Source organism: Camellia sinensis, chromosome 10 (genome assembly GCF_055761805.1).
Source record: "Camellia sinensis isolate YWXY chromosome 10, ASM5576180v1, whole genome shotgun sequence".
NCBI lineage: Eukaryota > Viridiplantae > Streptophyta > Magnoliopsida > Ericales > Theaceae > Camellia > Camellia sinensis.
In genome coordinates this window covers 173165920-173310098 of record NC_138970.1, presented here as the reverse complement: position 1 = coordinate 173310098, position 144179 = coordinate 173165920, and the positions used below count along the sequence as shown (strand labels likewise).

The 144179-nt window shown below is 34.3% G+C and overlaps 6 protein-coding genes and 3 long non-coding RNA genes across 17 annotated transcripts; 2 read left to right on the top strand and 7 right to left on the bottom strand.

Moving 5' to 3' along the window:
- The first annotated feature begins 7872 nt into the window (after positions 1-7872).
- Positions 7873-11741, top strand: LOC114275198 (Phototropic-responsive NPH3 family protein). 3 transcript variants are annotated; one of them, XM_028217193.2, is made up of 5 exons: positions 7873-8224; positions 8705-8840; positions 8979-9048; positions 9175-10443; positions 11089-11741. In XM_028217193.2, the coding sequence occupies exons 2-5, from the start codon at positions 8782-8784 to the stop codon at positions 11575-11577; spliced, it is 1887 nt and encodes a 628-aa protein (XP_028072994.2). In that variant the 5' UTR covers positions 7873-8224; positions 8705-8781; the 3' UTR covers positions 11578-11741. The 3 variants fall into 3 exon arrangements, with proteins under 3 accessions (XP_028072994.2, XP_028072996.2, XP_028072995.2); XM_028217195.2 differs by having other exon boundaries at positions 7936-8577; XM_028217194.2 differs by lacking the exon at positions 7873-8224 and having other exon boundaries at positions 8635-8840.
- A 13105-nt stretch (positions 11742-24846) lies between these two features.
- Positions 24847-27316, bottom strand: LOC114275200 (uncharacterized). The gene is made up of 3 exons (XR_014342942.1): positions 26938-27316; positions 25089-26777; positions 24847-24956 (listed from the first exon to the last, which is right to left on the bottom strand). It is a non-coding gene; the product is annotated as an uncharacterized LOC114275200 (long non-coding RNA).
- A 4306-nt stretch (positions 27317-31622) lies between these two features.
- LOC145800874 (uncharacterized) lies at positions 31623-35931 on the bottom strand. Its single transcript, XM_082890626.1, has 7 exons — positions 35864-35931; positions 34900-35780; positions 34345-34782; positions 33463-33741; positions 32330-32913; positions 31877-32209; positions 31623-31712 (listed from the first exon to the last, which is right to left on the bottom strand). The coding sequence occupies exons 1-7, from the start codon at positions 35929-35931 to the stop codon at positions 31623-31625; spliced, it is 2673 nt and encodes an 890-aa protein (XP_082746752.1).
- A 17929-nt stretch (positions 35932-53860) lies between these two features.
- LOC114275201 (putative glucose-6-phosphate 1-epimerase) lies at positions 53861-57972 on the bottom strand. Of its 6 annotated transcripts, none has more exons than XM_028217200.2 (9): positions 57456-57972; positions 57110-57253; positions 56047-56121; positions 55416-55475; positions 55149-55303; positions 54908-55039; positions 54590-54692; positions 54346-54445; positions 53861-54271 (listed from the first exon to the last, which is right to left on the bottom strand). In XM_028217200.2, exons 2-9 carry the CDS (start codon positions 57185-57187, stop codon positions 54042-54044), a joined length of 933 nt encoding a protein of 310 aa, XP_028073001.2. In that variant the 5' UTR covers positions 57188-57253; positions 57456-57972; the 3' UTR covers positions 53861-54041. The 6 variants fall into 6 exon arrangements, with proteins under 6 accessions (XP_028073001.2, XP_028073004.2, XP_082748969.1 ...); XM_028217203.2 differs by having other exon boundaries at positions 55416-55472; XM_082892843.1 differs by having other exon boundaries at positions 55416-55472; positions 57392-57486.
- Positions 57973-59997: 2025 nt separating this feature from the next.
- LOC145801788 (uncharacterized) lies at positions 59998-62278 on the top strand. The gene is made up of 3 exons (XR_014343440.1): positions 59998-60219; positions 61667-61817; positions 61905-62278. It is a non-coding gene; the product is annotated as an uncharacterized LOC145801788 (long non-coding RNA).
- Positions 62279-64453: 2175 nt separating this feature from the next.
- Positions 64454-70127, bottom strand: LOC145801439 (uncharacterized). Its single transcript, XR_014342941.1, has 4 exons — positions 70019-70127; positions 68076-68256; positions 67160-67224; positions 64454-64718 (listed from the first exon to the last, which is right to left on the bottom strand). It is a non-coding gene; the product is annotated as an uncharacterized LOC145801439 (long non-coding RNA).
- Positions 70128-82695: 12568 nt separating this feature from the next.
- Positions 82696-83133, bottom strand: LOC145800873 (uncharacterized). Its single transcript, XM_082890625.1, has one exon. It carries the CDS (start codon positions 83131-83133, stop codon positions 82696-82698), a length of 438 nt encoding a protein of 145 aa, XP_082746751.1.
- Positions 83134-92187: 9054 nt separating this feature from the next.
- Positions 92188-101908, bottom strand: LOC114275203 (protein DOWNY MILDEW RESISTANCE 6). Of its 2 annotated transcripts, XM_028217204.2 has the most exons (4): positions 101407-101908; positions 98509-99028; positions 96238-96565; positions 92188-92638 (listed from the first exon to the last, which is right to left on the bottom strand). In XM_028217204.2, exons 2-4 carry the CDS (start codon positions 98964-98966, stop codon positions 92387-92389), a joined length of 1038 nt encoding a protein of 345 aa, XP_028073005.2. In that variant the 5' UTR covers positions 98967-99028; positions 101407-101908; the 3' UTR covers positions 92188-92386. The 2 variants fall into 2 exon arrangements, with proteins under 2 accessions (XP_028073005.2, XP_082748967.1); XM_082892841.1 differs by lacking the exon at positions 101407-101908 and having other exon boundaries at positions 98509-100836.
- Positions 101909-102515: 607 nt separating this feature from the next.
- On the bottom strand, positions 102516-106147 carry LOC114275204 (uncharacterized). The gene is made up of 3 exons (XM_028217206.2): positions 105510-106147; positions 103463-103629; positions 102516-103360 (listed from the first exon to the last, which is right to left on the bottom strand). The coding sequence occupies exons 1-3, from the start codon at positions 105753-105755 to the stop codon at positions 102775-102777; spliced, it is 999 nt and encodes a 332-aa protein (XP_028073007.2). The 5' UTR covers positions 105756-106147; the 3' UTR covers positions 102516-102774.
- Positions 106148-144179: the final 38032 nt, after the last annotated feature.

The following is a 144179-nucleotide window of genomic DNA, read 5'->3' as shown; positions in this document are numbered from 1 at the left end:
TTAAATCTTAATTAACATTAAATTTAATTAAATAAATAAAGAAGTACACTATAGGTTTTTTCATTTCTATTAATAGACTAGACTAATTGACTTAATTATTAAAGTTAGATGGCTTTGATAGAAAAAATGTTAAGGGTCACCATTGAATCCAGACAAAAGTTAAAATGCTTAAACACAAGAATTAAAAGTCTGATAGTCACATTAAAAATTAAATCAAAATTGGTGAGACCAATTGATAGTTTGATGGTGACTATTGTGTGTGTGTTTTTTTAGGACAAATTACGAGAGTAATTTTCATATTTTTATTTTTATTTTTATATTATTTTTAATTGACTTAATTTTAATATTAAAATTATGACTTTGTCTCAATTTGATTCAATTGATTACAATATTTAATATTTTTTTATTATAAAAAATACACACATAAGTGGCATGTGTCATATTTTTTAAGAGCAAAATTAGAAATCTACTCAACTCAATGAGTTAATCTCAACTAATTCAGTAATCATTTTCTATCAAAAACACTAAAGACATTATCAATTGATAAATCTAAGATTAATAGTCAAAATTTGAGTCAATTGAAATTGTATAGACCAAAATGATATAAAGAAGAAAATCTAAAGACCACCAACGTAATTTGCCATTCTTTGTTTCCCCTTTGAAATGAGCATAACTAGTACTGCTACGGAGTTGGAAGAGAGGAGCTTTGATGGACTCGTAAATCTAGGGTTTGCTCATATTTGCACGGAAGTCACAAATAATTTTTTAAAACAGTTTGAGTCATAATTTGATCTTAATTTCACTAAAGACACAAATGATAAGAAGTCAGTAATCGAGATTAATTTATACGAGTCTCGAACTCATGATGTCCTCTATAAAACCAACACTCTCCGGTTTTCATTTCTCATTCCAACTTCGAAAACTCATACTAGGGTTAAATTGGCCCAGTTTAGACTTGAGGGTTCATGTCAAGTTTGGCTGGCGACTGCACCATAATTGTGAAAGTGGTTCTCATTTTGGAAAAAATAAAATAAATAAATTATATAGTTATACCATTCATGAATCACTAAAATTATACTCTATTATTTTTTTATATTTCAATATAAAACCATAAATTTCACTTTTTTTTTTTTTTTTTTAATCTCACAGTAGTGATATATTTATATAATATTTTTTCTCTTAATGAGATGACAAAACAAAATGTATATACAGAGAGTTTCGAAAAAAATTGAATATGAAAGAATTTTTTAAATTTTACTTATCACGTCATTAGTAAGACTATTGTAAAGGAAAACAAAATTATATAAATGTATTATTTTTATATTTTATTAATCGCAACACTCTTAAGACAATTCCATCATGTCCCAGAATCACTCAATAACTTCTCGCCCATTCCATTCCATTCTTCTGCGGGCGTTGAATAGTGTGTGCAATGAGAGAGATGGAGTGGGTCCCAGCTAAAAAAAAAATGGGAAGAGAAGCAGAGGAGAATAAGTAGCGGGTCCCAGGTGTCGGGTGGCCGGCCCGTTGGGTAACAAGGAGAGGGACCCGTATGTAGAGAGGACCATCACCCGCAATCCCATTGCCCACCGTAGAAAGCGGACCATTTGACCCACTCTATTCACCTCCTCCACCACCACCATCCATTTTCTTCATTTACCACTTTGCCCTTTGTTTTCTCCCAAAATATCAGAGAATTTTCCTCCCCATATTTGGTTTGGGTTGGGTTGGGTTAGGACAATGGTCCATGTCCAACCAAAAACAAAGCTCACGTCTGCCTCTCAGAGACCCCCCTTTTGTTTTGTTAGTCCTTTGTGGACATTGATTGAGCCAATACCAGAGGTCATTTCCCAATTCCCTGCAACATTCAGGTCCACACCCCCTCTCTATCCACCACCACCACCAGACTCATAACATAAGTCTAGAATTCCCCATCTGGAAGAAGATGTTTGTACTTATATGGTTTATATTGCAGCTTTTCTAGATGTTGGGAACACCCATTGCATTTGTAAAAGTAATTCATGCTATAGCCAACTTTAGAATAACCTAGATATTCTGAATTTAATTTTTGTTAATGTCTCTTAAGCTTAACCGCTTGTAATTGATAAATGATTACAGATATTTAAAACTTACTTTGTTGTTGTGAGTTGAATGTGGCCTTGCCATGAAATTATTTGTCGTAATAATAATAATAATAATAATAATAATAATAATTCATCCTAAGTTTATAAATTAAAAAAATGTGTAATTTAAATTCATTTTATAAAAGTTGTTATCAAACCCATAACAAATCTTGATTGCACATTATTTTTCTATGTAAATCTTTTTAATTTTTAGGGAAAATTATATATGTGGTTCCTGCAATTTATCTTGAGTTAATTTGATGCATCAATTTAATCTTTTAATTTTTTTACATTATATTAATTTAATCTAATTAATAACATCTATTAGGATCAATGGCAAAATGGTCTATTCTAAAGGGAATGAACCATTTTCAATTTAGATTCCAACTTCTCAATTACTTCGAAGTGAATGCACTAATTTAATCCTGATTTTATTCCAATTTTTAATTAGGTATTATCAATTGAATTAAATTGATGTAATGTGATGATTTCAAAAATAAATTTAATATAACTAAACTTACAAAAACTAAATTGACATAAAATATAAATTATAAAAATAACAGATATACTTAGTCTTAATTTTTATCTGTGCACGTAGCATAACTGTTTGTTGCACATTTCAATCAATTGTGTCTAACTATAGTAACAGTAGGTTTTCCATGTGGGGCACTCCTTATGACTGTCTAGCAAATAATGCAAGACTAACCCCTCTTCTAACATAAATCAATTCACTATTTTTTCCCAACTGCCCTTGCCTTTTAGGGGCTATTAACTAGTTTGTGAACATTAATAGGGTTCTTGCAAATTGACAACATTATCCCCAAAAGTCTATTCTTTCTTTTCTTTCTTTCTTTCTTTCTTTTTTTTTTTTTTTTGATTTTTTTAAGGAGTTTGCAATGTGATGATTAGAGATCATCCCAATCTAATTATTGCAGCCATTCAAATTTAACAGTGGTATAGAATGTATGTGAAGAGGACATTAATGATTGAAGCTACCACTTTTGCTTGTAAGAAAAGATTAAATTTTCTTCTTCTCCAAAAGCACGCTTCATTATCATATGATATGAATACCAAATTTGAGATAATTAACCAAGTTTGACTTCACTCACTAGTGAAAAAATAAAAATAAAAAATAATATGTTGTAATGTTTAAATTCGAGTCTTATTATTATGTAATACAAATTTTCTTTCTTAAATTCTTCATTTACTTTCCTATAATATTCGCAATTTTAAATTTTCACCAATCAATATTGAATTCTGACTCAATCAACTTTTCAGTCAATGCAGGCTACAAGCATTCAAAAAACTCAATGGAGGCAGTAACTACAGAGAGCTAGTTGTAAGCCACTTGTAGGCCTATTTTGGTGATGAGAATCATTCAATTTATAAAATTTATCTTAAAAATTATTCATCTAATAAAATTAGATTAATCAGACATTCGTAAATTGATAATTAAACTAAATGTCTTTAAAAAATATACAGTAACTATTTTGGTGATAATTATCCGAAATACTAAAGATATGTGCATATATAAGAAGATAAATGTAAAAAAGCCTCAAACTTTAACATCAATGTGTTCATCACTCCTAGCTTTGTTGATCAAATATCAACCCATGGACCTGGCCCGCTCTAAATAACCATCCTTTCATTTGTACCATTGCCATCATCATAATAATACACTTAATAATCAAAAGATTATTAATAAGAGAATCCAAAGCAAGAAAAACCAATTGAAAAAGACCTTCAACTGCTAAATTAATAATTTAATTTTTTTATTTAGAAAACAAATCTATTAAACAAAGCTTTTCGGCCGATACGTCAGACTAACATCATTCTATGCTTTAAAAAAATAATTTTTGGATCTGAACTAAAAAAATAAAGATCAAAAGTATGGTTTTTTCTTTCTCTCACACAAGCAATGGACCCTCTTCACTAGCCATGGTCCTCATGCCATAAATAATGCAACATCAAAGTAATCTTGTAATTATGGTGAAAAACAAGGGCAAATTCATTTGGGCCATTTATATATTATGTGGACTGTGTATAGTTTTCCGTATAGGCCGTGGGCGATCAAAAGCCCATCGTTGATAGTGATATATACATACTGCTCCTCTTTTTAAGCATCTCTTTTATCCCCAACTATACAACTTTTTTATATTCTTTTAATAAATATATTTATACTATTTTATAAAGTGAAGTCAATTTCTATTGATTCTTTTTTGGCATTGATACTTTTTCTGAAAAAAATAAAATAAAATAAATAGAAACTCAAAACATATGTCAAGAAATTTATCCTCACTAGAATGTGTACTTCATATTCAAATTTATTTTTATTTTTTAAATATTATGATCCACATATGAAATGTATCTCCACCATACAATGTTTTTTCTATATACGCATTGTTGTTTTTATAATTATGTAACAATTTTTTTTTTTTAATTTCTAAAATTTATCCAACAAAAATTATATTTTGTTGGAACTTTTTTTATTTGTTTTAGTAGCAATGTGATTGAGCTTTTCTCAAATTGAAAATCGATAATTAGAAGGTAGAAAATAAAAGCATTTCTCTCCAATTCCTACATAATTATTTTTTTTTCAATTTATTCAATTCATTTCTGTATTATAAATTATCAACAAAAGTAGCACAAAATATTTTGACACAAATTTTTTTTTATAAAAAAGAAAAAAACTATAGACAACTATAAACAATACTAAACAAGGCCAACATTTTTTTTTTTTTTTTGATAAACGAACGTGTGAATCAATTTACACGTACCTCGATTAAAATTGTAAAAACTATTCATTCAAAATCAACACTTCATATGTAAGTATTCCCATTTCTAATGTATATATATATATATATAATCTTGTTAACGAATACTCAACACAAGAAAAAATAAAAATAAATAAAAATGATATAATTTTTTATTGAAATCAAATAAAATTTTCATTGAATACAAAGGGTCTGTTTGGTAACGTTTACTTTTTCAGTATATATTTACAAAAATTTTATAAACTGGTTTTTGTTTACTTTTCGTTTATTTTTAAAAAAACATAAACTACAAATGCGTTTGGTAATTGACAAAATATTTAAAAAAATTTAAAAATATAAAAAAGAGTGAGAAATAGCAAGTGGTGGCAAGTGGCGGTGGAAGACGGTGGTAGAAAGTGGTGACGGTGGGTGGGTGGGTGGGTGGGTGGGTGACGGTGGCGGATGGTGGGTGGTAGGGAGTGGGTGGTGGTGGTGGTGGGTGGTGGTGACAGGTGGGTGGCCGATGGGGGGTAGGTGGCGGGTAGGTGGTGGGTGGTGGCGAGTGAGTGGTGGTGGTGGCGGGTGGTGGGTGGTGGCGGATGGGTGGCGGATGGCGGGTGGTGGTGGGTAGTGGCGGGTGGTGGTGGTGGTGGTGGTGGTGGTGGTGGGTGGGTGGGGTGACGGTGGCGAGTGGTGGGTGGTAGCGAGTGGGTGGTGGTGGTGGTGTTGGCGGGTGGTGGTGGCAGGTGGGTGGCGGATGGCGGATGGTGGTAGGTGGGTGGTGGTGGCGGGTAGGTGGCGAGTGGTGATGGTGGATGGATGGGTGACGGTGGCGGGTGGTGGTGGTGGTGGTGGCGGGTGGTGGGTGGTGGTGGTAGGCGGGTAGCAGATGGTGGGGTGGTGGCGGTTGGTGGTGGTGGTAGTGGTAGTGGTGGGTGGTAGCGAGTGGGTGGTGATGGTGGGTGGTGGGTGATGGTGGCAGGTGGGTGACGGGTGGTGGTGGGTGGCTAGTGGTGATGGGTGGCTGGTGGTGGCGGGTGGTGGATGGTGGTGGCAGGTTGGTGGTGAGTGGTGGTGGCGGGCAGTAGATGGTATTGGCGGGTGGTGGTGGTGGTTATGAGGGGTGGGTAGTGGTGGCGAGTGGGTGGCAGGTGGGTGGTGAGTGGTAGTGGCAGGTGGTGGTGGGGGTTGGGTGGTGGTGGCGAAAGACAGTGGCGGTGGTGGCTAGTGTTGGGTGGTAAAAAAAAAAATAAAAACTGAAAATTCAAAATAGAAACACATTTTTTGAGTTTATATTTTTTTGGCTAAATTTATAAACTGAGATCACTGATTTATAAATCAAAAATTTACCAAACAAGTTTTTATTTGAATTTTTATAAGTATAAACAGAAAGTAGATAACGTAAGTGTTATCAAACGGCACCAAAATATTTTTTACTTTTTCACTTATTTAAAAAATATTTTTTTTACTCAAATCCCGATCCTATGTATATACAACTTGAAGTATGTAGGTTTAAACGGGATTCGGGAGGCACATCACGGTGCTGTGCGATCTATTGGACCCTTGTTCCAAGCTCATCTCATTGATTGGAATTATTTATATTATAAAGTTTGTTAAGAAAATCATTTATAAAACAAAAATTAAATTAATTGAAAGTCAGCCTATTACCTAAATAATAACTTAGTAAGTCCAATTAAAATTTTGAAATTTTAATTTTTATTATATCATAATATAAATTTACTAATAAGGATAATACACATTAAATCCTAACATAAAATATATTTTTTTTCTCACTGTACATCCTAATCACTTATATATATTGTTCATATTCAAGTATTTTCATATTCTTTTCCAATCTTCAATTATTTTTTCTTCATCTTCTTTCTCATTTCAAAACCCCAATCCATCACACCCAAACTCACTATTATCATCAATATTATTGTTTTTTTTTTTTATTGTATTGTTACTTTCAAATAGAATAAAATTTAAACAAAATCAAACAATAAATAAAAATAATAATAGAAAAGATTTTTTTTTAATATTTTTATTTCATGAGAAGTATGAGCCAAACAGTTTACACAACTACTATTCTATCAGTCAAAACATAAGAAAGAAGAGAGGCTGGGACCTCTTCCATCCAAACACTTCGTCGCTCCGCTTGGATAGCCATGGGAGCAAACAAGTAAGCTGCCTTATTTCCGTGCCGTTTGTTTAGTATGTGAACAAGAAGATCGAAAATCATGAAGAGTACTCTTGACCCCTTCAAAGGGTTTTTTAAAGTATTGTAATTTATGATTTTTAATTTGTCTATTATTTAAGTGTACCTTAAAAGATAATTTGTAAAAAAAATATAAATAACGGTGTGTTGAGAGTAAATTATAACTCTAAACAATTAATAGGGAGTACTAAAAAATTAAGCGTGCTAAATGATTTTTTGGTACAAATAGTTATAGTGTTTTGAGAAGTTGGTCAAAAATTAATTTTTTGAATTTTTGATTTTTTTGATGACTTTTTTAGCAAAAAAGATGACTTCTTTGGCCAAAAACATTGACCTTTTTTATTAGAAAAGCTAAAAAGTCAAAAAAAATTAACTTTTTTAATTTCTTTCCAAAATGCCCCATCTATGACCGTAAAATAATACCACATTTATCTTTTTAATAATAATATATTAATATAATTTTTAAAACAGTTAGGATTTGATTATAGAATTACATATATTTGATTAATTTAATTTTTTATATAAATAATGAGTTTGACGAATCTTATAATAAATAATTTAAATTATTAAAATATTCTCAGAACAAGAGCCCAATGAGTTGCACGGTATATATTAAACTTATATAATTTATTTTTAACTAAATTTCCTTCTATATATTACCCTATATCCATAATGGGTTATATTAAAGGAAAGTTGCATTTCAGTGTAAAATTTTAAAAATAATTATAAATTAATGATAAATTTTATTAATATTAATAACTTTAATTATAAAATATTTGTAATAATTTTTTCAAGATAATTTCCACTTATATTAATAAGCATCAGGAGCAGAGCGGCGTACGATGTTAGGTACAAAATAGGGTTTGACTAAAATAATCCGGGGTGAACATTACAGAAAATTTGAGAGAGAGAATAAAAATTTCCAAAGGGAATAAGAATGGAGAAATGGCAATGATCATGTGTGGGAGGAAGACAGAAGTGGGCGCAGGATAAGCACGTGGGCGTCGCCTTTCTCTCATTGCCTTCACGCTGGCACACCGAACTGAACACAAACCTCATAACCTCACAAAACGTCACAGTTTGGGTTCTTCATCTCTGTTTTTCCGGCGAATGAGTTTGAGTTTTTTAAGGTTGCTTTTTAGTCTTTAAAATGTTTCCTTATATATTATACTCTCTCTCTCTCTCTCTCTATCTCTTTCTAATTTGAGTAATTTTTAATTTCATCACACACCCATATGGTTGTTTTAGTGTGGTCTAGTGTTTTCTTTTTTTTTGGGGGGGGGAGGGGGGGGAATGTTTTGTTTGATTGACTTGTTTTTGGGTATAATATTGATGATTTTGATGGGATTGGTGTGGCTTTGATTCTTCATTTTCAAGTCTTGATCAAAATGGGGTCTAGAATTTGACTGAGATGACATTGAATTTTGGAGTTTTTGATCTTCTGGGTATCTATCATTCTATATAAATTTTATATATCACACAAGTAAGTAATTGGAAGTGTTTCTTGGGTTTTCTCTCTCCTCCATGAAAATTCTCTCTCCCCCCTCTTTCTAGTTTGTTGGGTTGATTTATTTTCTCTTGGGTTTCTGAGTCAAGAAAATTAAATACAGGAACTCAAGTGTTCTTAATAGGATGAAAATCTGGTAATCAGAGAAAGTTCAGAAGAAGAAAAAGAAAAGACACAAACATGAAGTTTATGAAACTCGGTTCTCGGCCTGATACTTTCTACACTACTGACGCTGTAAGGTAAGAAATTCACTGGAAACATGATGTTTTTCTTTTTGTTTTTTGTTTTTTGTGTTTTTGCTTTTGTTTTTGTTTTTGGACATAATTTAAGCATCATATGATGTAAAGGGTAACATGGTTTTACTTGTGCTAATGTAGGTCAGTGTCCTCAGAAGTCTCTAGTGATCTCATAGTCCAAGTCAAGGGAAGCAGATATTTGCTTCACAAGGTTAAATCTTGATATATCTTGCAATTCATTTGAATGATGTCTTTGGTGTTGCTTAATTTTTGACAAGTTTTGTCTTTGTGTTTTTGTGTTTTTGTGTTTTTTTTTTCTCGTGTTTTTGTTATGCAGTTTCCCCTGCTTTCCAAGTGCTTGCGGCTCCAGAGGCTGTGCTCCGAAAGTCCAGACTCCCAACACCACCAAATAGTCCAACTCCCTGATTTCCCTGGCGGCATCGAGGCATTCGAACTGTGTGCTAAGTTTTGCTATGGCATCACAATCACACTCAGTGCCTACAACATTGTATCTGCCAGGTGTGCTGCTGAGTACCTCCAAATGACCGAGGATGTCGAAAAGGGGAACCTAGTTTACAAGCTTGAAGTCTTCTTCAATTCTTGCATACTTCACGGTTGGAAGGACTCAATCGCAACGCTACAAAGCACAAAAGCGTTCCCTTCGTGGTCCGAGGAGCTTGGAATCACGAGCCGGTGCATTGAAGCGATTGCTTCGAAAGTTTTAGCCCATCCCTCGAAAGTGAACTTGTCGCATAGTCATTCGCGTAGGGGTAGGGACGATGCATCATGCAACGGGGGAGAGAGCCAGAGGCATAGCAAACTTATGACAAAAGGGTGGTGGGCTGAAGATGTGGCAGAATTGGGGATAGACCTATATTGGAGGACTATTATAGCAATCAAATCCGGTGGGAAAATACCCTCGAACCTCGTGGGAGACGCATTGCGAATTTATGCGTCACGATGGCTACCTAACATTTCAAAAGACTACAAGCAAGTAGTAGACTCAGACCCAGACTCGGACACAGTTGGGTTTGGGGATATGACTTCAAAGCATAGGCTGCTTTTGGAATCCATTATAAGCCTACTCCCACCGGAGAGAGGCGCTGTTTCGTGCAGTTTCTTGCTTAAACTCTTGAAAGCAGCCAATATACTTAACGCCTCGTCTTCTTCGAAAATGGAATTGGCTCGGAGAGTTGGAATTCAATTAGAGGAAGCGAAAGTCGGGGACTTGTTGATTCCCTCTTTGTCGCGCACAATTGACACAGTTTATGATGTGGACATAGTCATGACTATTTTGGAACAATTCATGTTACAGGGGCAGAGCCCTCCAACTAGTCCCCCGCGAACCAAGGACGGTTTTGAGAGGAGGCGGCGGTCTCGCTCAGCTGAGCACGTCGATTATGAGTTTCAAGAGAGTAGAAGGTCCTCTTCCGCGTCCCATAGCTCGAAACTCAAGGTGGCGAAGCTCGTGGACGGGTATCTTCAAGACATAGCTCGAGATGCGAATTTGCCGCTGTCAAAATTCATTGGACTAGCCGAGGCCTTACCGGACTTTGCAAGGCTTGATCATGATGATCTATACAGAGCAATTGATATTTATCTCAAGGTAATAATATAATACTGATATTTGGAGTATAATACCATATGATCTTTTCTGATCTTTTTTTTTTTTTTTTTAATTTTTTTATTTTATAATTTTTTAAAATGTCATTGTTTTTGTTTTTCTGGTTTGATTTTGATATCCTTCCTTTCATAATCCCCGTAACTCTAAAATTAAAAGCAAAAAATATCCTCAAGACACATTTCAATGGTTTGAAATTAGAATGTGGGTCACCATCATTTTAGTAGATAACCAACTCCCTTGACCTTTGGATCCTATTAGTCATACTCAATGTTTGGTAGTTATTAGGGTTTGGTAATTTAATTGGCAACTAACTAGATTCAAGATTTTTTATTACTTGACTTTCACTTAGTTCTACACTTCCAATAATCAGAAATTTGGCAATATGAATATTCACATTTTTAAAAAAAGTCGAAGAATAAAGTCAATATATACTAGCAGTTTAACATTTATGTATGAACGAACATGCAATTATGTTCCTTTTTTTTCTATTTTGGAATGTCACACATTGAATGGTCTCCAAATCTTGTGCTTGTGTCACATTTTCTTGGAATATATTCGCCTCTAGAAGAACTTATTTAGAGATGTAAAATTTACCCGTATAAAATGACACTACTACCCTTATTCCAGGCACACCCGGACCTCAACAAAAGTGAAAGAAAGCGTTTGTGTCGCATTTTAGACTGCAAGAAGCTGTCAATGGAAGCGTGCATGCACGCAGCTCAAAATGAGATGCTGCCACTGAGGGTAGTGGTGCAAGTCCTCTTCTTCGAGCAAGCTAGGGTTGCCATGGCTGGTGGCCAGATGACCGAGCTTCCTAGCAACATTAAAGCACTTCTCGCTGCAAATGATGACTCGAGGAGGCCTACAGCATCGCTAAGCACCAATGCGACAGCTCAAGCAGAGGATCAGTGGAGCATCTCTGGTCTCAAATCACCAAAATCGAAGCTTTCAACTTTGAGGATGAAGCTGGCTGAGGATGATGATTTGGAGGAGAATTACTCTGATGGAATTGGGAAACAATCGAAAGTTAAAGCGCTTTGTTCGATTCCTGGTCGGCCTAAAAGAATGTTCAGTAAGTTGTGGTCCATCAATAGAAGCGCGAGCGAAAGGAATTGACAGAAATTTATTTATTTTCCAGTTGGGATGCTAATTAGTATGAAGTGTAATTCCAATCTTACTTTCTCTTTTTGTATTTGTTGTTGCAAAATGCCTTGTATTTTTAGGGGAAAAGTCACTGTGAATTGTTGTAGTCTATGTTAATAAGAAACATGTTTTTTTTTTTTTTGGAGAAATGAGAGGAAAATCTCTCGAGAAACTTTACTTTTGTGGAAATTGATTAGGATCTTTTGATGGAATTGTCTTAACGCGGGGCCAAAAATTCTAGCGATTTGTCTTTAGATTTGTCAGCATGAGTCTTAATTGCTTGGTGACAGTTCGTTGAATTGTCACATGACAGTTCAAATTCATTTTCAAATTTTGTTGTGTTCTGCTGTTTAATCTTCTGTTGATTCCTCTATCATACTGTTATATTTTAAGTACACCAATGAGTTGTATACAAAATGTTATATGTATACTACAGATCATTTTGAACTGGTGAGCACTGAATCAAGATCCTTTGTTTTTACATTCTATTGTCGAGACAATGTTTTTTTTTGGGGGGGGGGGGGGGGGGGGGGGGAGATAGTAATCGAAATTCTCATGGTTTGGCAGTATTTAAGGATGAAAGTAACAGCTTTCTTTTCTTAATTTCTGAGAACAAAGATGAGTTATAGATCATGAAGTTGCCAGACATTGGGAGGGGTGTAAATTTGGTCTGACACGGCCCATGTCGGTCTCGCGGGCTCCTGTCAAAATTTAAGTTGGGCCACGAGTCAAAAAATTAGGCCTAAGGGTTATTCGGGCCTTGGGCGATCCGGTTGGCCTCGGGCTCAGGCTTAGAGCAGGCTTGAACAAATTTTTTTATTTTTTATTTTTTTATCAAAATTTTATTATTTTTTATTAAAAAAAACACTGGACCTCGGTCGGGCCAGGCCTTGAGTGAGTCGGGCCCATCCCAAGCCGAGGACAGGCTTCGGACCGCTTACGGGCCGCGGGCCATTTTTACACTTCTGGTGTTGTAGTTTATTTTAATAGAAACATTTTGTGTTTGGTAGAGTCTTTTAAAATTAATTCTACCCTTACATTCGGATGTTATGTTTGATTTGAGTTTTCAAATCATGATTCCAAATCAATTTCAAAATACATTTTAAAAACATGTTTGGTAAAGCAAATAATTTTTGAATTTTTGGTCTACCCGATCATCCGACAGGTTAACTGGAACAATACTCTCTCTCTCTCTCTCTCTCTTTTTTTTGGTTTTTTTTTTTTTTGCCAATCGCCACCTGTTATTTGGGGAAAAAAAAATTTATATTTGTTTTTGATATTTTTTTAGACCAAAATAACAAATTATTTTTTTGAATTGAATTTTGAAAAGAATTTGGTTTTGAGTTTTGAATAAAATTTTCAATAGAGTTTTAAGATGTGTGTTTGGTTATGAGTTTTAAGTTTTTCAATTAAATTTTGAAAATTGTTTTCAAAACTCATAACCAAACAATTTTTCTTATTTTATATGTCACATCAAAAATTTAAAACTTTTTTCAAAACTCATAACTAAACAAATTTTCTCTTTTCAAATTATAATTCTAAAATTCACAAACTCAAAACACAACTTTATTCTCAAATGATGATTCTAAAACCCTACCAAATACTATCCAAAATTTCATTATTCTGCTAATAAATTGTATCAATTTTTTGGCCTTCCTATATCGATACATCTCGGCTTGACAATGAAAATAGAAAAAACATATACCTATCGTCATATTTGTAACATATATAGATTCATAATTGATTTACAACCTCATTCATAACTGATTCAACTCTTACAAAACATAGGGTAATGATACATCCCACTAAAAGTGGTGCTCTAAAGCACCACTAATGAGTTGGCAAGTACTTTAATCAAAAAAAAAAAAAAACACAAGACACAAGTAGTGAGTCCCGTCCATTGCCACATCACTAGTGGTGCTTTTAGAGCACCACTTTTAGTGGTCTCAAGCATTATTGTAAAACATATTTCGCGACTAATGATTTTACAAAAATTCATGATCACATCACTCGAATTTGAACACTTATCATTCTGACACTCCCATTATTATTTACCATAATCGATAGCAATTCATCTCTTCTTGAAATAATGAAAACCGCATCAAGTATTTTGGACAAGCTAATTGTGATATACTCAATGTTTTAAGACATTGGCAAAACTTGATTGTTGGTAATACAATAATACTACCACCCAAAAAAAAAAAAAAAAAAAAAAATTATCCCAAAATTCTTCTAAAAAATTAAATAAATAATTTAAATATATTCCGAATCAAAGATAGTGTTTTGTAGAATTTTAGAATTATAATATGAAAAGAAAAAAATTTGTTTAGTTATGAATTTTGAATTGAATTTTGAATTTTTTACGTGACATATGAAATGAGAAAAGTTGTTTGGTTATAAGTTTTCAAAAAAGTTTTCAAAACTTAATTCAAAAATTTATAACTCACAACCAAATACACAACTCAAAACTTTATTAAGAATTTTATTCAAAACTCATAACCAAACTCTTTTTAAAATTCAACTCAAAAAAATAATTTGTCATTTTGGTCTAAAAAAATAATTTCTATATTTAAAAAATATCAAAAACAAATATAATTTTTTTTTTCAAAATAAAAGGAGGCGATTGGTGATTGGCAATTGCCCAAAAAAAAAAAAAAGAAGTATTTTTCCGGTCAACCGGCTAGACATGTAGGCGGACAACTGGGTAGGCCAAAAATTCAAAAAAATGTCTGGTTTACCAAACGTGTTTTCAAAATGTGTTTTGAAATTGATTTGGAATCATGATTTGAAAACTTCAACCACACATAACATTAGAATGTAAGGGTATAATTAGTTTCAGAAAGCTGCTCCAAACACAACCAAAGTTTTTCACCTGATGGTTGTTAGGGATATAATAATGGTCTAGCCCGGCCCATCCAGACCTGGGCTCGGGCTAGCCTATCCAGGCCTCATGGGCTCCTGTTTTTTTAGCGGGTCAGACCATGGGCCAAAAAGTGGGGTTCAGGCCCAAGCCCACTCATAATAGGACTGAGGCCGCGGGCTGTGGGTTGGGCCTAGGCGGGTCTTTTTTTTTATTATTATAAATAAACGATAAATACATTATCTATGTAGATTATTTATTAGAAATAAAAAAAAAATTGTACTAGAATATTTTAGTTAAGATTAATGAGATTTTTTTTTTTTGTTATGTTTCATTGTGGTATTTAAATTTAATTATGTATGACTTATTTTTTTTTAATTATGAATTTATAATTAAAAAAGTATGCAATTATGTATTTTTTTTATATATATATGAAAATAAAACTTTCAATATTACAATATTAAATTAATTATATAATATTTATTGAATGAATAATTTTTATTTCAAAATGAAATAAAATATTACAAAATTTATATTATTAAATAAAATAGGTGTAAATTATTGATGATGGTAGAGCAATTGCATCACTATAGGTTAAGTACATCCCAACTAAGTTGGCACCTACTAGCATACCAATCATTTGCATTATATTCTATCTCAATAATCTAATACAAAAAAAAAAAAAAAAAAAAAAAAAAAAAAAACAAAATGAAATAAACTAGTAAAAAATAAATTATTGATCAATCAACAAACATTTCAGTCGCTTTACTCGAGGATATGTCATCCAAATCATTTTAAATTCACTTCTTTTCACTATAATTTTGTCTTCTTGTACGCGCGCATGCATATGATTTCTGGATATCATCAGTGCCTTATCATTTGGGGTGAAAGCTTGTTCCGATAATCGCTCAACACCCGTCTACCTATACTAAAAACTATTTCCGAAGCAACTGTAGAAATATGAGCGGTTAGTATATCATAGACTATCTGTGAAATCACAGGCTACATAGTTTCATTTTGTTTCCACCATTCCAAAATGTCAAAATCATCGGAATCATCTATTAACGGACTTTCCAAATAACATTGTAATTCAGAACTACTTACGCTTATATGTTGAAATATTCTTCTACTTTTTATTGCCGAAAAAACACTTTCTCCTCGAGATAAGACTGCTAGTGTAGTGTGTGTAGGTATATTTACAGATACAGCTACCTTGTATTCTTCAAATAATTTGTTGTATGTTTGTAAAATAGGGGCAAATTGTGTTTGATCAACGAAAATACATTTTAAAAATTATTGTAAACTAGTTTCCTTGCACCTAGGATCAATTATTATGGGTAAACCTAAAAGACGAGACAAAAGATCAAAATATTTATCAAATTTTGCTTTCATTGAAGTAATAATTGTTACATAATATTCATTACCCATATATTTTATGAAAATTTTAATTATTTTTGCTAGCATATATAAAACAAATGGTGAAATAGGAATATATATATATATATATAAGTAAATAATTTTGTTAAAGTCCAAAAACTTTTAAAAAAAATTATACAAGGCTATTTGGCACCAATTAAATTATGTAGGAGTCAGTACTCCTCCTATTGATGTTGTTGCAAAAAATAAATTTATTGCTCTTCTTTGTTTACAAGCTATTTTTAACATATTATACGTTGAATTCTACTTACTATTTACATCTAAAATTAATTTTTTAAATGGCATATTTTCTTGTTGACAAATTTTTCTGTATTCCGAAATTTGATTAGTAGAAGTTATAATAGTAATAACTGCATTTTTTATTACAAGTACAAAAATCTTGTATACATGCATAGTTTCTTTAACAATCAAATTTAAAATATGGACATAACAACGAATATAAAATAAATCACCATCAATAAGTAATTGTAAAGTTGACTTTAAATGGGCTACAGTTTGATTATAATATGTTGCATTATCTAAACTATTTGTAAATATTTTATTTTGTAAAGCCCACTCATATAATACATTTCTTATTTCTACACCAAGCGAATAACCAATGTATGGAAGTTCAACCAATTTAAATGAAATAATTCTTTTATTTAATTTCTAATCATTATCAATAAAATATGCAGTGATACATTGTTATTCAAAACCATTATTTGACCACAAATCTGATGTTAAACAAACTCTTCTACTCAAATTTTTAAATATGTCAAAGGTTATTTTTTATTTTAATAATATAATCAATTACATAATTTTGTGCATGTATAAGATCATATGAAAATGTTTGCAAATTACTAGTTGATGAAACATCTAATTGCATTTGACTTTGAATATCAAGTTGTTGACTTTGTAAATTTTTTTTAACATACCTTTTTAAATGACTAGTACCCCTACAGATGCAGCACTTGTGCACAATATTTACATTTTGCTTTAAATGTAATTGTACCATCAGAATTGTTTATAGATATTTTTTTTAAATGTTCCCAAACACTACTAGTTCTGCTCTTAGATGATGATTCAACTGTTGGAAGAAGGATATTAGAAGGAGAATCAACAAATTCATGTTGTGTAGTATATATATCAACATTGATATAAACATTAGGAATATTATGATCCATAGTAATGTGAGTAAAACAATATATAAGAATTAACAATTAATTTAAATAATATGTAAATACAATAAGTAAATAATAATAATTAATATATGTGCACAAATAATTAATGAAAAAAATGAGTAGCTAATAAATTTAATTAAACTAATTAATGTTACCGACTGACGAATGTGATATAGAAATTAGCTTCTTCTGATAAAAAATTTTTGTTGCACAATTGCAATTGTCACTTAGAGATAACACTTCAAAATTAATTGAGAGTTAAGAGAGATTGAGAGTTGAAGAGAGATTGAAAGAGTTTAAGAGAGAGAGAGAGAAAATTATTTGTGAGATTTATTTTGAAAAATGAAAAATATTTATAGTAGTTTGAAAGAGTGAAATAAATTTATAAATATATATATATATATATATATATTACCGTTTGAATTATGACCGTTTGAATTTTTTTATGACTGTCTCTACTAATTTATGATTGTTTGAATTATTATTATTATTATTATTTTTTCATTCAATGAATGAAGAGTGAGTTGAGTGATTGAAATGTAACAAAGTAGGCTAGTAGGGGGTGGGGCAGGCTATTATTATTATTTTTTTTTCATCAATTGTAATTTCAAATTTGAAAACAAAGTGAAAGGGGGGTGTTAGGTGATTATGTGATAATGCAGGGGTAGGTTAGACGGGACATGGAGAGGGTCTAGAATTATTATATATATATATATATATTCATTCATTCATTGTAAGGAAATGATGTTAATTGTTATGTTTTTTTTTTTTTTTCCTTCATTTTTGCAAGATCAATCTTTTATTTATTTTGTTTGTTTATATTTTTTTTAAATATTTTTTTAATTATTTAACCGTTGCAAGTTATGTTTTTTTTTTATTTTTTGAAATTTGACCATTGATAGAGAAGGCCGAGTGGGGTGGGTCGGGCCGGGCTTCCAATGGAAGGCCTAGGCCCAAGGTACTGGGCTGGGTTTGGGTCGCCTAATCGGATCAAAACGGACTGGGTCTACCTCGGGTGAGTTTCGGGCCATCCACGAGTCTCGAGCCATTTTTATACCCCTAATGGTTGTGTAACATGAGGTCCTTTCTCTACCTAACAACTAATCCTACCGATATATATTATGTTAAAGTAAAAAAAAAAAAAAACTAAATTTATTCAAGCATACATCACATCTACACTAGCATAATATTGATGCTACTTCATTATACCCCAATGAACTTTACACCATAGACTATCAACCGTGCTAAAGGCCTCGAAAGAGAGGCGCGAATTTGCCTCGAAAAGATGTTTTGTTTGTTTGTTTGTTTGTTTTTTTTTTTTTTTGGTTTTGTTTTATGTTGGTTTGGTTTGGTTTTGTTTTGTTTTGTTTTTTTTTTTTTTTTAAAGGGTTTTTATGTGTATCCTAAAACCTAATAAAAAAAAATTAAACCAACACAGCTCAACAAATAAAATAAAATTTAAAAAAAAACCAACATAGCTCAACAAATAGAAAAAGAAGAAGAAAAAAAAAATAGTTGGGCTAGACTGATTGGGTGATAAAATTGACTGATCAGTTAGACTGCTGGTTAAAGTTTGTTAATTCCATATAATTTTGTACCAATCCTTACTATATTTTTATTTCAAATCAGAAAGACTCGGAAGAAATAAAAACCTAAACCTTAAATCCTAAACTCTAAACCCACCCCTACACATAATCATCCTAAAAAAAAAAAAAATTACAACAGCCCAACAAATAAATAAATAAATAAATAAAAACAACCAAACTAGCACAGCCCAACTCATATAGTTTTGTATGAGTCTTTACTTTATTTTTATTTCAAATTAGAAAGACTCAGATAAAATAAAAACCTAAGCCTTAAATCCTAAGCTTTAAACCTATCCCTACACATAACCATCCTTTAAATAAATAAATAAATAAATAAAATTACAACAGCTTAACAAATAAATAAATGAATAAAAACAATCAAACTAACACAACCCAACAAATAAATAAAAATAAAAATAAAAACAACCAAACCAACGCAGTTCAAAAAAAAAAAAAAAAAAAAAAAAAAAACTTTTTCGAGCCACATTCGAGGCCTCAATCTTTTTCCATTATCATATTGATGTTACTTCAATGTACCCCTATGAACTTTACACTATACACTATTATAATATTGATGCTACTTCATAATTATACCCCCATCAACTTTATAGGCAGACTTTATACCATTGATCTTACACGATGAAATAACATATCCCTATCTTTGCAGTGGGGTTGGATTAAATTAAAGGTGTATCTTTCAACAAAAGTTATGCAATGTATAAATTATATTCACTCATATCATCACCCTTATCATAATCATTGTCATCATTTTTCCATATTTTTATTAATGGATTGCATAAATCTTTTTTGATAAATGTTTATTTGTAGTTCAAAATTTATATTAAAAGTAAAATGTATAGTGTAAATTTAAAATAGATAGGCCACTAAATTTATTTATCAAGAAATTCTATTCAATTTTCAGTGTTAAATTTATCACTATAAAAATGTTTTTTTTAAAAACATAATTCAATTATTTATACTTCAAACATCATATTTCAATATTTTTTTTATTTATTTAGAAAGTATCATATTTCAATATAAATTAACACAAATAAACTACAAATAAATCATAACTCACAAACAAAAACTAAAATATTTTAATCATTTATTATTTTAATAAATTTATTAGTATCATTACCAATACCAAACTATCATTCTACAAACACATTTAAAGTCTCAAAAACAAATTTATTACCAAAACGAGGGACAAATACATAGAAAACAAATAAATTTATTCAATCAATAGGATCAACTAATAATTATTCTAAATAAATAAAATTCATTAAAAAATTTTTTTTAATAAAATGTTTCTTAGTTGTTCCATGTGTGCTATCAAAGCTTTCCCAGTCGTATAAAACATAAATTCTTAGTGATGCTCTCATAATATTGTCTGGTGAGCACATGAACAGTCCAAGCTACTCTTATAATTTATCACTCCTATTTATACTCTCATTATTTGTCTTTTATTTAAGTTTAAAATTTTGCCATTTTGGTATTAAAAAAACCCTACAATTGAATGAGTCAGCATATATACCATGACCATGCCCCATGTTTTTTAAAAAATTAATCAATGATGGAAAACTAAGATTAACAATTTCGAATTATGGAGTCCCAAGAAGCAAGAAAATCACGTGTCATTGAGCATACAAGTTGTTATACTTGCCTAAAAAACAAAAAAATAGAAAAAAAAAAAAAAGAAGGAAAAAAAAGATAGGTTATACCTGTAATTTAAGAGAAATTTCACTTTATATCATTAATCTCTTCAATCACAATGGGATAATTAGCCCAAGGGTAATGCTAGGGACACCAAATTGTTTACCAAACAAATGACCAAATATCTCACATGGGTGTGGAGTCCGCAATTTTGTGGGCCCCACACCCATGTGAGACATTTGGTCATTTATTTGGTAGAAAATTTGGGACCTCTAGCATTTTCCATTAGGCCAAAGTGCCTTATTTATTTTATATTGGATTAAGTTCATGCAGTAATTGCAGTCAAATCTCCATAATCAAATTATTTAATTAGTCCAAAGTTCATGCAGTAATTGATATTGGATTAAGTGCATGCATATAGTGTACGCATGAAATTCAATCATGGGAATTTTTTTATTTTTTATTTTTTGGGCCTGAATCATGAGATCCAATTAGGTATCACATTAGCAAATAATTAGGACTGATTGATTGCTGGATCAAGGAAAGAGATTGCATTGGGACTTAAAAAACATGTGGTGAAGACATGTCTCCCTATATCCCTAATCCATTGTTTGATTGGAAGAAACTAATTCAGTCTTATTCATAGGATTATCAATGTTAACACAAATAATTTTATAACCAATTAAATTCAAAGACAAGAAAAAAAGAAAAGAAAAGAGAGAGAGAGAGAGTGAGTGTGAGAGAGAGAGAGACAGATGATTTGAATTCAATACTAGCTAGCACTACCCTGAATTATCGAATTTTAATTTTTTTTCCTCCTCATCCAACTGGTAAAAGTAAATTTCCTTTTATTGTTGAGGCTTCTGTTTTGTAATTGCTTTACCCATCTAAAAGAAAATTAAAAAATAAAAAATAAAAAAAATAAACAAGTATTTGAACTAATTTGGGTTCGCTAGGTTAGGTGTCATACACAACTCAATTATCATTTTTTAATATTATTTATTTTATTTTGATGTTTTTGGATAAAACAACCTCATCAAAATAGAGCCAAATTGATAAATCCCAGCGTCCTGCCCACAACCCATTGCCTCAAGCAATTTAGGCTAGTTCACTGTTGGTGTAACAAAATCGACTCATACACAACATTTACCAAAATCTTATTGTGACATTTGCGATTGATATGAACCTCTCTCGATGACACAAATAGTACAAAGGAGAGAATTTGTACCAACCTTGTACTGCATCGCAAGTTTACATAAATGATTTTGGAGATATAAGCCAGTACTAATTTAATATTAAAAAATTTGACTTACACAGTATTTGGTTGATAATTTTGGGAGGGATTTGGAAAAAAAAAAAAAAAAAAAGTGAAAAAGTTTGTGAAATTAGATAAAATGTAGATATATTTTATTCACATTTCACATATATTTTCATTTCTCTTTCCAAATCTCTTAACCAAATACAATATTAAGCAATTCAAAATATTTTTTACCGACTCAACCCATTTTATATTAGGAATGGGGATGCAAAATTATAGATACAACTCAAAAAGAAAAAAAGAGTGATCAATGTTGTTCAAATATGTTAGAAAAATAGTACCAAACTATATGGAAAATATAAATTAAAAATATGTAAACGGTTTTTGGGCTAAACCAAAATTGAAATAAATTGACAAAATAACGTAACAAAACTTACAGTACATAAATAGATAAAACCTAATCGAGTCTTTGACACTCTTTCGCCCTTCCACCGGTGCTTAGGATTCAATGGACGTCTATCTCCCAAGATATAACGATCAATGTCTTGTACTAACAGCACTACTATTGCAAGCCTAGCGAACTTCGCTGTGCAAGTACTCTCTTTATAGGAAAATTAGACTCAAAAAAATATGAAGAATGAATGCAAAGTGAAGAAGAAAAGGCAATTCTCTATCCAAATTGAAGTGAGGGGGATAGAATTTATAGATTCTTCCATGACTCTTTAGAAAGGCTGTGACCCTTCAAAAGGACGCACCATTCCATCTCAAGAGACACAATTATTGGAGTAAATTTAAATTCAAATTCAAATTTTCTAACAATCCTCCACATGAATGAAATTTACAGAAAGGACATGCAACAACATGCAAACAAAGAGAGGGTACATTAATGAAATACCCTGCATCAGGATAGGTAGCTTTTGGCTTTAAACCTTCCCTAGTAAAAGCCTATCGGACTTACTAGCTAATCAGTGGATGTGATGCCTTAAACTGTTTAGCTATTTGTGTAAGCCAAGACAATAGAATTCACATAGAATATCTCCAGACACAGTTTAGTTCTCAAGTTTATACCCGTTTTGGCCTTGGGCATCTCCTAGTATTTCATAAGTGTTTTAGAGAATTTTGCCTTATTAATCTCATAGAAGCGGCCCCTTCACACTCATATAGGTGATCCTTATTTTGAGTCTCTTAAATACTCCTCTTGAAAGATATTCGTCTAGGGTTTTCAAGATATAAGTGATCATTAAAAGTATAGCTTATCCTAAGTTCCCTACATACAACACATGTTGCAGATATCACTTTCATCATAGGAATGGATAAAAGTTAGACTCCTTTAGCGATTTCTGGCGAGCCACACATAACTTAGTTGTCCCTTTGAACATAGTTCTTGGGATCTCCAGTCATCTAAATAGGGTTACCATTATGATGACTCTGATGTGATAGGCTTTAATCACATTCTCCTCGATAAACTTTCCCTCATTTGCTCTCTGGTCAAACTTTTTGTTTAACGGCCGCTATTTTTCCGTTTGACCATCTCAGTTATATATTATTGAGTAGTTCATGGATCCACTATATTTTCCTTAGACAATATGCACAGTTGAAAGCAAACGTCTTATGGTATTAAGTCTTTTATTACTTCGAGACTTACCGTTACTCTATGTCACTCCTATTTTCAAATTTAAATAATAAACATAGAGGTGTTCTTTAGAAGTTAATGAAACCATATTTGCTTCTACTCCAACTTTGTCTTATAAAAAGAATTGAGATTCTTTGTGGACCTCCAATTGGAACTATTACTTTGGTAAAATCTTCCAAGCACCCCCACATTTTAAGTATTTCAAGGAAACTTAATTTCTCTTGCTAGTGTATAATAAATACACGCCCACAATTTTGAGATAAATTAGAATATAACATTAATTGGTGTGCTTGAACTCAATAATAAGATGTAAATTGATTTATGAATATAATCACTATACTAATTTATCTAAAATACAATTAGACTTCATAACTTGCTTTTGCAGTACAAAGAAGAAATGACTAATACCGATTGTGGCCATAACACTTTGTCAAATAACATTTCTTTCGCCATGATTAATTTATTTTTGTTTACTGCAACCCTTAATTCCAATCTTAACATGGAATATAAATATCACTATATAATACATGTACATCTTATTTGTCTTATCTAGTATTGGTGACTACGTCGATAATTACCAAAGTGACTTTTACCCATGAAATATTTTAATTCATATAATATTTTATTACGGATCAATCACCACACCAATTTTAGTCATTATTCCAAAGAATAGTTAGAATTCCTCTTATGTGAAAACACATAAGTTCACATTTTTATCAACACTTTGATAAATAATTGACATCCATTTATAATACACCACATACCAAATTGATATTAATGATATCATATAAAATATAAAATAAAAAAAAAATGCTTTTAATTGTCAACTCTACAACATATGTAGACATGGACAAGATTAACAAGTCAATCATAATCATAATTTTCCCATTAATCTCTTCCCCCACATTTGTGATAATACATAAATTAACACAAACAACATGATTTATTTCCAGACAAGTGACATTGTCACAAAAAATAACTCATTCAAAAATATTTGAGACAAAAATGGAATTATCTCTTTTAATTCAAAAGATAAACTTCCACATTAAAAACATGATTCATGGTTAAACCAAGTTTACCACACAAGTAAAATAAAGATTGAAAACATGTTATCTCACAAAATTCAAAGTTACTTTAAAAATAACTTTCAATTGATTATTAAAAAATAATAATCAACACAAGAGATTTCTCAATCAATTTTCAATTAATTTGTAATTGTGATGATGACATCAGCAATGAAATCCTTTTGGAGTAATATGAGGGGGAAAAAATGTAAATAACTTTTGTTTGATTGTGGTAGTAGTATTCGTGCAATATCAACGCAATCTGGATTACCGAAAATATTTAAAATGATAATTTAAATAAATTTTCAATTAAATTTTAAACATAAAAATTCAGACAGCGAACATCTTGTAAGTCAACTCATTGAACAATTTCTCTACATTATCCAAGTGGCCACTTCTTGAATACATAGAAACTAAAGAAGTTCCAACAAAAACATTATCACAAAACCCGCTTTTTATGGCAAAACCATGAATCTGTTCACCACAAATCCTTTTGTCCGGTGACTCACACGCCCGCAAAATTACCGAACAAGTGTGCTCGTTAAATTCTTCATGAGATTTATGCAAATGACGAGTTATTCTAGTAACCGATTTAACACCATGAACCCGGGAATACCCATGAATAAGAGAGGTCCATGTGATTGTATTCCGACCAAGCATTTCATCAAACACCCTTTGTGCATCATCCAGTTGCTTGGTAACTATATATATTATATATGTTAGTTCCCTTCAATATCATGATCCCAAACACAGTACACTAGAAATTAATATGGATCCACTAACTAATTTGACAGATCACGTCAAAAAATCGAAAATGGAAGACGAGGACATACAGTTTCTCCAAGAACTTGAAATGGTACGAATCCGAAATGCGAAACAACGAAACATACAGTTTCGACGAGTTATACGAAATGGAGTAACTCCACGCAGCGATTTCGGAGGCAATGAGACTATACCCTCCAGTTCCTGTAGACACGAAGTTGTGCCAAGACGACAACATTTCACCGGACGGTACGGTTGTGAAGAAGCATTGGTTTGAGACCTTCAATACGTATGCAATGGGGAGGACGGCGACCCTTACCTCCAGGAGGTTTATGTATGTTTTACCAAAATTATACAAAATCAATAGGTTTTTGAACAGGGGAACCGTTGCAAAAAATTATCATGATCACATATTACAGGGAATCTGGGATGGAACCAATAATAATAATTAGATCAAAAGAAAACCAATGACCAAACAAATGAAACGCCAAGTTGGTTAAATAACTGACAGAACTATATATACAGACATATATGTAAATATCTATATATCTACAAGTCATATCAAACTAATCATGGAAAAACTAACCAATGCATCATTTGACTAGGAATGTCATAAATTGACATTCGTTCTTCAAAAGGCCATACAGCAAAATCAATAAATTAATTGTATTTTCCCAAAAACCATAAATAGGCACAAAGTCTGTCTTAACATTGTTAGAAAAATAGTACCAAATTATATAGAAAATATAAATTAAAAATATATAAACAGTTTTTGGGCAAAACCAAAACTGAAATAAATTGACAAAATAACGTAACAAAACTTACAATACATAAATAGATAAAACCTGATCGAGTCGAGTGTTTGATACTCTTTTTTTAAGACAGATCCATCCTCCCACTGATGCTTAAGATTCAATAGACATCTATCTCCCAGGATACAACGGTCAATGTCTTGCACCAACAGTACTACTATTGCAAGCTTAGCGAATTTCACTGTGCAAGTACTCTCTTTATAGGAAAATTAGACTCAAAAAAATATGAAGAATAAATGCAAAGTAAAGAAGAAAAAGCAATTCTCTATCCAAATTGAAGTGGGGGGATGGAATTATAGATTCCTCCATGACTCTTTAAAAAGGTTGTGACTCTTCAAAAGGACACACTATTCCATCTCAAGAGACACAACTATTTGAGAAAATTTAAATTCAAATTCAAATTTTCCAACAAAATATTGAACAAGCAAAGCAATTACAAAATAAGTACATATAATTAAGCCGCAACAACAACAAACAATTTGATTATACGGAGGATAAACTAAGAGCCTCCTCCACTGTATTTCTTCCATAGTATGTGTGTATTAGGCTTGGGAGTGTGAGTGTGAGTCCTTGAGGGATGCAGAAGAGTCCATGCTCTTGGTCCTTTGAAGGGTTGGAGTCCGGTGGAGCCGACACCGGAATGAACCGGCATGGGTTGTCGGAGAGCAGAGGCAGCAGCAGTTCTTTGCTATACTTCCCTGTCTAGAGAGCCCTCCTCCTCCTGATGGTGGTGGAGGTGGTGGTGTGGATGTGGTGGTGGGTGAGATCATTTCAGACTTTTCACTCTCTGATGTAATCTCCACTTTCATCATCATCATATGCTTCTTGTTGTTGTTGCTGATTATCTCTTCATTCTCCATCTTGTTTTTTTTTTTTCTTCTCTTTATTCTCTCCTGCAATCACACAATATTGCTTCCACAATTTTGGTGCAAACACTTTCAGAAGCACCTAATCAAAAGCAAAAGAGATGAAGAGTGAAGGTTTATCTAGTAGTAGTGATTTATGTGTGTGTGTGTGTGTGTGTGTGTGTGTGTGTAAATAGATAGAGTTTGTGATGTGATGAAAGGTTTTTCTAAAAATAACACGGCAGATCTGTCTGTTTTGTTACCTCCGACAGGATGAGGAATGACCTGCGACTCTACCAACACTTGGCCCGAAGAGGCTACACTTGCTTTTAAATAAGGGGAAATAATTGTAAATTTGAAAAAATAAAATAAAAATTAGAATTAGTGATAAAATTTATAAATTTTAATAAATAAAATATTAAATACACAAGAGAAAAATAGAGGGGGGAGGATTCTAGAAGAATTTTATTTTATTTATTTTATTATTATTATTATTTTTTTTATAGACGGTTTGACACAGTAATACTTATAGTTTATTGGGTATAAATAGTTTAAATAAGTTAAAAAAATTTCAAAATCTAAGAGATGGGTACTTTATTTCGATTTCTACTTTCTAATTATTAATTTTTAATTTATAATAAACTGCATGAAACTGGCACATTAACACCAAATATCTGTATCAAATTTCTTTATGATATTATCAATATATTAGTTTATTAGGCACATCTCCCAGGCTTTTTGGGGAGCTAGTTAAAAAAAATTAATTTATGGACTAAAATTACAGTAATACCTCATCATCATATTTTTTTTATCAAAAATTAATGTGTGACTTAGATTTATTCTATATGTAAATCATACGATACACCACTTAAATCTCAACTATACTTTTTCATTCGTGGTTATTTTTTTTTACAAATTTTCAAGATAAGAATAATTTTTCTAAATATAAGCTTAAAAAAATTAATTTTAAAAAAAGTTAGTTTGTTTAGTACATTTCTAACTTTTTGGGTTTTTCTAATAAATTTCAAGCATAAGAAAATTTGTCTTTTGCCGAAAATTAGTTTAGTAAATGAGTTAAGATTTTTTTTTAGTAAAAATAAACTTTTTTAGTTAATAAATTAATTTTTTAGCCATAATCAAATGAAGCCAAATATATTATAATGAGATAAGCAAATTTACAAAACTATTATACAACCAAAATTTTTTCATGCATTTTTTTTTTTTTTTTTGTAAATAAATAGACTTGAGATGCAATAACAAAATATTGGCATTTGAAATGAACCCACAAAAAGGATGGAAACAATCAATTTTCAAACTAAGTTTGTTTGTGTAGCATAACTCAAAATTTTAATACAAAAATCTAGTTCTAATCTTGAATTAGTAACACAGTGCATACTTAATTTGATCTGATGGCATTGCATGTCTATATTGATCCCAAATTTTTGTACTAAGTTATTTACTATTTATTTTATGAGTGCTATCATTATATTGGTGTAATAGACTCGACCATGCAATACATGAATGACATTTAACCAACAATAAACAAAAGTAAGAGACATCCCTTCAATTCAATAATTGGATTGGACGGTCAAGTTGAGGGTTTCGTCGGCACAATAGGTTCACTTTGATAATCTAAATTAATCAGCGTATAATGTTTGTCATGTAGATCATTTATACAAAAAATCAAATTTATCTGATATCTGTAACTATATTAGTATGTAACATTTTTCTTTAAAAACAAAACAACATAATTTAAAAAATAAACCACCTATTTTAATAAAACAAAATGTGATTCAAACATGTGGTTAATGATTTTTGATTAATTTAATTTTTTATATAAATAATATTAAAAATTGAACAATTTAAATCATCTTAATTAGACCCTTCAATCTGACCCTTCAATCTAATTACTAGATTAGAGAAAAGCCTCATTCTCAATTGAGAGTATAAAAAATTTAGTCATCTTAACATTATTAATCTTGTATTAGTAACACAGTGCATATCCACTACCTTTATTAATTGAAGAATGCAATGGCTTTAGACAGTTATTTTTTCTAACAGTTTTCACGGGTGTAATAATAAACTCCATTAACGTCCCACCACCTACAATTTGTATCACTTTTTGGTAATGCTTCAACCACTCTCAAAACCTAACATAAACAGAAATCCCATTGGCTTTTACTTTACTTTATCACATGCATGCATGCTCTTAATTTATGTGTTGTTGAAATATTGAATGTGAGAGAGAGGGAGAACATGGCAATGACATCAGACCACTTTTAAAGGGTCTCCCTTAGTATCATGGCAGACAATCTTGTGGGGGTGTCAATTTGTCAAATGAGCTTATCACTTGGGCCATGTTTGTTTAGCGGGGTGGGAGTGCGTTGGATTAGTATTGGTGTGGATCTCATTTACATTTTGTTTGGTGATGATTGGGGAGGAGGGATTAATAGTATGAGGGGCTTAGTAATTCTTCTTAAGGAGATTAAATTGGCTAGATTTTGGATAAGATTAAAAAAATAGTGAATGGATTAAGTCTATTTTATATAAATAAATAAAAAATTACCAAGTACACCCGTTTTTTTTAATATTTTCTTAAAAGTTTTTTTAATATAGAAATAATTTTTTTTTTTTTTTATTTTATATAAAAATAATTTAACAATCCCATCACTAACCATCTCTCACACTATCATCAAAATAAACACATTTTTACTAAATTTTCCTCACTAATAATTCATATATTAACAATCTTTTTACTAATCATTCTCTCACTAGTAATCATATCTAACCTAATCCGCCGACGTGATCTTAGTGCACTCATGCAACTACACCCACCCAGTGGGACACCAATTTCATCACTAAATAAATCAAGGATGTGAAATGTGAAACTGTTTCAATTTCCCCCATTCAAGTGTCATCAATTGCCTCTATGTGAGAATGATAGTGTTTATTTTTTCTTTTTATATTAATGATGAATGGCATTTTATTTGTAATATGTTTTTTAATAAATTAAATATAAGAATGCATATTTTAATAGAATAATCATTTTATTTTAATAAATCAAATACTATCCTGAAATCATATTTATTTCTTGGGATTAAATTCATGCACTAGGCTTTATATACAGTGCTAAGCTTCCCCCCCCCCCCACACACACATATATATATATATACTAGGCTATGCCCGTTCCTCAAGGCACGATGACCATTAATATATGAAAATATAATTGAATATAAAGTTATTGAGTTAAAATGTAATTTATTTAATTTGTTGGGAAAAAAAAATTTGAGGTGAAAATATAAATAGATGATCCGTATGGTTTTGAATTTTCAAATGAATTTTATAATTAGATTTTTGAAAAGAGTTTGGAGTATTGTAGTATGATGACACAAATGCAAACAACGATCATATCACCAAATATTTATTATTGTAGTATTTTTTGTTTATGTAACCCACTTGCAATTTGTAATAGAAAATAAACATTTTATTATCCTAGCCAATAACAGTACCCAAATAAATTTCTATATCCACATTTTTTTAGATAGTGAGTTTTGGTTGAAGTAAAAAAGAGAGATCTCAAAGCTATAGTTTTGCATCAATTTTAATGTAATGGTTAAAATCTACCAATTTTTATTATTTGGTGGTCAGTTTATTGTGCAAAAAATTAAATAAATGAAAAATAAATAAACTGTATGCTACGTGCTAAATAAATCAATTTGAACATAAATTTTCCAAATTTATAGGTAAACGAAATAGTGAAAAGTAAACACATAAATGCTACGTAAAATTCAAGCACAACAAAAGTTTAAGATTTTAAACAAACAACAAAATGTAAATCCCACAACACAGAAACATCTATATAAAAATCAGACGAAATACACCAGCCAATGTTATGCAATAGAAAAAAATAAACAACAAATTAAGCACACCAGCCAATGCTCTGCAATACCAAAAAAAAATGCCAAATAACAAATTAAGCACACCAGCCAGTGCTCTGCAATACAAAAAAAATACCAAATAACAAATTAAGTATACCAGTCAATGTTCTGTAATAAAAAGAAAATGCAACACCCTTCCTGATAAAAAGATAACCAAATAAAAATATGATTAGTTTTGTTTAACCTAATTCAAGAGCATATTAGGAAGAAAAAACAAAAAAACATATATCACCTAGTGTGTTACATTTACAAAAGCAAACTCATAGCATAAATCAATAATTCAAATGAATATTATCTAACATACATCTAAACTTAGTTATAAATTTCACATAGATAAAAGGCTTTACAAAACTATTGTAAGTAATAAATTTCACATCGATTGGAAACTCTACAAAATATGGATCGTAGCTAGCATATGTACGCTTTTCATAAAAATAAATATGAGATTCAAACTTGTTCTTTCTTAGAAATCCTAGGAGCGCCTCATCACTTTCCAAAAAGTCCTCGTATCAACTTGTATGTATCCCCAGTGAGGAGCATGCACGACAATCTACTAATTTATGAAAATAAAAAAAGTTAGTATATTAGCAAAAGAAAATTTATATATATATCAAAACACTTTCAAATTGAAATTACCTTGTTACATCCCCATCGAAGCAATCTAGTTGTATTTATATTTTTGAGCTCCATATATTTTTTAACCCAATCCTACAAAAGTCGACACATATAGTAAAATATTTTAAAAATAACAATTTGTAATCAATAGAAACAAATTTATCAATAAATAAATTGTACCTTTTGACAAAAGTGGTTTGATCCATAAGTAACACTATAACAAAATTTCAGGATAAACAATGTTTGTAGTAGAATCTGGCTCATCATTGGGAAGGAGGACACTTATACGATCAAAGGATGTGCATCTAGATAGGGCCACATACAATTGCCCGTGACTAAACACTGGTGTGCGCAAATCAACTCCAACAAATTTCACAGATCGCCCTTGAGATTTATTAATGGTCAGGGCATATGCCAATCGAACTGGAAATTGACATCTTGTCATTCGGAAAGGCATTTCTGAAGAAGACGGTGTCAAGGATATCCTTGGTATGAATACCAAATTGCCACATTTTTCTCCAGTTAAAATTTGAGCTTCAATTATGCGAGTATTGCATTTAGAAACCATCAATCTTGTGCCATTACACAGTCCATCTTTTGGTGCAATATTTCTTAACAACATTATAGGACAACCCACTTTCAACTCTACCTTAAAAGCCGGTAGCCCAGGAGGATCTAATGAATTTAAATATTCATTAGAATATCTATTTATTATAGTACGATCAATTTCACCATCTTCAAACATCTTGTCTGCTGCCAAATAAGTATGTGTGTTGCCGGGAAAAATATTCAATGCTGCAGTATTGATAGCACTGACATCATCATTCCGTGCAGAAAAAATTGTACATTCAGTTAAAAATATTGCAGTCGATGTCATTGCCACATCCAGTTGCAGATAAACTACTGAGATTATGTCTTTTAGATCTTGGCATTTGTGTATTGTTGATGGAAGTTTAACAATTTCCTGAGGATTAGTCCCAATCTATTTATAAAAATAAATAAATAAAATAGTAAGTAAAATCAATTAAAGTACATAAACGTAAATATATTTCGTCAATTTAAAAGAACCATATAATAGAGAAAAAGTTTGAAGAAATATTACCTCCATCAAGAATTTTGCAAAATTAGCATTTTTAAGATTTGCATGATTCAAGCGCATGTTCAAATTTAAAGACAGAACATGCATATCCTTCCATAGAAAAGAGTGTCTTAATGATGCATTCACAATTTGCTCACTAACTCCTTTGGTTATAACTGATAAGATTTGTCGAAAATCTCCACCAAGAACAACAGTGATACCCCCAAATGGCTTTTCACTATCACAAGTGTCCCGAAGTGTGCGATCAACTGCCTCAACACAATGTCTATGCTGCATAGGAACTTCATTCCAGATTATAAGTTTTGTTTCTCTAAACAATTCTGCTTGTAATGATTGCTTGCTAAATCCACAAATTGAATTTTCCAATACATCCAACGGAATGGAAAATGTTGAATGAGCAGTACAACCTCCTACCAATAACAATGATGCAATTCCAGATGAAGCCACAATAATAACAATATGGCCAAGGCTGCGACATTTTAATGCAATCGCATTGTACAAAAACGTTTTCCCTGTTCCGACACCTCCATTCAAAAAGAAAATAGTTCCTTTATTTTTAAAGACTGAGGAAGTGATTGCCTCATAAGCTGTTCATTGATCATTGTTGAGACGATCAATAATAATTTCTGCATCTGCCTGTTATGCCTCATTATACAGTTGTTGATGTTCGAATATCAACCTGTTACCAACTACTGCACTCCAATTTGTAGAAGGTTGTGGCATTGGTGGGAAGTTAATTAAATTTTTTCCGGATTCTTGGAGCATTTTATTCAAAAGATATAGACCATAGTCTTCAATTTGAGCCTCAGTTGGTTCAGAAATGGCAAACAATGTTCGAATCTTATGTGCAAGATCATCACATATATGCATTGAAAATTGATTCCATAACGCATATGGTTGCAGTGGAGAGCACTGAGTAAGAATAATAGTAAACAATCTCCTTAATTGATAACCAGTTTTCATAACTGCAGCCTCTTTAAGGCATTATATCCATTCTTCATCATCTTCTAAAAGTCCTCTTACAACACATGCTGATTTAAATGTATCATGCAAAACATTGTTGACCGTGCGTAAACATTGAAATGATTTTGGTCCTTTGACAACAGTTAATAGCAAACGCAAATAAAATCTCTCACCATAATTAGGGCTAGCAAAGTACATTCCACCAATTGCATAGCCCTGCTGCCTTGGTTTCCAACTCTTTTCTGAATTAAGCCAAACAAAATGTTGTGGAAATTCTTGGTAAGTGAATGGACATTCATCTTCCATAGAAGCGCAACATGCAAAAAAACCAGTAAGAGTTGACATTTGTTGGCCAGCTCTAGAAACAATTGCTTCTAATGATTCATCAGGATTAAAAAGAATGCAGTGCATTCCAGATAAATGAAGTGCTAAGCGTACAACTGTTAGTATCTCTGCATGCAATAGATAACCAAATATTTGCCAAGCAGCTTATGGAGGTCCAACATAGCTCGCATCGAGATATTGTTGGATCTCATTTATCAATCCCAACACCATCGTTGTACGATCATAACCCTTATAAATGTACTTGTGTATATACTTGACACATCTCATTTCGGCACAAACTTCTACATTTATATGACAGTTGAAACGTTTAGAAAGATATGCATTGTATGGTACGATGTCTCTGTTATCAACTTCTTTCCCCCTCACAATATGAGTTTGACCATTATTGCGACGACGATAGATAGGATATCCATCTTGATCCATAGTAGTTGTTTCTGCGAACGCTCGAGGGTATCTCTTAGTGCATTTACCATTTTCCATACATGGTGCTTGTGGATTTCGAACACCACATGGTCCATGTACCATACAACACTTGATAGTTTCAAAAAGCATAGGTTCATCTTTTGGATCTGGAAATTCTGCACAAACCAATTTGTCTACTTAAGCACATGTCCGAATTTTGTCTAGACCCTTAATAAATAGAAGTGCATGCATATGAGGAAGGCCTCGCTTTTAGAATTCAATTGTAAAAACATGCACAATTTTATTACCAAACACTCGGTTTGTTTCTATCTCCTTCATCAAGTACTTTCTCTTTAACTCAAAAACACAGGCAATTAAATCAGGACGATCAATAGGCTTTTGGTGCGGTAATAATGCCGAAGTAATTTTTGGCCAATTAGGATTTGCAGTCATGGTAAGAAAAATGTCTGGATGTTGGTTGTATCGTGTGATAGCCATTGAGTCTTGAAAGATTTCAAACATGTGTCTAGGACCTCCAGGAAATGAAGATGGCAAAACAAACCTTTGACCAATTTGATTGGGTTGAAGGTCATTTGGATCAATATCTATTAAATCTTGGTAAAGTTCAGCACGAATCTTCCCTTGATTAAGGTTGTAGTAAGTCAACCTATTTTGTTCAGTTGCAACCCAAGCATCAACCAAAAACTCTTGGAACAATTTTCCAGCTCTCAAAATTGTTGAATACTCTGTGGGTCGTTCAAACAAACGATAACTATAAAAATCCATTTGAGTAAGCCGATCAGTTGAAGGCCGATCACGTTCAACATCCCACAGTTTCGTCTCAGGTTCCCACCCAAGCTCACCATGTGGAAATAATAAAACATAATGTAATGGCAAATATGCTGGGTGACATTCATTGATTTGCATTAGCTCATTATTTCTATGTAGATGTAAGATAACATCTCTCATTCCACTAACCTTGGTTCCATCACCTGGTATTACAACTGCAATCTCATCTATAGTTGATAGGTTATACCGTCGTCGATCTGTCGATGAACTGTAGTGGAGATGAGCAGACAAATTTCGTCCTGTCAAGGCTAATTGATTCAAAATTGCATGAGCCTGGCGAAATTTATCAACGAATGCATTAACCTGTAATAAACTATCTTGAATAGTTTTTAGAACATCTCTTCTTAATTGAGGATTTCTACGATTGCGAACTTCTAAAGCTGAATCAGGGTCATAAATGTACAATTGCGCATAAGCTTCATCTTGCCCTGATTGTGGTAGTAGTGATCCTGTTCGATGTCGCAATTCCCCATGGATAGTGAATGATGTAGGGCCTCTTCCAGTAAGTACTCTTGGATCTAATGTAGCACCAAGACTTGTAAAAGCATTGGTTGCATTGTACAGTCGAGTATAACGTCGAAACGATTTTGATTTATTATCATTCCCATCATATAATGCTTGAAGAAGTGAAGGGGGTGTAATAAGCAGAGGAAGCTTAACCTTCCCTTTTGAACAACATGTTCCGAATAGAGGACGGTTTGGAGATGATTTTACTAATTTTTCATCCATCCAATGTAATGCTGAACAGAAAGGACATAATACATCCATCTTGCCAAGAGAATGACAACATGAATTTATATGTGCTCGAGTACCAACCATTGGACTCATAGGCATATCCTCTAATTCCTCATTAGTACATAGATCCTCTTGAAGGGATGGAGTTGTAAGAGTAGGCCTACAAATATTGGTAGGTTGTAAATTAAAATAGAATGGTAATAGTAAGAGTATATATTTGAAGAATTAAACACAGTCTTTTACCAATTCCTTTGTGGAGCTAAAGATGTGCTTGGCATTGAGAACGAACATGTGGAAGGATGTGCAACCATTGTTCGTTTTTGCACCGACTGAGTATCCTCAGTTGCCTTTGTTCCTAGTTCCAAGCAAGCACGACTACGATGACACGATATTAAAGAAGTTTGTCTCGGTTGAATACATTCTCTTAATTTTTCTCGTTCTCGTCGTGCACGTTAGGCCAATGTTGCTTTTGATATAACATTGTTATTGTGTGCCTAAAATGTGAACATTATATCATTGATATCTAAAATACAAATATTATCGTATACTATTTTATTTCTTTTTCTTTCTGCCTTGTGATAATTTTAAGAATATTTTTATATTTTTACATTTCTTCCTTTTCCATTTTGCCTCATTTTCCCTCTTCATACCTTGTGATATAACAATTTGTTTTTTAATAATTGTTTTCTCTTTCTTCTTGCCTCATGATGATTTTAAGAAAATTAAAAATATTTTCTATGCCTATGTTCCTCTGTTCCTTTGCTTGGATGTTATAAAGTTTTTCTTGGAGTTGATAAATGTTACAATTATTTTTAGGAAATGTAAAAGAGAGCTAAAAATACTTTGTTTGAGTGTACAGAAAACAAAGAGCACACAAAAAAAATTGACAACACAGTTTACATTTTTAAAAATATACATGATCAATGTTCACTTAAACAATATGATTGGCTTTGTTTTACTCGATAAATATTTTTTTAAAGATGTTGAATATATACCATTGGACATGTGTTTTCCTTTCCTTTGTCAAAAGAAGTTGCCTTTTCTTTTCCTTTACACATTGCTTTGCCCTTTTCCTTTTCCTTTGCCTACCAAAAATAAATAAAATTTATTCAGAATACGAAAAAGAACATGTATTTATAGAATTTATTAAGATTACGAAAAAAGAATATGTTGAACTTGATATTTATACTTACCTTAGAATTGCGGATAATATTAAGATTGCACTCATCACGAATAACAACACCGATATTCCTAGTCTCATGGAGGAATGGGCTTGCATGGGTAGGCCTACAAATATTTGTTGTGTACAAAATAATATTTATAAAATAAAATCTTAACAATAAGAATATGTATTTGTAGAAATAAATATAATGTTTTACCAATTCCTTTGTGAAGCTAAAGATGTGCTTGGCGACGTAAGATGTGTAAACATTACTCCTTTCTGAGCTGGTGGAGTGTTAGTTGTGCATGGTGGAATCAATTCTCTTGATCTCTCTCGTTCACGTCGTGAACGTTGTCCCAATTGATATGAAGAGCTTGCCTTATCGTTTCTTTCGTGTTCTCGCCGTGCACGTTGAGCAAACGCAGCTTTCGATATAACATTATTGTTATGTGCCTAAAACATGAAGATTAATTTCATAAGATGCCTAAAATATGAATATTATCATCTACTATTTTATACTTTTCTCTTCATTTTTCATTTCTATTAATTTACTTTATCTTAATTCCCTTTCCTTCTGATATTTTGTAATAAAATTGAAAACTTTTTCATTCTGCATCCCTCCTCCCCTCATTCCTTTTTTGTTCTATTCCTTTTTTCTTCTCTTGTAGATGTTAATGTCAATAGCAAAAAGCCAAAAACAATAATAATAATTTAAAACAAATATAATGTTTTTGTACAAATGCTATTTTAGCATGCTTCAAAAAAAATATTTCACAAATTTATATGAAACTGTTTACTATAAGAACAGTATATGTCACTGTGCAAGTAGTATGTCAATTTTACATTTAAAAAAATAAAAATAAATAATCAAGGTTCATGGTCCAAAATAAATATTTCAAAAAAAGAACTTTAAATGGAAATGTTGAAGAGCCATACTACTGAACATGTATTTTCCTTTCCCTTGGCCGAAATGGTGGTTTTTCGTTTTTCTTCAGCAATGCCTTGGCAATTTCCTTTTCTTTTGCCTACAATAAATAAAGAAAATTTTTAAAGAATAAAGAAAAAATATATATATGTAGAAAGTTTTTAAAAAATATATAAATAAGAATATACGGTGTTTTGAATAAAAAATATCTATATAATTAAATTGGGCCTACCTCTCGAACACGGATGACATTAAGGTCACGCTCATCACGGATAACAACATTAACATTTCTTTCTTGAAGAAATTGGACCTAAAAATACAAAAGAATTAGAGGTAAAAAAAAATAAAAAAATTATACATGTAAGAAAATGAGTAAAAGGAGCCAGTATTGCAGTTCGACGTAGGTCTCCATCCATCTATAAATTATAAGAAAAGTGCATTTTGTTATAAGGAATTAGATAAAAAATTATGAAAAGAAAAGAAAATTGACTTTTGCTTATCAGAAAAATGTTTTTTTTTTTCAAATAAATAAAAAAGAAAACAACTTACGTGACCAAAAATAGTAATGTTGTCCATAATCAGCGGTTGAAGGTCAATGATGTCTCAACCTGAAAGTGCCTGGTTATGTAAATTTGACAAAGATAACTATATGAAGGCAAAATGAGGTTTAATAATTGCCATCAAGAAAAATTAGTCGCTACAAAATTAACAACCTCCTAACATATTATAGTTAACAACCTAGTTTAAGAAGTTCGTTTGTGCATGAATATCACAGATGGAGAAATTGACCTACTACAGGATAGAAGAAAAATTATAATTTTTTTATGTCTTCAATATACATTAAAAAGGATAGAAGAAAAATTAAATACTCTCATAGAAATCCAATTGAGACCCAATACAGAATTTTATAGAGAGAGAGAGAAGTGGGTGTTGAAACCCAATTGATTATTAAAGAAAAAAAACACAATACAGAATTTTATTTTGTATTTTGAGACATTTGATAAAATTTTAAAAATTCTGACAAACCGTCATTTTTTCAACCCATATTTGGTGAGTAAAAATATGACTATTGATAATTGTACAGAGTCTCAACCCATTTAACTAAGATGAAATAAAAATGATTCTTAATTTGAAATCCATTTTTCCTTAACCCCCATTTGATAGAGAGAGAGAAGTGGGTGTTGAAACCCATTGATTATTAAAGAAAAAAACACAATACAGAATTTCAATATTTCGGTTCCTTAGACCCCTTTGTATACTATGGCCCATGTGGCTATTTAACATTGCAATCCCTAGGACTCCAAAGCATTCTGGTAATTTTGAATTTTATTGGACAAACATTCATTTATTTTAATCTAGTTCTTGACCTCCTCAAATAAGTCTAAAAGTCACTAAACCATACTAATAATATTTCTATAATTTATATGAAAGAAGTTATCTTCTTTCTAAAACATTTTGAAGTATTTAAATAGAACGCAAGAGTGTGAGTCTTTGTGTAGTGTACTCACCTTCATCGTGATATAGTATACTCACCTTCAAAAATAAAAAGAGGTTCAAGTCTCACCCCTCACTTATCTAATTTTTATTTTTTCAAAATAGAAAAATGAGGGACATGTGGCATAAATAGAAGGCTTGGATACCAAGTCCTGCCTTCACTTAGTATAGATAAATTCACCTTTCATACCACAAAAAACCAAAATACATAATTTTTATAAAATCATCTAATTAGACACCATCACAATAATTTATAAATTTGTCTTTAAAAAAAAATTAAAAAAAAAAAAAAAACACCACTTGGACATCCACTATATCATTTGTAGTGGATTGCAATGTTAAACTGCCAATTTTAGACATTTAAGAAAAAAGAACAATACAAAATAGGTGGAAACAATCAATAACATAGTTCATGAAGGAACCATGTAATATGTGGAAACCATATAATGCATGCAAGGACCTAAGAAACAATCAATAACATTTGATTATCTATAAATTTGGCAATTCACATACTCTCAGATGAGTCTCAGATATTTGCTTTGAAGAGAGCCAAAGTTAGTGGCTGAAGAGAACCAAGATTGTGTTTGCACCATAGTTCATGAAGGAACCATGTAATATGTGGAAACCATATAATCTGATAGAAAAGGAAAACAGCCCTATAATGTTAATGTTAATGTTAAAGGAAGACAGCCCTATAATGTAATATATGAAAACAACCATATAATCTGATAGAAAAGGAAAACAGCCCTAGACAATGAATTAAGAAAAGGAAAACAGCCCTATAATGCAAACAGAATGCTAATGTTAATGTTTCAATCCCAAAATACAAACCCATGTGATCAACACCCATTTACTCATAGAAATCTTATTCAATACTTTTCTGTAACCCACCAATATGAACCTAAAATCGAAACTGAAATATAAACCCATTTCAAAATACAAAACCAAAATACAATTTTATAGAAATCAAAACCAAAAATCAAAATAGAAAACCCATCATAATCATAGGTTAGTAGATAAAACCCATCAATGAAATAGAAATATATAAACCTATCATACAAAATTTTCAACCCATCATATATAATCGAAACATGGAAAAATGGAACCGAAATAGAAACTCATATAAAATTCTGGAGATTGAAAGAGCAGAGAAGAAAAATTGCTGGAGCAGTCCGAATGAACAGTTCGAAATAGAAAATCCATCAATGAAATCAAAATCAAAATCCATTTCTAAGAACCCATCAATGAAATCAAAATCCATCAAAATCCATCAATATTTACAGAAATAGAAACCCATTTCATAGGTTAGAAGAGTGAAAGAGCAGAGAAGAAAAATGGAGATTGCTAAGAAGAGAGAGAGAGCGTTTGCTGGAGATTGCTAAAACCAGTGAGAAAAATGGAGAGTTGAATCTAAAACAAACAAATCAGAAGAGAGCTTTTGCTTCAGAACTTTGGGAAAGAGAGACAAAGTGAAGAGACACATTTTGGAGGGAAAAAGCCAAAACAAACAAATCAGAATTTTTTGCTTCAGAATTTTGATAAATATAATCTCAACCCTCATAATTTTTTGCAGAGACAGAGTAAGTAAGTTTTTTGCTTCAGAATTTTTTTTTTTTTTTTTGCTTCAGAAAGAAACAAACTGAAGATAAAAAAAATTTGAGCCATTGTTTAGCAGAGGAGAGAAGACGGGATGATGAAAAAAAAAAAAAACAAAGGAGAGAAGAGTGAGGAGAGAAGAGTGCCTTACCTAGTGATAGTGGAGAAAAGAGCTTTCGATTGAGCTGTGTTCTTCCTTCTTCAAAGCTTTGTGGAGAAGAGAGCTTTCTTCAGAGCTTTCGATTGATACATTTGATGCAAAGAGTGCCTTACCTGGTAAGTGTAGTGGGTTGGTGAGAGCTCTGAGCCATTGAATTTTAGTCATTGATGGATCTAGATCATTGAAACTCTTTTCAATCTCAGCCATTATTTTTAAATTGAACAAATCTAAACCATTAAAGATAGTTTGTGAGAGAGATATTTTTACAAATAAATCTGAGCCATTGCTTTCCAAATTAGATAGATCTGAACCATTAATTTGAGAGACATTTTCAAATGAACCCTTCCATTGTTATATAGATATATATATATATATATATACTTTGCTTTTTTTATATTAAAGCCACTTTAAGTGCATTGAATCTATTTACAAATTGAATATAAATGAATTTGATGTAAAAAATAAAAAAATATAAAACTTTTATATATAGCTAAGTTATTGAGCTCATAGGTTTTTAGGACAACACCCTCCCTTGTTGTCCACTCAAACCAAAAAAAAAAAAAATGATTATGGATGTATGTCAAGAACATAGGATCCCTTCTCTTCACTTTAAAAAAAACAAATTATATCTGAAGTTCTTGTTATTTATTTCTTGGGTCAGTTTAATCTCTATAATTTTAATTATGATAATTTTGTCTTTTAATTTTTTTAATATTGTATGAATTTAGTCTAATTAAAATTATAAAAATTAAATTAATAAAAAAATAAACTACAAGAACTCTATGTAATTTGCCCTATTTTTTTTTTTTTCCTGGCACACTATTCAAGTCAAACGGACGAATTGTAATATAGAGATGTGAATTAGCACCCAAAGATATGAAAGATGTAATTTAGGGCCAAAAATATGAAAGATTTTGGATAGAAGATCCAATCTTAAAATAATCTAAGAAATTGGATAAAGTGGGCCATCATGTGTTTGCTTTCTCCCTTTTTGTGATGGTTTAGGAGAAAAGGATTTAGAGGAATAAAATTAGTTAAAATCATGTTTAGATTTAATGAAGAAAAGGGAAATGCATGGAGGGGTTATAACTTTTAAGGGAGGAGAGATTACAAACATTTGAAGTACTTTAATTCCCCTCCAAAATTAAAAGAAAACAGAAAAATAAAATAAAATACTTTTCATAATAATATATTAAACTACTTAATTGGAATTTTTATTGATAAATTTTATTTAGGAGTGTTCTAATCCAAGAAGTCCATGAAGGAAATTTAGTTTCATGTATTTATATTTTTACTCCATAAGGTCTTTTTCTTGATTTACACTATTTTATTAGACTCTTATACCCTTATATTTAATGCTGCTATTCATTACACACACAAAAAATAAAAGTAATGCTAGAGACCCCAAATAATTTACCAAATCTCTCACATGGGTGTGAGACCTACACACATGTGGATTTGTGTGTAGCATTACCAATGTGAGAGATTTGGTAAAACATTTGGTAGATTATTTGGGGTCCCTAGCATTACTCAAAAAATAAACAATGGTTCTATATTGACTGTCATTATGTTTTGGTAATTCTCATGCATTATAATGTTAACTATCATTATATTCACATTAATTTTAAATGAAATTGTGTCATTATGTTGTCAATTGGTATTAATATTATTGAATAATGTTATATGTACTAATTAGTGTACTAACTAGTGTACTAATTGATGATATGGCACAATTTAAGAAGTTTTTGGTATTTATAATGTAATTAATGAGTATGATCAATAATAATGTCATAACTAGTATTGGTACATTAGTTAGTACATTAATTGTTGTATGTAGCACCACTGGATATTATTCACACACTCATATAATATTGAATGGTAAATACGTTTTCACTGTATTCATTACCATTGTGATAAAGGTAATGTTAAGGTTCACATTAACATTGCATCAAATTACACAACCACAAGCCTCAACTTTCATTTTGAATACAAACATGATTTGAATGTTCATACTAAAACTTACGAATGTGAATGTTCACATGAATTCTGGAATATAGATTATTGATGTGAATATTAATATCACGAATAAAACATCAAATAAATTAATCTAGTCACATTAAGCCAATAGTTATGTGTACATAATTATAAAACAACATAAACCAATATGAATATTATCATTGACTTTGTAGTAGCAAATATTATGAAAACATACCATTGTATCTTATTAAGCACAATCAAAATAATTAATTATGGTTCTTTGGTCTAATGTATTCTAATGTTTACAAAATTGCAAAGAATGTGAGATTCATATTCATCTTTTTCTCGCCAATGTAAGATGTGTCTTTGGATGCCTTGTACGTCCCTAGCAGGTATACGACGAAATCATTAAACTTTATGCATTTGTAGAGGTCAACTTTACCGATCCACAACACATCAAACAACTGTCAAAATGACGTTTCCTTCAAACGATCTAGCTGAGGATTTGAAAACTTGGTGCTCGTCATTAGTTTTACTAATCCAATGATGTTAGATCGGCAGTTGACGTGTTTCATGTTCATCTTTTGGAGGGCTGGCTATTTGTTCAAGTTTGTTTTTGTCGTGGAACTGTTCTCTTTTTTTTTTCTTTTTTTTTTGCCATGAAATCTATAAGTAACATTTGTTTGTTCAATTGGAAACAAATTTACTATTAATGGTTACAAATGGTAAATGGTTACAAGTACAAACTATATGTCATGTGAATAGTGAAATAATTATGATGAATGTAGATGTGAATGGTCAATGTAAATATTCACATGAAGACATTACAAATCGTGGATAAACAAGAAGTAAAGTACTTGGTGCGAAAATTCACATAATATATGTCCAATGTGAATGTTCACAGCAACAAATAATAATTTGATTCACATTGAACCAAATAGAGGGGGGGACAATAATTGAGGGTTCTAATTATTTCTTTCCAAATGCACATTGGACCAAAAAGATAATGGGTAATATGATTGTTCATATAAACACATTATTGCACATGATAAAACAATAATAGACAAAGTTAGATACATGGTGTGAATGTTCACATGGGTTGTTACTCAACAACAATGATAACCAGATGATGTAAATATTTACATCGTCTGTGTAGAAATTCACATTGGACCAAAAGAGGGAGGAAAATAATCAGAAATTGGGAGGTTCTGATTATTTGACCACTATCAACAATTAACAAGACTAACAAATCCAACGAATAGGAAAAATAGGGAGCTTATTACAAAATAATAACAAAAGAAATAAAAATAAAAAAATAACTAGGTCATGTAAATGTTTACATCAATTAGGTACTTGATCTGAATGTTCACATCAGGGGTTACTCAATAACAAATATAACTAGAATTTACATTAAACCAAAAGATGGGAAAAAATATGAGAAATTTGGGGGTTCTAATTATTTGATCATCATCAACAATCAATAAGATCAACAAGTCCAATATTGGCAGAAGGGGGGGAATATGGAATTTATTACAAAACAATAGCATATGACAAAAAAAAACCAATAATAATAACAGATTATGTAAATGTTTGCATCAGTTAGGTACGTAACGTGAATGTTTACGTCAGTCATTACTTAACAACAATGGTAATATTTACATCATATGTATGGGAATTCACATTGAACTAAAAGATGGGAGAGAAAACATCAGAAATTGGAAGTTCTAACTATTTGATCACCATCAACAATCAACAACACCAACATTCACAGAAGGGAGAAAAATAGAGAGTTTATTACAAAACAATTGTGATAACCCTATTTCGTATTATGCTAATGGGTCCTTATTATGAATTTGATTATGTGTCTGATATGATTTCGTGTGCCAATTATGTGAATATATGTGGTTTTGAATTTTTATCTGTTCACCGTAGAAATATCTGTTTGATTATCCGCTTTGGAAATTAAATTGAAGGTCTTATCGGCCGTAGAAACCGAAATTGACTACGCCATTGTGATTGGCGTAATTTTTAAAACCTACGGTGAAATTTGATTGAAAATTGATTTGGACCAGATTAAATGGATTAAATTAATGTATGGTGCCCAATTATTTTATATTAAAAGAATGTATTTGAGGGAGCTTTTAAAAAGGGCCATTATACACACTCAATTCCTCTTTTTTTGTCCATTTTGGCTGATTTAACTCTCTAGAGAGAGAGGGACCCGAAATTAGAGAGAGAAAATGGAGATCATCTAAGTTTTGCTCTTGAATCTTGGAAGTCTTGAAGATTACTCAAGAATTTGCTATAGATTGTGAAAATTAAAGCTCCTAGGTGAGTATTTCATGGATTCTAGTTTGTAATTTTGTAAAATTAAAATTGATTAATGATCAAGAGCAAGAATTGTGCCATAAGTGAAGGAATTGTGTAGTATTTGATGAATTTGAAGTCAATTGATGCATGCATGTAGAAAATTGCTATGAATTTCCAAAATTGAGCACAATGTGTGTAATCCATGTAGGATTTTGGTTAAAGCTCATGTTTGTAATCACCATTTGCACCATGTAAGTTGAAATGGGAGTTATATTCCACATGCATGCACAATTTATGGAAATATGAGTTGAAATACATGGAATTGTTATGATTGAAAATGAGTTTGGTGTTGATTGGGACATGCATGTAATTATATTGTGAAATTAAGCTTCAAAATGTTGTAATTGGGTGTTTATACCATGTTAGTATATGTATATGTGAAGATTGAGCCAAAAACATGTATTTTGAACCTTTGAATATCAAGTTGAAGCTCAAGAATACATTCTGGAAAACCCAGAAAATTTGGTGCCCGCTCGAGCGGGGAAACCGCCGCTCGAGCGTGAAAAACGGGCTCCCAGCATTTTCTGCAGACATGGTGTCCGCTTGAGCGGGGGAAGTTGACGCTCGAACGAGGAGCCATGTAGAGAGGCCTTCCGCTCAAGCGCCAGAGTGGACGATCGAGCGTAAATTTGACCTAACCAGAACTTTTGCAGACCTATTGGGTCCACTCAAGCGGGGAAGTTGACGCTCGAGCGGGGACCCTATTTTCTAAAGTTTTGAAAAGGCATTCTGAGTTCCGTTTTTCGTTCTTTTTCACTTCTAAGTACTCTTAGGCATGCATTGAGCATTGTAATTGAGATAAGAATGAAACCTAAAGAGGAATTTAGAACGAATTGAATTGTTTGTGACCCTTTTGTGTTCATGGAATGTGTAGGGTCGAGCTTCAGGGCAAACCAACCAACCGATCACTGTGAGTAATATCTTAACAGAGATATCTGAAATATGTTGTTGTCTAATTACTTACTTCTATGTAAGTTTTATAAGTTCATTGATTCGATTGGTGGACAATGTTTGCTATACCAAACGAATGGGCCGAAGGCCGTTTTGACGTGAATGAATGGGCCGAAGGCCGTTTTGACGTGAATGAATGGCCGAAAGCCGTTTTGACGTGAATGAATGGGCCAGAGGCCGTTTTGACAAGAATGAATGAATGGGCCAGAGGCCGTTTTGACAAGAATAACAGTTTGACACGAATAATAGTTTGACATAAATGAACGGGCCAGAGGCCAGTTTGACATGCATGATTGGGCCAAAGGCCGTTTTGACACAAATGAAAGTTTGACATGCATGAATGGGCCAGAAGCCAGTTTGACATAAATAAATGGGCCAAAGGCTAGTATGTTTGAAACCACAGTCACTTGACTTAAATTGTGTATATATATATATATGTTAAAGAGAAATATGAATTGGGCCCAAGGCCGTTTGGAGCATGTTGTTCTACATACCGTTTGTATAACTCTTTTATTTGATATTATTCACTGGGCTATCGCTCACGCTCATTCTTGTGTTTGTAGGTGAGCCAAGAGAAGTCTAAACCCAACCCCAATGAAGTCTGTATGGAACAACTAAGGTTTTGAAGAGTCAGCCCTTACGTCTCACGCACGAGACACGCCTTCGCCTTTCTGCCATTCTATGTTATTTTGTCATGTTGGCGAAGACTTTGGTGTTCGTCTGTATATAGCTTTGTTTTGGCTGACTTAGATTTGAATGATCCTGTCTGTATAGAACTTTATGTTACTATACTTTCTGTTGTGAGTTATTAACATATGTATGTATGGAATGTTATGATGTGCATATAAGCACGGCTCTATGGACAAAATTTTAAAATTGCTTTCGTTTGGCCCCCCGTTAACTCTGTTAAAATACGTCTAGTTTGGTTTGAGGCCGTAGGTAATCTCATGATTACTGGCCGGTTATGTCCTTAACCCACGGGAGCGGGTTCGGGTCGTGACAACAATAGCATATGACAACGAAAAACAACAATAATAACTAGGTAATGTAAATGCATCAATTATTTAGATTCAAATGAAAGAAAAAGAAAGGGTGGAAGGATGGGTACTTACATTTGCTTCTCATTGTGGCTGGTCACAAACAAACCACAGCTAGTAAAAATCAATGTAAACATTCACAGTGATGGATCGAAATGAAATACCAGCCGCAGGCAACTGTGGGCAATGGTGGTGAAGCGATGTGAAACCTAGGGTTAGGGTTTAGGAGTTTTTGTTGCAGGAGTGACAATTTTGGAAAGGAATGATTTGGGGAGTGAAATATGGAACGACGATGGAATATGATCGGTTTTGATTTCAGAATATAATAAGAGCAAGAGAGATAGAGAGTGTTTTGTTCTTCTTACTTCAAATAAGACCTAAGGCCCCGTTTGTTTGGGGTTATAAGAAGAGGATTGAGATTGATAGTGAGGTGAGACCCATTATATGTAGGGGTGCAACTCGGGCGGGTTCGGTCCGGTTAGGAGGTTGTCCAAACCCAGCCCAAGTTGTGCTGAGACCTGCCCAAGCCCGCCCAAACCCGAATTGTAACCCGAGGTTGTCTGCCCAAGCCCAACTCGAGTTAAACCTGAATTGCTCAAGTTGCCCGAATTACCCAAATTGTAAATGAATTTCAGTTTTTTTTTTTTCCCAGCTACATTATTAAATTATTAAAATTTGACTCTATTTATAATTTTTTTTAAAAAAAATAGAAAATCATTAATACTATCAAAATAAATAATTTATATAATGTAAGAAATATGCCACTATAGTAGTCCTTATAATTTATGAGTGAAAATAAAAAGAAAAAAAGTAAGATTATATGTTATTTATATATATAATATATATTCAATATGGTTTAATAATATAAATTACTTTAATATCATGTAATGACTAATAATTTATATATATATTTAATATTTTTATATATCTATATATGTATAATTCGGGCTTCGGGTTGCTCGGGTTGCTTGACGTCTTTGCCCAAGCCCGCCCAAATTTAATTCGGATTTCTGAATTTTTGCCCAAACTCATACCGAATTTGAAAATATTTTGTCCAAACCCTAAAAAAATTCGAGTTGGGCTCGGGTTGAGCCCGCCCAAGTTGCACCCCTAATTATATGAGGTGTTTGTTTTGAGAGATGGAGAGGAGAGGAGACTCCTAATCTCTTGGTATTAGGATAGACTTTGGAAGGGGGATTGAGATGGAGGAGGTAGAGATGGTGTTCGAAAAATAGTCCCAAGGACAGGAAATTTTTTATTTATTTTTTTATTTTTTACATATTGGGCATTTTTTTTTTTAAATTAATGTTTAATTTTTTGTATTTTTTGTTAAGTAAAAATCATTATTTTATTTGTTTTATTTTTTTCTAGAAATTTTTTATTTTTTATTTTTTATTTTTTACATACTGGGCATTTTTTTTGGAGCATCAATGTTTAATGTTTTTGTATTTTTATATTATTTTATATTTATTTTATATAAAAAAATTTAACAATCACTATACTAATAACTATCATCAAAACAAACACAATTTTACTTAATCTCCTCATTATTAATCATCTTACTAACAATCCCCTTACTATTAATTTTCTCACTATGAATCTCTTTCATTTTATATCTAAAAACAAACGAGTGACTAATGAAATAGTTAAAAAGAATATAAATTAAATAGAATAAAAATCTTAAAAAGAGAATTTATTGAAAAAGCTCTACTTAGTTTTATCTATCTCTTGTTAGTAAAGTGCATAGTGATTGCCAATTGTAATAAATCAAATGAATGATCACTACTGAGTGGAAATACTGTAGGGTCCATATGAGTCCCATAGAACATAGGGTCCTTGTTAAAGCCCCCCATCAATTTCAAAATCTATGAAATGATTCTTGATAACGAATTCAATTAATAATCAATCCCTTATCTTAAAATCATTACATCGCACTTGCTAACCCTTCACTACTTTTATGGAAAGCATAAGATGTAAAAAAATAAATAAATAAAATAAAAAAATACTTGATAAATTCATATTATCACCCTCATAAGTCATTAACGATAAATGTGGTTCTATTGGAGACATTGGTGAAAAGTTCAAATGCTAAGGATTTAAGAAAATTAATTCTATAAATACCATCTATTTGTACAAATTTTATCTATCTCTTCAATTTTTTAAACCTATCTATCTAAATAATTTTACTCTATCTTTCACAATAGTTTTAATATATTTGTTTAATTTTTTACCTATCTATTCAAATTATTTTTACATCTATCCAAATTAATCTATCTGTACGAAAATAAATTTAATCTTCAATTTTGAACATACTTTTAACCTTTTCTGTCAAAATTGTTTTAATATTTTTCATCTATCTGTCCAAATTATTTTAATAATTTTAATCTATATGTTGAAATTCTTTTAATGTATATGTCCTAGTTTCTTCTTGTCTGTCTGAACTGAATGTATCTGTCCTATTATTTTTGTTTATCTGTCCAAATTGAATCTATATATCCTAGTATTTTTGGCTATCTATCTTAGGTCTCGTTTGGCAAGTGATTTTTTTAGTTAAAAAGTCAAAAAGTTACTAAAAAAATCAAAAAGGCAACAATTTATACCAAAAAGTCAAAGATTTCATTTTCTCTTTACTTTTTGCACATCTTTCGTAAAAAGCTAAAAAGTCATCCCAAACATACTAGTTTCTTTTACATCATATTTTAGTCAAAAAGTTATTAAAAACGAGGCCTATTTTTTGCTTATCTATAGAAATTGAATCGATCTGTTCAAATTATTTATCATAATTTGGATGGATGGATGGATGATGATGATCAGCGTGAAAAAAAAGATACTCAAAACGAAGAACACACACAGAGCCAAAATTCACATACATTTAGAGAGAGAGAGAGAGAGAGCAAGCTAGAGAGAGACAAAGCGGGTCATCAAAATGCAAGATCTATTGAATTCAAACCCTAATTTTGGGTTCCAAAATCTTCAGAACTCATCAACAAAATTGTATGGAAGCCCCCCCGCCTCCTTCAAGCTGGCTCACTATCGGTGGGCCCACTCGGAGATGAACTTCCGGCTACCGAACGACCGAGATCTCGTTTCTGACCCTTTTGATGGACTGTCAAAGAGTTTCAACGAGATCAAATCCGAGGACGATATCTTCTGCACTTATATGGACATTAAAAAGATTAGATCCATAGAATTTGAAATCCAACTCAGAGAAGTTGGAGATGGAGGGTTTGTTAGATCTACAGATTTTTGGGTGCTAAAATGAAGTTCTCCACTGCTCCGGCCATGGTGGAAACAAGGGTCTAGAGAGAGAGAGACGTTGATGGGCACAATGTGTAAACATGCCACAATTTGTACAAATAAACAACGTTATCCTGCATTTATGCGCCTGTCCTCATGGACCCAAACAAATAATGTGCTTGTCCTTATAAGAATTGCTAATTTTTTCTCATTATTAAACTTTTCATTATATTATTTGTTTCTTCTTCATTCAAAAACTTTTTGTTAGATTTAAATGTTCTCATGTAAATCATTTTAATACTATAAATAATATCTTATAAAATTAAATTAAATTAAATTAAATTAAATTAAATTAACTCTTTTATGGCATCAAGCTTGCATTTTAGGGGTTGCAGACTTAAATGTTCCGATAAATTAAATAGATTTATGGACTGAAATCCCTAAAATGCAACCATGATGCCATAAAAGATTAATTTAATTTAATTTTATCAAAGATTATTTATAGTATTAAAATGATTTACATAGGAATATTTAAGTCTAACAAAAAGTTTTATAATGAAGAAGAAACAAATAATATAACAAGAAAAAATTAGCAATTCTTATATTTAGTAAGGGTCAAACCCAAACCTAAAATCTCCTTTATTAAATTTAGAGAACGTGCCATTTGAGCTGACCTTCACGAGTCAATGTTCATAACTATTGATAGATGTAACACATCCAAAAATAAAAAAAATTAACTGAATAATCAAGTTGGATTTTCTCTCAAATTGGAGAGAACTTGAAGAGCAATGATCCAAATCATTTATTTTATAAAATATAATCAAGTGTATTTTTGAATAAAAAAATGTCTATTTTTTTTAGAGATGAATATGATAAAATGAAAAACTTAAAAGTTTTTTAATGAATGACATGCATACGTGACCCTACAAAATAAATAGTCTGAATCATCGAAATAGAATCCATCTTGACCCACAAGCCCCTCAAGTTCTAAAGCCCAACCCAATAAGGTTACCTATGAAGATCGAATGCAAATGTATGCCCAACAGGAATTTTTAAGGAGAATTTACTGATAAGTCTCATACACAAAAATCAAAATCCATCTAGTTCCAAAACAAAATACTTACACCAATTAGTCTTACATATTTTTAATTATTACCAAAAAAATCTTTTTTTAAAATTTTTTTTATAGACGATGCTACATACCCTACTGTCAGACTTCTGTTAGACAGACATCGGAGACTTGTCGAAATGTTCAACATCACCAAAAAATCGATCTAGTTCCAAAACAAAATACTTACACCAATTAGTCTTACATATTTTTAATTATTACCAAAAAAATCTTTTTTTAAAATTTTTTTTATAGACGATGCTACATACCCTACTGTCAGACTTCTGTTAGACAGACATCGGAGACTTGTCGAAATGTTCAACATCACCAAAAAATCGCCGGAGTGTTAAGAATATCGTCGGAGACTCATCAGAATATCCAGAATATTGCCCAAAAAAATAATAAATAGAGAAATTAGAGCCACAAAAATAGCAAAATGTGCTAAATATTGATAGACTAAAAAAAAATTAAAAATAAATAAAAATTATTTTTTAAAAAAAGTATTAACAACAAGCAACAATAATTGAAAAAAAAATGTTATTTTTCAATTTTTATAGGTTTTAAAGCAAATAATCTCCAATATTGATCAAACTGAAAAGCAAGCTTTGAAATTGTAAAATGTTATAGTTTCAAAGCAAAAATCTATTAAGCATTTATCCTTATTAATCAAACTGAAAAATATTTTATGAAACTGCAAAATTTTACAGTTCTAAATAATATTATGAAACTGCAAAATCTTACAATTTTAAAGCATGATTCATTTCAACATCAAAAAAATTGAAATTGTAAAATTTGATAATTTCACTGCCTGTAATTAAAACTCGAAAACAACTCGTTCAGAACTTGAAAATTTTCTCCATTAAAATAAGAAAATAGAAGTGTGTAGCAAAGTAAAAATAGAAAAATTGAGAGATCAAAAGAGAGAAACAGATATGAAGAGAAGATTGTACTCTAATAACTATTTTTGGCTTAGATCTAGCCGAATCTGATGTAGCTCTACATCAAATTTGAGTAGATCTACTCATCTTCTTCGCTGGAAACTCACCTTATTTTCTGTCAGTGAGGGTGAAGTAAGGAGTCAGTGGTCGATGATTATAGGTGAACCCCGATCGATAATGTTCGTCAGTTGCCGGTGATTATATATAAGAAAAAGAAAAAGAAGAAGTGGTTGCCGGCCACTGGAAATCAAGAAGAGAAAGAGAGAAGAACGAAGGCAGTGAAGAAGAAAAACACATGACTTTTTAGTATAAACAAAAGGTTATGGGACTAAATAGGCCACATCTCTTTCAAAGAGGGCTTGTTGGCAATTTGCCCAATTTTGATTCGGTTTGGTTAGCGAAAAGGTCCAAATCTAAGCTTTCTTTGAATCACAATTTAAATTTGCCAGCACACTGACAATTGGGAAAATATCACTAAAAATTTGGAAATTATTTAAGAAAATTTTTATATTAGATATAAATTTTGTATTGACACACTTCAAAATATGGTTTTTATAATGATCTTGAATAATTAAGAAAATTCAGAAGAAAAGAAAAATGGGAGAGTTATTCAATTAAACGTGATTTCCAGGGACAGATCATTACAAAGGGCTTTGACGTAATCTAAATGATCATCATATAATATATAAACCAAACCAAACCAAACCAAGCTTAGCTTTAAGTTCTATCAGATGGGATTGACTACATGATCATCATATTATATAACCGTAAATAGCTTTAATTGAAATCAGCGGTCCAAAATAATTCATCAATGGCCAAAGTTTGAAGTTACTACTGCACTACATCAAGAACAACAAACACGCCAAGGTACCAACTAAGCATCCTTCATTGCAAATTCTACTCTTCCTTGTGCCATAACAATGCCAAAAAAAGAAAAAAATAAAAAAAAGAAAAAAAGGTACTGAAATGCCAAATGGTATCAAACCTAGTGCTCTAGCAGAGACACAAGCACAAGAGCCCGGAAAACACATTTTTTTCTTTCTGGAGAACATAATGAATGACTAGAATGTAAGTGCGATGTGATCTTCACACGAGGTCTATTTCTGTTAGGAGAGAAGCTATAATCCGCCTAGTAAAAAAAAAATGAACATTAAGATGCTTTTTTCTAGGTACGGATATGATTTACATGTTATAATCGTTTGTCTGTCACTGCCATTGACAAACTTTACATGTGAGTAGTAAGAGTTTCACACTCAAATATTGACCTTCCTCGCCATCAAACAGGTTGCAAAGATTGTTCTCAACTAATGAAAATATGTCAAAAGTTTAACGCTCCAGCAACCAAACCCATATCAGTAAAACAAGTGGCTATGATAAATACAATATATAAAGAAGACGATGCGTAAAAGATCAATATTAACAAGAGCATAGGCTTCCAATAATGCAAGGAGGCTTTGTTTTTTAGTTTATTTCTGAGGTAAGCTAATTTCATGAAGAACCTTTCGAGGATCCAACTGCCCACTACAATAACTTGAAGAGACGACAGAGAGCTCTTGATGGCCATTCCACTCTTCCATGGGTTTCAGGACAATCGGACTTTCAACTGCAGCCGAGCAAAGATACAACATAGTCTTGTAATCTTGGTCCCCTAAATCTGGGATTGCCTTTGCCATTTTGTCCCATGGATTCCAAACAACTGCACACAATGTGATTGTACTTTAATAAAGCGAAAGCATCAAATTACTAAAAATTTTGAAAAGTAAAATGGACCTGCATCTGGCAGGCCTTCCTTGTACAGTACAAATGTTCTCTTCTTCTCATGGTCTATGGCAGCAATGTTTGTTGGAGTACTCAAATAAACCCTGTCAACCTATTAACATACAGTATTGTATATTCAGGAGTAAGAATTCAAATGTTCAAGCAAAATGAAAAAAAGAAAAAAAGGGCGAGTGGAGGTTGTTCTTGGTATTCTTATTCACAACACGGAAAGAGAGGGAAAGGGAGAGGAAGAGACCTCCCCGTCAAAGGTAATTGCATCTGCTTGCTCTGTTAATCTCTTTCTATTCGACAAATTATCAAGGTAATCAAGTGTCTCCAAGCCTTCGACACGTACTTCACTGCATATCAAACTGTATCATGGAATCCTTGGAAAAATGCAAATATCTTTCAAACAGGTCTTAAAAGAGATTATCCTTCATGTAAATGGTAACAATAATTTTGAAAACAAAAAACCATATTTAGGCTAGACGAATCCAAAAACATCAATGCAAACAGTTTCCATCACCAGCATTCCCAATGCAAATATCAATCAACCAAGGGTCGCTCAGCAAACCTGATGTCCGATAGTGATAAGTAGTTGCAGATAGAAAACGTGAATGAGAATGACTTGTTATCAATATTCCTCAAGCGGGGGATCAAAGTTAGCTTGCCTGAGCCCAAAGAAATATGAAGTCGCATTTCAAAGCTGCATAAAACCATATCAATAAATGGTCTCAGTCTGAGGTCTCCACAAGTTTTTTCACCCTTTGACATACTTGCCATTGTCTTTACTCCAAACACCAAGCTGAGCATACCTATGTGGCCACATTTTCATATCTTCTTTTGTGGGCTTGAAGATGAGATCTACGGATGATTGGTTGCTAGTTGGAGATGGGTGCAAAGGAGAGTTATCTATTGACCATAATCTGTTCCTTGGAGATCGATGGAATAGTGACCCCAAATTGCCAAACTGCGAAGAATTTAACAAAAAACAAAAAAACAAAAAAGAAAGTAAATATACCTTCAACTTATGTGTGACGTAAATGAAAACAAATATTTAAGAAAGATTTTTCAAAGCCAACCTGCGGAAAGCAAATAGATATTCCTCCTCTTATTGCTTTAGAACAGTTCCAAATTGCCTGCTGAGTGGAACAGAAGAAGACATTGTTGTGAAAATTAATAAACAGATAATTCATCAGGTTAAAGATGCAATGGATGTAGAAATTGAATATATAATATTTTTTTTGTTGTTGGTTGTGAACAGTGTTGTGAACATTAATGAAACAAATTTTTTTTTTTTTTTTTTGAATATATAATATATAATATAAAAAGAGAGAGAGAATAGAGGGGCTACAACATACAAAGACTAGAGCCTCTAGCTCTAAGAAGCGGCAATCAAAGGCCTAGGTTCTACAAACAAATAAATTTGCTTATTTGAAGATTGCAGTTAAGCCTGCTTATTCTCATTCCTCACATTTGAGAAACTGTTGAAAGCTGATAATCGTTTAACTAAGCAAACTGATCTGTACTTTCGACATGAGGATACTTTCCAAAAAAAGGCATATCTCATAAACTTAGTCAAGGATTTTGTAGAGGTAATGACATAGGTTCAAGCATATCAAAGCAATCAATAGCACCCATATATTAGCGGAATGTCAATCGATTAAACTTAACTAAAACAAAATAGTCGCATGTTGCACATTAAATGCTTACCTTGCTGCTCATAAAAAGCAGCTCTTCTCTGTGCTGATTCTTCCAAGATACAACTTGCCCACCATGAAGAAGAACCTATAAATATGGTTGTGTCGCCAATTCAGATTATTGAGCACATAAAACATGTATTGATCTCTACTAATAAGATATTATTCTCACCCATTCAGGTTATAGATCGAGCAGATATAAGGAACAAATTCAACCTTCTACAATTGATATTGTAGAACAATTTAAGGATTTCGTGAAATGCCACCGCTTTAAATTTGCTACCATTCATGATGATATGCTATGGCTCTAAAGTGAAATGAAATCGAACAATTCAACCTCTCCATGAGACATTCACACAGACTTTTCTTGATTTATAGCATTACAAACACAAATATTATTGGCATACCATGCCATTGAGTTCAAAAAAAAAAAAAACACTATTGTGCTTTTAGCATTTAATGGCTCCAGTATGGCCTAGAGGTACATCTTCAAAACAAATAATGATCCACTTGTTTATTGAGTTGGTTTTCCATAAAACATATATAAACATGCAAGAAGCTATAATAATCAAACATCAAAAAACAAAACAAAAAGAAAAACAAACTTTCCTCACAATTTGTAGAAGACTCAACAATTATTCCCCTTGTTAAATTAATATTGAACCAGAGGGTATATAATTTATCGACATTCAAAATTTCAAGAAACAAATTTTCTTCAATGAAATAGATTCAAAACTAGGGTAAAGACTGGAAATATGAAAATAAGAGCTTTTGTTCATAAACTTGTGAAAAATGTCACTAATCCATAGGTGGGAACAAATTATCCTCGAGATGAACAAAAATCTAGGTAAACTTAGTCACTTCCAATTATTATAACTTACTACCAAAAAAAAAAAAAAAGTGACACTCATGCTATATTTGATTCATTAAAATTAATTGGGACGGAACCATAACAATGTTTGGCTAAAAAAATTATGACAACTATATTATAAATAGAATCATCATTCCTTTTGTAAGGAGATTAAAAAATGACATGTCATTCCAATCTACTTTCATTCTTGTGAATCAAATACTACCTCGGCAGAAGAACCACCGGGTTCCGACAATAAAATGCGGGGCAAGCCATCAGAGAAGTTAAGGATGTCGAGGGGCATCTGTTTTATAGAACGCAGCCACCTCCACCTTGCTCTGTTCACTTTACCTCCTTTAGTCCACTCCAGCTACAACAACAATAACATAAATGAAAATCAGAGATCATTTACAAAACCCACAAAAACCCACAAGTGATCAAGCATAGAATTTCAAAATTACAGATCCAAATCAGTCTCAGAACAACTTAACAAATAATAGGAACAAACCCAATGTTCATAAAGAAACGAAAAAGGGGCGGTGGATGATTAGATTGAGAGATAAAGACGGCACCTTTGCTTCTTCTTTTTCTGTTCTTTATGGTACTCGATTTCGAGTCTGACGAGCAAAGTATTCCCCAAAAGAGTACAAAGATACATATAAAGTGGTTTGGAAGAGAGAGAGAGAGAGAGAGAGAGAGAGAGAGAGAGAGAGAGTGGTTGGGAAGGAGAAAGAGTTAACGGTTAACAGAAAGGAAAAGAAAGGGTGACCCATTTGGGTTCACTTTGATTGGATGCTCTGTTCTTTGTGGGATTGCGTCTCTTTCAGAAAACGACGGGAATATCTTCCTGAGTCATCCACTTTTTCTTCACCTCGTTTTTGGACGGTTGGTTGTTTGGTTGGTGAGGAAAACTCGTTGAATTATTAAAGAAAATAACAAAATTTGAGAGAAAGATACTCTCTCGAGTCTTTACACAAAAAATTACATAGAACAGCGTGAATGGAGAATGAGATTCTCCTATGCTGGGTAGGGATGGCAATGGCCGGGCTGGGGAGAGGCTAGTTTGTAGTACTAATCTCTACTTGTCTTGTATCATAATTAGCCTCCGTTTGGGACGTGAGTTGGCTTTTTAATTTTTTGGCTTTTTTAATTATTTTAGCCTGGAGTTAAAAAGCCTGATTTGGGAAGGACTTTTTGACTTTTTTAACTTTTTAGCTTTTTGGTGAGGTGGTCTCCTATTAATTTACCAAAGTGCCCTTGATCCACATGTACCTGTAATTCAAAGAATTTGGCATCCACGTCATCTTCCCACACTGTCCACCAATGTTGTTTTTTTTTTTTTATTTGTTTTTTATTTTTCTCTTATTTTTGGTTTTCATTTGCCGTTTTTCGCTATCTTTTTTTTTTTTTTTTTTTGGGGGTTTCGATTTGGGTATTCTGCTTAAATTTTTTTATTTTTTATTTGTTTATTTTGGGTTTTATTTTGGCGTAGTTTGGTAAAATATTTTTTTATTTATTTTTTGCTTAAATTTTTTTTATTTTTTTTAAATTTATGTTTTTGTCATTTATATTTTTTTATACATTAATTAATTCTTGTTCTTTAATTTACGTTCTTTAAATAATTTAAAATGTTAATATTTTTAATTTAAAAACAATTCTGTACTCAAATCGTAACTAAATATATAAAACAAAACTTAATTAAAATTTTATTTTAATTTTATTTACATTTTTTTGTATTTTAAATATTTAAATAATGTAAATATTCTAAAAATTTTACCTTGGAAAAAATTTAAAATAAATATTCAAAAAATTTACATCGTAAAAATTTAAATAATTTAAATATTCAAAAAATTATTTTAACAAACAAATTTAAATAATTTAAATATTCAAAAAATAAAAATAATTTAAAATGTTAATATTTTAAATTTAAAAACAGCTTTACACTCAAATCGTAAACAAACACGTAAAATAAAACTCAATTAATAAATTATTGTTAATAATTTATGTATTTTAAGTTCTTTTTTTTTTTTTTTTTGCAAATGGTTTTTTCATGTGTTTTTTATTTTTATTAATATTTTTTTAACCTTAACCCAAATGATTTTTTTAATTTTTTTTTTGAATTTATGTTTTTGTAATTTGTTAAATATTTTAAAATATTTTTGAATGACGCGTATTTTTTTTAAATAATTTATGTATTTTAATTTTTTTTTTTTACAAATGGTTTTTTCATGTGTTTTTTAATTTTTTTTTTTCATTTTCTGTGAAATGATAAAAAGTGAGGTTTTATGTTATTGTCCTGTGTATTTTTTGAATATTTATTTTCATTTTATTTTAATTTTAATTTTATTTTAAATATTTAAATAATCTAAATAATCTAAAAAATTTAATAAGCAAAAAATGAAAATAAATATTCAAAAAATTTAAATCGTTAAAATTTAAATAATTTAAATATTTAAAAAATTATTTTAACAAAAAAATTTGAATACTTTAAATATTCAAAAAATTTAAATAATTTAAAATGTTAATATTTTAAATTTAAAAACAACTCTACACTCAAATCGTAATCAAACACATAAAATAAAATTCAATTAGTAAATTATTTTTAAAACTCATAACCAAACACATAACTCGAAACTCCATACTACTTTCATATCTCTATACTCAAATCATAACCAAACACATAATAAAAAATTTTTAAAATATTTACAAGTATTTTTATAAATAGAGTTTAAATTTATTTTTATAAAATATTTTAACAAAAACCAAAAAAACGTTTTTAATTTTTTTTTTTTCAACGTCCTTTGTATTTTTTTGAAAATAGGTATTTTTTGGGAAGTGACTGTAAAGCTTTTGTGGTGATGCCCCTCTCTCATGTGGGGGTAGATTTGTAAATTTACCTTGACAATGGTTGGTGGCAAGTGATTATGAAGTTTTTGTCTTCATGTGGCTAAAATCTTCTTTTTTGTCTTTACATGGCTAATTTAGCCCAAGAAGTCCTTCCCAAACACCACCTTAGAGAAATGACGAGGAGTTCAGATCCTCTCCTTGCAAGAATTACGAGCATGCGTTCTTGCAACGGCTCACATCCAACGACTGAGATTAAAAAAAAAAAAAAAAAAAAATTGGAATTTCTATTCGTTCCCGCCCGTCGCTATAGTTAGTATTATACATTCATATGAGAATCACTCTCACTCCTCAGTTTCACTCAGCCTTGCACTCCTCCCACTCACTCGTCCCCCTCCACTGAATCTACTCTCACCGGCGACCAGTCCCCCAGACGGCGGCACCGGCGACCCACTTCCAGGAACGTGGGTTCTGAGACCATAGAGGAACCAGGTTAGTATTCGAAACTCTGAACTGAAGATTTTAGGATTGTGTGATTGAGATTGAGAAAATATCTTTTAAATTTGAAAATTAGGGGCTTCGATGTCAGATTCGAACAAAAAAAACTGGTTTGATTTGGCTTTGATTCGAATAGGGATTCGAACAGAAAATATGGCTTTGATTTGGGCTTTGATTTGGCTTTGATTCGAATAGGGATTCGAACAGAAAATAGGACTTTGATTTGGGCTTTGATTTGGGATTAAGAAATTAGGGCTTTGATTTCAAATCTCTGAATAGGGCTTTGATTTGGGATTGAGAAATTAGGGCTTTGATTTCAAATCTCTGAAACATTGACATGAATAATAAAAATCAGAGTTTTAATTGGGCTTTGATTTTACTTTCAGTGTTAATGAGTTTGTTCTGTGTATGAAATGATAGTTGAACTAATTATCTGAGTATTTGCTTTCAGTGTTAATTAGTTTGTTCTGTGTATGAAATGATAGTTGAACTAATTATCTGATTATGGCAATATGATAGTTGAAGTAATTATCTAAGTATGGCACATTTTGGTTTAGCTGAACCATCACTTAAAATCATACATTGTAGCAAAAGTTGTGTGAAAGCTAAACACATAGGTTTAGAGGAACAGTGTTAAGTATTTGCTTTCAGTGTTAATTATACATTTTGCTTTCATCACTTAAAATCATACATTTTGGTTCAGTGTTAAGTATTTGCTTTCAGTGTTAATTAGTTTTTTTGCTTTTTTATGTCATCTCCTTTGTATGCTCAACCAAACTTGGGTTAGTTTGAGAGGGACAGTTATATAATGGCTTTATGGCTGTTTTTGCATTAGATGGATGGGTATTACTAATGTTTTTATGCATTTGAAGAAAAAGTTGTGTGAAAGCTAAACACATAGGTTTAGAGGAAGAATGAGAACAGAACTAGAGTACATTAAGAAAATAAAAGAATTATATGTAATTTTTCAACATTGAAGAGGATAAGGAGCTTCACCAGCATACCCAAAAAACATTAAAAATAAAATAAAATAAAAAGAAAGAAAGATAAAGAATTCCTCTTGGTTTGAAGTGCTATGCAAGTAGATAGGAAGTTCAACTTGTTGCATCCCACCACTAGACTCTCGTGTTCAACTAATCACAAGTAAATACTCATTTATTCATAGAAATATAGATATTTTGCAAATAGTGAATCACAAAGATAGGAGCATAAATCAGGAAGTGTTGAGAGTGTAATTGAAAATGAATCACAAATATAGATATTTTGGATTAGTCTTATATAGATTGCCAAATTTTAAAAGGGTTACCTGAACTATGGTTTTTTTTTTGAACTACCATTTCAAAAGTCGGAGTATGGCTTTTTTTGAACTACCATTTCAAAGCTGAAATATCCCTTTTCCTCTATGGAACTACCATGGTTCAAATATTTGTCATGTATGCAGATTTTGAAAAATGGCATCTTCCTCTAACATTAGCAACATAAGATTACAACCGAGGGTGTGCAATTGTGGAAGAACCGCTGCCATACGTATTGTAAAAACCAATGAGAATGGAAATGAAGGACGTTTGTTCTTTGTTTGCCCATCAAGATATGTAAGTTTGTAATTCTAGCTGTTTTCTTCGTTTAGTAGTCAAATTAATATTTGTCTTCTTCGACTAACTTATTCTCATGCATTGCAGAGTAAGACTCCCACTCCCCATTGCAATTACTTCAAGTTCGTGGATGAAGATGATGAAGACGTTACATCCAGAATCCGTACGAACTATACAACTTGTGATGGTATAACAGTACAAGACTTTAACGATGTAAGGACGAGGCTTCATTACATGGAAACGAACTATGGTCGAAGGCTTCAAATGATGGAAAGGAATATCAAAGCGATGGTGTACTTCATTGTATTTGCTACCATTTTCTACTTTATGATATAACTTGGAAGTTTGTAGCATTTTGGCTTGTATGTACATGAACTTGTTAACTTGTTATCTATTATCTATTTTCCTCAACTTGTGGCCTCAACTTTCGAATGAATGAATGGAATGAATTTTGGAATGAAGTATGGTACATGTTCGAATGAATGAATGAATTATCTATTAACTGGTGAATGGAGTATGGCATATTTTGGAATGAATGAATGATGGAATGTTATCTGTTATCAATGAATGATGGAACCAATGATGGAATGTTATCTGTTATCAATGAATGTACCATACTATCTGTTATGAATGATGGAATGTTATCTGTTATCAATGAATGATGGAACCAAGACAGCTCTGTTACCAACCATGTATGGCATTTGAACCATTACTGTTATCTGTTATCAATGAATGTTATCAATGAACCTGTACCAAAACCATGAACCTCTCTTATCTGTTATTATCTGTAGATGATGCAGACCAGACCAGACCAGAAGCAGACCAGAACCAGAATAGTGATGCAGACCAGACCAGCAGATGCAGACCAGAACAGATGCAGAGTAGCAAATGCAGACCAGAACAGATGCAGACCAGAACAGACCACAATCACTAACCAATACAGCATTGTTGAGTGCAGATTCAGACCAGAGCAGTCCATTCCAAGCAGACCAAAGCAGACCATTATTTATGCTATCTGATATTATTTAGTGCGAAAACAGTATTGTTGCTATCTGATACTATTTTGTTGTGTACCAAAACCATTATTTATGCTATGTAATACTATTTTGAATTCTATCAAGGGTTGTGTTGAACTATAGCAGATTCAGACCAGACCACTCCAGAGTAGCAAATGCAGACCAGACCAGACCAGACTAGCACATGCAGACCAGAACCAGACCAGAGTAGAAGATGCAGACCAGACCAGCAGATGCAAACCAGAATAGACCAGACCAGTCCAGACTAGCACATGCAGACCAGAAGCAGAGCAGACTAGCAGATGCAGACCAGACCAGACCAGAACCAGAACCAGACCAGACCAGACCAAACCAGACCAGACCAGACTAGAACATACCAGAACCTCTCTAATCTGTTATTATCTGTTATCAATTAAGGTTATCAATGAACCTATCTGTTACTATTTGAAAACACAATCACAAACCAATACAGCATTGTTGAGTGCAGATTCAGAACAGAACCAGACCAGACCAGACCAGACCAAACCAGACCAGACCAGACTAGAACATACCAGAACCTCTCTTATCTGTTATTATCTGTTATCAATTAATGTTATCAATGAACCTATCTGTTACTATTTGAAAACACAATCACAAACCAATACAGTATTGTTATCCATTCCCAGCAGACCAAACCAGACCATACCAGCAGATACAACACATGTTATGGCACATTTTGGTTCTATCATTAGCATACCATTCCCAGCAGTCAACAAGCCATGAACATACCATCAGAATTTTAACACAAGCATTCTCATTAAACTAAATCAGAATTTCAACACACATACAACAGTAGTTTGAACACACATGTTTAACACAATTTCAACAGACATTGGAGTGGAGTTTGAACAGCAATTTCAACATCACTTCTCAGCAACATCAAAATTTGTGCAGCAATTCAGCACACTACAACAAAAAACACATTTGGCGACCCAAAAATTGGTCGTCAAAAGTACAAATTTCGTCGCTAAAAGAATCGGCGACAAATATACCATTTGTTGCCAAAGGCCTGTCACTAAAAGTATTGGCGACGAAATCAGAAATTGTCACCGTATGTAGACATTTAGCGACAAGAAAAATTGGTCGCCAAAAATCATATATTTTGTCGCTATAAAATTACAATTTGTTGCTAAAAGGTTAGAATTTGGATAGGCTATGTAGTTTTAGCGACACATAAATGCGTCGCCAAAAGTACTATTTAACGACGAAATTAATTTGGTCGCTAAAAATCATGTTTTTAGCGACGAGTAAGTTTTGGTTGCTAAAAGTTCTTGGAATAACCACTAACTTTTAGCAACAAAAACAATATGCTGTCGCCAAATATATTAACAGCGACCAAAATACCACCTGTCACTAAAAATTCAGTACACAAGTTTTGATTTTAATAATTTTTCTGTTCAAAATAATCCAAAACACCTGTATTGCTGTGCACAATATATACACAAATGTAATGTAAATAATAATACACACGTGCAAGACATTCATACTAATTCAAAATTAATAGATATGAAAAATCCTAATAAACATAATTACAATTCTCTGACAATCTAAAACATGCATACCAAAGTACTTACAAACTACTAACATCAAACCCATAAATACATTACCAAATGCTATGTCAAAATATTTTAAAAATTACAACCAAATATTTTGATGTTAAACATCTAACCAACAAGTCATTTACTAAAATCCTATGTCAAAATATTTGCAAAAATACAATACCAAATATTTTGATGCTAAACATTTAATCCATAAATCATTTACCAAAATCCTATGTCAAAATATTTCCAAAAAGACAAAATCAAATCTTCTGATGCAGCCCAAACTAATTTCCACCATTGCCAATCTGTCACATGAAAAAACAAAAAACAATATTAGATTGACCAAAAAAAAAAAAAAAAAAAAAAAAAAACCTCGATATGAACTTCACAATTTTGATTTTAATTTTGTAACGGAAAGTCCAATCGGGTGTTGTTTGCTCATACAAGTTTGTTCATACAAGTCTATTTAGGCTTGAACAAGCTGCCCGTGCAAAGTTCTGGTGGTTTCGTTGGTCATTTTGCAATTTCGGCCCCCGAATGGGCCTTTTAAGTCTTGTGTTTTACATTTTTTCTTGTAATTTTCTAACCGGAAATCCAATCGAGGTCCCGTTTGTTCCTACCAGTTTATTTAGGCTTGAACAAGCTGTCCGTGCCAAGTTTTGGTGGTTTCGGTTGTCATTTCGCAATTTCGGCTCCTGAACGAGCCTTTTAAGTCTTGTGTATTACAATTTTCCTTCTAATTTTCCAACCGGAGATCCAATAGAGGTCCCGTTTGTTCCTACAAGTCTATTTAGGCTTGAAAAGGCTATCCGTGCCAAGTTTTGGTGGTTTCGGTGGTCATTTTGAAATTTCGGCCCCTGAACGGGCCTTTAAGTCTTGTGTTTAATATTTTTCTTTCTAATTTTTTAACCGGAAATCCAATCGAGGTCCCGTTTGTTCCTACAAGTCTATTTAGACTTGAACAAGCTGTCTATGCCAAGTTTCGGTGGTTTCGATGGTCATTTCGCAATTTCAGCCCTCGAACGGGCCTTTTAAGTCTTGTGTTTTTACAATTTTCCTTCTAATTTTCTAACCGGAGATCCAATTGAGGTCCCGTTTGTTCCTACAAGTCTATTTAGGCATGAACAAGTTGTCCGTGCCAAGTTTCGGTGATTTTGGTGGTCATTTCGAAATTTCGACCCCCGAACGGGCCTTTTAAATCTTGTGTTTTACATTTTTTCTTTTAATTTTTTAACCGGAAATCCAATCGAGGTCTCGTTTGTTCCTACAAGTCTATTTAGGCCTGAAAAATCCATCCATGCCAAGTGTTGGTGGTTCCGGTGGTCATTTCGCAATTTCGGCCCCCGAACGGGCCTTTTAAGTCTTGTATTTTATAGTTTTCCTTCTAATTTTCTAGCCGGAGATCCAATCGAGGTCCCGTTTGTTCCTTAAAGTCTATTTAGGCTTGAACAAGCTGTCCGTGCCAAGTTTCAGTGGTTTCGGTGGTCATTTTGCAAATACATGTACCCAAACTGCTTGAATGATTGGGGCTTTATGAATCTCATCAATCTTGTCCCACTTTTTTATATCATCAACGTAGAAAACTTGTTTCACATGACTTGGTAAGACAAATGGATCATCTTTATACCATCGACTTCTAACATCAATACTTGTGCAATGTGTATTGGTATGTAATGTTCTATTGCTACCGGTATTGAACCATTCGCATTGGAATAAAACAACTCGATGTCCAAGTATGTAATGCATCTCCCACACTCTATTCAAGTACCAATAAAAGTTAATTGTTTGTCTCTCATGCTCCCCTTCCACAACTAACCCACTATTTTGGCATTTATGACTACTATCACGATCCTTGCTATGAAATCGAACACCATTGGAAATGCAAGCTGAATACAAAATAACATTCACACTTGGACCATTTGCTAATGACCACAAATCATTAGTTGCTTCTGGTAACCCACTATTTCATGTTTTTCTCAATTTATTCCAAAAGGTAATTCATGTCCAAAATTAGATAGAAAATGACATATTAACAATCACGTGACATAAAAATATTTTATCACATATAACTCACACCTTTGACATAAACTCAAACCCATATAATAATATATTTTTTACTCAAACCCATATAATTATATATTTTTTATATGATGTGGCAGGTAACATGTGTTTTCTATCTAATTTTGAACAAAAGTTAGTTTTAGGAGTAAATTAGAAAAAAACTTGAAACATAAATGATCAAAGTGTGTGATTCTCTTTATTACTTTATGGGATTGTTTATGGACTTCCTTTTATCAAAGTGTGTGATTTCAACTTTGTTATCACACACTCACACAGAGACTTTACAAAAAGATAACTGATTATTTCTCTTTTCTTTTTAGGCCTGTTTGGGACTTATATTTTGGCTAAATAGTCAATAGAAAAAAATAGTTAATAAAACAAAATGGCATGTCCTATACATTAATCAACAACTTTTTCTTTTACAATTATCTATTCATTTACAAAAAAATAAAAATAAAAATCCACAAATCATCCAAAACATAATTCTTTTTCATTTCATAAAAAAAATTAAAAAATCAACTAAAATAGTCAAAGTTGCTAAATGACGTATCTAGTCCCATTTTTTTGACAACTAGACTTATTAAATTTAATAAGGTTATATAGTTTCAAGATCATAGGTGTAGAAACTAAAATGACTAACTTGATAAATAAATTAAAAATGTCCTAAAATATAGTCAAAGCTTACTTGATGTAGTAATTGCCCCCAACGAATGATTGCAGCTTTTTTATCTCTTTGCATTAGCCAATAACCTATAACATTTGAATTGTAAATCAAAGTTTAAATTAAAATCGCACTATACATGAAATTAATGGAGAGTGGACATGAAATGAATGTTATATGATGAAATTATTAAAAGGGTCACCAATACACAAAATATCCAGAATTTTATTAGGAGCTATAGAATAAGAGGGTTGGTCGGATTAATTTGTCCAATTCGTATCAAATTTAACCCCAAAGACTAAAACTTGCACATTTAAGTTATTTTAAATGCCCAACTCATTTTAACCAGTCAAAACTCATACATTAGCACCTTTAATCTGTCAAACTTCCTAATTTCAAATTACACACTTCATCTTACCAATGCCTTTGTCATGGTCACACAGAAAATGAACTAATAAACTAATAATGAGGAATGAGCTGATAAAAAAAGGCATGCCCCTGAATACCAAGTTAATTCCTTCATCATAAAAGATAAAACAATGAAAAAACACATGGAACAAGAGCAAACCATGTCCATCAATCACACAATAATCATAGAAAATAGAAATTTCTACAAAGTTTTAACAGACTTTGGCATTAAAAAATCTTTCAAAAATTGAAAATTATGGAAAATTTTAAATCAAGATGCACACAGTTTTTTTTTTTTTTTTTTTTTTTTTTTTTTTTTTTTTTAACAAAGATGCACACAGTTTGACTATCAAGATTTTGCCACATAATATGCAGGACGTTTTCTTTTGCTTCCCCTCCAAGAAGAGGCTTAAATACAAATGGAAAGTTTTTTTCAATTCTTTTGTTTTCTATGTCATACTACTTTTTTTATTCCAACAGATATATCCATGAAGATTGCAAGCAGTCAAGGTCAAACTTTGAACAGACTCACAAGGCTTATCACATAGTATGCAAATCCTACAATGAGCTTGGAAGAGGCCTTGATGCTATCACTATATCAGGAAGTCCAAATGCAACTCTTCCCCAACTTCGGCTTGAATGAGGATTGGATCCACTATGCCCAGTCAGGTGTGGATCCCAAGCCGATACTCTTTCCACTAACAAATTTTTGGCTGTCAATGCAAAACAGAAAACTGGGTAGCTGATAAAAATGTCAATTGTAGTCCAATGAAACGACAACTAAAGGCACCAAATATATATTCAGTTCAAAAAAATAAAAACAGACTAGAATAGAATAGAATACAACAAAGGAAACTCATTCTAAGCTTTTACACAGACTACAAAAAAATAACAGCAATTTCAGATTCAAACTACACAGCAAAAAAATAAGCTTTTACACAGACTACACTCATTCTAACAGCAATTTAGTCTAGCAGTATAAATAACAGAATATTAAGCATGAATACTATAATAGAAAATGTGAAATAAACGGAATTAAAATAAAGTTGAGAAATATATAGTGTGTGAGACTCTATAAATTATATTGTCACAGTTTTAAAATTACTTTTTCTTCTTTCATGAGAGTCCTAACAGAAGTTGCTAATCGCTTGTTCGATGTTCAAAACCACCCAGAAGCTTGAAATAAGTCATGAATCAAATTGTCCAAAAAATATAAAATAGAAGATTTTCTCAATTAGAAAGGGGGATAGAGAGAGAATATAACTTTTGTTTTTTGTGGTAATTTCTTAGTCTCCAAACAAGACAAATTGAGAGAGAGAGAGAGAGAGAGAGATCCAATAGACTTACAATTTACATCATATTAAACTCAAATTAATAAGGATTTGAATGACCATAAAGTTGTATACTAAAAGGAAATTAAATACACCATTAGTAGTGATTAAAGTATACAATAATTTTAGAAGCCAGAGACTTTTGAGAGTTACAAACTATAGAAATAAATGTATTTTCATTAAAATATTCTAACAGTATCCACCAACCCTCCTAATATCAGCATTGGTAGCTAAAAATAACATTTGACAATTAAAAATATTCAATAAAAAAACATTGAGACAGAAATAACACAATTTTCGTGCTATGCTATGCCTAATAATATTGGTTCAAAATTTCACTCAAAAACTGAAATCCAGTCATGTTCAGTTCAGAGACAAGTTGAATCAGATATTTGCAACTCATAATCGAGACTATTATTCAAAACATGGGTCCTATTACTATCAAATGTATCAAAATATAAAGTCAAGAAATTGCCTAACAACATTCTTAATACACGGTCATTAACTTGAGCATTGGCTATAATACAAAATTATGTGATAAACTAAAGTTCTACATCAGAAAGTCCAAATCGAGGCTACTGAGATGAAAGGCACAAAACTCTTCAATGGGCTAATGCTTGCTTTAGCAAACTGGGATGCATAACTTATCTCTCAATCCTATCCTCCTACGCATTCAAATTCAAAGCCTGAAACTATTATACCCTCCTAAACCAGATGATCCATACCCAAAATTATAATTAGTCCCCAAAAAATACAAAATCAGTTCCAAAATAAGTCCGAAATTCAGAATATACCAGTGCCGAAAATCAGTTCCAAAATCAGTCCAAAAATTATAATATATCAGTCTCAAAAATCATAATATCAGTCCGAAAATCACAATCAGTCCAAAAAATCAGAATATCAGTCTGAAAAATTAGATTGATGACAAAGAAGAAAAAGAGGAAGATGAGAGAGTGTGATAGAGTGAGGGAAAAATCAGTCACATTGATTGTGTTGTGTTCTGCAATGCCGAACAAGAGAATGAAATTGATAAAAAAGAAGAAAGAGAGGAAGATGAGACAGTGTGAGAGAGTGAGAGTGAGAGTGAGAGGGAGAAGGAGAGGGAGAGGGAAAGAGAGACGAAGAAGAGGGAGAGAAGACATACCTATTTCTCTTCTGTTGCGCCGCTTCAGTTTGTGGAATGAGAAGACGAAGAAGACTATTTTAGGTCAATCTGGTTTATTCACCTAAAGGTCCTTAAAAATAAAATAAAATAAAAAAAAAAGAAGACAAAACGACGTCATTTTGAGAAGAAATTTATTGGCGACAAAGATAATTATGTTGCCATAAATGTCATTCAACTTTCAGCGACTAGTTTAATTCTGTCGCCAAAAAGCCCCAAATTGGCGACAAATAGTTTCGTCGCCATACATTAATTTCGTCGCCAAAACTTTTTTAGTGCTCCGGCGCAAAAAATTAAATTGGCGCCAACCATTTTTGGCGATGAATTCAGATATTTGTTGCTAATGGTGTATTTTTTGGCGACCAACACGTATATTGTCGCCAAAAACATACAATTGGCAACTAAATTCAATTTGGTTGCTAAAAAACGTCGCAAAAAATGTTTTTTGTTGTAGTGGCATGAGTTTGCTTCACAATTTGAGATGGTATCACTTCACTTTGCATGCCATTTTCATCTTCAGTTTGCTTGTCTTTGTGCTTGTCCATGGCCTGAAATGGAGAAACACAGAATTTAATTGGAAAAAAAAAAAGTTCATCACATTCCAGTAAACACCTTATCTGTTCACATGACTGATTAAATAAATTATGTTACAAAATCATTTGGCAAACCTCTGATTAAATACTAAAACTGATTAAATAGAGTGAAACTGATTACATAGAGTGAAACTGATTAAATAGAGTAATCTTCAAAATCTGTGTTAGACCAATGAAATCAATTCAACATATTTACTTTATAGAGTGCAGATCAATTATATTTCAACATCTGTGTTAGAAATAAAATAGAGTGCAGATAGTGCAGATGTTGAATTAATTTTGGACATATTTAAAAACCCTATTGATTACATAACAATGAATGAGTGAGGATTTGCTACTAGCATACTCACAATTTTTGAATGTTGAATTAAAAGTAGGGAATTTTGATGAGGATCTGCTACTAGCATACTCACAAATTTTAAATGTTGATTACACAACCACGTGGTAACATACCCTATTGATTTCATTAACACAGATTTTGAATTAAAAGTAAAATCTGCGATTTCAAAATCTGTGGTTTAACACAAAATAAATTAACACATTTGTCCATTAAAAGTAATCTTCAAATACTGAAACTAATTAAATAGATTTTGAAACTGATTAAAATCTTAAAATACAGAAACTGATTGAAAGCTTCAAATACACATAAGATTAAAATCTTCAAATACAGATAAAATCTGTATTTATAAGGTTCTTCTTGATCAATATTCAATCTGTATATATATATATCTTCACATACAGAAACTGATTGCAAGCTTCAAATATAGATAAGATTAAAATCTTCAAATACAGAAAAAATCTTCAAATACAGATAAGATTAAGCTTCATAAGGAAAAAACGCAGCAGTCTGAAGAGAGTAAGTCTGGAGAGTAGTACAGTATTAAGCTTCATATACATTAATTTTTGATTTACAGAGACAAAGGGGAACTGACCTGTGGCGTCGTCGGTCCTTGCAATGGCGTGGAGACGGGGTAGACTGGGTCGCCGCCGGTATTGGGTCGCCATTCAGTCGCCGTTCGGACAAGAACCACTGACTGTGTTGAATGAGTGTGTGTTCATCCACGAAGAGTGCAGACCAACTCCATGTTTTGTTTTGGGCGGGAACGAATAGAAATTCCAATTATTTTTTTTTTTTAATCTCAGCCGTTGGATGTGCAACGGCTGATCTCAGCCGTTGGATGTGCAACGGCTGTTTGGACGCATGCTCGTAATTCTTGCAAGGAGAGGATCTGAACTCAATGAGGAGATAGGAGTACTAAGACCATCTCCAATCCTGAATTAAATTTGGCATTAAATTTAAAATTTAGCAAAAAAAAAAACGTATTTTTTTATGCTCTAATGGTTTCACCAAATTGATATCAAAGCGAGATTTCACTAAACGTTTCACCAAAATGAGTACAGGTTCTGCATTTCACCAAAACATTGTGCATAACCGTTGGGGAGACCAACCGGTCGACCAGCCGGTTGACTACTAAATGGTTCAAACAGTTCTAAAAAAAAGTTCAAACAGTTAAAACCAGTCGACCAGCCGATCGACCGTCCACTAAATGGTTCAAACAGTTCAAAAAAATTAGTTCAAACAGTTCAAAAAAAAAATTTCTCTTACCGGTCGATCAGCGGTCGACCAACCGGTTATCCCTGGAGCAGATTTGATAAAAAGTGAAGCGTTGGAGCCAGTGGTATCAAATTGAGAAAAACATCTTTTTTTTTCATTAAATTTGATAAAAAAAGAAATTCAAGGTTAGAGATGCTCTAACTAAAATGATGAAAAGAAGAATAATATTAAGGATTCGCATGTCATTATTTGAGTGTCATCTATTATAAAATATTTTATTGAAAATAATTTAGTTAGGTCTCGTTTGAAAAAAAAAAATATTTTAATAATTTTTTAATTTCTTATAAAAAAATATAAAAAATAAAAAAATAAAATGATATGACAACTTATAATAATTTTTTAATTTTTAAATTAAGATATATAATCAACCAAGAAAGTGATTTTTTGGCTTTTTTAGATAAATATTTTGGAAAGTTGGTAAAAAGTTACTTTTAACTTTTTTGATTGATATTTGTTTATGATATCAAATTACAATAAATGACCAAACTATTCCCATTCAATTTAAAATATTTATAACTTCACTCATATAGCACATTTTGACTCATGAGAAGTAAAATTATAATTTCACCAATAACTAAAAACCAACTTTCCAAATAAAAAAAAAAGTAAAAAAAAAAAAGAGACAACTTTTATCTTTTCCTACAAACCTAAAAAAGTGTCTAAAAACCAAGTTCCAAAACACCCCAAAGTCATAGAGTCTAACCAACCTTTGCACTGCACAGCTTGTTGCTATTCATAATTTTTATTTATCTTCTCCCAGCAAAGCTCCGTTTGGGAAGATAGTTTTGAAATTTTTTTTAGCTAAAATAGTCACAAAAAATAAAATAGCCTTTTTAACCCAATAGATAAAACATCATATCTAACCCATAATCATTACATTCTTTCTCTCACAAAAAAGATAAAAAAAGCCAAAAAAAGCCTAAATCCTTTTCCAAACCAAGTTTTTTAACCCCAAACTAAAATAACAAAAAAACTAAAAAACTAACCTACTTCCCAAACCACACATAGTCTGAGGATCTTCTCTAACTTACAATCTAATTGGTTGGGCTTCCAAATTTATTAGCTAGGCCCTTATCTTTGTCTAGCCCACTATATTTTTTTTTTTTTTAGCCTTAGGCCTCGTTTGGCATATTATAATTTTAACTTAAAAATTAAAAAATTATTAAAAAAATCAAAAAACCTACAACTTATATCAAAAAGTCAAAAAGTCAAAAATTCTCTTTTATCTCTAGTTTTTGTACATCTTTTCGTAAAAAATCAAAAAGTCGTTTCAAACATACTAATTTTTTTACCTCATATTTTAGTTAAAAAATCTAAAAATTATTAAAATAATATGTTCGCAAACGAGACCTAATTTTACTGTATTTTTTCTTATTATGCATACAAATGTATTTAACAAAAATAATTGGAATGAAGGTAAGGTAGAACGGGTAAGGGGATGAAAAATCATGAAGAACTGTTAGGTGGTATTAAATAAAAAAACAAAATAATAAATAATGGTTGCACCAAGGAAATGACAAAAACATTTAATGTAATATCAAGGTTTTTGTTTGGAGGATAGAATCAGAAATAATAAGGGACAAACAATATTGTGTCATATATATATATATATATATTACTACTGTCAAATTATTGAATATGATTATATATCAAAGTCTATAAAAAGATAATGAGATTTGAAAGATTATTTGTAACCCTTCGATTGTGGAGTGAAAATAATTTGTTTGGGAATTATTCTGGCCTTAAGTTTTTTAAGATTTAGGCCCAGACCCAAATTAATGGATTTTGATTTGTCAACGGATTGACCCATTTACATTTCTAAACTCCATATCTTACCTATGAGTTTATGGACTTTAAAACGGGCTTCCATCGGTTTTAATTAAGATTTTAATTAGGGCTTTTTTTTAAAATTTAACATTTATTAGAAAAAAGAAGAATTATAATACAAAATTTTAAAGTCTATAGAAACAATGAGAATTGCATATTGAACCATAAAAATAAATAAATAAATAATAAAATTTATTTTATCAGAGTACGAAATTACATCTATTTTTATTATCTTATTAAACTGTATATGTATTTAATCTTGTGAAAATAGTTACTAATTTTATAGTTGGCATGCTACTAGTACTCACTCGGCTTTTCAGTCTCAATCTCGTGTTTTACTAAAAATGCATACATATAAAAAAATAATAATAATAAAAAAGTGATAGAAAAAATAGTATCAAAAAATAATAATAATAAAAAAGTGATAGAAAATAAAAGGGGGATGCACCAATAAATCCCAAATTAATAACTTATACACTGTTTAGTCCTAAAAGTTTTCTTATAGACTGAAAGGTCCCATTACAATGTTTCAAACATCAGATTAATGTTTCAAACATTAGATTTCGAACATCAGATTAATGTTTCGAACATTAGATTTCGAACATCAGATTAATGTTTTGAACATTAGATTGATGTGCAAATGGGACTTAATGGAGCATAAGAAAACTTTTAGGACTAAATGGTTCAACTTTTCAGAAACTAGGACTTATGGGTAAATTTTCCAAAATAGTATCTATTATTTAGTGTATATATGGGCTTTGGGACGGGCCTATGTGCCAAGTTTTCAGTCGGGTTTCGAAAATGCCATCAATTAGGGCTTATGGCCCAACCCACTGGCCATACTCCTCAACCCAAAATTTAATCCTCAAGTATTTACTTTTGTTTTTTTTTTTTTTTTGGAATATATATTTACTTGTTTGGTTTCAACTGATTTAGGTGGAGAAATTTTATTTTTTAAAGAAAATTCACCATTTTGGCAAGGGTTAAAAAAGTCACTTTCTGATTTTTTTTAATGATTTTTTTTCGTTTTCAGTTCTTCATCCAGTTTAGAAAGATTTAAAAAGTTTAAAGTTAATTCAAAAAAAATTCTGAACGCCACTTGAATTTCCCAATAACAAAAAATAATTTTTTTAGCATTTAGTAATCAATTTTTTTATGGTAATGACTATGTTTGGGATATTAGTTTGGGCTAAAAAAAGTCATATATGATAAAATTGACAATTTTAGCGAAATAGGACAATAAGGCCATTTGGAAAGCCCACAAAAAGCTAGTTTTTAGCTTTAACTCATTTTATGTCACTTCACCTCTCACATTTTTTATACACAAAAGGATCAAAAAAAAATTAAAAAGTCAAAAAATCAACTTTTAACTACTTTCTCAAATCACCTCAAAATATCACATCCAATTTATAAAACAGGGGATGTTTGGGAAGAAAAAAAATAGCCTAATTTAGGCTAAAATTCACAAAAAGACAAAATAGGCTAAAATAGCTAATATGACAAAATATCACATCAAACCCATAATCATTTTACTTTTTTTCTCACAAACATCACTTCCAACCATAAAAAAATCCAATCATCTTTCCAAATACAAAAAAATTTAGCTTACTAAAATAGCTAAAAACTAAAATAGCAACTTCCCAAATGAAGCCAAAGTTTAAAAAAAGCCAAAAAATCTATCTTAAACAAAACTTTTTAATCCTAGAGTAAAATAACTAAAACATCAAAAAACCAACAAAATTAACCCAGATCTTAAACTTGAAATTGCAAAATATTTTGCCAAATCAATCATAAATCTATGACAAAATGCCACCAATAACAGAGTACAAATCCTTGGCTACACTTCCCTACGGCCCTCTCTGCTACCCTCGCCAAAACGACGTCGTTTTAGCAAAAATGACGTCATTTTGTTTAGTGTTTTTTTTTTTTTTTTTTTTTTTCCAAAAATTGAGTTTCCCTGCCTTTTCTTTTCACTTTCATCTTCATCTCTGTTTAGCCCTAATAGAGACGAGAGGCGCAGCTGGACAAAGAGAAAGAGAGAGAAAGGCGAAAAGATGATTGGCGAAGACAGAGAGACGATCTGCAAAGACAGAGACAGAAACGAACTGAGAGGCGACGAACTGGATGAGAGAGAGAGAGAGAGAGAAAGAGAGAAGGGACGAACGGAAAGGTGACGGAGGCAAGGCAAGGCAAGGCGAGGTGAGTGGACGGTGACCAAGGCAAGGCGAGACGAGGGAACGGAGAAAAGGGTTTTCTGTGAAGGCACTGATTCTTTAAATGAGACTACTAAGTACCCAAGATTTGTCCACCATTGACTACCCACTATTAGTGTTCTATGGAGTTATAGAGTTATACTTAGCATATCTTTGTTGTAACTGAATTTAGTGAGGAAGTTATTGTGAGTTGGGTATTCAAACTAATCTAGCACTTGTACAAATATCTGTTTTAGAAAACTTGTTCTGTTTTTTTTTTTTTTTCACCTAGAGTTTGTTTAATTTTTATTTGTAATTGTGGAGAAGTGGTTTGGAAATACTCGTTGGATCTAGTAGGACGCTCGTGATCCTCAGCTAGTCACCTGAAAAAGAATGAACACTCCGGTCGGAGATGCTGGAATTAGCACTCCGACGGACCAGTCAGTGTACACTCTCTTGGTTGCTTATATCTTAAGTTAATCTCACTAGTTCTCATATACCTTTCTTTGGCCGATGATCCTCTATTTATATTTTTCTTTTGGGCCTCAGGATTGGGCCCACCCTTAGTCCATTGTAAGTTTATGTATTCGGCCTCAGTTTGTCTTGCTCCTCGGCCAATTAATATATTCGGCTTTGGCTTTATCCAAGATGAAGTCGAGTACAAATCCCGTCCGTGACTGTCCTCATACCTTTATTCGGCTTTATTACCCCGATAATATCCAGCTCCCACAATTGCCCCCAAGCATCCTATTAACGCCAGTTAGTCGGCATGTTTGGTTTTGAACTTGAAAAGTCAAGGAAGGAAAGGCGGTTAACCTCATTCCAATGCATGTCAAAACACGCTTTTCAGGCATCATTACATCTTCCCGCCTCTTCGTACGCTTCCTTCATTTAATGCAATTTGAAACTATGTTATCCCTTTAAGTGTAAATTTTTTGAATACTCTAAGCTTCTGGTTTGCCTCTCGATATACTTCCATTCCGCGACCTCTGCAACTTCCTCCTGTTTCTCGCTATCTCTTCTGCATTTTGTAAGTTCTCTTCTCCTTCATTTCGAATCCCATTTCCATGTTTATTTTTGATTTCGCATAATCCTTAGATTGGTTAGGATGGCAAAACACTTGAAAGAACTCCTTTCGCCGGAACGAATTTTTGGTTTCCGACGCCATTATTCCATCCTTGACGACGTCCATCTGTCACTCGTGGCAGACAGCACCACTGATATGTAGAGGACTGATGAAAGTGAAATCATCTTTCCTCTCTTATCAATTGCTGAGGGTGGAGTCTGTTTTCCCCTTCACCCATTTTTAAGGGCCATCCTTCGATACTGAGGTCTAATCCATTCCCAGCACAATGTAAATTTCTTCCGAATCATAATGGGGATTATAGAATTGAACCGACGCTTTAGGATTAATCTTGGTATACCTGCAATTCGGCATTGTTATGCCTTAGCCAAATCTATTGGCCGGCTGGGACGCTATTTTCTCAGGGCCAAGGATACCGATCATCACTTAGTGACCATGTTTGCTAGCTCTAGCAAGCGTGTTAACGATGTCATGGTCGTTGTCCGAGACAAATAGGAATTCGGCGAGGGTGAGGATCGCCTAGATCCCGTGCCAAGGCGAAAAGGCGAACCAGGTGGCCGTATAACTCTTTTTTTTTATTGTTACATATTTATTCGGCTTTCCTTCTATATATTGAACGTTTTTTTTATGCAGAAAACAATTTGAAGAAAGTTTTGGTTTCAGCCGACGACGCCGTACTTGCGAAAATTAAAACCGCGCTATAATTCTTTGGCAGTTCGAATCTTCAGAAGCAAGGCAAGGCAGCGCACATACTTTTAAGATACGAACCGACCTACTCCACATTTTCGGCTAAGGATAACATTTCGATTCCGAGGGGTGAGCAGCAGCTTACGGCGCTTATTTTTCCGAATTTCAAGAATTTGAGGCAAATCGGTCTTGAAGCTTAAGATTCGGAGCCAGCGGCTGAGCAAGTAGCCAAATTTCCTAAGCAGTCGAATCAATCCTCGGACAATTCCGAAAGACTAGAGTTTGACACGGTAATGAATTCAACTTTCGAGGAAGCCAGCCTCAACCCTCCAACTTCGAGCCGACCAGACGTCTCCTCCGAAGATATTTTTACCAACTTAGGGGACCTACCCGGCTCATATCCTGATACATGGCTGGTGAGTCGTTTAACCAGTTGGCCAGGAAAAAAAATGCTGAGAGGATGGCTGCATGCAAGAAAGCCGAAGCTGAACGATCTCAGCCTCCACCCCCTCCACCTGAAGTTAGGACTGAGTCTACACCACCTGCTCCTGTTGAGGAGATGGCTCAAGCTGATACGGCCAAAACTGAACTTCTTGTCGGTCAACTAGAGTGCCAAGTGTCGGAGCAACGAGGGGAAAAACGCCCAGTTGAGACCGAAGATTATTCAGAAAACCTGGTTGATAAATGGCCACGCATAGAAGAATCAAACCTGGTTGTGCCATTTACAATACAACCCAGGGTAAGGAACATGCCGATTGCTTCTGATGCATCGGCCGAGAAAGATGCTGCGGTGGCCTTGAGCTTAGCCTCCTCAGTTTTATTACCGGTTGATAAGGCGACCTTTCGGGCAGAGCCTAATCTGTTGTCCATAGCACTAGCCGCTCAATCGGCAATATTAGTATGTGTCTTAATCCTTGGTTCTGCATCAAAAACTAAAGAATTTTGTATATCACCTATCTTATTGGTTCATTGGTTTGTAGGCGGCGAAGAGGATAGCAGAGATTGGTCGTCGCCAACATGACGCAATCGAGCAGATCAGTCGTCTGACAGGCGAAGTGGAAGTTGAAAAGAACAATGTAGCATAGGCCTCTCGCCGAGCGGCAGAAGAAAAAGCGAGGGTCGATGCCGAAGCTGACAAGGCCAAGAACTTTGATCAATTGAGATTGGTCGCTGAAGAAAGAATGAACGCTAGCGAAAATGCGCTCAACTTAGCCAACGAGAAGATATCCAAGCTGGAGGCCGACTTGGAAGATTTGAAGAAGGTGAAGAAAGAAGCTGAATCTGAGACATCCAAGGCCTTCCAAGCTGGCAAGGACGCAGCCTTAGAGAGCTATGTCGAAGAAGTGCCTAAATTCGAAAATAGGGGCTTCAAACATGGCTGGCTCAAAACCTTAGCTGCTGCTAACGTGATATCGGAACAACCGATTCCGTACGAGCAGGTAGATGTTGAGCCACTAGAGTCTAACCCTGAAAACTAGCCTACGCCCAGTGATTTTCGTTTCGTTTTGTTTTGGTATCCAAATGTATGTAGGTTTTGTTAGATTTTGATTGTATTTTGGTTAGAAGTTTTAGGGTAACTTTCATGTGTAAATTGACTTCTGTTTGTACTCAATTTATGAATGAAAATTGCCTTTGCTTTTCAGTTTATTAAATTGCCTTTGCTTTTCAGCTTATTAAATGTGTGTGTTAACAGCCAAGTAAAATGTAAAATCATGAAATAAGTTTTAACGAAACTATTAAATTAATTCGGCGATAAATTAACTGCTTAGCTTCCAGCCTATCTTTTTGGCAGAAAGGATTGATGTTGGGTCGAATATATTAATTAATCTGCTCTTGCTCCAGCGGATTGGTGAATGTAGCCCATGATTATCAACCATTTGTGGATTGGCAGGGACAGCCTATCTTTTCAGCACAAAGGATTGATGTTAGGTCGAATAGATTAGTTAATCTGCCCGTGCCCCCAACGGATTAGTGAATGTGGCCAACGATAATCTGCCATTCGTGGATTGGCTGGGGCAACCTATCTTTTCGGCACAAAGGATTGATGTTAGGCCGAATAGATTAGTTTATCTGCCCTGGCCCCAGCGGATTAGTGAACGTGGCCCATGATTATCGGCCATTCATGGATTGGTTGGGGCAGACTATCTTTTTGGCACAAAGGATTGATGTTAGGCCGAATAGATTAGTTAATCTGCCCTCGCTCCAGCGGATTAGTGAATGTGACCAACAATAATCGGCCATTCATGGATTGGTTGGGGCAACCTATCTTTTCGGCACAAAGGATTGATGTTAGGCCGAATAGATTAGTTAATTTGCCCTTGCCCCAGCAGATTAGTGAATGTGGCTAACGATAATCGGTCATTCATAGATTGGCTGAGGCAGCCTATCTTTTCGGCACAAAGGATTGATGTTAGGCTGAATAGATTAGTTAATTTGCCCTTGCCCTAGCGGATTAGTGAATGTGGCCACCGATTATCAGCCATTTATGAATTAGTTGGGGCAGCATTGAAGAGATCACTTTGGAGGTGGTGCACCCGCAGGTAATAAAATGGTGGTTGGTTTGTGCGCATAGGTCCTATTAGTGTGTTCAAACTCAACTCAGACCAGTTTGTTGAAGAAGGTTAGATAAGTGTGAATGCCAAGTAGACTATTCTTCAACAGCAGATGAGAAGGTAAGACATTGGTTGAGCTAGACACAGCGATGAATCGAGGTAGGGAACCGTCACGAACGGGAAGTAGGACACTTGGGGAGCGGGAGATGCGTCACTCTCTACATCGTCGAAGTAGGTCACCTAGGAGGGAGAAGCGACAGCGGGGGAGCTCTCCTCATCCGCGAAGTGAGGCTAGTGGGCCACCACACCCGTTGAGCTTTTCAGTCTTTATCGGGAACAAACCGATGATGGAAGTAGATTTTATCATCCGAGATCCAAACGTGGCAGTCGAATTTGCACGACAGATTTTTCCTCCAAAAGTCCAGCAGTCGATGACTGGTCGACCAGATTTTGAAGTGTTTCGAGAGGGCGTTCACGGAGCGGTGAAAGAACTATGCACCCTCTATGAGATCAACATGCGCCTTCACGTCGCGTGGCAGGAGATCGAACAGAAAGATGAACACATTCGTAATTTAGAAGCTCGCGCAGAGAAAGTCGAGCAGGAGTTAAGAAAAATCAAAACCGCCGAGACTTAGTTAGCCAGCCGAGCTAACCCGATTGTGGAGGAAAGGGTGACCCAACGGCTCATAAGTCACGCGATTGCGGATCGTGATATGGCAAACATGTTTGCAATAGAGGCTGCAAAGACCAGTGCTTATGAACAAGGCTTCCATGAGGGCCGAAAAGTTGGGATAGCGAAGACGAAAGAAAATCTTGCCGATGAGGTTTGTCAATGCGAGAATCGTGGATTCAAGCATGGATAGGTCAAGGCTCTCCATATCGCAGAGGCTCTCCGGGTAGCAGGTGTTAACACGGCGTCCCCGTTATATCAGGGTCATCATTTTACCTTCGCGGCTTTCCAAGTCGAGTAGAGCGACGATGAGGGCGATGCCGAACAAAACTGAATGTATTGTACCGCTTTAAAATAAATTGGAAGCGAACAATGTACTCTCGATTAAATTAATGAAACGTATTATTTTAAATGTTTGCATGTTATTTCAGTCTATGTTTATAGATTCAGCAATAATCATCTCTCATTGTATATCAATTGTGTTTAAGTGTGTTAATCACAATATCCATGAAGAGGACTCCGAATTCGGATGCCCTTTCGCGCCAACCGCGCTTTCCACGAAGGACGCTCCGAATCCGGGGGCTCAATTGGCCAAAATGTGTCAGGCACGGATGGGGCTTCAAATTCGGAGGCTTCTTGACCAATCGTGATATCTACGCACGGCACTCCAAATCCGGAGGCATATTCAGCCCAAACGTGGCATGCACAGATAGGGCTCTGAATTCGGAGGCTTCTTATCTTGGCCAATCGTGATATCCACGAAGGGCGCTCCGAATTCGGAGGCTTATTTGGCCCAAACATGGCATGCACGGATGGGGCCCCGAATTCAGAGGCTTCTTATCTTGGCCAATTGTGAAATCCATGAAGGGCACTCCGAATCCAGAGGCTCATTCGACCCAAACGTGTCATGCACGGATGGGGCTCCGAATTCGGAGGCTTCTTGGCCAATTGTGATATCCACGAAGGGCGCTCCGAATCTGGAAGCTTAGTCGGCCCAAACGTGTCATGTACGGATGGGGCTCCGAATTCGGAGGCTTCTTATCTTGGCCAATCGTGATATCCACGAAGGGCTTTCCGAATCCAGAGGCTCATTCGGCCCAAACATGTCATGCACAAATGGGGCTCCAAATTCGGAGGCTTCTTATCTTGGCAATCGTGATATCCACGAAGGGCGCTCCGAATTCGGAGACTCATTCGGCCCAAACGTGTCATACACTGATGGGGCTCCGAATTCGGAGGTTTCTTATCTTGGCCAATCGTGACATCCACGAAGGGTGCTCCGAATCCGGAGGCTTAGTCGGCCCAAACGTGTCATGTACGGATGGGGCTCCGAATTCGGAGGCTTTTATTTTAATGAACCAAATTTCATATAATAAGGAAATAAGAAACCTTGCATTGTAAAAGTGAAATTTGTACATGGTAAACATTCAAAATAAGTATCATGCCCCACAAGTCGGGTTAATGATAGAATTTACGCAAATGCATGGAATTCCAAGGACGTGGCAGACTTCTCCCAGACATGTCTTTGAGCCGATATGCCCAGTGCCGGCGATCGACTCAATCGGATAGGGGTCGTCCCAGTTGGGACCTAGCTTTCCATAGGCAAGGCTCCTAGTAGTAGGCAGAACTTTTTTCAGGACCAATTCTCCGGGAACATAACATCGCAGTTGCACACGCTGATTATACGATTTAGCGAGCTGCTGCTGATACCGCGCCATAGACACAAGGGCTCGGTCTCGGCGTTCTTCAATCAGAGTTAGGTCCAGAGCTAACATCATGTCATTACGGCCCAAGTCGAAGACCTTTGTTTTCAAAGTGGGTAAGCCAATCTCCAGGGGGATAATTGCCTGAGTTCCAAAATAAAGGGCGAATGGCATTTCCCCGGTGAACCGCCTTGGTGTAGTGTGATGAACACACAACACACTGGGAAGCTCTTCAACCTATCTGCCTTTAACTTTCTCCAACCGTTTCTCGATGTTGTCCAAAATGGCTTTGTTGGAGGCTTCAACTTGGCCATTGCTCTATGGGTAAGCCGGGGTGGGGAAATAGGGCCGAATACCATACGTGCTGCACAACTCTCGGTAGACGCCGCAATCAAACTGGGTGTCGTTGTCTGAAATAAGTGCCCTTGGAATGCCGAATCGTGTTATGATATTTCTCCATACAAAACGCTTAACATCAGTATCTCGAATGTGCGTTAGTGCCTTCGCTTCGACCCATTTTATGAAGTAATCTGTCGCGATAATCAAAAATCGCTTGTTGCTCGGGGCACGAGGTAATGGTCCGATGATGTCAAGTCCCCATTGGGCGAACGACCAAGGACTGGTGATAGAGCTTAACTCTTCAGCAGGCAAATGGGTTAAAGGGGAAAACTTTTGGCACTGTTCACATTTCTTGACGTAACACTCAGCATCAGCTCTCATTGTTGGCCAATAATACCTCTGTATCATGGCTCGATGAGCTAAGGAGCGCACGCCAGAATGGGCACTACAATTACCTTCATGTATTTCAGTCAGGAGTTCCTCGACTTTATCTGGATGAACGCATTCTAGGTATGTACCAGAAAGGGATTTTTTGTAGAGCTTTCCTTGCGGATCTAAGTAATATCGCAGGGGTTTGTTTCGCAGTTTGTGTGCGTTTTTCTTATCTGCCGGGAGCTGTTCAGAAGATAGAAATGCAGTGATAGAGTCCATCCAACTTGGACCTGATTTTATGATATTGATCTGACTTGACTCTAAGGGAGCAATGCTCGGCTCAGGGATGAATCCTACTTCAATTGTCCGTTTAATTTCTGAGTTGATGGTGGAGGCTAGGCAAGCCAGGGCGTCAGCGTGTATGTTCTGATCCCAGGTTATTTGATTTAGTTCATGATGGTCGAATTTTGCCAGCAAAGAATTCGCCGTTTTCATATAAGCTACCGTATGGTCATTTTTGGCTGCGTATTCCCCTTTCAATTGGTTGATGACTAACTTTGAGTCGCAGAAGATAAGCAGTCACTGAGCGCCAAGGAGATGTGCATTCCGTAAGCCGGTTAATAATGCTTCGTATTCGGCCTCATTGTTCGATGCTTCAAAGCCTAGTTTGACAGCCTGCTCGATTATTGCCCCGTCGGGAGCCATGATCATTACGCCTGCCCCACTGCTACATTGGTTGGACGATCCGTCACAATACAACTGCCAAATGTCCCTAACATAAATTCTCCAGTTCGGCTTAGATTGAATTTAATCAGACTTAAAGTCGGCGAGGCCTCCAGTGAATTCGGCCACAAAGTCGGCGAGCACTTGCCCCTTAATTGAGGTCCTAGGCAGAAATTGAATATCATACTGTTCGAGTTCGAGAGCCCACTTTAAAACGTGCCCTGATGCTTCTGCACTACGAAGTACTGACCGGAGGGGGTAGTCCATTAGTACCCCAATGCTATGCCCCTAGAAGTAATACATCAGTTTTCTTGCTGCCATGATAAGAGCCAGGACGAGTTTTTCTAACGGATGGTAGCGTGTTTCGGCGTCAACCATTGCTTTGCTCACATAATAAACTGGCCACTGCTCCCCAAGTTCTTTCACTAACAGTACGATGCTAACGGCCCGATCGGAAATAACCAGATATAAAATGAGCGGATCACCTGCCGAAGGTGTTGTCAAGAGTGGAACTAATCAGAGGTAAGTCTTCAAACCGTTCAAAGCGACTTCGCACTCAAAGGTCCATTTAAAATGAGCGGATATAAAATGAGCGGATCACCTGTCGAAGGTGTTGTCAAGAGTGGAACTAATCAGAGGTAAGTCTTCAAACCGTTCAAAGCGGCTTCGCACTCAGAGGTCCATTTAAAAGCTTTACCCTGCCGAAGGGTATGAAAGAATTGTCGGCAGCGATCTGTGGAACGATTGATGAACCTGTTGAGTGCGACAGCCATCCCCATCAGCTTTTGAACCTCCTTGACCGACTGAGGAGAGTCAAGTTCTAAAATTGCTGTGATTTGTCTCAAGTTGGCTTCGATTCTGCAGTGGTTGACAATGTAGCCAAGGAATTTGCTGGACCCGATCCCAAATGCACATTTGGAAGCGTTCAGCTTCATTTTGTACTTGCGTAGAATGCCGAATGTCTCTTCCAGATCGGCTAGATGAGTCTGCTCTTCTTTAGACTTGACCACCATATCATCAATGTACACTTCCATAGTGCGCCCGAGTTGCTCCTTGAACATGGCAGTGACTAGTCTTTGGTAAGTTGCCCCCGTATTCTTCAGCTCGAAAGGTATAACCTTATAGCAATAGGTTCCTCTTGGGATGAGGAATGCAGTTTTGTCTTGGTCCTTCAGATGCATGACAATTTGATGGTAGCCTCTGTAGGCATCCATGAAGCTCATATGTTGATGATGTGCCGTGGCATCCACGAGTTGGTCTATTCTAGAGAGGGGAAAGCAATCCTTGGGGCAAGCTTTGTTTAAGTCCGTGAAATCCACAAAAACACGCCAAGTCCCATTTTTCTTCTTTACAACCACAGTATTCGACAGCTATATAGGATAGGTCACTTCCCGGATTGCCCTGGCATCAAGCAACCGGTCAACTTCTTCAACAATGGCAACAGTGTGTTCTGCGGTTGACCGCCAACTATTCTGAATAGTTGGCTTACATTTGGGGTCAACATCTAAACGGTGCTGAGAGACAGATGGATCCACCCCTGGCATCTCATATGGTGACCACGCAAATACATCAAGGTTGCCGAGTAAGAAGGAAATTAGCTGCTGCCTGCTGACTTTATTTAGGGAAGCGCCGACCATGAAGAACCTGTTAGGATTCCCGTCAATTTCAACTGGATCCAGGGCTTCGGTTACCTTTTCACTTGGGAGCCACCCAACATCGTCGAGGCTCTCTCGTTCCGGCACCTCGATAGAATTCACTTCCAGCTCTCTTGGTGTCTTTGCGGCAAGAAGATAACATGCTTGTGCCGAGTTCTGGGATCCACGAATTTGTTCAATGCCGTGTTTAGTCGGGAAGCGAAGTAGTTGGTGATAAGTGCTTGGCACGGCCTGCATTGTATGCGGCCAAGTTCGTCCCATGCCTTGTACGCTTGCTATCCACTTGAAGTTGTTCATTAGCTCGGTGGGAACATTGGTCATTTGATCAGCACGAATCTTGTCTTTTGTCTCGTTTAGCCCAATTCCGTGGTTCATGGCTCCGTGATGGTACAGAACTTATCGGCTGAATGATGTTAGATGGGGCTGTCTTGTTGGCCTTGTGCCCGACTTTGACCCGCAGGGCGTCATCTACTACTTTGCAGTATTCCTCGACTTTTTTCATTAACGACCAGACTATTTTGGGGGGCCTTCTGGTCAAGGAACTGCAGAGGGTAGTATCAGGATGCAACCCCATTTTAAAGGTGGTGACGGCCATGGAGTCATTACAGGCATCATCTACGAGATTAAAGCATTCCCAATAGCGCGCCGAATACGCACATAAGATTTCCCCTTGTTGGATTTGCATTTCCCAGTGAGAATCGACATGCTTCGGCTGGACCTCGTTGGTGATGAATCTTGCCCTGAAGGATTTTTGGAGTTGATGGAAGCTCTTAATCGATACCGGCTCCAGTTTATAATACCATCTGACGGCCAATGGTCCTAAATTGCTCGGAAATATTAGGCACATGAGAGCCTCGTCGTTTGCATGCAGCGTCATGACTTGCTTATAATGACGGATGTGATCAGCGGGGCATGATTTTCCATCATACAAGGTGAATGATGGCGCTTTGAACTTTTTGGGTAGCACTGCCCTTCCAATCCATCGCACAAAGGGGTCATGTTGATCCTCTTCGCCTAAATCATTTCTTCTTCGCTTATTCCGTGCACGTGGACTTCCTTCAGAAGAGCTGGAGATTTCGACTCGTCCCTTCTTTGTAGATTCTAGGGAAGATGAATCGGAATCACTGCCACTATCATGTCTCTGACTTCGAGGTCATCGACCATCCTTTCTCAAAGGTCGTCCCGGGTCATGGCGTGCGGCTTGTTGGAATTTTGCCACCTCCAAGGCCAAATCCTGTCGAAGGCGCTCGTTCTCAACCATCATGTTTTCCAACCTCTGTTCGTTTTGCTTCCCTTGATCCATAATCGCTTGCATTGTCTCATGTGTTGATGTCGAGAGTGAGTCGAAGTTCAAGGCCCTTCTTGCGGTAATATTCTCTGGCCCAAGCATGTTGCTTAGAGTGGTTTCATCTTGTGGCGTAAGATCGTCAGCGACTACCGGAGGATCTTCCGTTATGCCTGCCATGGATGTGCTGGAGTATTCCCACAGACGGCGCCAATTGTAGAGAAGTGGTTTGGAAATACTCGTTGGATCCAGTAGGACGCTCATGATCCTCAGCTAGTCACCTGAAAAAGAATGAACACTCCGGTTGGAGGTGCCGGAATTAGCACTTCGATGGACCAATCAATGTATACTCTCTTGGTTGCTTATATCTTAAGTTAATCTCACTAGTTCTCACATACCTTTCTTTGGCTGATGATCCTTTATTTATATTTTTCTTTTGGGCCTCAGGATCGGGCCCACCCTTAGTCCATTGCAAGTTTATATAGCGACCCCGGTCTTTTCCCATTTGATTATTGTATCCGGACTTAGGTTCCGTAGATTCTGTCATTGTATAATTGTTGTTGTTGTTGTTCCTTATTTTCTCATTTGGAATTATAGGATGTGTTGGGCAGGTTTGTTTCAGGTTGGTTGGGTTTAGAAACCAAGTGTTGCTGTCCAGAATTTTGGATCTTCGCTCGAGCGAGGAGTTTGTCGCTCGAGCGATATGTTGTTTTTGGTTCTTCGCTCGAGCCGGGGTTTGGTAGCTCGAGCGAGAGTTTGCGTCTGGTTTGGACCTGTAGCTTTGCATTCTTGGCTCAAGCGAGCTTTTCTTCGCTCGAGCGAGTTAGTTCGTTCTTCGCTCGAGCGATAGTTCCTTCGCTCGAGCGTGAGTCTGGTTACAGACCTGAGGGTTTGAGTTCTTCGCTCGATCGAGTTTTCTTTCGCTCGAGCGAGCTTTTGGGTTGTTGGCTCGAGCAAGGCTTCCTTGGCTCGAGCGTAGCTTCTCTGTGTCTGGCCGCTCGAGCGACCATGTCTTCGCTCGAGCGAGCCTGTCCAGTTTATATACGCAGCAGCGGTTTTGATCAGTCTTTTTCATCTTCTTTTTTATTCCAAACCCTAGGTCCGACTTCTCTCTCTCCCTACTCACCTTCTTTCTTAGGTTTGATCTATTTAGAGTGGGTTTCTACCCTAGTTGCTTTATTAAAAAGATAGAGGGAGTCGAGGGCTTTCATTTAATCTGAACATTTGCCGATTTGGAGCACATTGGTATTTGGGCACTCATCTCTGTCTTCACCTTTTAGGTTGTTTTCTTCGAGGTAGGGATTTCCTACTCCATATTATAGGTTTTGTCCTAAGTTTTGGTATTTTGATATGTTGGGGGTTGTTTGGTAATTTTGGGAAAAACTCTAATTGTTGTAATAAATTAATTTGTATAATTAATTTACGAAAAATTGGGGAATTTAGTTGAGTTCATGAAATTGAGGAATTTATTAATTAAATGGTGTAGTTGATTTGTTTAATCACTCACCTATGAAAATATTGGAATTATATTAGTTGATTCATTTATTTCCTGTTTAGAAATAACTGTTTTGGGCTATCGGTGGAGGATAGTCGTGATTGTTGTAGACATTGCATGTGGATTAGGAAAAACTGAAACTAATCACATTGGTTAAGTCGTTGATTTTGACTGTTGAATTAATACAGAAAATACGTGTATTGATTGAGCATTGCATTTGCATACATTGTTTTGTGTGGGAGGAGATAGGGGATGTACTCCACGGTTTAGGGGAAGATAGGGGATGGACCTCTAAACCGGATTTTGGTTGGGAGGAGATAGGGGATGGACTCCATTAGCATCACTTTTATGTGTGCTTATTTATATAGAAGTGTTTTTATTGATACAGCACTAAAATGTGTATCAATCTGGAAGTATGAAGTGTTTTGATTTGAGCTTAAGTCTCATTTGTTTGTTGATATTGGAAGAATGTGAATATGATATATATAATTCACTGTTGTAAGTTTGGCCAGGTTCTGAGCCATGTTGATAAAGTTGGAAAGTAAAACGTGTCTTAGACAATAGTGTCATGAGACTGTAAAATGAAGTAATTGATTATCTTGGTTAACCATCTGTTGAATGCTATTGCTTTATTCATTGCTTATATGTGGTTTAGTATATTTCTACTGGGCTGTGGCTCACCCTTTATGGGAACATCATTTTCAGGTTCAGGTGATAAACTACCTCCAAGGACTTAGCTTGGGAGGGTTTGGCTTCTGGATTTGAAGAAGACTATCTTTAGTTAATTATCTTTATTTATTAGTACATGTAAACATTCAAGCCTAGGGCTTTTCTTGTATTGAGTTAGAACTCATATTTTTGCATCCAAGTGTTGGCTTGGAAGGATGTAAGCCTGTAGGGCATTTTATTCGATGTTACATGTAATGCGTTTATTTAGTAATACTCTGATGAATGTATCAATAAATTGTTTTCTTTAAAGAATGCATGTCAATGATATATATATAATGGGTTATTTTGAGGGCGTGACAGTTTATGTATTCGGCCTCGGTTTGTCTTGTTCCTCGACTGATTAATATATTCGGCTTTGGCTTCATCTACAAATGCCATCTGTGAATGTCCTCATACCTTTATTCGGCTTTATTGCCCCCATAATATCCGGCTCCCACAGTAATACGATATTTTATATTTACAAATTGTCTTATATGTAAATGATATGAAAGATTCATTTCCTTCCTACTTACAAGGATTTTTTATTGAAAAGCTTTTTCCTCCTCTTCTGGGTTCGTCGTCAATGCTTGAAATTCCAAAAATTAGAGCTAAGAGTTGATCTAAGAAGACTTTGTGACATTTGTCTTGAGCTTCATCTCTCTCATCTGCTATTACCAACACACACACACAGAGAGAGAGAGAGAGAGGGTTAATAGTGGAAGCTCAAGAGAAGCAGGGTAGTGCAGCCGACGATCTAGACTCCCAATAGCATAGCAAAACAAAACAAAACAAAAGTGGCACAAGTGCTCACTAATACTTTCGTACTTTTTTATCAAAGCTTTATGATTATGACATCAAACTACTTGTATTATACTTGGGTGTTTGGCAAGAAAAATTTTAGAATCGTTTGAAATGTCCTAAATAAGTGTATTTTTTAATTTTTTGAATTAAAAAATAGAGAAAAAAATATAGTTGTTTAGAATAACTTTTGACTTTTTAGGAGAAAAAAAGTGTACTAAAATATTATATAAAATAGCAAAATTACCATTTTAACCCTACTATAATGAATTGCCTACTGACTTGGATTGTCCAGGAAGCCAGATGGTGGACAGGAAACAAGTATAGGAGCAGATTGCCTACAGTCCGAGATCGGACTAGATGGTACTGTTTGGCCCAAGGGGGCCCACCACGGCTCCCGTTTTGATAATCGGAACCGTGTAATGTGTAGAACTTGTCAAGTATTATATGCCTATAAAAAAATCATGTTGATCGGATATCAATAGCTATCTGATCAAAACAGTTTTGTATGAAAAAATGACGGTGAAAAATAAATGGCTGACAAAAATCTGATTTGATCACATAGCTATCCATATCCGATCAACGTGATTTTTTACAAGCATATAGTACTCGACGAGTTCTACACATTGAATGATTCAGATTATCGAAATGGAACCCGTGGTGGGCCCCCACAGGCCCAACAGTAGCCTCTAACTTAATGAATACATATATATCTAATTTGTAATTTGTATCATCACAGTGCACCTGTGTAATTTTCCCCGTCACTTCAATACCATCACCTGTGTAAAGGTGGATTGTACTTTTTTTTGTGTAAATTAATTTTTTTTATATTTTTAATTTGTGAATAGCGATAACTTTTATGTTTTTTCAGTAACTTTTTGACTTTTTGTCTTTTTTATAGCATGCCAAACCAGTCCTTAATCTTTTTTAAGTTAAAATTCATAAAAAGATAAAATAAGTTAAAATAATTAATAAGATAAAATGTCACATTAAATTTATAATTATTTCACTTTTTTCTCACAAATTTCACATCCAATTACAAAAAAATTCAGCCATTTTCTCAAACACAAAAATTTTAACTTACTCAAATAACTAAAAACTAAAATAGCAACTTCCTAAACACCCACAATGATATGTGCGATAATATCCATATCAACTTTTGATTTATTATATATTTAATTATATAAAATTTATCTTTTTTATCACATTACTATAGATAAATTTAAATATTTAAATTGTGAATATCTAACCTTACTCATCATATTTTGAGTCAAATTATGTTATTACGCTTTTGCCTATTTAACATTAATAAGGTTGATAAAACTTGCCACTTAGATCATATTGACATTTTTACTACTTCATTAACACTTCTATACTTTTATAAAAATTTTACTTTGATTATTATATTTTTATTAAAATTTCATTTTTATTTTCATTAACCTAATTAACAAGAGATAGACAGAATGTGACATTAGAACTTACGCCTTCTTGGTATAAACTTTGCTTTTAAAATTATGTTTGGCACGTTGGTTTTTTATTAAAATAGTCACAAAAATATAAAATAGACTAAAAAGTTAATAAGACAAAATATCATATCATATCTAAATCATAATCATTTCATTTTTTCTTTTACAAAAGTAAAAAAAAATTAAAAAGTCCATCACAAGCGAGGCTTTTTAACCTCAGGTTAAAATAGTCAAAAAGTTAAAAAACCAACTCACATCCCAAATAAAGGCTAAGATAAAAAAAAAAAAATTAAAGTCAAAAAACTATTAAAAAATTCAAAAATAAAAACTAAAAAAGAAAGTCATATACCAGTCATTCATGATTTTTCATACAGCTAAAAAAAATAATTTCTTAATACATTAATTTTTTTTATTTCATAAAAAAATTAAAAAACCACAAGAAACCCAAACAACCAGATAAAGCCTTAAACTACAAAAGTCAATTGGCATAATTGAAACTGAAATTATTAAAATAAAATTATAATAAAAAGTGCACGACTCACGAGTGGTAAATTTGATTAATTTATAAATCCTCTAATAAGATTTCTCAATGCTGCAACTGGAAAACTTCCTTGACCATCCTCCTAGTCCCTTCTTGCTTGTAGAACTCTGCAAGAAAGTCTGCAAAAAGATAGCTACGATACAATGGAGGGTGTTCTTTCTCATCAACTAAATCATCAATTGGACCAATCATAGTGTCCTTATTTGGTCCATAAAACATTGCTATCGATATGCGTGGCAATTCCTTATTGGTCACAGCCCTGTGATGTACACTCTTATACCTTCCATTACTCAGTACCTGCAACAATAATATATGCACTAAACCGTAAACCATTTGGTACATTAGAAGTATACATATAGTGTTAATTTAAAAAAAAAAAAAAAACGTATTAATATGAATCTAGCTCATTCTTTGAGAAGTGTTTGCTAATTTGGAGTGCGAATGGCTACTTTAAGAATATAATTAAAATGTGTATTATGTGTATATAAAAAAATAAAAAATATTTAAAAAGAACAAAGTAAAAAAGTAATTACAAAATGATAAAGGTACAAGTAATTTATACATTTAATTATGTAAATAAATCTTATACCGTTATTAATTGAAAAAAAAAAACAATTTACTCTACTTTTTTTAAATTTTTCCAAAAAAAATAAAAAGCAGATAAGTAACTCGGTCCACACCCCTTCGTTCCCCTCGACTCCCATTCTTTCTCTCTCTCTCCCCCCTCTCTCTCTCTCTCTCTCTCTCTCTCTCTCTCTCTCTATATATATATATATATATATATATGAAGGTCTACACAACTAATATGAGTGTCCCTCAAATATTTAATTAAAATTTATACATATGTAATTAGAGGAGTGATTTAAGAAATTGGTTAAAAATTGATTTCTTGACTTTTTTAAATTTTTTGTCTTTTTGTATGTAAAAAATATGAGACGTGATGTAACCTAAAATGGGTTAAAAGCCAAAAATTAACTTTTAGCTAGATTCCTAAATTGTCCCAAAATCCAGTTTAATTGAAGACAGTAGGTGTGAGCAGCGGATATACCAATCCACCAAAACTGACTGAACCGAACCGATCCGTCACATTTTGGACGGATGCGTGATGACGAGCGGACGGTTGCGGATTGATTTTCTTCAATCCGCCAATCTGGCGGACGGATGGCGGATTTGTGATTCCTTTGGCTACAACCGAGCCGCCAAATCGCAAACACCCCTAGTAATTTATAAGATTTTGTGTTTTCAGTTTGTTTAAATATTCTGTTTGTGTTTTCAATTAAAAAATAATTTAAATATTCTGTTGAAAAAAAGTTTTCACCTTGAATATCTTTTTGAATTGAAAAAAATAAACGTGTTATTTATCTATATTTTTTAGTTTTTAAATCTATCTCTAAAAATAATAAATAGAAAATATGATATATGCTAGTTGGTTTTTGTTTTGAAAAACAGATATAGATGTAACAATACAGAGACATACAATCTCTACTACTGCTCTATTCATGGTTTTAGTGGTTTGAATTGTTTTTATATTTTAAGAACCACAAATTTTAATATTTTATGTGGATGAGACATGCTGTGATTGTAGTATGTAGATGAGGCATGCAGTGATTGTGATATTCTAAAGTTTCAAACTTTCTTACTTTGGATGAGTCATGCAGTGATTGTAATATTTTTTTAAGTCATTAACTGTAATACTTTCTTCTTCTTTTTTTAAGGAAGTGCACAAGTTGAATTATGTTTAAAATTTATAAAATTTTAAACCACCAAACCGATTCGCATCCATCCGCCAAACCGCTAATCCGCTCAATCCATATTCGCCGGATTGGTGGACGAATGCGAATTAATTTTCTCCAATCCGCCAAGCTGTCGGACAGATGACGGATTGGAGGTTCTGTGGCCGCAACCAACCCTCGCCCATCTCTCGAAGATAGTTATAAACGAAAGGGTAGTTACAAAATGAAGGATAATTTAGGTTTCAATACACCAAGTTCAGCCTATACTTTATATATATATGTAGGTCTCTTTTGGAAAGTTGGCTATTTTAGTAGGTTATTCTAATTTTTGACTATTTTAGTAGACTAAAATTTTTATGTTTGGAAAGATAATTGAAATTTTTTTTGTAGTTGGATATAATTTTGTAAGAAAAAAAGTGAAATGATTATGAGTTTGATGGGACATTTAATTTTATTAACTATTTTAACTTATTTTATCTTTTTTTTATAAATTTTAATCCAAAAAAAAAGCTAAAACACCACTTGCCATATACCAGTAGAAAAAACACACATATTGTTTGCCAAATAAATATATATATATATATACAAAAATGACAATAAATTATATAAAAAATGAAAAAAGGAAAGAAAGAGTTGTTATAACCGATTTGTAAGTGGGAAGTTACATTTTTTTAATATTAGTAAAAAGTAAAATTAATGATAAAAATATGAAAAAATTACCCATAAATCCTATCCTGTAAAAAGTTAAACCATTTAGTCCTATAAATTTTTGTGTATACCATTTAGTCCTTATGTATTGCCAGATTTTTTAGGGTGTGATTTGATTTATTTATTTTTACATCAATACCCTTTTGAGGGTGTGATTTCTCTCTCTCACTGTGCAACTATTCATCAATGGCGAAAGAGAGAGAAGATGTTTGTTAGAGGCCGACTTCGAGCAGTTTGAGTAGCACTGTGGAGTCTTTCAGTGGGCCCAAGCCGCCGCAGATAGCGGTTGCTCCACCGTCTGTGTCCCAACAAGCGCCTCTTCGAGAGGTGTGCAAGCATCTCAGAAAGAGCCGATCGGCTGCGTCGGCCGTCGGAATCATACCGCCGGTAGCTTCCAGAAGAGACGATTCGCTTCTCGAACAACACGATGGGATCCAAAGCGACATTCTTCACTGTAAGAGATCATATAACTCATCCAGATCCAGAGGTAAATAGGACTAGTCATATTCAATTTACACATTAAATCCTCAATTATTAATTAATTCAAATCTTAATCTGTTTCTCTTGAATTTTGGTTCGCAGATTTCTCTGTTGTGTCATGAACCGTATGCAAACCTTGCCACGAGATCTCAGTTATCAATCCATCTAGAAATTCCACAGAGGAAATGGGAGTCCGAAGAACAATGTTTTGATGTTCAATGTTTGATGTTCGATGTTCGATTAGGCCCTGATGTTTTGATGTTTGATAGTGGAGATGTTCAATGTTTGAAGAACAATGTTTGATGTTCGATTAGGCCCTGAAATTCATTTTTTTTTGTTGATGCTGTTGGACCGGAATGTTTGATGTTCATATGTTGATGATTAATGTCGATGATGTTTGAAGTTTGATGATGTTTTGTTAATGTTTGATGTTGTTGATGTTTTTGTTTGATGTATATACCCTCTATGGTAAATTTCCAAAATTCAAATTTTTTGTTGACGTTGTTGGACCGGAATGTTTGATGTTCACATGTTGATGATTAATGTTGTAATGTTTGATGTTTGATGATGTTTTTTTAAAGTTTGATGTTGTTGATATTTTTTGATGATGTTTTGTTGATGTTTGATGTTGTTGATGTGTTTGGAGGGAAAAAAAACATCTACAGAGTTTTAGGCATTTCAGTCAATACCACGTTGGGATTTTCCTCATTTACCATTACTAAAAAGCGCAAAACATAATGTAACACTGGTTATTTTGTCATTAACATTAGCTTGGGACTAATTGGATCATAAGATAAACTATAGGACCAAATGGGTCATAAGATAAAGATTTGGAATTTATTAGTGCATTGCCCTAAAAATATTACTGTAATTTATAAATAAATAAAACAAACCAAAATATAGGTGATGTATTTATAATTTATCCAACAAAAATAATTTATGGATTCTATCATCATCATCAAGATAACGAAATACCTGGATCTGATCCCCAAGATTGATGACAAATGCATTTGGGACAGGATCAACGGCTACCCATTTCCCATCTTTGATGACGTGGAGGCCAATCACCCCTTGTGATTGCATGAGGATTGTGAGCGCATTGAGATCAGTGTGAACAGGCAGCCCCAAGGTGAGCTCAGGGTCTGGACATGGTGGATAGTAATTTGCTTGTGTGACTAGCCTTGGATTCTCACCTATCCTTGTCTCTAAGCAATCCTTATCTAGTCCAAGGCCATTTGATATCAAGCTCAAGAGCCTACTCATTAATACACCAATCTCCTTTGCATAGTCAGCAACGACCCCTCTAAATCATTCCATAGATCAAAAAAAAAAAAAAAAATCAAAATTAAGCATATGCTCATATGTTATAAAGTAGAAAAAAGATGTGGTTAATTACACTGGGTATTCCTGTATTTTCACTCTAATTTAACTTTGGTCTATTCTTTTTTTAAATTGTAATAATCAATTTATATACTTTAAATCAAGTTGTAATATTACTCTTCCATCTATCTACAATTAATAAGGTTGACGGAACTTATCATGTCAGTTAAAGGTGATATTATTTTCATATTACTAGTGCTTTTATACTTTCATCATCTCATTTTAATTCTTATGCTTATACTAAAATCTCATTTTAATTTTTTCACTTTTAATTTTTGTCAATCTCATTAGTTATAGGTGGTAAAGAAGTTACATTGTAATTTGACTTAAAATATAAAAAATTCATTACCACAAATAAAAATAAAAAGATCAAAATGAGATTAGAGTAAAAAATATAAAAATATTAAGTGTAATTGATTCAAGAGATCCCAAATAAATAAATAAATAAAAGTCCACAAGATAAGGATGAGACTCATTAATTATCCACCAATCTCCTTTTGCATATTCACCAACAACCTACTAAAAGGTGTTTTTAGGAAGTTTGTTAAAAGTTGATTTTTATTTTTTATTTTTTTGTTTTGTATGTAAAAAAATTGTGAGAAGTGATGTAATTTTTAAAGAATTAAAAATTAAAAATTAACTTTTATCTAATTTTTCAAATTATTCCTAAATCGAGTGGGGTTAGTGAAGTGACATTTATAACATGTGTCTCAAATTTATTTTGATGATTCGAATTATTTATATTATGAATTTTGTCAAATAGATCATCTATTGAAAAAATTAGATTATTTGGGGATCTATAACCCACAATAAAATCACATTTATTTTTTATAATAAAAAAAAAAAGCAATAGCATAATTTTAATAAATTTTTAAAAAATAATTAAAACTGATTATAGGGCTACACATGTTTGCTTAATCTCAAATTTTTATTGAAATAATATATTTAACGAAACCTATAGTATAAATAATTTAGATTATTAAAAATATATTTAAGATAAACCTGCTGGTGGGCTGTGACAACTTCTTGTCCCAGCACCCACCCTCTCTCCCTCCCAATCATTCCAATCATAGATAAACTTCAAACCAAAGCAAGCTTTAAGTTTCATAGATAAAAAATTAAAATTAAATATATTTATGGACTGTTTTGAAAAGATAGTTAAAATTTAATTTTTTTTATTTTTTTTTAAAATATAAAAAATATGAGAGATGATGTTACTCAAAATAAATTAAAAGTTGAAAATTATTTTTAGGAAATAGTTTTATTGACTTTTGACTTATTTAAATCATATCACCTCTTTATTTTTTATACATCTTTTTATAATAAATAAAAATTAATTCACTTACGTTGTGTTTGGTTAGAAGATTTGAAGAGAGTTTTGAAAAGAAAAAAAGAAAAGACATGTAAAATTAGGTAAAATATAAATATATTTTATTTATATTTCATCCATTTTTTCTATCTTTCTTTCCATGAAATGAGCTCATTGGACTAGATATCACCTCTCCAATCCGATTAAAAACTAGAGAAAGCCCAGTTCCAGTTGTTATTTTGTCTTATCAATTAAATATTAATTCATTTTGTATTCTAATCTTTTAATTTATTTTAATGTCAATCTTTTGTTAAGATTTTGTTATTAAAAAATACAACAACAAAGAAATGAAATCTAAAATATTCATTTAAGAGTTGACCAATTTACCTACTTGTAAAAAATATGTATACTCATCTAGCTCACACTTATTAGAGAGGGAAAAAATAGCGAATTTTGAGGGAAAAAAAATTGCAAATTTTAGTTGATAGAGATGAAGCGACAACCGAGAATAAAATGTAATTTGCCCTAAAAAAATGATAGAAACAGGAGAAAAGTACCTGTATTGAGGAGGATTTTGAGGTAAGAGATGGGTGAAGTCATCAACAAGATGCCAAGGGTGAGCAAAAGTTTCACTCCACATAGTCACCTTCTCTTCTCCTTTCCCCTTAATATGGTAGTTAGAGACCCTCACTGGTTTTGTTTTATCATCTGTGAATAGAGTTCCTCTTTCTTGGGGTGGCAAATCAAAGAAATCAGAAACAGCATTCATCATTCTTGTGCACAATTCCTCTGAAACTCCATGGTTGATGACTTGAAAGAACCCGTATTCTTCGCAAGCCCGCGATACTTTCTTGATCAAAGACTCTGGATCTTCGTTCAGGTTGATGATGGGAATTGAATCCAAAGATGGTACTTGTGATAGGAATGGTCTTTTGTCCTCTGGGAGTATGAAATTTGGGGAGGAGAGAGACAAAGGAGTGTAGCCATTTGCTAACTTGAAAGTTGCAGTGTCCATAATAAAATGATGACGATGCTGATGATGATGCTGATGATGAGAAGATTGAAGAAAGGTTTGGGCTATTGATGGAACAAATGGTTAGCCAGAGATTTGTGAAAGGAAGCAAGCACACACACCTATCAAATTTAAACCACTTGGTTTGGTAGATATGTGATCAAATATATTATCTGTGGCATGGGTCTCACTGTCCCATTTAAAATAATTGTCTATACATTTTTTTCTTCTGAATTTATAGTATTATTGATATATGATTTGTTAGTTTTCAAATCACAAAGATAATTACATGCTTGTTAACAAATATGATCAATTTTAGTATAGTAATGTATTACAAAAATATATGATGATATATTGAATTGTGTTATTTATGAGCCCCGGTTTGGTTTTTTCATTGGGCTAAATAATCACACATGGACAAAAAAAAAAATCAAAAAGTTAAAAAGTTAACAAAAAAAATAAAAAGTTTGTCATTCACAAGACAAAAAGTAAAAAAATCAAAACAAGAAAACTAAACAATAAAAAAAGTCTTAGATTAAAAAAATTAAAAAAATTAAAAAGTCAATTAAAAAAGTTAACGAACCCTGAATATCAAAAAATTATGAATTTTTGTATTCAACAAAATTTAAAAAAAAAAAAAAAAAATTGATGCCATTACAAAAAGGAATCTAACATTCACTTTTTTTTAGAAGTGTGTATAATAAAATGAAAAATGCGTGAGAGCTCGAATGTGTAGAGCTCGAATGGCTCGAAAATATTATCTTACCGGTAAGAGAATCAAAAAATACCCTAAAACGACGTCGTTTTGAGATTTTAAACCATTCGAGTCATTTGATTTTCGAGCTACGTAACAGTGCCGTAATAAAATTTTCTTTTTCTTCATACATTCATGCAAACTCAAAATCAATGTGACGTTGTGGGTTCAAAAGGTCAAGTAAGGACACAAAATTCTCACCTCACTTCCTAACGTTTCAGTCTTTCGGAACACAAGAATTGATTAACAAGTGACGGCAATTAGGTGATGTATTCATGAAATTTCTAAAATCACTAACAACTTTTTAAAACTGAACAGGAAGTGTGTTATTATTTTAATATTGATTTTTTCATATTTTAATTAATATTGTGACATTTATATATAAAAAGGCACAATTTTTTATTTACTGACCTTAACACAAAACAAGGTCTCAAGCAAAGCTTCGTTTCAATCCCACACCAAACATAGCCTTCTTAACATAACTCAACATGTTGAGATCATTTTTAGGAGTTGTTTGGAATGATCTAAATAAGTATACTTTTTATCTTTTTATAAAAAGATGTACAGAAAAATAGAGAAGTAATGTGATAAAAAAAAGATAAAAAAATAAAAAAATAAATTATATATGAGATGTCAAACTTAACCTTAATGATTTGCCATTAGAATTGCTAAAGTTGCAATATAGTAGTTATATGTGAAAAGTAGTGTTTCAATAATTGAATAGGACAGTTGCCAAATGTCATATTTTTAAAAAAAGATTGATCATTACTGTTTGGGTAAATTACACTCTGACCCTTTTATGTGTGGTCATTTTTTTTATTTTGGTTCTTAATTATTATTATTATTATTATTATTATTATTATTTTGGTCTTTCTTTTTTGGGCACTTTATGTTTCAAATATTTTTTAATTTATTCTTAAAGTTAACTTTTATTTCAAATTAGACCAAAAAAAATATCATCATAACTATCACCTAACGTAAAAATATATTGTTATATTAAAATTTTAATTTGCGTCTAATAAAAAAAAGTTCAAATTACATATACCTTCCTTAAGGTTTGGCTAAATTACAAATATTCTCTTGAAATTTCGGAAATTACATCTCGCCCTCTAAGGTTTGAAACATAAAAGGCCAAAGTATGGAAAAATAAAGGAGATTTTTTTTTTTTAAAGTTCTTGGTATTAAGATTTTATAGCATAAAACATATCAAATATTTTCATAATATCTAAGGTCCCTCAAATCAAATCAGAAAAAATTAAAGAAATTCTCTGATCTAAACTAGAGAAAATTCAATTCAACCTAAAAAAATTCTCTGGTCCAAACCAGAAAAAATTCAATCCAAACTATAGAAATTCTCTCTGATTTACTTATAATTTTCTTTGATTTGTTTATCATTTTCTCTGCCTTTAACAAAACCAGAGAAAGAACCAACATGGAAACCCCATCATCGGCTCTACCTCTCTTAGCCAGCCATTTGAACTCTTCATATTCTTTCAGCAATGCAATCAACAACACCTCTACCTTTTAGATAGCCATTTGTTCAAAATCTGACATTCCACCCAGATAGATGAATGCAGTCTGTCCAATCCAAGACAAATTTTTTACAATTTTGTTTTTTTCCCTAAATTGAATTTAATGTTTAAACAAAGATAGTATTAAAATCAGAGAAGTAGTAGTCGTAGTAGTTACCTTCATAGCTAAGGAGTGATGGCCATGTGAGGCCACACTGAGGATTTCACCGGTGGCTTACAGTAGGCCGTCACCTCCATCACCACCAACAAACCCTTCCACAATGGTGTAGTGAGAGAAAGACAGAGAGAGACAGACAAACAGACTGCCAGAAAGAGAAAGAAGAAAACAAGAAATCACGGCTCAGATCGCGGTGGTCCGGCTCAGATTGCAGTGGTTCTCGGCTCAGATCATGGTGGTTTGATCGTGGTGGTCCGGCTCAGATCGCGGTGCTTCACGTTCCCGTCAACCAGCGATGCTACCAACGCTATAGACTTGGTGGACGACGGCCCAAACACTTCGCCATCAGTGGTATGTCTGTGTATTGATGTTGAGAGAGAGAGAGGAGAGAGAGAGAGAAGATTGTAGAGATCCAGATCGTAAGTAGACTAGGGTTTGGTTTGGACAGATAAAGAAAAGAGAGGAGAGGGAAAGCGGGAGTGGACTGGTTTTGGCTTTGTGTGTTGAGTTTGGTAGGATTCGAACAGATAGAGAGATTTGATGTAAGAGAATCAAATTTGTCTATGATATTGGTGTGAGATTGAGGGACCTTAGACATCATAAAATAATATTATAGATATCTTCTATTACTAAAAATAGAAGAGAGACTTTAGACTAATTTTTCAAAAATAAACTTTATAGTTCAAAATGAGAAATGAGTCAAGCATAAAGGGGACAAAGAAAAAAAAGTTCACTACAAATTTTTTTTTTAAAAAAATCACTAAAAATCAAAAAAATCAAAACCTCAGAGTATTTGCCAAGTGTATTGAAAAAAAAAGTCAATAAAAAAATTATTCACAAATCAATATTATAACCTTATGCCCATCAAATTGGGATGTGGCGGTGGTTTTTTTATTTTATTTTAATTTTTTTTAAATGATGGGATATCTGCATCATCTTACACGCAATTTGACTAATTCCGACACACACAAAATGCTCCCTCCATGAGATCTGGAGAGAGCACATCTCTAAACCCCAAGTCGAGACAAAATTCATCATTTTAAAACCACGAAACACTCTATTTCCATTTCTGTTGTAGGTGTAATCAACATGCTCACATCTCAAATGAATTTGGGGATAACAAGATAGGCTCTTAGCCATCAATTATGTAATAATAAGTCATATCAATTCACTGGTTACAAACCATGAGTACAAGGTGAGTTCAAATTTATACAGATAAAAGCAAGATATGGCAAAACATCACACAACATGCGGAGTTGGGATAATGGAAATTCACCATTAAGCCGCAAAACACGTCAACAACACATGCTTCATTACAAACTAATAAATTTACAGATAAGGAAAGATTTTGAAATCACATCTCTTGATTCAAAGACGGGTCCGTGGAAGTGTGCTCCCTTTCAACACACATGTTCTCAATGCCCACCACACAGTCTTCGAATGTTTATTTGCTTGAAGCATGCTGTTCAGTTCTTCAGCTTGTATGACGTTAATCCACCTCTTTAACATGAAATCCCTCACAGCTTCAACCCCCTTGCTCACAATCTCCTTTGAAGGAATTACAATTGGGTTTTGATCCAAGTTGAGCTTGTTTAGATTTTCAAGCCAGCCAAACGTGTCAGGAAGAGCTCGGATTTGGTTGTTGCTGAGATCAAGATCCCTGAGGTTAAGCAGTTCACCAAAACTTTCTGGAAGCACCGTGAAAGCACTAAAATTTTTACTTAGGTTCAAGACCTCAAGATTTGCTAATCTCCCAATCGCATATGGCACGCCAGAGAGCTCGTTGAAATGAGCATCCAAATATGTCAAAGACCACATTTCACAAATCGATGGTGGTAAGGTCTGGATCTTATTCAGGTGAATTGAGAGCTTTCTAAGATTCACCAGCCCATACCAAACATTTGATGGCAAATACCTTATATTGTTAAAGCTTGTATCCAACTCCACCAGTGAACTGGAATCAAGTAGAAACCAATATCAAATTGATGAGAAATCAAACTAAAACATATACATATATACTTGACAAATATACATAAAAAGTAAATAATAGATTTACCGGCAGCGACCAATGCCTGGAGGAAGAGAGGTGAGCTTATTCCCCGACACATTCAAGACCTTCAGATTAATCAACAATCCAATAGAGTCTGGCAAGGACTTCAAAAGGTTGGATGAAACATTAAGCTCCTGTAATTTCTTTAGTCCTGCAATTGAATCGGGGATGCTCTGCTTCCCATACAAAACTTGCATGTTAGGAACAATGTCAGGATCAAAATCCAAACAATGGATAATCGATTAAACGAGATCATGGTTACATATCAGCACTGAATTAGAAGTCTCTGACCAGTAAAAACCATGCTTTAAAAAATTTCTGTCAGTTCCCTGAAAAATAACTACTACTACAAAATTTTGCTGTAGATTACTAGACCATAAGATATTTTTATGCACCCATAACAGAAAATTTAACTATTATTTGGCTGGTATATTTTATGAAAAAATAATAAATAAATAAAATACTCAATACAGTTAAAAACTTGAACCAAAATGCTCAAAATGCAGTTTCAGCAAGACACGTGATCGACATGCCCTCGGAATTCCGAAAACAGCAAGTGGAGCAACAATAAATAGCCCAGCACTTTAAACATGTTTGATTAGTAGGATTATAGCATATGATTGGGATTATTAGTCTATGGACTCAATATCCTATGTTTGATTGCAAATTTTCTTAACTAGATTACATGTATGTTGGACATTCAATCCAACGAAATTAACGAATTTTTAATATTAAGAGGAGTTGGTGATCATAATTTCAAGTATGAAAGAAAAAAAAAATATATAAGAAATGATTATCTCACTAATTTAATTGAATAACTAATCATACATTAATTCATGGGATTATTTATCCTTTCACTATTAATCTTGATAATCAAACAAGACCTTTGTTCACTAATTTTCACTCAGTTTTACCAAAACAAAACCCCACACCAACATATGCAGTTGTAACCAAAAAAGTGAAGCTTCAAAGCAATTTATGATTTCATTTGAATACATAATGAACAGATATACACATCACCAAATGCCTAACTGTATCAGCAGTTCAGCATATGCAGTTCACTATGTTTCTGTGTTAATCGTCCAATTTTCTTTGCACATATATATATATATATATAGATTGACTACTTAAACCTAACCAAAAATATACAATAAAATGCCTTCTAAACCTCACAAATAAGCTAAATATCATTACAAACATCAGCTCCTGATAACCTTGCAAGTGGTCTGATAGTCACCATACAGATACATACACAATGCAGCATTATGTCCATCAAAGAACTTGTCCAGTACAAAAGCATTATCAAAGAATTTGGGCAAATTGTGAAATGCCATCATCAAAGGATCCATCCAATAGCAGCCATGGTAGTGCCGGCACAAGTACACCAAAAAAGCCAGCCAACATAAATAGGGATGGCAATTTCTCCCCGCCCCACCCTGCAAGGTTTTTCCTCCCCCGCCCTGTTCTACACTTCCCTTGGCCCAATTACATTTATTAAATATAATAGGACTAAAACACTAAAATTTATTTTTATTTCTTTATTTCTCATCTCACATCTTTTAACTCTCATCTCTATAAATTCATTATCCGTAATAATATATATAGCATATCACCTCTCTTATTTATAGTTCCTGCCACCTCTCCGCCCCACCCCATAACTAGATGAATCTTCTAAGCTCAAAACTCCAATTGAAGTGGGACATTTTGTGTTTCACTCCAAAGGTATAATTTTTATTTTATTTTTTTCCCATCTATAACATGTGAAATTCAAATTCATACCAGAATCAAGAAACATTGATTGCACTAACTAGATTTGCACCACATTAATCTTCTAAGCTCAAATTGAAGTGGGAATTCTTGTGTTTTCACCACTTGTTCCAAAGGTATAATTTTTATTTTATTTTATTTTCCCTCTATAACATGTGAAATTCAAATTCATACCAGAATCAAGAAACATTGATTGCACTAACTAGATTTGCATAAAGAAAATCCAAAATTCAGAACAACATGAGTGTTATTATTATTATTTTTAATGGAATTGGTATTTACTAACCTCTAAGTGATTATGAGATAGGTCAAGAGTGGTTAAGCCATGAATCTTCCCAAAATCTTCAGGAAGAATCCTCAATTTACACCAAGAAAGCTCAACTCTCTTGATTCCTCTAGTCGTCGATCCCTCTTCCAAAACCCTAACGACTCTTCTCCTCACGTCTTCATTCCCATCGTCCTCAAGATCAACTCTCTCAAATTCCTCTTCGCAAAAGTTGTCCCCCTCCTCCGATTCAATCACGGTCGACATCTTCGGATACGATTGGTGCAATTGCTGAGAAAGCAACGCCTCGCCGTCGCCGGATTACGATGTCGCCGGTCGGCGACCTCGGTTCCGGTGTCCAGAGCTGAGGGTTGAAACGGAGATCGCGATCGGACGACTGTGGGGGACGAGGCGCTCTTTCTCAATTGCGGATTTTGGGTGAAATAAGCTTCGGAATCATCCATTGTTGGCTTTGGCAGTTGTTGCTTTTGACCCGTTATAGCCGGCCACGTACATAACTGAACCCCATCATCATAATTCAGGTTATATTATCATTTTTCCCCCCTCTTAATTTTGAGAAGTTATTTGGTAGGTGTTCCGGACAGTTGTGATTGCGAAGAAGATTATGTTTATGCTTTTGTGTAGGTGCTTAGGATATAAGAGCATCTTCAATGGTATTAGGCATTTTACCTATCTAAATATTACTATAAAGTATACATTTTATTTTGCCTATCAACGATTTCATGTTTCTGCCCCAACCATGCTCTTTATTTTAGCTATTCATCCAAATACTATTAACTTTATAGAATGCCACGTTAGCAACAAAGATGGAGGGAAATAATCTTAATGATTAAATACATTTTGCCTAGCCTTGAAGGCTAGCTACATGTAGCTAGTGAATGTGAGCTGAGCCAAAATGCCTAAGCATATGCCTAGTGCATTGGAGTTGAAAAAAGTGAGTCACATTAGGCATTTTGACTAACAAGCATCATATGCCTAGTGGGTTGGAGATGCTCTAAGAGGGAGCATGACAATTTGTGATTAGACAAGAGCATGACTACGTAGGAAAAAGGATTTTTTAGAGTTTTTTTTTTTTTTTTTTTAAATTTCTTAGAGTGGTGCATTATGTGATTGAAATTTAATAATAAGTTATATTAATTTTTTAACATTAAATTTTAACCACATAATACATCACTTTAAGAAATTTAAAAAAAAAAACACTTTAAAAGATCCTTGGTGACTACGTAATACTTGGATTAAGAAATAATTTTTTCTTATTTTGATTTTAAATTGTCAACGTTATCATATAAGAACCTCGTTATAATTACTCATAATGATAGAGATTTCTTCAAAGATTTAAAAACAAAAATAGTACAGATTTTAAAAATTTTATCAAATCACTCACAAAATATCTATCAAACCACTTACATCGATGTAAGTCTTACATCCATATAAATATTTGATAAAAATTTTAATATACCTAACATTACTTTTTAGAAGTTATCGTTCTTTTTGTTAGAATTGTGTAATAATTATGGATAAATCTAATAAGCCTAAAATATTTTCATCTTCTCAAAATTTCAACCTTATTCCTAATTTAATAGTCTTCATTGTCATCTACCGCCGCAACAACCACTACCACCACCTTCCTCGCCCCGTCGTCCCTCATTCCAACACCTTCACCAACCAATCCCACTCTCACAATAAGCCTCATCTCCAGGACCGGCCTTGAATAAGCAAAATAATTTTCCGAGAACCTTTTAGATTTTCATACAAAAAATAAATAAATAAAAATCACCATGTTTAGTTTAGAGTTTTCAAAAATAATTTTTTGAGTTTGCAATTCATATTTTTTAAAATATTTTTTGTATTTGATAATTTTTTAAAAAAAAAAAAATCACAAATATTATACTTTTTAATTGTATCCATATTATGTGTATCTACAAAATATTTTTAAAAATTGCGTAAAATATTAAAAAATTCACTAAAAATGACACATAATTGGACCATAAAGAGAGTTATAAGAAAATAAAAAATAAAAAAAAGAGGCGAAATAGAATTGGGCTAACGACTAATACATATGCATATATTTTATTTTTTATTTTTTGAATTGGGTTAACAACTAACACTTATAAATATTTTTGAATTGGGCCTTTTATCAATTGAGCCAAACTAAATTTTTTGAGCTATTTAAACTGGCCTAAATTAATAAAATAAAATTGGGCCAATTTGAATTTTTAATATAGTAAAAGATTAATGAATTTGGGAGTTTTGTTTGGGCCTAATTTTTTAGATCTTAGGCACAGGCCTTACTAGGCTTAGTCTAGAGTCGGCCATGCTCATCTCCTCTTTCTTCTTCTTTCGGTTGTTCAAACCCTAGATTTAGAAACCAAGACTCTCTCTCTCTCTCTCTCTCTCTCTCTCTCTCTTGAGTGGCAGTCACAAGGAATAGTAAGTCACGGGGGCAAAGGATGGTGGAATAATAGGGTTTGAGGGGTTGCGATGGTGGTTGATAAGGTGGATAGTAATGGTCGTAACTAAGGACAGTCGGCGGAGATTGGAGGTAATGGTGGGGTAGTTGATAGTGTTAGTGAGAATGGTTAGTGGTTATTGAGAAATGCAGTGATTTGGTTAATGCACAAAAATGTAATTTGTTTAAGGAAGAAAAAACATAGTCAAAAGTTAGAATGATAGTGTGTACTAAGAAGAATAGTGATATACAAATAGAATTTTTCGATATTATAGAATTTTTCACCTCCAATAAAATGCTATTATTCTTTCTTAAATTATTCATATCTTTAAAACCAGATACCACTTATTGTCATTCATCTTCTCCTTATTGTCGCATTAAGCGATACACAACTTTTTGTCTTATCCACCCACCATACACATACCAAATAGATTTCCTCTTTTATCTCCTTCCACTTCCACCTCTACTGCTATTGTCGTCACTAACAAAGCCATCACCATCGTCTCCGTCAAATCCCCTTACTTCAAATCTTGGCCATCAGTCCACTATGTCTTTTTCACTTTAGCTGGCCACAAAAAAAGCCCTTTGCTACCACGTTCTCTTTATTCATTGGTGCAATCCACTTACGATGGTGGAATTGCTCAAGTTTTTTTTGTTTTTTTGTTTTGATAATCGAATATTCGGATCAGTTTACCCGCACTTCGACTAATTTCAAGAAATCAATCCCACTGCTTATTTGCGAGGGTCCTATTTAAAGTCAAAGCAAACGCTTTGTATAAACATGACTCCAAGAAACTTATTACTACTAGTAGATATTCAACCTAAGACCGGGAGGGAGCATACCCCAAGCCCCAAGTTTTTAATGGCTCAAGTTGGGAAAGGGATATTTATTGATGGTATGGCAACAATAACATTTATTCAAAAAATATATATAATGGAGAACCTCTAGCATACCATAAAGACAAGTGTGGGTGTTGATTTCCAACCACACAACCAAATGGGGAACTCAGCTGGAAAACACTGGTAGAATAGATTAGCCCGAATAACCTATTGCAGAAAGATAAGAATCCAGTGATGGTTCGTCCACCCGGGAGTACTCCGATAATCAAGTCAATATATCTATCAAAGATAACAAATAGTGTTTAACTCACTAGCCAAAATAAGAGCATCTGCATCAGCCTCTTCAAATTTTTAGTCAAATTATAACTCAAAATTCACTTTTGCTATTTTAACTAGTCACCTTTTTAGTATTCACTGCATCAAACTCTTTATTCTAACTCAATCTTATTAAAATATTGATTTCTTATTGTATTTGTTGTTATTTCTTTTTTATTAAATTGGTGAGATGCCACCTAAACAATTCTTAAAAAATGCAAAAAAAAAAAAAAAATGTCGTTGATCGGTCGACCGGTTAAGCTAATTTTGGACATTTTTCTTCTTTTTCTACAGGCACTCACAGGACATTCGAGTGGACAACCGATTTAAAGATTTTGGCTCAGTTTTGCTCCAGAAAATATAATAAAAAATCATGCAACTAACGAATAGTGCCTCAATAAATTTGTTGAGGCAGTGTAGCAAATTTAACAAAAAGTTAATTTAGAAAAAAAATTATTGAGACTGATGGAGGAACAATTTTGTGATTTATTAGCTATATTTTACCTTTTTGTTATTTTGGCAATGCTGATACAGATGCTCTAATAAAAAGCCTACCTTAGACCTACAAAGGTGCCTTACTTTTATAGCCAGCACTAACCTGATCCCTGTAGAAGCCTAGCTTCAATGAACTTTGGCTCAATACTCATCTTAGACTCCCAGCTAGATAGAGATAAACTCTCTAAGAGTTTTATCTTTATCCAGACCAAGATCTTCCCCTGTTCTAGAATTTTTGTCCCTTATCCGTTCATCCCGGATTCCGATATCTTTGCAGATAACCTCGGCTTAGCAGAGGTTACCTCGGCATCAGAAACCAAGCCACATGGCACCTCGACTGACACTTTGGTGTTACCTTGACCACGTGCTGTCATTTACAAAATATATCTCCATAACAAGTATTATTCCATTCTTTACCCAAAAAAATAATTGAAAAAAATAAAACTTCTTTGTTATCTACAAAGATAACAATGATCAATTATTTTTTTATTTTTTCTTTCTTTTAATATTGTTTTTGTTTTTTGTAATGATCGGCATGGTCTCATCATCTAATCCTATGAATTTAATATGCAATGTGACCTCATCAGATGAGAGCCGTCCACCACCATGGTTGGTGGCCTAGTGAAGAATGCAGTGCATTCCCCAGCAGTGAGCCAGGTCGATTTCTGGGAGGGGGTGTTTCAAATCTCTTCATGAGAACACGCCTTGTACTCCCCTCGACAACCTGTCCTCTGCTAGGGCATGTGGTTGCGCTCCATTGGTGCCTTGGTGGTGGGTCCTCCGCTTGGTGGGGGTTAATTCCTGACTGGCGACCGGTTACCCTGGGGTCAGGGCCCACGGGGCCGTGATGACACCTCAGAGCCCTTTTTCTTTAGAGCAAAAAAAAAAAAAAACAAAAAACAAAAAACAAAGATGAGAGTCGTCCCTGTATTAAATTCATTTGGAGTTGTACTAATGTTTATTTACTAGTATATCTTTGTTATTAGTTGTGACTAATCATTTGGTAGTTACTTATGGATTGTTTGGGGTGTCCTAAATAAGTGCACTGTTTATCTTTTTGGACTAAAAAGTTAAGAAAAAAAATATAAATATTTGAGTTAACTTTTTGACTTTTTATGAAAAAATGTGTATTAAAAAATTGTATAAATTAGTGTGTAGAGAAAAATTAGAATTGAGTGTTGTGCAGCCGTACTTTTTGATTTTTGATAAATAATAATAATTTTTTAAATTTTTAAATAATTTTTTAATTTTTTAACTTGTTACACTTGACCTTAATTCAAACTTTTGACTTGGCTTTTTATCCTCGTTGAATATTTAAATCATTTAAAACGCATCGGGCATTTTGTCATCTAATTTCCACTTGCTTATTCAATTCAAATTTGTAATTTGGACGGTGTTGGTGGTTCGGTTATTGGCGAAAAAATTTTAATCTATCATTCATTCGTCGAATGAGTGTATTAGAAAATATCAATTTGTATTCATCTGTGGAATTGACGGATATAGATTAAAGCGATTAGTGAATAGAATTGAATCGATTTGATAATTTAAATTTTTATAAATTTTGAATATAATATAATTTGTTAACATTTTTTTTAGATAACAATTCAAATCAATATAACAAAAAAATTATTAAGTAAATTGTCAAATACTAATAATAAATAAATATAAAAAAATCATGCGTTATCAAAATTATTTCATTACTTTTTTTATTTTAAAACTATTTAATTTAATTTTTTAAAAATGAATTAAGCCTTTTATTTTTCAAACAAAAATACTAAATATCAACCCTTGTCGTTTGATAAAAGAATTTCCAAATTGAAAATAAAGTGAAAACATAAACAAAATATCTAAACAAATTGAAAACAAAAACTCTTACAAATTATTAAGGGTGCGCGCGGTTTGACGGTTCGGTTGCAGACAAAAGAACTTCAAATCTGTCATCCGTCCAAAATTAAAAGGATTGAAAAAAATCAATCCGCAACTGTCTAAAATTAGAAGGATTGAAAAAAAATCAATCTATAACTGTCCGCTCGTCATCACGTATCCGTCCAAAATATAACGGATCGATTTTAATTCGATCAATTTCAACGAATCAAAATATCCGCTACTCACCCCTGATTTGAACCATATCCCCTATTGAATGACATAGAAATCTTAATTTGGAGAACTACAGATAAAGTCTAGAGTTGTTTAGGTATTGTGAACAAAAAGGTAGTGTTTGGTAACGTTTATATTTTTTGTTTATGTTTATAAAAATTTTATAAACTGATTTTTGTTTATTTTTAGAAAAACATAAATTACAAACGCGTTTGGTTTGAACAAAATGTTTAAAAAATTTTAAAAACATAAACTAAAAAATATATTTGTTCAGGCCTAAAATATTTATATTTATTTTTATTATTTATGACAATGGGATCACACACATTATAATTGAAAAAAAATTATTTGAAAAAAAAATTGAAAATAAATTATTTGGGAAAAAAATTATTTGAAAAAAAAAGTAATTGAAAAAAAATTATTTGAAAAAAAAAATGAAAATAAATTATTTTAAAAAAAATTTGAAACTGGAAAACGTAAACTCATTTTTGGAGTTTACGTTTTTTCCTCAAATTTATAAACTGAGACAACTATTTATAAACCAAAAAAATTATCAAATAAGTTTTTATGATAGTTTTTAAAATTTTTGTAAATATAAACTGAAATTAAAAACAAAATGGTTATCAAACAGGCCATAACACTTAATTGGTTTATTTTTATTTTTTGGTGGAATCAACCAATGAGGTGTTGTGTATTGTTCATATGTGCTGAATGGAATGAAATGGTGATTCATTAGGTTTTCTTATGGAATGATCAGTCTCCTATGTTGGTATTTTTTTCATAATAATATAAGAAAAATATGTAAAGTAAATTAAATAGAAATGATAAAATAATTTTTTTTTTCTTGGGTTAAAGGATGAAATATAGAATAAATGATACAACTAAATACAAAAATAAATTAAATTACATTATTAAAAGAACAAATTATTAACATGGATAACCAAAAATTAGAACTCGTCAAGGTAAACTAAATTTTAAAAAATTAAAGAACAAATACTAAAAAAAGAAGCAAACGGAAGTCTGTGTGATACCACAGTGTCCTTAAAATAGATTCACTGCCTCTCGATGGGTGCTGGAGGTATGCCGGCGTCTGCCTTTCAAGATACGACGGTCGAAACCTACTAATGCATAAGCATCTTCTGAATAGTTTTGGCGAACCTGACAATGACTGCATTTTCTCTAACAAGAACCAAAAAAGGGGTTAACAAAAGAAGACAAGAATTTTTTTTTTTTTGCTGTAAAATAAACATTTCCAACTTTTTATCTGAAAAGACCATCTCCATTTTTCATTAAAAATCTCTCTAAAATTCTTCTTCCAAGTTGCAGGGGAAATGCCTCTATTTATATAAGTAGAGGACTCCCAGCGATAAAGGCTATACATCAATAAGGCCATCAAATACCATTAACCAAGGCCATCAACTCTAGCCATTAGGACTAAAACTACAAAGGTTGAAAACCTATGGCCATTAATATAGTCATTAACTCTATCATCAAAAGATGAGAGTTACAAAGGTCTAAATCTCTTATGTGCTTAATATATACAAATAAATATGTATATAATGATGCTTGAATAAACCAACTAGATGGGTTACAAAATGGATATTAATGTTGGGTCACAACCCAATCCAAACTCAATTCTCAAACACATGTACAAATTAAGCCCAACACAACATAGTTTAGCCCAAGCTTAAGATTAAGTCCAAGTCTAAATCCAAGACCAAGTCCAAATTTAAACCCAACTTTATTGATGCCCATTTTATGAAACAATTCTCATTCACAACTCAATAATTTATTCTCATTATTTTTGTATTGCAATCTTCTCACTTAAGATAATACAAAATTATTGAGACCCAACTCACCCGGCAGTTGGGTTTCACTTTAATTTCAAATTAAAGTTGCCAAAAACCTATTATTTTCCCACACCCTAAAATAGTAAAAAATAATTTCATTTCTAATGCATTTGTTATTATTTTTTTAGTTTAATGAAAGTTGAGAATGAATATTTTGATAGAATAATTATTTCATTCCACTTTATTTTAATAAACCAAACACTACCTAATTATCAATTAGTTAAAATTGACCCGTCTTATTTAATGAAAATTAACCTCATGACTTTTCAATTGAAATGGACAAACCAATTGAGTTGAGTTCTCTTGAAGACAACAGATTTGGACCCAAAATTTGTGTATAAAAAAATATTTTTAAAAGAAAAAAGTAATTTATAAATCATATTTATTCTAAATGCGAAGCTCCATTGTATAAAAGTCGAATTTAAATCGCATATTATTTTGTGAGATAAATTTCCATATATTAATTTGGGAGAGTTATAGGTCGGTCCTTTGGACTAGACTTAATTCACAGGAAGTCTTGACCCAATATAATTTAGTCCATCTTTCATTTTTATCCCTTACAATCAGTTGAGTAATTTTACCCTAAACCAAATGCATCCCCCTCTCTCTTTCTCTCTCCTTTCTATTCTGTCACTGGCACACTATTTCCTCTTCCTCCATTACTATATATGTCACTCAGCTCAACCACAATCTTCATCTATCATTGTCAACAACACTCGGCTTAACCAACGCCGTTGTTCTTCTCCTTCCTTGCCTAACACCACCGTCATTCTTCCTCGTTGCCATTACCACTGCTCCTCCCCATCATTCATCTGCTGGCTTCAACACCGCAATCCTCCATCATCGATCTACCACATCTTCGACGTCGTTGTTGTCACCATCTTCTTCCATCACCGATCTACCATCTTTGACATTGTCGTTGCCACCACTTCCTCCATCACCGATTTGGGATGCAAAGTATCCAATCAATGCATTGAAAGGTGTTGTTGATCTTCTACAGACGTGTAACTGATCTGACAAATTTGTTACTTAATTCAGTGATAAATTTATCACTTAATAATTTATGAATGATAAATTTATCAGATTATAGATTTGTTGGTGTAAGTGTGGGTATTTTATCAATGGAATAACAGAGCACATACAAAATAAATAAATTTATCAATGCTTCATAATAGAATGTTGTGATGTCTCTCTTTCTCCCAAATCGAGTTTGTTAATTGTAAATTTTATAACAAATTCAACAGTGATAAATTTATGGGATATGATTGAGACCCCCTCAAACTTCCACCCCCACCACCCCCCATACACACGTGGGGGTTGGTTGTTAATCATATTATTTAATTTTGATGATATCTAAAATATTATTTGCAAAAATCTGAATTTTTTAATATACATATTATTTGACACAAAATATTATCTGTTTAAAATATAAGTTGTATGATATATATTTTTTTAAAACTATTAGTTAAATGGAAATGTTTTGAAAACTTTACTATTCACTTTTTGAAAAATAAGGCTGATTACTATTCATCTTTTGACAAATTGATTAGTTGTATTATTTTGGCAAACTTGATATTGATAGGTTGTCTTGACAAAATTGATATGGAGTGGTAGGATATATTTAGTTTAAAATATCTACAACATATACAATATTTTGAAGAGGGCATATATTTTCAAATCCATCATAAATATTATTTAAAGAGATTTTTTCCGTGTATGCAAATATTTGATTAGAACATTATATATATAACATTATATATATAATGCATATAATAGCATACATCACGGAAGCAATTATATTTTACACAACATTGATTGTATCATATATATTAGTTTGTGAAAACATTGAATATTAGCATATGGAAACATTAATTATTAGCATGTAGAAAATCATACATAAAGAAATGGTTGCAAAATTGCAGCATATTGAATTTTAATTCACATATTGAAGTTTGAATTTGAATGTTAAAGTTACATCTTTATAATATGGACTTTGCAGATTTTTTTTCCCTCATATATTAGTCAAAACCCACATGTTTGTGAGTTTTGTTCAAATTCCGCCACTATGTTTGACAAAAAAAAAAAAGATGCCTCATGATGAAAAGTTGAAACAAAGGATGCCTTATGATGAAAAGTTGAAACAAATAGATGTCATCCATGACGTCAGCAAGGAGTGTCCAACGGGTATATTTTTGTGTATAAATAGAAGTGTTGTATGTGGAGAAAAATCAAGAACTTGAAGAGAAAATTTTCTTAAGCTCCAAAATTCTGAGTATATTGTATTCTGTTCTTTTACTTTCAGATCTAAGTCTAGACCTTGTTCTTACACTTTCATATCTACTTTTTGTGAAAGAATTATTGTAAAAGAGGGTTTAAGTATCACTTATTCTTATTCCTTATTTTTGTGAGAGATTTTGTAAGGGTAAGGCATTTATAGTTGAGTGAGGCTCAATAGATAAGAGTAAGTCTTGTGCCAAATCCACAAGCTTGGTGGTGTGATTATTCAATTGATAGTAAAGAAATTCTCAAGGAGGTTCCTTGGGGAGTGGATGTAGCCCTGGCATGCCAAATCACTATAAATCGCAATGTTTGATTTTCTTTCTCTATTTCTCTTACTTTTTATATTGATAATTATTATTCTGTTTTATTTATTTATTTATTTATAAAAATTCTGAATATTGTGTTAATTTTAATATTGTGAAATTTTTAATAACCCAATTCACCCCCCTCTTGGGTTGCCTATCTGGGATAACATTGGTGATTAGGGAAGAAGAAAAAAAAAAAAATTGACCAATCAAAAGCAAAGGGGGCCGTGGGGGTGACCCCCAAAAGGGGGTCCGAATCTTTTTCCTAAATTTATTACTGCAACTCTGGCTAAGATTTGTTGCATGATAAATTTATCATTGAACCTGGTTTTTGATTCGTTGTCTTGATTTGTAACAGCGTAAAATGATGAGAATTATTCTCTGATAATGGCTTCTCATCTCTCTCCTTCATTCTCTTCGTTTTCTTCATTTTCCCCCCCCCCTCTTTTTCTCTCATCGCCACCAGATCTGAGTAGGTGGTTGTAGTGGTGACGTGTTGGAGATGAAAAATGGCAAAAAAAAATTATTATTGGAGGTCGAAGGTAGTTACTGGAGGTCAGTAATGGTCGTGGAAGGTTAGAGGTGGTCGCTGGCTGTCGGAAGTGATGATTGGTGGCCAAATCGTGGTTCACAATTTAGAGTTCAAAAACAAAACGATAAACTAAAAATAAATAAATAAATAAATAAAACAAAACAAAACAGAGAAAAAAATAAGAAAGAAAATTATAATAGGACTTAATGGTACTGTAATGCCCTCAACAAAAAAAAAAAATGCATAAATCAATCATTCATGATATCCATAGACATGGGAAAATAAAATATATACATCCATCAGAGTATTCTTTGCAAAAAGTATTTTATGTTGACAACAAAAGTAAATGTCCTATAGGCTTACAAACTTTCCAAGTCAACACTTGGTTTCAATAAAAGAGAGTTCTAACTCTTAACATATTAAGCCCTTAGCTTGTATTACATGTAATACAAAAGATAACCACAAAAATAAGCCTTCAGCTTCTAAACCTCCCAATCTACATCCTTGGAGGCAGCATATCACATGTACCTGAAAATGATGTCCCATATAGGGTGAGCTAAAGCCCAGTAGAGATATGCTAAACTAGATATGAGAAATAACCACTACTACAAAAATAGTTAAAGATCACACTTTGACAAAAAAAAAAAAGATCTCACTTTTATTGGAAGTGTGATAAAAAAATTAGATTTGCTATTTTAATCACACTTAATTTGATTGAGTGTGATAATATTTATTTTTTATGTCACTTTTCAATTAAGTGTGATTATATATATATATATTTTTAATCACGCCTTCTAATTAAAGTGTGATTATATATACACTACTACTTTTTAATCACACTTTTTAAACAAGCGTGATTATATATATTGTTAAATCACACATTCTAATTAAAGTGTGATTATTTATATATTTTTTAATCACACCTTCTAATTAAAAGTGTGATTATATATACACTACTACTTTTTAATCACACTTTTTAAATAAGTGTGATTATATATATATATATATATATATTTTAATCACACATTTTAATTAAAATGTGATTATTTATATATTTTTTAATCACACCTTCTAATTAAAGTGTGATTATATATACATTACTATATTTTAATCACACTTCCTAAATAGGTGTGATTGTATAAAATATTTTAATTTGATTTTTATATAAAATATACAATTCCCAAATCTGCGCCTCTATTCTACCTATGAATGACAGAGGACGACTCACTACTAGAAAAGGAGACTTTAGACACGGAACTTTTTGCAACGATTTGAAAGTCGTTGCAAAAAGCAAGATTTTGTGACGGCAAAAAAAATCGTCACGAAACTAATTTTTTTGCGACGGCATTTGACTGTCACAAAAAACGCATCGACTAAATACCATTATTAGAGATAGAAAATCTAAGGCCATGACAAAAGTAATATTATACGCGACGGTATATTACCTGCCTTTTTTTTTTTTTTTTACAACGCCTTTTGTTAATCCGTCACAAAAGATTTTATTTTGCTCATTAATGATGGTCCTTAAACTCGTTGCAAAAACTTAATCCCTAATTACCTTCACGCCCTCCCCCACCCCCTTCTTTTTTCTCGCTCATCTCTAAACTTTTAGACTTCTCTTCGGATTTTTTTTTAAAAAAAAAATGTCAATTTTATTGGTGGTCATATTTGGTTTAATTTTTTGAAACTTGTTGAAGATTTTTTTTAAAAGACTAAAAATTAGTTTCGTGAAAAAATTTAAAACATTTATCAATTTTATATAACTTTACAAAGGATATGAGTAATTTTTAAAAATTAAAAAATCGATCCCAATATATAAAGCATGAATGCTGGGGTGATGAAATTCCAAAATGACGTCGTTTTGAGCCATAACTTTGAACAAAACCCTTTCACTTTCTCTTTATCGCGCACACACACACACACACACACACTCTCTCTCTCTCTCTCTCTCTCATGTCTCTGCAAAAACTCTTCAAACCCCTACCCTCTCTCTCCATCAGACCCCAAATCCCAAACCCTCCTCTCTTTCTTTTGCAAAAACTCTTCAAAACCCTCTCTCTCTCTCTCTCTCCCTCTCCATCAGCCCCAAATCCCAAACCTAAACCCCAACTGGCATAACAATGAGTGAGAAGGAGAAGATGGACAAAGAAAATGCACACAGACAGAGCTTTGAACCAGAAGAAAAGAACAAAGAAAGAGAAGTTGTGATGGAAAGAGAAGACGGCCGAAAGGAGAGGGAAGAGACGAATGCACGCGAAATGTTGGAAAAATTGGTTTATTAGGCTTATTTTGGGCCGACTTTGAGCCCAAAATTGAATGGGCCCCAAACGTCTTTTGGGGTGGGTCCGAAGAGGTGAAGTGTTCTTTGCCGCGTGGCAAGTCATACGGTGAAGACGGTTCGTCAAAACCATTTATGAGTAAATGGGAACATGACGTCGTTTTCGGGTTCGAGGAATGGACATTTAAAGATTTACATATAGGTTTTCTTTTAATGGGTTGTCCCACATTGAAACTTTAATAGAGTTTATTTGTGTATATAAGCTCTAGCCTACAACACTTGGGTTGGGCCCTAAGGGGCACCCCAAGTTTGTAGAAGGGAGAAGTTATGGACAAAGTGAACCTTAGCCCAAACCACCACACACACGCGTGCGCCGCCGCCGCCGTTTGTCCGGCCGAGCCATGCCGGGTGCGGGTGTGGGTTGTGGGTCGGTTCTAATATTAATTTTTTGAACAAAATTCTTTTTCAAAAATTATTGCAGGAAATTATTTCAAATTCAAATTTGAATTCAAATTTATTGTCCAATAATTGTGCCTCCGAGTTTCGTTTTTTTTTCCAAACTGTTAGCAGGTTTTTAAACTGTCGGACAGTTTCAAAGCTGTCCAAAACAGTTTTCTGCTATTTCGGACAGATTCTATTTTCAAACAGATTTAAATCTGCTAAGCAGGTTTGAACAGGTTCAAAACATAGTTCAACAGGTTCAATTTGTTCTTGACAGATTGGATAACTGCTCAGAAATTTTTAGACAGTTTTTAAAACCGCCAAACAGTTAATAAAATTGCAACAGATCTGTCCATTTGAATTTGGCACCTGTTGACCTCTTTTTGTACCTATTCGGGCTGTGCCAACAGTTACTAAGTTGCCTATAAATTGATATCCTATTCCAAGAGGTTGACAACCACGAAATGATCCCAAAATCAGTCTGTAAAGTCCCTTTTCCTTGCTGTCCAGATTATATCTGTTTGCATTTGTTTTATTCTTCATTCTAGTTTTAGAATAAAATTCAGAGAGTTAGAACACAGGTTTGGTTCACCGAACAAATTGTTTGGAGTGCTACTACAATTTGTGAAGATCATTGTATCCTGGGAGATAGACGCCACTCAACCGTAAGCATCGTAGCGGGGTGAATCTGTCTTAAGGACAAAATGTCACACACTCGACTTGGTCTTGAATTATTTATTCGGTTCTACAAAATAAATACTGTAAGTTTTATTTTATTTTGTTTGAATTATTTCATATTATTTTATTTACACAGAAGATTGGCCCAACAATCTTAAAATAGATTCGAATTATTCTGTTTACAAAATTTTTCGTTTGTTTCCTTTTCTCTTTCTTTTTTAAGAAAATTATTTATTGTGGATTTACAAAATAATATTGTGGTTGGAAAAACAAATAGTGATTATATTCTATTTGACAGATAGTAGTAATATACTGTCTATTTTCTTTGATAACTAATAGTACGATACTGGTGTCATTAACAATTCAGAATATATTTTTGTGGAATTTTTTTATAAATTAATTTTGGATTTTTAGAAATTATTTTCTGGATTTTCATTAATTAAAATTCTGTTTCAGTATTTTAATTATTGAAATGTTATAAAAATTTAATTTTCTGTGTGGAATTAATTTGGTTAAATAAAATTTTATTTTATTTCTAAATTAATTGAAAAATAAAAGTTACATTTTTGTTTCTTTTATTTTTACAGAATTTAATTCTGTGAATTTGGATTAGTTTTCTGTGTGGAATTAATTTGGTTAAATAAAATTTCATTTTATTTTATTTCCAATTTAATTGAAAATAAAAGTTACATTTTGTTTTGTTTCTTTTATTTTAACAGAATTTATTTCTGTAGTTTTGGAATTAAGTTGGTTAAATAAAATTTTATTTTCCAAAATAATTGAAAATAAAAGCTACATTTTGTTTTTGTTTATTTTATTTTAACAGAATTTATTTCTGTAGTTTTGGTTTAATTTGTTTAAATAAAATTTTATTTTATTTTCAAATTAATTGGAAACAAAAGTTACAATTCTTGTTTCTTTTATTTTTTACAGAATTTAAAATTCTGTGTTTTTTGGTTTAAATTTTCTGTGTAATATAAAATTTTAATTCTAATTTTATTTTATAATTTAGAATTTATGGCTACTAAAACTGGTCAAACTAATGTTCAAACCAGTACTGGTATGGTGATTGTCATTACGCCAACCTCTCCTTATGTTGGGACTGTGCCAGTGAATCATGGTGAAAAACCAGAAAAGTTCTTAGGCACTGTTTTTAGAAGATGGCAGAAGAGAATGCTATCTAAAGGAAGGGAAACTAAGAAGTACAAGTTTAATGACATGTGTTACATTTGTAACAAAAAGGGACATCGGGCCAAAGATCGCCGTTACAAACGTAAAGGCAAAGGAAGATCAAGTAAAAATGTTGCTAAAACCAAAATGACCAAAATGGATAAAATTTCCAATGGTGTAGATGTCATAAATCTTTCTGCAGTTGTTTCCGAGGCAAATCTTGTCGGAAATCCTAAAGAATGGTGGGTGGACACTGGTGCTACTCGCCATATCTGTGTCGACAAAAAGATGTTCACATCTTATTCTACAGTGGACAATGGTGAACAACTTTTTATGGGTAACTCCTCAACTTCCAAAGTTGAAGGATAAGGAAAGATTGTACTTAAGATGACATCTAGAAAGAAACTCACTCTCAACAATATGCTGCATGTACCGGACATTCGCAAGAATTTCGTTTCCGGATCTTTGTTGAGTAAGAATGGGTTTAGGCTAGTTTTTGAAAGTGACAAGTTTTTACTTACCAAAAACAGGATGTATGTAGGAAAAGGTTACGTGTCTGATGGTCTTTTCAAGTTAAATGTAATGACTGTTGTACCCTCAGTTATTAATAATAACACATCTTCTTCTTACTTGCCTGGGTCTTTAAATTTATGGCATGGTAGATTAGGACATGTTAATTATGGATCTTTACGTAGATTAATTAATATGGAATGTTTACCTAAATTTGACATTGATTCAAATCATAAATGTGAAATTTGTGTTGAGGCAAAATTATCTAAAACTCATTTTCATTCAATTGAAAGAAGTACGGAACCACTTCAATTAATTCATAGTGACATTTGTGATTTTAAATCAATTCAAACTAGAGGTGGAAAAAAGTATTTTATCACTTTTATAGATAACTATACTAGATATAGTTATGTTTATTTAATTCGAACCAAGGATGAAGCTTTGGAAACTTTTATTCAATATAAGAATGAAGTTGAAAATCAACTTGGTAAGAAGATCAAGAAACTTAGAAGTGATAAAGGTGGTGAATATGAATCACCTTTTGGTGAATATTGTAAAGAACATGGAATAATTCTTCAAACCACCGCTCCTTACTCACCTCAGCAAAATGGAATTGCTGAAAGAAAAAATAGGACTTTAAAAGAAATGATGAATGTCATGTTAATAAGTTCTGGATTACCTCAGAACTTGTGGGGGGAAGCAATACTTTCTGGTAATTATATTTTAAATAAAGTACCCCGAAAAAAAGTGAATCAAACACTTTATGAAATGTGGCATGGTAGAGTACCATCCTACAAATACTTAAAAGTGTGGGGGTGTTTGGCTAAAGTGGCTATTACTAGTCCTAAAAAGACTAAGATAGGTCCTAAGACTATTGATTGCATTTTCATTGGTTATGCCAAGAATAGTAGTGCATATCGATTTTTGATTCATAAATCAGAACATTCCGAAATGCATGTAAATACTATTATTGATTCTCAGAATGCATCTTTCTTTAAACATGTATTTCCAAATAAAACTGGACAAGAGACTAGTAACAATAAAAGATCTCATAATGCTATTATTAGTCAGGGTCATGATCAAGAACAAGAGTTAGATCAAAATGAGGAAGAGGAACCTAGGCTTAGTAAATGTGCTAGAACCTCAAAATCTTTTGGTCCAGATTTTCTAATATTTTTTAGAAAATGAGCCTTTAACTTTTAAAGAAGCTATGTCCAGTCCTGATGCTACTTTATGGAAATAAGCTGTCATTAGTGAAGTTGAATCCATTTTGCAAAATCACACTTGGGAATTAGTGGACTTACCACCAGGTTGTAAATCTCTTGGATATAAGTGGATTTTCAAAAGGAAAATGAAAGAAGAGGGATCAATTGATAAATACAAGGCAAGACTTGTGGTCAAAGGAATTAGACAAAAAGAAAATCTTGATTACTTTGACACATACTCACCGGTTACTAGAATAACATCCATTAGAATGCTAATTGCCATTGCATCTCTATACAATCTAGAAATTCATCAAATGGATGTTAAAACCGCTTTCTTAAATGGTGAGTTAAATGAAGAAATTTACATGGAACAACCAGAAGATTTTTCTGTTCCAGGAAAAGAAAAGAAAGTGTGTAAATTGGTTAAATCATTATATGATTTAAAACAAGCGCCAAAGCAATGGCATGAGAAATTTGACAAGGCAATAATGTCAAATGGATTTAAAATTAATGAGTGTGACAAATGTGTTCATATTAAAAACACAGACAAAGGTTATGCCATTGTATGTCTTTAGTGGATGATATGCTCATCATAGGTAGTAATAATGATATGATTACAACTACCAAGAAAATGTTGAATAAACATTTTGACATGAAGGACATGGGCATTGCTGATGTAATTCTTGGCATGAAAATTACCAAAACATCAGAAGGTTCTACTTTGTCACAATCTCATTACGTTGAGAAAATACTTAACAAATTCAGCAAAAAAGATGATCATCTTGCTAGAACACCTGTAGATGTTAATTTGTTTCTATCTATGAATGTACAGGAAAGGATTTCTCAATTAAAGTATGCCCAAATTATTGGAAGCTTAATGTACTTGATGTACTGCACTCGCCCAGATATAGCTTATGCAGTAAGTAAATTAAGTAGATATACGAGTAATCCGGGAGTAGAACACTGGAAAGCAATTATAAGGGTTCTAAGATATCTCCGATTCACTCGTAACATTGGGCTTAATTATACTAGATATCCAACAGTACTTGAAGGATACTGTGATGCAAATTGGATATCGGATATTAGAGACTCAAAGTCCACCAGTGGGTATGCTTTTACTCTTGGTGGGGCAGCTGTATCTTGGAAATCTTCCAAACAGACTTGCATTGCTAGGTCTACTATGGAATCAGAATTCATAGTTTTAGATAAAGCAGGGGAAGAAGCAGAATGGCTTCGCCACTTCCTTGAAGATATCCCAATATGGCCTAAATCGGTGCCTGCTATAAGCATACATTGTGATAGTCAATAAGCTATAGGTAGAGCACAAAGTCATATGTATAACGGTAAGTCACAACACATTCGTCATCGACATAACACCGTGAGACAACTACTCTCTAATGAAATTATTTCCATAGAATATGTTAAGTCTAAAGACAACATAGCGGATCCACTAACCAAAGAGTTAGCAAGAGAGTTAGTTGAGAATTCATTAAGGGGAATGGGACTTAAGCCTATTAAATAAGAGTTACCACAACGGCAACCCAACCTAGTTGATTGGAGATCCCAAGATATAGGTTCAAAGGGACAACCGAGTTGTGAATGACTCAGAAGGATCACTGGGGAGTCTAACATCTACCCATTTCTATGATGAAATAGTGACGTTTGCAGTGTTTTAGGTTAAGTAAAACTTTTAATGATTCTTATATCTAGGTATACCTAGTGGAGTATGGCAGGATACTCTTCATAAGAATCACCTATGTGAGTATGAACTGAGCCGATTCTATAAGATTTGTGAAGGGCTACAAGTCTTTAGAGCACTCATGAATGACCAGGTTATTCAGAGCCAAAATGAACACAATAGTGAGAACTAAACTGTGTCTAGGGATATACTGTGTGAGTTCTATTGTCTTGGTTTACACAAACGGATGAACAGTTCAAGACATTATGTTCACTGTTTAGCTAGTAAATCCGATAATGTCTCACAAGGGAAGGTTCAAAGCCAAAAGCTACCGATCATTTGTAGAATATTTTCAATTTCTGTACTCTCTGTATTTAGATCATGTTGTTGCATTTTCTCTCTAGCAAATTCCATTCATGTGGGAGATTGTTGGAAAAATTGGTTTATTAGGCTTATTTTGGGCCGACTTTGAGTCCAAAATTGAATGAGCCCCAAATGTTTTTTGGGGTGGGTCCAAAGAGGTGAAGTGTTCCTTGCCGCGTGGCAAGTCATACGGTGAAGATAGTTCGTCAAAACCATTTATGAGTGAATGGGAACATAACGTCGTTTTCGGGTTCGAGGAATGGACATTTAAAGATTTACATATGGGTTTTTCTTTTAATGGGTTGTCCCACATTGAAACTTTAATAGAGTTTATTTGTGTATATAAGCTCTAGCCTACAACACTTGGGTTAGGCCCCAAGGGGCACCCCAAGTTTGTAGAAGAGAGAAGTTATAGACAAAGTGAACCTTAGCCCAAACCACCACACACGCGCGCTCGCCGCTGCCGCCGTTTGTCCGGCCAAGCCATGCCGGGCGCGGATGTGGGTTGTGGGTCAATTCTAATATTAATTTTTTGAACAAAATTCTTTTGAATTTATGTCAAAAATTATTGCAGGAAATTATTTCAAATTCAAATTTTAATTCAAATTTATTGTCCAATAATTGTGCCTCCGAGTTTCATTTTTTCTTTCCAAATTGTTAACAGGTTTTTAAACTGTCGGACAGTTCAAAACTGTCCAAAACAGTTTTCTACTATTTCGGACAGATTCTGTTTTCAAACAGATTTAAATCTGCTAAGCAGATTTGAACAGGTTCAAAACATAGTTCAACAGGTTCAATTTGTTCTTGACAGATTGGATAACTGCTCAGAAATGTTTAGACAGTTTTTAAAACTGCCAAACAGTTAATGAAACTGCAACAGATCTGTCCATTTGAATTTGGCACCTGTTGACCTCTTTTTGTACCTATTCGGGCTGTGCCAACAGTGACTAAGTTGCCTATAAATTGATATCCTATTCCAGCAGGTTGACAACCATGAAATGATCTCAAAATCAGTCTGTAAAGTCCCTTTTCCTTGCTGTCCAGATTATATCTGTTTGCATTTGTTTTATTCTTCATTCTAGTTTTAGAATAAGTTAGAACACAGGTTTGGTTCGCCGAACAAATTGTTTGGAGTGCTACTACAATTTGTGAAGATCATTGTATCCTGGGAGATAGACACCACTCAACCGTAAGTACCGTAGCGGGGCGAATCTGTCTTAAGAACAGAGTGTCACACACTCGACTTGGTCTTGAATTATTTATTCGGTTCTACAAAATAAATACTGTAAGTTTTATTTTATTTTGTTTGAATTATTTCATATTATTTTATTTACACAGAAGATTGTTCCAACACAAAGAACAGTTCCACCCTTCAACCAGGTTTGTAGATTCAAACTAGGGTTTTGATTTGGGGATTTTCACTAAAAAATCAAGGTTTTGATTGAGCAACTCCAAAATTATGTAAAATTAGTGAACCTTAAGGAACTCGAGGTTCTTGAATTAATTCTGAAAGCATGTGATTATATTGTTTTAGATTGTGAATTTTTCTTTTTTTTTTTTCTTTTTTTCTTTTTTATAAACTTCTTGAATCTGAGTTGGGAAAAGTATCTTCAATGTCAATTGCTTATTGTGAAATTGGGTTCTTTAATGGGTTGAACACAATTTTTTTTTTTAATTTGTTATTCTAAAACAATTGATGTTCTGTTACAAAAATTAGCATCCTTTAACTTAGTTGTGATTGTATAAAAAAAATTAAAAAAAAAAATTCTTGAATCTAAAATTAGAGAACCCTAAGGGAATTCCAGGTTCTTGGACTAATTTTTAAAGCATGTGATTGTATAAAAATTAGTTTCTTGAATTAATTTTAAATTTTTTTTTGGTTTAAGTTCATTTTAATTTGCAGCGAGTTGAAAAATTAGCTTGAGTCGTTAATGCATGTTAATTGAAAATTCTGCTTCAATAGTTCTTGCTTATGAGTATATAATTTATTTGCTACTAATTTTCTTCACAAATCTCTGTCTCACAAATTATTATTTCTGTTGTGAAATTATTATGTTTCTTATTTTAATTTAGACTTGAACAATTAGGGATTTAGATTATTGCTATCAATTGATTGTTACAGCTCCATTTCAAAAAATAAATTGGTATAGACACACTTTGTGTAACGCCTTCAAAAATAAACCCATCATAACATACATTCATGATAAATAGAAGACATTTCATATTACAATCATCAGAGTATTCTTACAAAAAGTATTACATGTTGACAACAAAAATAAATGCCCTATAGGCTTACAACTTTCCAATTCAACACTTGGTTACAAAAAGGAGAGTACTAACTCTACACAAAACAAGCCATTGGCTTGATATACATGTAATACGACAAAAACAACAAAAAAGAGTTTGACAGCCTCAAGCCTCCCAAGCTACGTCCTTGGAGGTGGCATAACACCTGTACCTGAAAATGATGTCCTATATAGGGTAAGCCAACGCCCAGTAGAGGTATGCTAAACATAATATGAGCAATAACTAAAACATTAGCACTTGATAAATGTTTAACTCATATAAACCAACACACAGTACAATCCAGTTCCATAATCCTTCACTTAACAAAACTCAACTTATAAACACGGCTCAGAACCTGGCCAAACAACTTAAGCGAGACTACATCTCAAGCCAACAATACTTCAAACTGCCATTTCACGGAAATTGTGTCCGCGGGATTCGGCACCCATGTGTAATTATTTGCTCATGGCCATTTTACGAAAATTTCATCCGCGGGACACGGCACCCATGTATAGATGTTTTCGGATTGCCATTTTACGGAAATTTCATCTGCGGGATTCGACATCCATGTATAGATATTTTTGAATTGCCGTTTTACGGAAATTGCATCCGCGGGATTCGACACCCATGTGTAATTATTTTCGAATGGCCATTTTACGGAAATTTCATTCGCAGGATTCGGCACCCATATATTCAAATACTCAACTTGATTAGTTTTAATTCACCTAATCATCATTCAGTGTCTACAACAATCAAGACCATCCTCCACCGACAGCCCAAAGCAGTTATTTCTGAACAGATAATAAATGCACCAATAGGTAAATTATCAACATTTTCAAAGGTGAGTGATTAATGTATCCAACTCCACCACTCTACCTCATAATGAGTCAATTTCATAAATTAATCCATAACAAAAATTAGGGCTTTTTCTCCCTTTTTCTCTGCAATGACCCAAAGGTCTCATATATCCTCAACAACAACACCACCACCATTTTAAGACCCGAGATACACATTATGAGTCAAAATAAGCAAACCCCTCTTTATTCATTTTGAAACCCTAACACCCAAAATTACCCAACTTCGACATTACATCAAAATGACCAATAGTTTATGTCAAAGACCATAAAAATGAGTAGTTATCCCTACCTCAAATTCGGAGCTCAAAGGGAGAAGATGGAGAATTTCGAGATGCCCCAAATCCCAAGATTTTTGGATCAAAACATAGCCCACAACGAGATCAACACTTTTTACAAAGGCCTAAGGATAGGGGATCACTCCTACTAGAGCAAACCCTAGAGAGAAGTTGGAATTTTAGAGAGAGGTGCTCTCCAATGGAGGTTTTGAAAAAGTAGGAGAGAGAAAGAAAATCAAAAAGTGATCCAAAATGTCACTTTTTGGATTGAAATAGCAGTCGCCTCGCTCGAGCGTGGAACTCCCCGCTCGAGCGTTAGACACAGACTCACACTCGAGCGTCAAAAGCGCCGCTCGAGCACCGGATGCACACTTCTAGAAGTTTTGCAGACCATAGTCCTCGTTTGAGCGTCAAACTCCCCGCTCGAGCGGAGGAACAAAATCAAAGGACCCGCTCGAGCGTCAAAACTCCCGCTCGAGCGTACGACGACCTGCAGACCAAAAGTGCTGAGAGATGAAAAACCACGCTCGAGTGTCAAAAGCCCCGCTCGAGCGTGAAGGCCAAAATTTGGGCATCAACTCTAGGTTTCTAAACACAACCAACCTGTTTCAAACCTGCCCAACATAACCCAAGACTCAAATACAAAGAGTAAAGGATGTAAATGAGAATAAGACAACTACATAACCACGGAACCAAGTCCAGAATGTAATAATCAAAGGAAAGGAAAATCGGGACCGTTATAAGTTATTCCTTAATGGGACGGTTGTTTTGGATAAAACTAAATCCTAGATCACAAGTACTCTTGAAAGGGAAGATATGTACATTTAACAATATTTACTTGCTCTACACCTCTGATCTATTAAAAAGTTTAGCAATGAAACTCAAATCCATTTGCCTGGACTCAGCTAATAGTGTCCTTTCTCCTCATTATCTTATGTTATTCTCCATGAAGTCAGCTTGCGTATTTGTAACCACTTGATACATTCTATTTTTTCAAGTTCTCTCTTCTTTTTTTTCTTTTTTTTTTTTTTTAAAACTTTGCATTAATAAATGGGTGGGGATTGTTGGGAAAATGCTTAAGCTCCAGACCTAAAAACCATTTCATAAGCATGTGGTCGTTGTAAAACAGAGTGAGTGAGGAAGGTCCAAAGATGAAATTTCATGGTCAAATTCAACTTTGTCTGCTTGGCTGACTATATCATAAATGTTCATAATTCCACTTCTTTCAGCTCTCAACTAGGTGGCAACTAGGTGGATGAAAAATGTTTATCTTTGGCAAAGTTCTTTTTTCTTTAAAATTTACAGAGATATGGAAGCCTTTTCTTATAATAATGTTTTCTTTTCTTTTCTTACTTGGTTTCTTGTGGTTTAACAGGTCATAGGGAATTATTAGTTTCAATTCGTTTCAACGAACCTGGATGGCAATGGTTAGGATGTTTTTTACCAAATCATCTGGGAACTCAGGTGAATATGCAGAATCATGTTTCTGGTGCAGTCAGTATGATACGTGTAATTACCACATAATGTTGAATTAGCATGAGTTAGTGCCTTTTTTTATTTTATTTTTTTAGCTTGCATCTTTTAAGACCAGGCACATTGTTTTGTGAATATACTTGTTTAGTGTTTACCCATTCTATCAGAGAGATCCAATATCACATTATTTACATCTTAATATAGTGTAATCCAAGGGTCAACTTCTTTCTTGTTTCTGTATGTAGTATATTCTTTAATTAGTGGATGATTATTTGTTTTGTAAGATGGCACCTAAGGTTATGGAGCAATTACATGGTTATGACTTCAAGTCTGTTTACATGTTTCTTGCAAGTGTTCTTTCTTGTTTTTTTTTTTTTAATTACATACTGTGAAGTGTTCTTATTTCAATAATATTCCTACAAGGCTGATATTTGGTCTTTTGGCATTACTGCTTTAGAGCTTGCCCATGGCCATGCTCCTTTTTCAAAGTATCCTCCAATGAAGGTGCATACATTATGTGAAGTCACATGCTTTTATCTGCATCTTTGATGGAAGTAGCATCTTATAATCCAATGCTAATTCACAATTGTCAAGTATTGCTTCTAACCTTGCAAAATGCCCCACCTGGCCTTGATTATGAGAGAGACAAGAAGTTTTCCAAGTCATGTGCCTATAAATGTGGCTATAATTTTAAGTGTTACTATACTTTGCCTTAAACACATGTATATTTATAGTAGAGGAAAGTGGTTTTCATTGTTGATTTTCCTTAATTTACAATCATGTTTCACCTATATATATGATTCAATTACTTCCTTTTGTTGACCTTTCATCCAATAAAAATATAATAAAATTGTCCTATTAGAATTCTTGATGGATTTAACTGATTTATTGGTAGGAGTGTGATCTAACTTGGAATTGTTTAAAGTTCTTATTATTATGTTGATGATTACATTCAAAAAAAAAAAATCCTGAAAGGATTAATAATTAAAGAAATAAATTATAATAATACAATTGAATAATAAAACAAATTTGAGAACTTTTGCCACTGTTTTTTCTCAAATTGCTTGAGAAAGTTATTGAATTTCCAAGACAGTTCCTATTATTCATGTATCCTATCTAGGTTTCTAAGAGTTTATAGAACAAATTATCTGATATAGAACAGAGTATATTCTTGTAGAAGGAATTGAACACTGTAAAATATAAATTGATTTTATTGACACACAAGATTTAATCTTCCCAGCCAACTAAATTGCCTTGTATGTCTGTAGAAATTTTGCATGTGATGGTCAATTTGGATCTTGATGGGTCACATGGTGGGTATTGAGCAATGTGACTAAATGTGGTTCTGGTTGGTGTTTAATGAATGAGATTGAACTCATGGTAAGACATAATGGAAACAAATTGATTCAATTCAACTTGAAGAGTGACATTGGCTTTACTTGCTTATTCTTTTGCACCTTGTGCTGATTTTTGGGTTTTGAAGGGTTGCAAATTGAATTTATGAGCAATTTGTTAATGTTCATGTACCCAATGATGAGTTCTATAATTAACGGAATAAGTAAGTAATTGTTTTCGTATACTGGGATGTGGCCAGCATTATGTTGAAGTGTTTATTTGTTTGATCAATTACAAAGAAAATTTTATTGTTGGCCTTAGTGTACAATGATTAATCATTAAATATGATTTTATATTATTTCTAATGATTGATCGCTGAGAGGGAAATTTATATGCGAAATTAGGTTGAGCTGGGCCTTTATGGGCCTCAGTACGAAGGGCTGAGTAAAGAGGCCATAAAGTTACTCCAATCTTGAAGAGGCTTAAAGTTAGCCCGATCTCAAGCCCAGAAGGTAGACCGGTCCGAGTTACTCTTGATGTTAGTCCGGTTGAAGGACGCTTTGTAGTTAGACCGGTTTAAGGATACGTTGAACTTATATCGGTTAAGGCACAGTATGGTTAGTTCGGTCTAAAAGCCTTGCTAGAAGTTAGATCGGTTTAGACTTAACACTGTTGACAATGGAGGAACTGGGGTAAGAACACTGAAGGTAGAACCGAACTAACGATAGTTCGGTCTACTCTGTGGCTCGGCATGATCATGATTACTTCGGTCATATTAGAGTTCGGCCATGGTAAAAACCATCTCACTTAGTTTAAGCAGTGAGGGGGGTGTTGAAGGATAAGCATTATCTTTCAGGAGTATGAATCCTAGGAGGGCTCTACATAGAGGAGTAAGAGTCCTACTTGGATTGTGCCACACGGAACCTATAAAAGCTCACAAACATCACCTTTGGAGAGGTAACACAACTTTGTTTTTTGAATACACAGAGCTTTTGTCTATTTGTCAAACTTACTGACTTAGGCATCGGAGAGGTTTCCGGCATACACCCGCCGGCTAGCTCACGTTTGTGTTTTCAGGTGATAAAGCGACGACGTACGGAGGAGCGCAGACTTGATCAACAAGATTATACGAGAAGGTTTATTTCTTTCCCGTACAATTGGCGTTGTCTGTGGGAAAAACAAACAGGACAAAACCTCTTGATCAAGCTTTACCTCTTTAGGAACAATGGCGCATAATGAAGAATTACCATAGTCCGCCATCGACGGGCAAATACCGAATGGGGGTGCAAGGCGTGAAGGATTACCTTCTATCCCTCCCATGGCGGACTTTGAAGCCCCAACGACATAACTCCAGGAGGGATACGAGGGGAAGGCGGACTAACAGCCCCCATCACTCTCATTCACAAAGTCCTGACAGGCAAAGGCAGAGGATTGATCCTCAAGTTTTGGAGGACCGCGTGAAGGAGCAAGACGAATTAATAAGGAAGATGGCGGTGGACATGGAGGCCTTGAAGCGCCAGATGAAGGGAAAAGGAGTGGCGATAGGAGAGGGGCGCAAAAACAAAACGTCCCCTCGCTGCTCAGAAGACCGTAGAAGGTATTCCACACCATCACAAGCAGAAAGTAGAAGCCTCAGGACAGGTGATACTCAGTTTAGAACCTCCAGAACTCGTTACTCCAGGTCTGAGAGAATGAGATCATTGAGGTCTTACACAGAGGGAAGTACCTACCGACCCTCGCACTCGCACCAGACATCATCCAGGCAAACAGAGTTACCCAAATCATCCTATTTACGGATCATGCTGGAAGAAAGGGCACGTTTTAAGGAAGATACTAGGGCGCGCGACCCTCGCAGAGTTTCTGCCCTTCAACGATTGGCTCCTCGATCGCATGGAAGCGTCGAGGTTGGAATGCCATTACCACGCCCTGCCTACGAACCAACGGACAAAGCATTAGCAAGGCTGCAGACCTCGCCGTTCGTTTCGGCAATCGAAAACACACCCCTACCTACAGGTTTCCTTCAGCCCAAATTCACTACGTACGAGGGGAAAACGGACCCCTACATTCACCTAAGCCACTTCCGCCAGGTTATGGCGGTATATCGGCGAAACGAGGCTCTAATGTGCATCCTCTTCCCGTCAAGCCTTGGCGATCTAGGCTTAACTTGGTTTGAAAAACTTCCAAAAGGTAGCATAGCCTCCTGGGCGCAATTGGCGGAGGCGTTTGTCACAAGGTTCAGAACAAACACCAAAACCCCGGTGGAGATTGACCAGCTACTCTCTATCAACATGGGCGAAAAAGAGACATTAAGGTCCTACAATAGTCGTTACTGGGAGACATTCAACCAGATTGGGGACTGCCCCACCAATCTCGCCATTGCACAGTACAAAAGAGGCCTTCCAGTCGGGAATAGATTAAGGGACTCAATCACCATGACACCACCCCTCACCATGGAAGCCTTGATGGAAAGAGTGCATCAGAACATCAGGGTAGAAGAGGACGGCGCACGTGCCAAAACAAAATCTGGCACGACCACAGTACCAGAGAAGAAGGCCTCAGCAAAGGTCAACGCGGTAGACCGTCCAAGCAGAAACGGGCGAGGCAGGCGAGACAACGGAGAGGACCAGGATAAAAGATGGTTGAGAGTCTGCACTGCCATAACCACGGTCTTCAAGAAACCGATCTACCGAATTCTAAGTAAAATACGGGATGAGCCTTTCGTCAGATGGCCAGCTAAGCTTAGGGAAGCTCAAAAGGACTATGACGAAAGATCACGGTGCACCTTCCACAAAGAAAAGGGGCACCGCACTGAAAATTGCATGCCATTAAGACAGCATCTGGAGGAGTTGGTGGCAGCTGGTCACCTGGATAAATACATTGAAGAAGGGACGCAACCAGCCCCCCAGGATCACAATAACCCCAATGGAATGCTAGTCGACGCCCCACCTCAAGGCGTTATCAATGTGATACATGGAATTTTTGAACCTGAGCGTGTATGCGAGCTCAGAGGATCAATCAAAAAGGCTGAGCATTTAAGAGAGGTACAAAGTGCCCAACCTGCCATCAAGAAGGGGAAGACAGAGGCCACGAACGTCATGTCTTTTTCGAATAAGGACTTGGCAAGGATATATTGCCCTCACAATGATGCCTTAGTCGTCACTCTCCGAGTCAAGGATTTTGACATTAAGCGGATTTTGATAGACCAAGGCAGTTCATGTGAAATAATGTACTACGACACCTTTAAACAGTTGAAGTTACAAGATAAAGACTTGGCACCTGCCGTATCTCCCCTGATTGGGTTCAACTCCATGCCAGAATGGCCCGTTGGCAAAATAATCCTCCCAGTCAAGGCAGGAAGCGTGACGAAACAAGTGGAGTTCTGGGTATTAAAGGTCCCCTCCACTTATAACATCATCTTGGGCAGAACATGGCTGCATGCCATGCGATCGGTGGCGTCATCCTACCACCAAGTAATGCGGTTCCCCAACGATACTGGTGTAATTGAAGAGGTCTATGGAGATCAGATTATGTCCAAGCAATGCTCTATCACGGTGAATGGCAGCCGCGCTGCCCAAGGATACGTTCATTCGGTGGAAGAACCTAAGAGCAATGAACTGTTCGCAGATGTAGGCAAAGCAGCTAATCAGAAAGCGGTGGAAGACTTGGTAGAGGTAAGAATAGATGAAAAGAATCCGGATAAGTTCTTTTTGCTCGGTTCATCGTTGTCCAGCACTGAGAGATTAGAGGTCTTGGAATTTTAACCTCTAATATCGACGTGTTTGCTTGGACACCATACGACATGCCAGGCATTGATCCCAACTTCATCTGTCACCAACTCAATGTCCACCCATCCGCCAGACCAATTATTCAACGCACCCGTAGATCGGCACTCCACTATGCCGAGATAGTGGCAGAAGAAGTAGGAAACCTGCTGGAGGCAGGAGCAATCAGAGAAGTACACTATCCAAGATGGATCTCCAACACAGTCATGGTGCCAAAGAAGAATGGCAAGTGGCGTGTCTGTGTCGACTACAAAACAGTCAACAAAGCATGTCCGAAAGACAGCTTTCCTCTACCACGGATAGATCAACTGGTCGACCTAACGACGGGGCACAACCGACTTAGCTTTCTGGATGCATACAGAGACTACCATCAAATCGCCATGCATGAACCAGACCAGGAGGTCACATCCTTTATAACTCCAAGAGGACTATACTGTTACAAGGTCATGCCCTTTGGCCTAAAGAACGCAGGGGCAACATTCCAACGGATGGTCATCAAGATGTTTGAGCCATTGTTAGGTAGAACAATGGAGGCTTACATCGACGACATGGTGGTCAAGAGCAAGGATGAGAATGACCATCTCAAGGACCTAGGTGAGATGTTTGAGATCCTGAAAAAGCACAAGTTGTGCCTCAATGCGTCCAAGTGTGCATTCGGAGTAGGATCTCGCAAATTCCTGGGCTTCCTTGTGACCAACCGAGGTATAGAAGCAGACCCCTCTCAGATCAAAGCAATCCAGGATTTGGAGAGACCAAACTCAGTAAAAGAAGTGCAGCATCTCACCGGCATGGCAGCTGCGCTCAATCGGTTCATAAGCCGGTCATCGGACAGACTACGACCATTCTTCTATGCCCTAAAAGCCAAGTTTGAGTGGGATGAAGAATGCGACCGCGCTCTGGAAAGCTTAAAGGAATATATGTCTTCTCCACCACTGCTGGTGACCCCAATTCCTAGAGAAGAACTCTTTCTGTACCTGGCAGTCTCTCAGCACGCAATTAGCGCAGTGTTGGTCCGTGCGGAAGGAATCCAACATCTGCCCATCTATTATGTCAGCAAGACATTGTTGAGTGCCGAAACAAGGTACTTGCCACTGGAAAAACTACCATTGGCCTTGATGATGGCCTCAAGAAAGTTATCACACTACTTTCACGCCCACACTATAGTCGTCCTCACAGCTTTTCCATTAAAAGCTTTATTTGAGAGGGCAAACTTTTCTGGGCGAATCTTAAAGTGGGCAGTAGAGTTGGGACAATTTGACATCAAGTTCCAACCCAGGGCCGCGATAAAGGCCCAAGCTTTGGTAGACTTTGTCGCAGAATTCACCCCAGGAAGTCATCATATCTGCCCAATCGACTTGACTGATACAACCAAACCAGGAATAGAAATTGACGCCGGAATAGCGCAACCCCTGGTACAGGATATTCAATCAGATCCCATGGCAGACCAGACTAAAGATAGCAAGGAAGAAGCAAACCAAGCTACACCGAACCAAGACTCACCAACAAATAAAGACTTGGTACAATCAGATAGCGAGGGGCAGACCGCAAGCATGGACCTTGAAGAAAACACCAGCAACATTCTTGACCCCATGACATCATCTGACCCCTCCACTTGCTGGAAATTGTTCGTTGGAGAGATGTGGAAGCTCTTTGTGGATGGAGCATCCAACCGACATGGTGCAGGACTTGGCATAGTCTTCATCTTACCAGACGGCCTGGTTATAGAGCAAGCAATCAACCTTGGCTTCCCAGCATCAAACAACGAAGCGGAATATGAAGCACTTCTTGCAGGACTCAAAACAGCATTCTACATGAAGGCCACTGAACTAATGGTCTACAGCGACTCACAGCTGGTGGTAAACCAAATTTCTGGCGACTATGAAGCAAAGGATGATAGAATGGCCAAGTACCAAGAATTGGTCAGAATAGAGATCAAGAAATTTGAAGTAGTGAGGATAGAACAGATTGGCAGGGAGGAAAACAGCAGAGCAGACGAATTAGCAAGCTTCACTTCAATGGCAGATACATCCATCCCTCACCCACTACTAATTGATTACCTACCGAGGCCAAGCATTGAAGACCCCGAAGCAGAAAAGGTATGTTGCGCCGAGCTAGGCCCCTCATGGATGGATCCCATTATACTGTTCTTAAAAGATGACATCTTACCGGAAGACAAGAAAAAAGCCAACAAAATTCGAGCGAAGTCGCAGCGATTTTGGCTCTCCCCATCCATGGCGTTATATAAAAAGTCATTCTCAGGACCTTATCTAAAGTGTGTCCGCCCCAGCAAAGTAGAAGCTTTCTTGTTCGAAATACACGAAGGGGTGCGCGGAAACCACCAAGGAGGAAGATCGTTAGCTTACAGAGCCATTTCGCAAGGATACTGGTGGCCATACATGCAAGCAGACTCAGAGAAGTATGTAAAAAAGTGCGAGAAATGTCAGAAGTTCGCACATCAAATACATCAGCCGACCAGAGAACTCCTACTATTGACCAGCCCATGGCCCTTTGCAATGTGGGGCTTGGACATAGTAGGACCACTTCCAACAGCGCCCGGAAACAGGAAGTTCTTTCTCGCAGCAACAGACTACTTCACAAAGTGGGTGGAAGCAAAAGCATTGGCATCAATCAAGGAAAAAGATATGAAGAAGTTCGTCTGGCAAAATATCATTACTCGATTCGGCATACCTAAAACCCTCATATCAGACAACGACACCCAATTTGATGGCAAAATCTTTAGAAGCTTTTGTAAAGAATACAAGATAGAGTTCTACAATTCTACACCAGCATATCCTCAAGCAAACGGCCAAGCAGAAGCATCAAACAAGGTTGTCTTGGATGGACTGAAGAAAAGGTTAGAGAAGGCAAAAGGCAAGTGGGCGGAGGAACTTCCTCATGTTTTATGGGCTTACCGCACCACACCTCAACGATCAATAGGAGAAACACCATTCTCCTTAGCCTACGGCATGGAAGCAGTAATCCCACTGGAAGTTGGCCTCCCCACAATTCGAAGCGAAAATTTTGATCCAGACTTGAATGGAGAAGTCATAGCATTGGAGCTCGACCTCGCCGAAGAAAGAAGAGAAAGAGTACTGGTTCACATTGCCTCATACCAACAAGAGTTATCCAGGAAATACAACAAAACATTGCATCCAAGACAATTCAAGATCGGAGATTGGATACTGCGCAAAGTGATGGGAAACACCTTGATACCAGGAGATGGCAAGTTAGGGCCTAATTGGGAAGGACCTTACAAAGTGGTCGGATTAGTTGGCAAAGGGGCATACCACCTGGAAGATGAGGACGGCAAAGCCATTCCAAGGCCATGGAACACTGCCAATCTCAAACTATTTTATTTTTAGCTTTTTTTACGAGTATGTGTAATTTTCCTTTCTCTCAATAAAACAAAGTCAACTCTTTTCAGCATAGTTGTTTTTTATGAGATTGTATTAGTGAGTTAGGAACATCAAAAGTAAGGTTGGCTGGAAAAACCAATCTATAGGTTAGCTGAAAAAACCAACACCTCTCCTAAGCCTAGGATAAGGATCCAGGCTGCAGGACGTTTGGTCGGAATAACCAAAAAATTTTATTCTAAGTTGGTTGGAAAAACTAACTTAGAGGTTCGCTGGATTAAACCAACACCCCTCCTAAGCCCAGGATAAGGATCCAGGCTGCAGGACGTTTGGTCGAAATAACCAAACATTCTATTCTAAGTTGGCTGGAAAAACTAACTTAGAAGTTGGCTGGATTAAACCAACACCCCTCCTAAGCCCAGGATAAGGATCCAGGCTGCAGGACGTTTGATCGAAATAACCAAACATTCTATTCTAAGTTGGCTGGAAAAACTAACTTAGAAGTTGGCTGGATTAAACCAACACCCCTCCTAAGCCCAAGATAAGGATCCAGGCTGCAGGACGTTTGGTCGGAATAACCAAACATTCTATTCTAAGTTGGCTGGAAAAACTAACTTAAAGGTTGGTTGGATTAAACCAACTCTTATTACTCTTCAGCCAAAGTAAGGGTATGGCTGAAGAGTGGTTGACTGGATTAAACCAACACCCCTCCTAAGCCCAGGATAAGGATCCAGGCTGCAGGACGTTTGGTCGGAATAACCAAACATTCTATTCTAAGTTGGCTGGAAAAACTAACTTAAAGGTTGGCTGGATTAAACTAACTCTTATTACTCTTCAGCCAAAGTAAGGGTATGGCTGAAGAGTGGTTGGCTGGATTAAACCAACTCTTATTACTCTTCAGCTGAAATAAGGATATAGGCTGAAGAATGATTGACTGGATTAAACCACTCTTGGTACTCTTCAGCCGAAGTACGCATATCGGCTAAAGAGTGGTTGGCTAGTAAGGTTAGTCAGTTGGCATAGGTAAGACCGAAATAAAGTATCTCGGCCGAAAAATAGTATGCTTCAAGTTACAGTTAGAAAGCATGCTCAAACAGGAAAGTAAACCAAGATTACAGTTGGAGCAATAAAAGTCATTAAAAAGTCATTACATGCACAAGCATACAGATCAAACCGGAATAACAGTTAGCACAAAAGAAAATGATTTTCATTGATCAAAGTTTAGAGCAATTACAAGGGAAGGGCTCCCAGCCCGGTTACAAGTCGAAGCAAAAAGAAGAAAAAGAAAAAAATACAAAATCAGCTAAAAAGGTCATCTATTTCGGCATCCAGCTCGGCATCAACCCGGAGTCCGGTTTCAGACGAAATTATAATCTGAGTTGGGAGCTCGGTTTTAGCTGGTTGCTCGATGGTCAGATCTTCTACCACAGGCTCCGCCCGAACTGATTGGTTAGTTGGAACATTGTCAACCGGAGTGTCAGTTGGCTCATTCTCTTCATCGTCGTCGTCAGACGCTTCAAGGAATTGCTTCTAAAGATCGGCTGCATACTCCGCCAGTGAGGCCGGAATAAAATACTGAGGAGCATTAAAGACCTCGGTGTCGGGACCGCAACCGAGCCGCTCCACGGCACCCCTCCAGCCGCACTTGAAGAACAGGTCCTTCGCAGCTTCACACTGCTGGATGTATGCAGCTTTGCCTTCCTTGAAGCCCTTCATCTCGGCATCTTCAGCTTTTTTCTTCAAAACGTTTATTTTGGCGTCCTTAACACCCTCAAGTTTCGCCAGTTCCCGCAAATACTTGTCTTTCATCTCGATTAGGGCTCTTTGTCTGTCAGCATCGGCCGAAGCAACTAGGCCTGTCAGACGAGTCACCTCGGCTTCCAGCTTGGCTGTCCTCACTTGTTCTTGTTTGAGCTCGGCGGTTTTGGCTTCGGCCTTTGCCATGGCCTCCCTTGATGTTCTCTTGAGCTCCAACACCCGCTTGTGTGCAATGTGGTTCTTCTGAATGGCCTGCAATAGAATATAAACTTTCCCTTTTAGCCGAGCTGAAAGTAGGAAGAATTAGAAAGGTACAAAAGCAAAAGAGAGTGCTACCTACGAGGATTATGGATTTTGTTGAAGACCGGATGGCCTTCAGCTCAGTGTTTAGCTGATTGTGGTGCTCCATGTCCTTTGGAAGGCACACACTTTTGGCAAGGTTGAAGGCCAGTATGTGATCCTTCTCAGCAACCACCGAATCAGTTTCCTCAATATCTCGGTTCTGATAAGTGAGCTTCGGTGCCCACTTGGAGGTAGTTCGGTCAGATGACTCTGGTTGCGGACTCGGTGGGGGGCTCGGTGGGAGGGTGGTTTCGTCTTCATCAACTAACCGTTGTTCGGTCTGGGTAGTCCGGGCGCGTTTAGTTTGGCGTGATGAAGAAGGCTGTTGAGAAGGAAGGGCCACCACGGTCTCCTATTGCGTTTGGCTTGGTGGCGGTACTTCGGGTCTGTTGGTTTCGGTCAAGAGGGCCCTGACTCTATTTCTCTTGGCCATTTCTTGTTCGGCTGTAAGAGGGACCAGGATAATTTAGGGTAAAGTTGGGTCCAGTTCTAGGGCATCCTCAAGCAGAAAATCTGTTACTTTGGCTTTTCGGTGACCGCTGTAACGGTATGTCGGCTCAAAATTAAGAAGTTTGGCCCAACTTCTTTCTAAAAAACGTAGTGCGGCACGAAGCGTGTTCAAGTTGGGATAACTATACAAAGATTGAAGATGGGCTGAATCTGCATAAACAAAACAAACTGTTAGTTCGATTCAAGAGCAGGTAACCGAAATAAAGCAAAGCATGCCAAAAATTGAAGTAATTATACCAAGTTCTCCTTTATTCCAGTTTATACTTCGGCCAGGGATCTGGGCTTGCTGGTCTTCAAAATTGCCAGACACCCAGAAAAAGTCATCATCGTTTAAGTCCTTATCCGGCGTATCTTTTATTATTTTTTCTCCTTATCCGGCGTATCTTTTATTATTTTTTCTCTGCGGCGGCGTATCCTAAGGTAGTAGACCCAGCCGTCATCTTTGGAGCCAATGGAGTATTGGTGGAGTATTTCAGCTAGACCGAGGTTAAGACCGGCTCGGCGGTTTAGTTCGGCTATTCCTATTATTATACGGTAAGAATTGGTGGAAAGTTGAGTTGGGCATATTCTGGTTTGTCTTAGGAATTCACAAATCAAGGGTTGAACGGGGAATCTTAGTCCGGTTTCTATTATTGATAGGAGGGTGAAAGATACATAGCCCTGTTTTCCCCATGGAAGGGTATCTTGTTCGGCCAGAATAAGCTGGACGTCGTCAGGGATGTTGTAATCCCTTCGGAATTCGGCCAGGCCACCAGGGGTTTCTACCAAAAACCTATACTTCCCCATTTATTTTTTAAGTTATGGATAAATTAGTTCGGTCGCAAAATTTTGCTCAGTAGCTCGATTGGGCGTGCAATGGAGTGCTTGGGCAACCTAAGTCTGCAAAGTGGAAAACAAAGGGTTAAGCACAGCAAGAATAGGAGTCCTACTTCGGCTATGTGGATGCTACAAGTTCTATCTCGGTTTCAACAAGGTGCTTGGTAGTTCGGATGGATTAGTAGGTAATGTTAGACCGGTTGAGCGCCTGCCGCTTTTTGAGTTCGGTCTAAGAATTGAGAAAGCTGGTTTAGCCCCAACGACCTAGCTCGGTCGATAGGTAAGGTTTCAGTATGCTACGTTCAGACTTAGTTCGGTTCGTTTACCTCGGCTAAGGTCTATCAAGAAGTGGTTTTGACTTATTGAAACTACTGGTACCAACATGGAGTGCTAGTTCGGTTAAAGTCTGATAGAAGGACATTGACTAAAAACTACTTTTTAGTTCGGTTATATGGTAATTATGGATCAAACACTATTTTATAGATTACTTCATGAAGTTCATGAGGTTCTTATGAAGTTTTTCCTAGAAAACGCAAGGTAGAGCAAGAATATATGTTTTGCAAAAACAGAAACAGTGTGCCAAGAATGAAAGAAAGCAAATGCAAAGACCACAAAAGCAAAACAGGTTTGAAAAACTTACCAGGTGAAGAGAAGGAAATGAAAGTAGAAAATAGCAGCGAGCACGAGCTTCACAGTTGCAAAAGATGGAGAACAATGGAGGCAAAAAGAGAGAGAAAAGCTTGAAACAGTAAAAATAATCGATGAGAGTGATTCAAAGGATGAAAGGGTTGTTTTGTGGAAAGGGCAAAAGGCGGGAACTGTTCAAATTTTGCGGAGTACGAGGGCAGCGCGACAGCTGCAGTAAGCCAATATCAGCATGCCACGTGTCATAGGGATGGGAATCGATTTAGTTTCTGCGATTGAAGGGACGTTGTGACCGGGCAAGCACAACTCGGCTTAGGTTTAGCTCGACTGAGAGAGTTTTAGCTCGGCTGGAAAGGCTAAAGGGTTTTTTTAGCTCGGTTGAAAGGGTAAAACTTTAGCCCGGTTTATAGACAGGTAATCCCTATCATGCTACACAAATGGAATTAAGGGGCAATTGAGAGGGTAATTTATATGCGAAATTAGGCCGAGCTAGGCCTTTATGGGCCTCAGTACGACGGGCTGAGTAAAGAGGCCATAAAGTTACTTCGGTCTTGAAGAGGCTTAAAGTTAGCCCGATCTCAAGCCCAGAAGGTAGACCGGTCCGAGTTACTCTTGATGTTAGTCCGGTTGAAGGACGCTTTGTAGTTAGACCGGTTTAAGGATGCGCTGAACTTATATCGGTTAAGGCATCGTATGGTTAGTTCGGTCTAAAAGCCTTGCTAGAAGTTAGATCAGTTTAGACTTAACACTGTTGACAATGGAGGAACTGGGGTAAGAACACTGAAGGTAGAACCAAACTAACGATAGTTCGGTCTACTCTGTGGCTCGGCATGATCATGATTACTTCGGTCATATTGGAGTTCAGCCATGGTAAAAACCATCTCACTTGGTTTAAGCAGTGAGGGGGGTGTTGAAGGATAAGCATTATCTTTCAGGAGTATGAATCCTAGGAGGACTCTACATGGAGAAGTAAGAGTCCTACTTGGATTGTGCCACACGAAACCTATAAAAGCTCACAAACATCACCTTTGGAGAGGTAACACAACTTTGTTTTTTGAATACATAGAGCTTTTGTCTATTTGTCAAACTTACTGACTTAGGCATCGGAGAGGTTTCCGGTACACACCCACCGGCTAGCTCACGTTTGTGTTTTCAGGTGATAAAGCGACGATGTACGGAGGAGCGCAGACTTGATCAACAGGATTATACGAGAAGGTTTATTTCTTTCCCGTACAATTGCCTTGTGCCATTATGCAATGTGTTCATTGTTTTGTTCAATTACGAAGGAATCTTATCTTGTTGGTGGCACATTATAAGAATGTGCATTTGTATGTTACATGATTCAACTTGCAACTTGGGCATTAAGTTTTAGAAATAACATCCATTCCACATTTTAGTTCAACAGTTTTTTGAGGAGCCCAAGAATTATATATATATATATATATATATATCATTTTTCTTAACTTTTATAAGCAAAAATTATAGAAATATAAGAGAAGGGTATCCATAATTGTTAGGAATTTGTAAAGAAGAGTTTTATGCAGAACTTGTGGTTACATGAATCAGGAAACCAATAAGCCTTCAATAACGGGTGCCACACTCAGTTCAAAGTATCAAAACACAATTTAAGTTATATGACACTAACATTGTATCCTATTCTTGAGTTTAAATTTTCATGAATTGCTTGTCTGTCAAGCCTTAATAGGTTCCTCCTATGGTTTTCATTAGAAGGCTAAATGTAGCCTTTAGGGT

What these genes read in the sequence shown, in the direction of transcription:
- LOC114275198 (XM_028217193.2), top strand. Translation starts at nt 8,782, where the DNA reads ATGAAGTTTATGAAACTCGGTTCTCGGCCTGATACTTTCTACACTACT. An exon ending in TACACTACTGACGCTGTAAG is followed by an intron (nt 8,841 to 8,978) that starts GTAAGAAATTCA and finishes GTGCTAATGTAG; the next exon opens with GTCAGTGTCCTCAGAAGTCT. An exon ending in CAATTGATATTTATCTCAAG is followed by an intron (nt 10,444 to 11,088) that starts GTAATAATATAA and finishes CCCTTATTCCAG; the next exon opens with GCACACCCGGACCTCAACAA.
- LOC145800874 (XM_082890626.1), bottom strand. Translation starts at nt 35,931, where the DNA reads ATGGTTGCACATCCTTCCACATGTTCGTTCTCAATGCCAAGCACATCT. An exon ending in CTTTGCTAGCCCTAATTATG is followed by an intron (nt 32,914 to 33,462) that starts GTGAGAGATTTT and finishes ATCAATGAACAG; the next exon opens with CTTATGAGGCAATCACTTCC. An exon ending in CTGGGCTACCGGCTTTTAAG is followed by an intron (nt 31,713 to 31,876) that starts GTAGAGTTGAAA and finishes ATTCATACCAAG; the next exon opens with GATATCCTTGACACCGTCTT.
- LOC114275201 (XM_028217200.2), bottom strand. Translation starts at nt 57,187, where the DNA reads ATGCCCCTCGACATCCTTAACTTCTCTGATGGCTTGCCCCGCATTTTA. An exon ending in TATCTATTTGCTTTCCGCAG is followed by an intron (nt 55,304 to 55,415) that starts GTTGGCTTTGAA and finishes AATTCTTCGCAG; the next exon opens with TTTGGCAATTTGGGGTCACT. An exon ending in CAATTACCTTTGACGGGGAG is followed by an intron (nt 54,446 to 54,589) that starts GTCTCTTCCTCT and finishes GTATGTTAATAG; the next exon opens with GTTGACAGGGTTTATTTGAG.
- LOC145800873 (XM_082890625.1), bottom strand. Translation starts at nt 83,133, where the DNA reads ATGCCATTCGCCCTTTATTTTGGAACTCAGGCAATTATCCCCCTGGAG.
- LOC114275203 (XM_028217204.2), bottom strand. Translation starts at nt 98,966, where the DNA reads ATGGACACTGCAACTTTCAAGTTAGCAAATGGCTACACTCCTTTGTCT. An exon ending in CAAAATCCTCCTCAATACAG is followed by an intron (nt 96,566 to 98,508) that starts GTACTTTTCTCC and finishes GGAATGATTTAG; the next exon opens with AGGGGTCGTTGCTGACTATG. An exon ending in ATCTTGGGGATCAGATCCAG is followed by an intron (nt 92,639 to 96,237) that starts GTATTTCGTTAT and finishes TTATTGTTGCAG; the next exon opens with GTACTGAGTAATGGAAGGTA.
- LOC114275204 (XM_028217206.2), bottom strand. Translation starts at nt 105,755, where the DNA reads ATGTCGACCGTGATTGAATCGGAGGAGGGGGACAACTTTTGCGAAGAG. An exon ending in TATCTCATAATCACTTAGAG is followed by an intron (nt 103,630 to 105,509) that starts GTTAGTAAATAC and finishes TATGGGAAGCAG; the next exon opens with AGCATCCCCGATTCAATTGC. An exon ending in CCAGGCATTGGTCGCTGCCG is followed by an intron (nt 103,361 to 103,462) that starts GTAAATCTATTA and finishes ACTTGATTCCAG; the next exon opens with TTCACTGGTGGAGTTGGATA.